Here is a 144,179-nt window from a genome sequence, read left to right on the forward strand (position 1 = left end):
ACGACCAAGGAGGAGAGAGGGAGACGAGAGAACACAGAAACACAGAGAGAGAGAGAATAGAGACGACCAAGGAGGAGAGAGGGAGACGAGAGAACACAGAAACACAGAGAGAGAGAGAATAGAGACGACCAAGGAGGAGAGAGGAAGACGAGAGGACACAGAAACACAGAGAGAGAGAGAATAGAGACGACCAAGGAGGAGAGAGGGAGACGAGAGAACACAGAAACACAGAGAGAGAGAGAATAGAGATGACCAAGGAGGAGAGAGGGAGACGAGAGGACACAGAGACACACACACGCCATACAATCAAACCTCAGTGCATCAGAGACACAACAGCAAATTCACTTTCCATTTAAAAGCTTTGTGGCAGAAGGAATAAAATATTATATATAATATATAAGTTAATGAAGTCATCAGCAGAAATGTTTAATTAACACCTGCTCTCATAAACACCCGCATGATAAATCGCCATAAATATACAAAAACAAAACACTTCACAAACCTGGTGCAATGTGCAGGGCCAAGTAGTTTCATTGTGGTTGTGATAATGCTCTGAACGGGGGCCAAGTGGGATGGAACGGCATAAACAAAAATGGTAGCATGATGATCTAAATATTGATGTCACAATTTCCAATCAGGAAGTAAAATTTGAAACCAAAAAAAATGGCCAAACTGAGAAAACAACTTTGGGGAAACATTAAATCTTAACTGTGTTTCAGTGAAATGAAATGAGTGGTCTGTCATAGGGTCTTTAAGAAACCAACATGTCTAGATGACCGCTCTGGGCGTTCTGCTCGATGTGGTGGAAAGCCAGAACAAGTGAGGGCTCGTCCAGGAAGTGCACAACAATGAGTGGGAGATTTCAAATACAGTGAATGGTTCTCCAGAAACAGGGAGCGTCCAAAGCTCCTGACAGATGTGTCAAACTGGTCAGTTTTCCTATGATAACAACTGAGTATACTTTGACCTTACCTTAAGACAAACCTATTATACAAAAATAGACTTTTCAGAACTTTGAACCATGTCATAGTTGTTTCCCTTCACCATTTCCTCACCTGAAGTTGTATTTGTTTGAGCAGTCTTGAATTGCTTATTTACATGATGCTATATTGCTAAGCAACTCCTGTTTTCACACACCTACTGCTCTCTACTTAGTTCTCCAATTTAATTTTCTTAATCAGTAATACTCGTAGGATTCAGCAGCATTTCATAGTTGGTACAAATGAGAAATAATCAGATGTTCACATGTGTGATGTGCAGCTCTCCATAGGAAGGGCCCACAGCATGACGACATTTACAGCGACGTCTGCTCCCATTGGGCACCACAATTTTCATACTCGTTCAGCAGATTTGCTTCTTTTACAAAGCTGGTTTAAAATCTGCAAATGATAACAATGATCCACAGGTGCCATAGATAATCACTACAGAGCAGACACAAGCATAGTTTGTCTTCTTTAAAGCTGCTCTTTCCTGGTGGAGGGTTCACTACCTGCTTGTCTCGTGGAGTTGTACTCTCATTTATAAAGCTCACGTACACACTGAAGGAGGCCATTGTCTCCAAATGATTAAGAAAATAGTGCAATTTTTAATGTATAAATAGTCACAATTATTTTAAACTTCAAGTATGCATGAAGTATAGAATGAGAATGTCAATACGCATTCCCACAGCATACAGCATGTAACTATTAACATCAAAATAATGACAATGAGTAGAGACAGAGTTGTTTATAAGTTGTTTCAGACTTCTAAGGGCCATTCTTTTGGAGCTTTGTGCAGAATTGGGTCTGGGTCTTGGCATGCTCAAAACTGCAAAACTACACCATCTCAGTCCAGACCCAAGTCCTGACCACTCTGGGTTTCCTCTTCACTGGCTCTTCCCAGCGTGAGATGGCAGGTGTGTCATAATGGAGAGGCCACTTGGCCGCAAAATACATATACAGTCACATGTAATCTATATATTTGCCCCCATAGGTTGGATACACGACAGCCTTCTCTGTGTCCTGTAATGCCCACCTTCTTAGATGGCATCATGAACCCATGATATTAAAGTTTCCTTATAGAACAGGCCAACTTGAAGATGTAATTTGCAAAGTTGATATTACTACAGTGAACAAATATATTTTGTCAACCACATGCACAGCATAAATGTTCAAGTTGTGTGTGATGTTACATGTACTTGACAAACATGGGTGCACGCTGGCCTGCCATGACACGTCATTCCCAACACTGCTGTGTCTGTGTAAACCTACAGACAGGCACAGGTCGTGGTGGCTGGTTAGTGGGTTATGCCCCATCTTCTATAGGAGACAGTGGGTACCCTGTCAGACAAGACCTTTCCCCCCGTTCATGAACCCTCACTCAGCACAGGAGGTGCACTATAATCATAGGTGCTTGTGGAGCATGCCATGGGTTTATTAATATGATGATACTGGCCTGTGGACTACTGTTCCTCTGACCTACTCACACCTGCTCCTCACCACCACAACCTGAGAACCACCCCCTGCTCAGCAGGAACAGCACCTGCTGGTGTTAGGGTTCAGAGGTGATGCATCATAAAAAAAAATCCAAAAACAAGACAATCACAATTCACTTTTGCAACAGTTTTCTAAAGAAATTTTCTAAAGAAGCATTGGTTATCTTTGCTATTTGACGTGATACATTGTAAAATATGCCCCCTACCATAGGCCTATTACAAGATCTTAATGAAAAAGAAATTTAAACTACCACTTAAAATCTGACCACTTTTTTAGGTCAGGTAAAGATCATTGGGTGCAGCTGTTTGTACTATTTGACCGAGCTATTTGACCACTGCAGCAACCACATTCGTGCACCTCCATCTTCATTTCGATTTTCACTTCAGAGAACTTTCACTTTTTCTTCCTTTTCTCTTGCACTGTTCATCGTGTCTGTGGCCCAGCGCCTCAGCCTCATAAATATGCTGAACATTCATTCAGTGATTTACATGTCCATATTTGGTATGTTAGCGGGGCTCAAAGTGAACACCTCAGTGGAATCAGTGGATTCATGAACGGGAAATTGTGTGTGCTGTCAAGGTTTTTTAAATCACTTTTTTTTTTGTGACTTATGTTTTGTCTGTACAAACTCTTTCAAAGAAATTTTGACGCACTCTTTTATTTGAGTCCCTGAACTGTAACTTGGCCTGGTGTTTCCTGGCCTGGTGAGTCCTCCCTTTGTGACACAGTCATCGTGTATCTCTCTAATGAAACTACTGCACATCACACCAGGTTTGTGTAGTTGTAGTCTAGTGTTTTTATGCTTTTTCATGCCAGAGAGATCACTAAAACACTCAAACATACATGGACGAGGGAAAAAACTTTATAGCACAGAAAGCTACAAGTTGATTTTGCATAATACCCCCAGAGTGTGGAGGATTCATGGGATAGCAATATAATCTCCATGGAGACAAGGAGGTGGAGGACCCTCTATCAGAAAAGTTACAGTGTATCTTTAAACCTTGCCTATCTGGTTTTGCTTTTGTTATTTAGCTGGCTAACTTTAATGTGAGCTCTAGTGTTTGTTTTCATTATAAAACACTTAAGTCAGTTCTCTCATGGCTTTTGTTCCACACATGATGAGGAGGAGACAGGAAATTCTATTAACCCCTCCTAAACTCTCACAAAAGACCTCACAAAAAGGTAAACAACCTCTTTAGATCTGATTTAACATAAAAGGTTCTTTACAAAAAAACAGACTTCTTAGGGAAGTTTTACATTTGAAATTGTGTAAAGTAAATTCCTGGAGGCACTCATGTGTCGGGGGATTCTGTTCGTCCCACAACAAAAGCAAAACAGGAAGTCCGAGCTTCAACACGCAATCCTCCTCTGATGGGTATTTCCTCCTCTGTACACGGCACTGGTCAAAAAGGAGAAGTGAAGTGTGAACACACAAGCACCCTGACAGAAGCACTGAAACACTGCAGCACCCTGACAAAGAGCACCCTTTATTTGAGCAGACTTGATTCCTACTTGTACCAAGTTCTGTCATTGTGTCTTTAGGGAAGATACTTCACCCACATTGCCTAGTGTGATCATGGTGCGTGTGCATGTGTGTGCATGCGTGGGCGTGCATGTGTGTGTGTGTGTGACGATGGTGGCCTCACTTCCATCAGTCTGTTCCAGGGCAGCTGTGGCTACAGCAGTAGCTGTAGTGAGTGAGTAATGACAGAGTGCAGAGGTTTGAGAGCTTTATGAGTATGACCCTGTCAGAAAAGAAACACCAGAGCTCAGAATGGAGAAGTGCAAGTGCAGTGTGTGTGTTATGGAGAAAGAGGCGATTTTGAAGAAATCTGGGAAGATTAAAATTTCAGCTTTCAGTTCCAGCTTGTCAGTCCCATGTTTCCTGTGACATAGTTTCACTTTCAATAACAATAAATTTACAATTTACACTTACAATGAGAAATTTGTAGATGCATGATGCAATTTTTGCATGTCTCCTTGGAGATGTTATTGCTTTGCCTGGAATGTTCAATGGTACAGCATTAAACATATCCATGACTGTGGAGAGAAGCAGGAGACATCTTCAACCAAGTTACACGTCAGATCTGTGGAGCATGATTTTCCAGATAATAAAATCACCTATAATTGTGTAAATGCAAGAAGAAGAATAGAATGTGGTCCACCAGTCTGGGCAGAGGAATAACATCCATGGAGACCATCTTATACCACTAAAGTTCACTCTCTCCATCTGCAGGAGCAGTGGAACCATCAGCCTCTTCATCCCCTCCTCCTCTTCACAGTACAGTTGTGTCTGTGCTGAAACAGATGTGTGCACAGTGGAGCAGGCTCCCAGCTTCACTAATGAGGCCCGACTCCCGTGAGCCAAACACAACAGAGCTGCTTCCATGTCTCTCTTCCTCTCCCTCTCTCTCCATCACTCTATCCAGGCCTGTCTCTCCCTCTTTCCCTCTATCCCTCTCTCCTCTCCGTCCTCCCTCCTCCTCCCTCTCTCTCCCTCACATCTCTCTCTGTTCTCACACTCTTCATCAGATTACAGTGAGAACAGACGTTTGTTTTGAAGACTTTCTGATCCCAAGAACAACCCAACTCACCAGTGATTCATGGTCTAACCAGACTAACCCAGACTAACCCAGACTAAACCAGAACTAAACTAGGACTAATCCAGACTAAACTAGGATTAAACCAGACTAACCCAGACAAATCCAGACTAAACCAGGACTAAACTAGGACTAATCCAGACTAAACTAGGATTAAACCAGACTAACCCAGACAAATCCAGACTAAACCAGGACTAAACCAGGACTAAACTAGGACTAATCCAGACTAAACTAGGATTAAACCAGACTAACCCAGACAAATCCAGACTAATCCAGACTAAACCAGGACTAAACTAGGACTAATCCAGACTAAACTAGGATTAAACCAGACTAAGCCAGACAAATCCAGACTAAACTAGGACTAAACCAGGACTAAACTAGGATTAAACCATAGTTAAACATAGACCAAACCAGGGCTAAACCAAAATTAAACCAGGACTACACTAGGACTAAAGCAGAACAAAACTTGGACTAAACTAGAGATAAACCAGAAATAAACCAGAACTAAACTAGGATTAACCAGGAATAAACCAGGATTATCAGTGATTTATGGAAAGGTAAATTTAAATTGGTGCATCAAAACAAAACAGTCTCAGTCACGTCCTGTTATTACATTTTGAACCAAAGTGCATTAGTTTGTGATTTTTTTAAAGTGTGTTAAAGTAATCTTATTTATTTGACAGCAGCAGTTTGGATGTGCAAAAAAAAAAAAAACTGACATATTTTTAATCTTCTGTTATGACTAAAAATAAATCAGTCAAGGGTGTGGGAAAAAAGTGACTAGTTATGTTGGAAATCAGTCAAACAACTCCTGAGAGTGAATCAGAGGATGAACACTCCATTCCACTTAAAGGAGGAGGAGGTCTGATGTGTGACGGCTGCTGCTGACCTGCTGCACGCTCATGTGGAGATGGTAAAGACCTTTAAAGACAGACTCTGGATGTGATCTTTTATATTTGACACAGATGTAGAGTTATTGCCTGTCAAATCCAGACTGAGCTCTGTTTTTTATAGAAGGATCAGTCTGGTCTCCACTCACTCGGTCACGTCTTGAGCCAGGGCCAAACTTCATAGACTATGTCTATAAATGGACATGGGCTTAATGCCGGTGTTCTGTGGAAATGGGCTGCCTCGTCAAAATGAGCTCCCTGCAGTCTACATTGACAGTGACATCTATCGATTCACGCTGCCCGGTCGAAATAAGCGACCTTATGTTTTTCCATTTTCAGTTGTATAGATCCAGTAAATCCAAACCCTGACCTCTTCAGTTTGACAGCAAATAGAGACACGGGTTTGATGCTGTTTGCATCACACTTTATACTTTAGTTATGTAGAATTTCAACTCATTTATCTGAATCTGTGTAGTTCATTTGGACAGTCGTATTCTGCTCAAATAGGCTCTAACTAAAGGGAGTACATATCCACAAGACAATTTATCCAGCCAATAATGTCCCACTGTACAAACATAATTATTCACTTATTTAGATGAACTTGGGCAGAACTCATTTCCACAGGCTGATATCTTCTATCAAATAAGACTCCCACAGTAGAAGAGCATGAAATGACTGGAAACACTGACATCTTTATATTAAATTGCATAAAATATTTAATATTTAACTCTAATATTATGGGCTACAGATTGAATTTCCTATTATAAAATAGTGATATTTTATTTATACAGCGTCTTTCTAAACAAAGTTACAATGTTTTTTTTACACATGGAAACAAAATAAAATATGATGAAATGAAAATGAAAATGATAAAATCAAAATTAAATCCAAACTATTCAATCATCTAACACAGGGATGTCAAACTCATTTTGGTCCGGGGGCCGTATCCAACCTACTTTGATCCCAAAGGGGCCGAATAAAAAAAACTCATGTCATATAAACCCCAAAAATAACAATAAGTTCAAATATTTGTGTAGAGAAAATCTATTACAGAAATCTTTTTTAATTGATGAACTCTTTCTTATTATAATATTATAATATTATGAACAACCTGAAACTTTAAGAAAAATACAATTTCAACACAGTGTTTCAACATTATCTTGTATGCAAATAGGAATAAGTCAATTTTTGTTGGAAAATCCTGCACTCGGCTCCACTTTTCTCATGTTGGACATTTTTCTGATGAGGGTGTCACGGTCAACAGTCAAAACAATCGTCCTTTAAGGACGGTTTGGAAAGAGACAAGTCTTCATTTGTGCTGCTCTGGTGGGAGGGGCCACGTACAGAGACGCTGGAGACGCTGCTGTGATAAACACCACAGAAAATTAACAAGATTTTAATAGAAAATATCATTAAAATATTTTAGTAGAAAATCACCCAAGGGCCACATTAAAGGTCTTGGAGGGCCGGATCTGGCCCCCGGGCCTTATGTTTGACACCTGTGAACTAACAGGTTTTCTGCCACAAACCCAACACGCACATGCCGATGTTTAACTGGTCCAAACAAATAATAAAACTGAAACACTTGTAAAATGTTTCTTGTTACTTCACTTCTGCCTCGGGAGCTCAAATCGACAGTATTTAAACTGTAACAGAGCTTGGGGTCATGTTGCAAATGGACGAGTCGCTCAGATCGACAGGACAGCGGGTCTACACTCTGTGATATATTCAATCATTTCACTCACTCCCAGCTCAAACTGTACAACCAGATCATAGAGTGTAAAAGTTCACAGCTATTTATCTTCTCACACTGTATGATCTGATGCTCAGTGTGAAACCCTCACGAGAGGCGACTGGATTTCAAACAAGTTTAATATTCTTGTGACCCACGATTGCTGATCGGGAGCTGGTCATGAGGTATTAATCACTTCTTGTTAGCCCATGTTTACTACACAAAGCACGATGCACGATTAAGACTAAAGTCAGCATGATCCCAAAAACAGTGACACAAGTGAGGTCCCTCCTTACTGTGCCTTCACATTTTGGTCTTAAACTTATATTAACCCACTTAACACGGTGTTGGTGTTTTTATTTCACTATTCTGTCTCTAAATCAAGATAAGAACATTAATAACAGACAAATCAGGAATCTTCTTTCCACAAGTTTGCCGTGGCTAATGTTAGGAACAGTTTTGTGTTGCAAAGTGCTCTCTCCCTGCTAAACCAACTGCACGAGATTCACCTTCAACATCCTCACTCCAGACTGGCTCTTTGGTTGTTAGGACACTCGTAATCAGAATTCCTAATCCAAAAACGTTCATTTTATCTTCTTATGTACATTAAATTCTTGGGTTCTTTTTTTTAAAGACAGTACAGTAGAAGGTGCATTTACCTTGCTGACATGTTGCTGCTGCTGCTGCTGCCATCTTCAGTAGTGTCAGCGGTGTTGGTGATGACCTGGTATAGTTCTGAAGATGGTGTTGGTGGTGACCTGGGACAGTTCTGAAGATGGTGTTGGTGGTGACCTGGGACCGTTCTGAAGATGGTGTTGGTGGTGACCTGGGACCGTTCTGAAGATGGTGTTGGTGGTGACCTGGGACCGTTCTGAAGATGGTGTTGGTGGTGACCTGGGACAGTTCTGAAGATGGTGTTGGTGGTGACCTGGGGCAGTTCTGAAGATGGTGTTGGTGGTGACCTGGGACAGTTCTGAAGATGGTGTTGGTGGTGATCTGGGACAGTTCTGAAGATGGTGTTGGTGGTGACCTGGTATAGTTCTGAAGATGGTGTTGGTGGTGACCTGGGACAGTTCTGAAGATGGTGTTGGTGGTCACCTGGGACAGTTCTGAAGATGGTGTTGGTGGTGACCTGGGACAGTTCTGAAGATGGTGTTGGTGGTGACCTGGGACCGTTCTGAAGATGGTGTTGGTGGTGACCTGGGACCGTTCTGAAGATGGTGTTGGTGGTGACCTGGGACCGTTCTGAAGATGGTGTTGGTGGTGACCTGGGACAGTTCTGAAGATGGTGTTGGTGGTGACCTGGGACAGTTCTGAAGATGGTGTTGGTGGTGACCTGGTATAGTTCTGAAGATGGTGTTGGTGGTGACCTGGGACCATTCTGAAGATGGTGTTGGTGGTGACCTGGGACAGTTCTGAAGATGGTGTTGGTGGTGACCTGGGACAGTTCTGAAGATGGTGTTGGTGGTGACCTGGGGCTGTTCTGAAGATGGTGTTGGTGGTGACCTGGGACCGTTCTGAAGATGGTGTTGGAGGTGACCTGGGACAGTTCTGAAGATGGTGTTGGTGGTGACCTGGGGCAGTTCTGAAGATGGTGTTGGTGGTGACCTGGGACAGTTCTGAAGATGGTGTTGGTGGTGACCTGGGACAGTTCTGAAGATGGTGTTGGTGGTGACCTGGGACAGTTCTGAAGATGGTGTTGGTGGTGACCTGGGACAGTTCTGAAGATGGTGTTGGTGGTGACCTGGGACCGTTCTGAAGATGGTGTTGGTGGTGACCTGGGACAGTTCTGAAGATGATGTTGGTGGTGACCTGGGACAGTTCTGAAGATGGTGTTGGTGGTGACCTGGGACAGTTCTGAAGATGGTGTTGGTGGTGACCTGGGACCGTTCTGAAGATGGTGTTGGTGGTGACCTGGGACCGTTCTGAAGATGGTGTTGGTGGTGACCTGGGACAGTTCTGAAGATGGTGTTGGTGGTGACCTGGGACCGTTCTGAAGATGGTGTTGGTGGTGACCTGGGACAGTTCTGAAGATGGTGTTGGTGGTGACCTGGGACAGTTCTGAAGATGGTGTTGGTGGTGATCTGGGACAGTTCTGAAGATGGTGTTGGTGGTGATCTGGGACAGTTCTGAAGATGGTGAACCATTTCCAATGTGACAGAAGCACAGAACAGACTCACCATTAGCGGGTCCCTCTGTGACAGAAAGAACACACTTATATTCCTCCGTCTCCTTTTTAGGTCCGATAGAAGTTGGCCACATCAGGGCACAAGGAGCCAGCTGTTTTTTCACCACTAATAGTCTGTGCAAATTAGTTTTAAGTTTAATTTCTGTAAAACTTTTTTTTTGTTTGTTTGTTTCATTTTTTCTCACAAGGCAGCAACACATTTGCAAAGCATTCTGGGATTTGGAGTATTAGTGGTGCTTGATAAACTATGTTTATTTTTTTATTCCAAATTAGTTTAAACGGGCCGGGCAGAGCCAAAGGGTCATGTGTGGCCCCGGAGCTGGACAAAGCCCACGTCTGCTGTAGAGAGATTCACCTCCAGGGAATGTTGCAAAGTATCAATACTTTGTGGCTGATGTCATCAACATTCCCTTGGGGTGCAAAGCTAACTGTAGGCATGTTTTGTCTGAGGCTTAGACTTTAATCTGAGCTTTATTCAACACAAACTAACCAGAAAGAACAGACTTATCTGAACTACAACAGCTGAGCTGATTTGTGCTGTTAAACAAGTCTCTCTCAAATCACTTTCAAAGAATTAAGACGATGAACATGACAATGTCGTATTGATCACAGCCTCCTGAACATGTGCTGTTTAAAAACATTTCATATTTTTCTTGACTTTCACCATCTTAAAACTTTTTTGTCACTGTTTGCTAATGTGCATCTCCACGATAACTGCTGAACATTCTGCCATACACATACACATAGAACACCCCCAGAGTGATGTCACTGCTGTTGTGGATACCTGGATTTTCTGTTGTGAGTCTGGACCACATACGACAGTTCCTGATTCATAACATTTACCACACCGACTCAGCAAAGCCTCTCGCTGAGCCCACAGAGGACCCCGCCAAAGGCCCCACCGAGGACCGCGCTGGGCTGGACTTTACTTCAGCTCATTTCATTCATAAAGTGTTGAGTCAAACCACACATGACTCACTCACCACAGCGGAGTACTACAGTAAAATACACGCTCATGGAAACAGAAGCAACACGAGTGAAAGTAAGAATCACAGCAGTAGCCGACACTGATAGGAGCAGTAGTCATAGTTTAGGTTAGTTTATTTATTTAATGAGACAGGGACAGTAACTCTAGATTTTGTAGTAGTAGTACTAGCAGCAGTAGTATTAGTATTAGTAGGAGACATACCAGTAGTAGTAGTAATATGGTCGTGTCAGTGAGAGGACTAAACCAGATAAAAGACTAATACTCTTACTCATACACTGTAGCCACAGCAATCCTGAGCTAGTAGTACTGGTGGTAGTAGTAATAGTAGTAGTAGTAGTAGTAGTAATAGCAGCTGTACTCAGTGATTCATGATTTAACCCAGGGTCACACCAAGGACTACACCAAGACTAAACCAGAACTAAACCAGGACTAAACCAGAAAACTAAACCAAACTAAACCAGGACTAAACCAGAACTAAACCAAGACTAACCAGACTAAACCAAGACTAAACCAGGACTAAACCAGAACTAAACCAGAACTAAACCAAGACTAAACCAGGACTAAACCAGAACTAAACCAAGACTAAACCAAGACTAAACCAGAACTAAACCAAACGACTAAACTAAAACTAAACCAAGACTAAAAAGACTAAACTAAACCAGACTAAACCAAAACCAGAACTAAACCAAGACTAAACCAGGACTAAACCAGAACTAAACCAAGACTAAACCAAACTAACCAGACTAAACCAAGACTAAACTAAACCAGAGACTAAACCAAGACTAAACCAGGAACTAAACCAAGACTAAACTAAACCAAGACTAAACCAGGACTAAACTAAACCAGAACTAAACCAAGGACTAAACCAACCAGACTAAACCAGACTAAACCAGACTAAACCAGGACTAAACCAAGACTAAAAACCAGAGACTAAACCAAGACTAAACCAAGACTAAACCAGGACTAACTAAACCAGACTAACTAAACCAAGAACTAAACCAAAACTAAACTAAACCAGGACTAAACCAGAACTAAACCACTAACCAGAAACTAAACCAGAAAACCAGAACTAAACCAAAGACTAAACTAAACCAGGACTAAACCAAGACTAAACCAGGACTAAACCAAGATTAAACCAGACTAAACCAGACTAAACTAAACCAAGACTAAACCAGGACTAAACCAAACTAAACTAAACCAAAGGACTAAACCAGGACTAAACCAGAACTAAACCAAGACTAAAACCAGACTAAACCAAGACTAAACCAGACTAAACTGAAAACCAGAACTAAACCAGACTAAACCAGGACTAAACCAGACTAAACCAGACTAAACTAAACCAGGACTAAACCAAACTAAACCAGGACTAAACCAGAACTAAACCAGGACTAAACCAAGACTAAACCAGGACTGAAGCAAGACTAAAATAGAACTAAACCAGGACTAAAAGACTAATACTATTACTCGTCCATTGTATCCAGAGCAGTACTGGAGTAGTGATAGTGGTAGTAGTAATAGTAGCAGTAATAGTAGCAGTAATAGTAGCAGTAAAAGGCGTCGCAGTGGTCAGTTTATGTGAGAGTTTATGTTTATATCACGTTGTGTTTATATGAGCTGAGCGGAGCAGACTGAGACTCCAGACACCACTTCCAGGAAAGTGCCTGGGAAAGACATCAGCCTACCGCTCAGACATCCACATCTGGGGTACAGACCAGGGCACAGGCGGGGGTACAGGCTGGGGCACGAGCGGAGGTGCGGGGTGACCTCATGGGGCCCCTAATCAAGCGTTTTTGGCTGGGGGACAATAGGAGCATGGGGGAGACAAAAGCCCCTGTGTTTGAAGTGAATTAAGCCCCGTCAGCTTTGGAGGACTGACTGGAACTAGGCCACAGACACTCACTCACTCCACTCTGCTAGGAAACAACGATAAATGGACTGTTAAAGGAGCATTATGTAACTTTCCGACAAGAACATCCGCCATCTTCTTGTCTCCATGGAGATGTTCTTGCTTGGCCTGGATTGTAGTGTGACATTAAAGAGGAGGGATTTAGATCAACATGTTACATTTTATTGTTTTGAAAATGCTATATTCATCAAAAACAACATGTCCTTTCTGTCATTCACTGTCATTTCTGATGCTGATGCTCCCCTCCCTTTGCTCCCTGTGCTAAGTCCCTCCCCCTTCAGAGCTCTATCACAACACAATCAGCATACAGGTTTGTATCATGTTTTTGTATATTTATGGAGAATTGTCGTGTGGGAGCATGGCTGACTAGAGATGCATGGATGGGCTATTTTTTCATCTGTAACGGCATCACAAAACTCACCATCCGTCCACTATCCATTTGCACCCATGGTTTTTGACCAATTTTGAAAACTGCACCCATCCACCATTTGCACATTGATTGCCAAGTTCAGAGTTTTTTTATTTGAATAGTTAAGGGTGAAGTATAGTTCTGTGTCAACTCAACGCACACTGCTGCCGTCGCCTTGTTCCCGTCGTTTTTGATTTATGGATCTGAGTAGAGGTCTATGCGCCACAACACTAGGAGGCAAGAATATATGTCCATTCATATATACGGTCTGTGATAATGACCTGCAGACGTATAATCATTCTCTGAAAAGTTTAACATGAACCATCTCCAATGTGACAGAAGCACAGAACAGACTCACCATTAGCGGGTCCCTCTGTGACAGAAAGAACACACTTATATTCCTCCGTCTCCTTTTTAGGTCCGATAGAAGTTGGCCACATCAGGGCACAAGGAGCCAGCTGTTTTTTCACCACTAATAGTCTGTGCAAATTAGTTTTAAGGTTAATTTCTGTAAAACTTAAACAAATGTGCAAAGCTGCATTAAACTCATTATTACGCAATGTATCATGAAAGAAATGAAAGCAGAGTAAACCGCCACCCGCCCAAATGTAATAAAAATATTATTTTTCATCACATCATCCGCTCGACCCACGGTTTAGCTGCAGCTGTAACTGCCATCAGCGCATCTCTGTGGGTGAATAGTATTGGTGATGTAGGCTTGTGGGCGGAGCCTTGCACAGAATCTTATTTCTAATCACAGGGAGAATTTGAATAGGGCCTGGGAGAGATCACTAAATTACTCCAATGTGCATGGATGATGTTTCAAACCTCTTCAGGCAGGTTTTTGATGAGGGAACAATGTTTAAACATGAAAAGCTTAAAAAAGTTGATTTTGCATAATACCCCATCTTTAAACTTATCGTCCCCATGGAGACGAGCAGACGACACAATCATTCCTTGTTATAGTAAATACACAGATTCTATTTCAGCTATAAAAATAATACAAATACAGACTGGTTTAACGCCGAACTATGGAACAGTATGAGCTATTAACAGTCGTACACTCCACTCTACTAGGAAACAAGTACTGCAGTAAAAGTAGTACTTTGGTATAAAAGTATAATTAAAGGATAATTATTAGGGATGTAACAATAACTGAAATACCATGATATCTCACAATAATATCATGCTCCATTACAATGTATCAAATTGCAAGTTTTTTACTTAAAAGTATTAAAAAAGAGGAAACTGCATAGGTAATTTTTTTCACTTTAAATCTTATTTCTTTGGAATATGGCAGTAATGATTCACACAAAAAACTGGTCACGGTGTTTAAAAAGTAAAAAATTGTGTTTGTACAATTCTGTTAATCCCTCCAAAATATCACAGTAATTATCATACTGTGAGAGGCATATCGTTTGGATATCGTACAGTGAGATTTGGATATCGTTACATCCCTAATAATGATGTAACTTTTCTGTAGTTCTGTCTTCCTGGATTAAACATTAGACATGATGAGCAGACAGAGCAGTCAAACTCCACTGAGTTCTAGTAAAAATGCATGTTAATCAAAGCTACTATTTCAGCCATAACTGATATTTAAAATACAGTGCAGATTTAAAACCAAACTCTGGCAAGGATCAGATGTTGAAGACTGGACCTGTGCCACTGCTAACAGTCCTGCCCTCCACTCTGCCCGAAAACAACGACTGCAGTAAGAGTCATACTTTGGCAGTGATGTAAAAGTGGAGTTAAAGGAGCACTAAGAACATTTTCCACCGGAGGATCTGCCAGCTTCTTGTTTCCATGGAGATGTTACGGCTGAATCCCTGTGAGATAAATATGATTAATTCCATACTGTGGAACTTTCAAAGACAATTACAGTAAGAATGCATGTTTTTCAAAGGTACTATTTCAACAATAAAAAAAAAACACATTTCAGGCAACGCAATCTTTGAAATAAAAGTAATGCAGTAATGCAGTTTGATCTAAACAAGTCCTCTGACTTCCACATCACACACGAGCAGCTAGTTTTGTGTCTTTTATGAAGATGGAGCAGCTTTTTTTTCATATACTAAAATGATTACGCAACACAGCTGACTCACCAATCAATATGTCTATTAAGAAAGTAAAATTGGAAAGCGCAGTACGTGTAACACAGTGTGTACTGTGGATCTGTACCTTTGGCAGTGAAAATGGGTTGATCAGCACAATGGCGACTTAAAAATAAGTGATTAAAGATGAGTAGTACATGCACGAATCACTCCAAATACAAGTTGAGGTGAGTAAATGATGAGAGGAAACAACTATAACATATATGATTAAAAGCTCTGAAAAGTCAGTTTTTCAGATTAGGTCTGCTTTAAAGTCTACAGTTTAAAACTGATCTGATCTGAAGGTGGAGTTTCTGTGGAACTGTCAGATGCAGATGTTTGACCTGGTTTATGGTCTATATCTCTGTAAATACTGGGCCTATTCACACGAAACAAAAACTGGCACAGAGTTTAGCCTCTTCTCTGCCAGGAGAAATAAACTAAAGTCACATGACTTAAGCTTCCATTACTTCCCACAGATTCATGTTCAAGGATTTCAGCTCTATTTTAGATGAAACATTTTGAGGACAATAAAATAATTAAATATATAAATTGATCATCTCTATGGCAACAATCTTAATAATGTTTAAACCCACAGACAGAGCCCCTGCCCTTCAATTATTACATTGTCAAATTGTAAAATGTGAATGGAAAATAAACACTAGTACCTTCTTCGGTACTTCAACCTTTACTATACACTAAAGGGTACATAAAGTGACTTTGGTTTACATTGTTTGGCTGTTTCCCATGTTTGTGATGATTATGAAGTCTCCGGATACGGCCCTGTCTCAAACACAGCATTCCACACTAAGAATAGTCCCCGAGAGGAGTGGACTCTGTGCGGGGGGGGGGTGAGGGCCAGTACGCATCACTGTGTGGGGACTACAATCTGTACACACTCACGTCATGAGGACAAATATCTGCTCCTTTATTATTAGGTCAACAGCATGCTTTCGAGTTCACACATGGTTTTAAATAGGGTAAGGGTAGACAGAAGACAAATGTATAAGACCAGTACAAATCAAGTAACTAAAATAATCACACTATATGCATGATTTTAGATTTTAAATATCATAATGTTTCAGTTAAATATAGCTTCTACTGAGAACTAGTCTGGGGCTGAATAGATTTATTTCATTAAAAGCACTGGACCTGCTGGACACTCTGCACTGGTTCTGATGATTCACTTGTTTTAAACCTAAAAAGTCTCTCTCTGATCTGAATGGTCACTAGAAACTCCAGCCCCAGCAGCCAGTCATGAGTCAGTGCTAGTGCAGCCTCTGCAGCTCAGGGGAGAATTCTGGAGGTTCTGAGCTTCACATGAGGTCCGTCCATAAACTGACAATGAGACAAACTTGGATGTGTCTCTGTCTGTGGGTTAAGGCTCTGGAGACACAGGTTCAGTTGTGATTCTAGTAACTTTTTGAAAACATAAGAGCGCAGGACACAAACAGTTCCTTTAAAGCAGATCTGTTCTTTTCCAGAGCTTTTCACCATGTTATTCCTCTTCTCACGTACCCGCCGGAACACACTGACTGCTCCATACACACTTCACTCTCCACTTCATTTTCTTAATCAGTGCTCTCTAATGCACTTTTATAACACGGAAGTCAGCAGAATTTGTTTTATTACACTGTTTTAGATCAATATTGCAATTTTAAATGTGCAAATTATAACAGAGATGACAGAGCTTACAGCTATAAAACACACACAAGCACTATATGTCCAGATAGCAGCTCATGACTGTGTTTGTGCTCTGTGCATGAGAACATAGGCACTGGAATGTTTCTAAAAAGCATGGAAACCCTGCATGTGTGTGTGGTGGGGGGTGGGAGGGTCACAACAAAGGGGGAGGGGGATTTTGAGTCACTCCCAAACCATGGCCTCCTCCAACCGCAGCCTCCTTAGGTCCCCTTAGGTTCTGCGGAGGAGCACATTTCTCCACTCATCATCACAGGATTCCAGTCACTCGCACACATACCAGGCCTGTGTGTGCGTGTGTGTGTGTGTGTGTGTGTGTGAGAGTGTGAGAGTGTGAGAGTGTGTGAGTGGGTGAATGTGCAGAGGTGATGTCACACTCATTATGACATAAGGGCTCTCCTCTGTGATGATGTCATGCACTACAACAGGCATCCCGACTGTTCCGATCGGGATCCCAACAAGCGGGCAGCAGGACAGGAGGTGCTCTGCGGAGGCTTAGGGAGTGGAATGATCTTACCTGTCACCAGAATAAGATCAAAATGAGAAAAAAATAACTTTTTTTCTGCATTCAAATCCCAGATTTGTAAATATTCTCTGGGGATATTTTTTTCTTAAACAGTAAAAAAAAACAAAAAACTCCCAGGCATGAATTAGATGAATGTTTGAACTGATAATAATAATAAAACAAAATAATAATAATAATAATAATAATAATAATAATATTATTGTGTATTTAATAGTTATATTGTTATATGATATTATATTTATGATTAAATATACTTGAATTTAAACAGATCTTGAGAAACCTTCTTAGTGGGAGTGTAATTCTGATGAAAAGTGTGTGAACAATAAAAACTCCACAAATTTCCCCACACCTCCACACTTCTCTTTTGTCTCGGGCCAAATCTTAGATTTCTGTGAAGCTATAAAGTCTGTTTTTAAACTCACATTATTTCTCATGAATGCACATTTCTGCATTCTTTACAGACATTTTTAGTCCACACGTCATTGCTCCAATCAACCTCATTTCAGCTCCACCAGTACATGGCCCCTGTGACGTATTCACATACTGCTCCTGTTTTCTTAATCACTGATACACGTAGGATTCAGCAGTGTCATGTACTCATTTTGGATTTTACAGATGGAAAAAAAAATCTATTCACTCTAGTGTGATGTGCAGTTATTCATGTGAGAGGCCCACAGCATGTAATGACATTTAAGGCAATATTTCCTAAAGAGAAATGGTAAATGGACATTTTTATACATATTTTTTTCACCTTCAAGGCTCCAAGTGCTTTACTTTACTTCAAGGAACCGTGCAATGTACACAGACCCTGGGGGCGAGTTAAAGTGTCTTAACCATCATCACCAACATATTGAACAAATGAATATAACATGAATCTGAGCGTTCTACCAATGATGTTTATGTCGAGACTGGGATTCAAACTGAATGATCTTAACTGTGATTCATTATTTATCATCTAGAGATAAATAATTTTTTCCACAACAAAACCGACAACCTTCAGAGCAGTGGACAAACGCTCTACCAGAGTTTCTGTCTTTCCTGTAGGTCAGCTCCTCACCCCCCTCTGGGTTCAGCTCCTCACCCCCCTCTGGGTTCAGCTCCTCACACCAGGAGTTTTCAGTGGTAAGATTTCTCTTGTGCAGTAAACACACAGACGAGCGCTGTCATGATAATAACATTTCAAAATCGATTTGTTATTAAGGATTTGAATCCATACTCAATACCAATTCTGACAGCATGATTATAATAAAAACAAACTCTATTTAGACAATAGAATGTGATTTTCACCTGTCCATGGTTGTACTTTACCATGTGACCTAATATCTGTGTAATCTCTGTGTGCACTTATACTTGTTCTGATACAGATGAAAGGTCATTTCTGTTCTGTCAGTGGGACTTTGTGGCATCGATACCTGCTCCAGTGACCATCTAGTTTCAATACTAGTTTTAGTATTGGTCTGATTTTCGATACTTCTGCCTGCCATAAGGCAAAGCAATAACATCTCCATTCACACAAGGTGGTGGGCCCTCAAACTCAGTGATTGAGCTTTGACTAACAAATACCACAGTTACTATAAAAAAGGCACTAATAGACTGTATTTTTAGTAAACACACACACACAAACACACAATAATCAGATGTAATTTGGGGTTATTGGATGACTGTTGTGTGGCCATGTAAATATACCCACTGACTTAACAGAAAAACATCCAGTGTGAGCTGTCCCTATGATCTACTCACTCCAAACTCTGTCCATGAACAATGCTGCTGTCAGCTCTTCTGGCTCTGCTCCTGTTTGCTCCTGTCTGCTCCTCTGGTTCTGCTCCTCTGGTTCTGCTCCTCTGGCTCTGTTCCTCTGACTCTGTTCCTGGCTGCTTCAGTGGGAGCAGAGAGTATTGGATCAAATACAGTGAAGAGATGAACTGCAGATAACCGAGGTATTTCATAAACATGTAAAGCCTGTGGGCTGGTACTTCTCTGTCAACAGCAGCTCCTCTTCAGATCTTTTGCATCTTCTGGCATAGGACCATCAGACGCCTCTATCACCAGTTTGAAAGCTATATCAGAATTTGGAACGGAAGTAATAAAAATAATATATACATTATTTTATTTTGAAAGTTAAAGGTGACTCTTCTATCTTCTTGCCTCCATGGAGATATATGCCATGAAGGCACAAACACACACACACACACGCACGCACACACACACACACACACACACGCTGGCTCTCTTCCTGTATGCTCCTCTGGCTCTGCTCCTGTCTGCTCCTCTGGCTCTGCTCCTGCCGGCTCCTCTGCCAAACTGTCAATAACCGAGGTATTTTCTGGTGCCCTGGTGGACTGGTTCTTCTCTGTCAGCAGCAGCTCCTCCTCAGACTCTGGATCTTGGCAGAGGACCATAGAACGTCTCTATCACCAGTGTGGAGGAAATAAGGGCCACATGATTTTATTTCAACACTACTACTTTGTGTGGAAAATTAAAGGTGCACTGTGTAACTTTTCTGGTGACTTAGACATAGACAAACTTTCTTGATCCACAAGGAAAATTATTTGGACACAGTAGCTCACACATCACAATGAAAAAGGTGGCGGACCCTCCATCAGAAAAGTTCCATAGTGCATCTTAAAGTGAAAAGATGAGAGGATGTTTGTTATTAGGGATCAAAATCAGAATCAAGTATGAAGCCTGCTCCTGGAATGCCTCATGGTGTTGGCTGAAGTGAGCAGTGAACATTTGTCAGTTTTGGAGTTTAAAAACACAGTGGAGCATTACAGCATGACATCACAAAGTGGAACAGACTGTTTTATGTTTTAGAGAAGAACTCATCCCAAATATGCAGGATTTGTGTGTTAAACATGTGAATGAAACAAAACACAACTCCAGAAACGACGAAAACCGAAAACAGCACAACATGGGCCTTTTAAAATGTTTTTAAAGAGAAGAATATTTACAGAGAACCATAATTTGTTTCTGAGAGTGTGTAGATTAATTACAGAGATTTAAACTGTCCCCATTTTAGTTAATACACTCTCATTTTTCCAGTTATTTATTGCAAAGTCGTGCAAGTCCAATGAAAAGCTTGAAATTGTACAAAGGTAAGAACTGAACAGACAGAGGTAAAAAAAAAAAAAAAAAAAAAGATAAAAGAACAAAACACAAGTCCAAGCTCTGCCAAAACTACCTCAGGAAAAAAGAACAAGATGGTGAACTTGAAAACCTGGAGTGTCCAGCAGCACAGTCTCCAGACTTAAAGGTTGTATGGAGGATTTTTTTTTGTTTGTTTTTGTTTCAAGTTGTCAATGATAGCATTATAGAGGTGCAGTAGCCTTGTAATTATGATGACCAAAAAAAAGAGAATAAAAATTCATCAACTCTGGACGTGGTGGGGCCAGCTAAACATTTGCCAATAGATAACGACACTGCCTCGTTATCTGTTAGCTGACAGGCTGTCAATCAATCTCCCTAAGTTTCTAGCGTAACTGACTTGCCTGCGCGCCGCCGGTACGTGGTTTACGTACGCCTGTCACGCAGACGCAAGCCGCACAGACGCTGTTTACTCCACCAACGCAACAGTTCTTAGCGGCTTTTTTTGACCTATATCTTCCTCGCAGTTAGCACAAAGTTTGTTGCAATGGCGACAAGAATCCAGGAGCAGTTAGCCGCAAAAGAAAAGTCCGTTTTTGAGGTCGCTGAAAGAAGAAGACAAGGGGAAAAGCAGCGAAGCCAAACTAAGGTGATTCTTGTAGATTCATTCCAGCGATGGCGCAACTGAAGCAGACGCATTGGTCGCCAAATTACTCCTGGACAGGTCACTTCTGCTTATTATGAAAACGTACTTTATTTCCAAGAGCTAGACAAACGTTTTTCAGGACACGAAAGCGATATCCTATGTCTGAAAACGTAATTTTCAAGGCAAAGAAAGAGTCCGCTTGCTGCTGCGTGTTGTAGCTAGTTCATTCGCACGGAATCTCCGCGCAACCTTCTCTGCACCCCTTTCCTGTCCCCGCTGCCCGATCCGCTCTTTCCCCTGCTCCTCAGTTCTCCGGGCACGGAATCTCCGCGCACCGCTCCCCTCTCCTCTCTCCTCTCTCCTCTCCCTGCTCCGCTCTTCTCCCTGCTCCTCACTTCTCGTCCGTGAACGAAATGTCCGCGCACCCGCTCCCCCCGCTCCTCACTTCTCCGTCTTGCCTAACCAACACTGTAGTTAGTTGTTTACAAGTCATGTGCAGCACCGGCTGTAAACAAACCTGTTTCTGGCGTAGTGAGGAGGCGGGAGAAGGCGTTTCTACGTAGGGAGCTGTAGGGGAGGGGGGGGTGGTTTCACGCATGCGCAACATTTGAAAAAGGACAAACAGTCGCTGGATTTCTCGTTCCTTGGAAAATCCTCTATACAACCTTTAAACCCCATCAAGCTGGTTTGGGATGAACTGGACAGAAGAGTGAAGCAACCTACAAGTGCCACAAATTTATGGAAATACTGCAACAGACTTGGGAAGAACTGTCTGAAGAATATTTGATTTCTATTGTAAAAAGAACGAGCCACGAGTGTGTTCAGCTGTTATATCTGCCAAAGGTGGACACTTTCATCAATCAAACAGAAGACGTTTTGGTCAACAATAAACAGTAAAACAAACTGGATAAAGTGTGGTGTTCTAAGATTTTTGACCGGTAGTGTATCTCTCCAACAGAGTTCTGAATTCTATATTGTGCTGAAGAAGTCACAGCGTGAATCATAAATGCCTATAGCTTTTGTACATGTGTCACTGTGATGGCTGATTTGGGCTCTCACAGTGACTCATGGTTTATATGGTTCTAACTGTTCTCATCTAAAGCCGTGGCTCTTACTTACTCCAGTTTTTTGGATTGTTAACATTTGTAGAAGTTGGATAATGCTTCACAGTATGGCATTAAACAGATCTGCAAATGTGTTCCCAGAATCATGCATGTGACAGAGAAAATCAAAGTACAGCTCGTATTTCGTGTCTCACATCTGGCTCTTTTCTCTCTGCCGCTGAGAAGTTTTGCAGAGCCGAGTTTGGCGCATGATATGCGGTCTGTCTGAATGCGCCATGAGCCTACCTGCTGCTTACAGTAAGCGTGGAAGAGCGCGCTCCTCTTCTTCTGCAGAAAGCAGTCTGCAGAGTGACCTCAGCGGGACAAGCATGTGCGCCGCGGCTCCTGACGTCACCGGCGGAGCTCCATATTTGGTCCGAGCGCACGCACTTAAAGCGCTCCATCAGGACGCGTAGACAGACACACCGCCACAGCTCCTCACGGGAGGGACCACAGCGGAGTAGCACCCGAGAAAAGCGCTCAAAATGCGGATTCATACGAGACAAGCGCCCGTGTTGGTGGCGGTACTTTTGCACATCTGTCTGAGCACGTCGCTCGACCCCGGTGAGTCTCTTTTTTATACTTTAATATTCAGCTTAGACCTCTGCAGACGAGTTCAGACATGCTTTCGTGATATTAGGGCCAGTGATCATGCCTGCCTCGGAATTTTCCTTTCTAAAAGTTTCTCATGGAGGGGTTAGGTCCAGACTGCATCGATTTGGATTTTAGTTTATATTTTGATGAGTAACCGACCTGAAAGCGCGTTCACCAATCACCTGAGCCTCACTGGCCACGGACACGCCATTTCCAACCGTTAGACCTGCCAAGATTTATGTCAAAAATCAAACATTCTGTGTTCTACTCTAAGAACACGTAATTTAAGAGGTAAGAAATTGTTTTAAAAATGTCGTATTTGCAAACTGGCTATGTGTAACTTTTTTAGCCAGAAAACAGACAATATATTTATGTATTTTTTTTTATTATTATTTGGTTGCGTTTATTGCATTGAAAAAATTGGCATGTGTCTTTACTGTTGGCAGGCTTGCATCTCCACAAACCTGACTCCTTTTTGGCTTGTCGTCGTTTAAATGCACCGATTAATCTTTTTTTTTCTTTTTTTTTTTCTCGTTCCGATACCGATATCCATACAATGACTATCTGCCGATAATCGATACTAATGCAAGGATGGAAAACGGCAATTATTTCCTTAAAATACGGTTAACTCATTCCAAGAGATCCAACTGTGTTATGTAAATGTCCTGTATCCTGTTAAGTGTCAAATCTAATTCCATCCAGTTAAAGGCCCAACCACAGGCATCATGAAAACAATTCCCGATCTAGTTCATTTTTCAGCATCAGTATCTGCACATCCCCAGTTTCTTTGGCTACAATATTCCACAGTATGGCATAAAACATGTCGATCTCCATGGAAAATGTCATAGAGCATTGCTTTAACTTTCTGCTTTTCCATGGATTCATGCAGGTGAGGCCCTCTTCAGAAACGTTACATGGTGTAGTTTGAAGTGCAGACTTGTACATGTACATGTAATACATGTACGTTTACTTGAGTCCAAACCCTCTGTCCTCTTTCCAGTGCTGCTTGTATCCTAAAGCCTGTTGCATTTTCGCACTCTGGGTTTAGGGAAGTTCTTGAATGTGAGCTGTAATCTGTCTGTTTCTGTATTCAAATGAGTTTCTCGTGTTATGCAAGAAAGTCCTGAGATTTCACCAGATACACCAGTCTGTATCAACGCCCATGGGCTCAAACTGCTCTATGTCTCAAACAAAATAAATAAATCAACATAACATTAGATTAAAGCTGGAGTATGTAACCTTTCTGCTTGTCTCGATGGAGATGTCACCTGAAATGTTTCATAGCGCGACCTTAAACGTATCGTCTATATCCTACATTTATTCTATTACATTTGTTATATTGCTTATAAAATACATCGAAAAACAGCACTCGTACTGTGAGCGGGCTTGCATTTCCGAACATGTTTGCACAGATCTAAACTACAGGGTAAGCAGCTTTTAGCACAATGAGATGCAGCTTTTGCGATTTTCTTTCTGTGTCCTTTCTGTCCAGTAGTGTGTCCGTTCATGATTTCGTTCGTGATGAATCTGTCTGAGACTGCGTTCGCTTCTCTGTGAACTGAAACATTGCATCTGCCCGTGGATTCTGTGGTCTCTGTTAACATTTCAGTGTGACATTGTGAGGTCATGAGAAGTACAGCGAGCTCTGGTGTGGTCATTGAGTGGTCAGAAAGTCCACTGTCATACACTTTAATAGGCTAAGTATCCATGATGAAAGCCTGACGCAGACGGGGAAGTGGAGTGAATGTGTTAAAATAGCTTGTGTAATATATTAAAATAACTTCTCTATTTAAATAGATTACAAAATATCGTATTACTAGAGTTACTAAGCTGTGTCAAAAATATTGAAAATCAGATATAAATTTTAGTGTTGAAACTAGATAATCCTAATACCAAAAAGTCCCATTTACATGAAAGAAATGAACCTTTTCTGAATGTCTTTAGAATGATCTGGAACAAGTAGAAGAGTACATAGACTAGTACACACCCATGGACCACTGTGCACCTACTGCACCACTGACGCTTACACACATATAAGACCAAATGGGAATAGAAAAGAAAGTACTTACGATTTAATGTAGAAAGTCACATTGTATTTTCTAAATCAAGTGTCTTGAGTATCGAGTCTTGTCCTTAAAATGTGGCTTAACAACACAGATCTCACAGGAATTCTATTAATAATTTGCACATACTGTTTTATTTATGTAGGTTGTATAAGAAAGACCTTCACATTATTTATGAAATACTAACGCAGCGTTCAAAGTATACTAGTGTTTGCACAGACATACAGTAGTAATGTGTAGGACTTTGGTCATTGGAGCTGTTATTGACTTGACTGGATTGTACAGTAACCTCACTCATAAAGGTTTACGAGGAGGAGGATTGTGTTGAGAATTTAAAAATGTATCTTAAAACCCTGTACGCAGTCTTTCTTTCCCATAGATTTGAGCAGAATGTGTCTTGCTCCAGTACAGACGTATTGTATCAGCAGCTCTTCACGTCAGAATAAATCCACTGTGTATACTGTGTTTTATTATCTGATAATCAGTAAGCGCACATTAGCATGCTAGTTGTTGTGAGCTTTACCATCACAGCTCTCCCTCCTGTACTCAGCCCCTGTCTGTCCTTTGCAGCCTTGTTCCCACGGGCACAGAACATCACATGGAGGTCCAGTAACTTCAAAACAGTGTTGACCTGGGGCCCAGAGCCTACTGCCGAGTACTCCTACACCGTCGAGTTCTCACAGTGAGTACACACACACACCTCTGAGCGTGCCACTGGGCATGCTTACGTTACGTGTTTATTTTCATGGATGTAGATCAGCTTAATGCCATACTGTGGAACATTCCAGGCCAAGCAATAGCATCTTCATGGAGACAACTAAGTGATGGATTTTCTAGACGGTGCATTTTAAGTTCAGAAATGTAAATAATAAAATGTTTTTATGTGAGATTTCATACACTTATCAGTAAAGCTTGTATCATTAAGAAGTTTCAGATAAAATACACAGCTCGATACACAGGCCACGGTATGATACATGTCTCAATATAGTGAGCGTTCGATTCGATACGATTCAATAAAAAATAACAGTCAAATCATGGCTGTGATACTAAAAGTTTTTATCAAACCACTTCTTGTGCAAAGTTTATATGAAACACACCCAGTTTAATCATCAGAACAGTGAAAATGTCAAATATGTCGCATAAATGAGTTTCCTTCCTTTAATCCAGACATGTCAGACTCAGGCCCGGGGGCCACAGTCGGCCCTCGATATAATTATATTTGGCCCACGAGGTCACATCAGATATGTATGAGAGCTGCCCGCCGCACAAAGAGACTATAGAGACATTATTTATTTAAAATTTTATATTCTGCTTGTTCTGGATTCAATGTTTAAGCAAAACTATTATTAAACATTTATTTGAATAAGAAAAGGTTTAACATTACATGTCCCAGTTTTTAATTTTGGCCTCTGTGAATTTGAGTTTAACAGGCCTGTTCTAAACAAACTAAACTGTAGCTGTAACAAAATAATTTAAAATATACTCCAAAAATACTATTGGTGATATATCGATACAGCAGCCCATGATATCGATACTGTATCATCACATTAACTGATACAATATATACAATCTATATTTTCATATTTTTGCACTCCCCTGTAATTAGTAGTTTTTTGAATGGTAATTGTTTAAACATACAGCTGCCCCTTTAGCCTCATGTCTCTTCTGTTTCCATAGCAACTAGGACAATTTTACTGATACGATATAAGACAGAATCAAACAATATCATCCTGTACTGATATAAGTGCTGATATTTTCTCATTGATTTGCTGTTTGTCCCGTCTAAGCGTGCCCAGCAGCGCCCTCTCCTCTGTCTGTGGCCGCGTCTCATTTCTCTTTCCTCGCCTCCTTCTCCTTGATTCCTCTCCTCGGCTCTGCAGGAAATGGATGAGAAAGTCCCACCCGAAGAGGAGACACGGGGAGCAGAAAGGACCTAAGCTCCTCGCTGAGACCACTACAGTTTGATTATTTTCTCTCATGTCAAGGAGAAGGAAGCGAGGAAAGAGAAATGAAACGCGGCCCGTGTTTGTCCCGTCTGAGCGTGCCCAGTAGTGCCCTCTCTTAGGTGACCTTGAGGGGGGGCAGATAAACAGAAGGAGCGGCTAAAAGCATGTGCCTGGTGGAATGTCCCGGAACAGAGCAATAAAAAGATCAAGATCAAAGGAGAGGTGTTAGAGAAAGAGAAAGAGAGAGAGCACAGGAGAGAAAGTGAGAGAGTGAGAGAAGAGAAAGAAGAAAGAGAGGAGAGGGAGAGTCATTAAGACACTGTGGCATTGGAGCTCACAATAGCAGGAGGGGAGGGGTTTTGCTCTGGGGAAGTATTGAATAACTGATAACTGAATTCAACACATGCAAAGAGAACTGGAGCTGGATGTTTTTACACCAGATGCCCTTCCTGTCACGGCTAACCACATCTCTTGCCCACAGCAGCAGCAGCACATGCGTTGATCTGCTTTGCACATTTTCACTGTTTTTAGTCAAAGACGCAATATGAGACTCTGCTTTCTGCTTGTCTCCTTCAAGATGTTCTCACATAATCAAAAATGTACCGCAGTATGGCATTAAAAGTTTGTAGAGAAGCAGGCCCATGTTAAAGATCAGATCCAAGCGTGTAGTAAGAATCAGGGTTTTCAACGTGTTTTTGTGTGTCACAAACACTTGTAGATGGAACAAAAGTGGATGCCTTGGACCATGAAGCCATTACACCGTCCTGAACTATAATCCGCACACACACACACACACACATACACACAAACAGAGCCCCTTCCTGTGTTGTGATTTTTCTGGGAACAATTAGTGATTCTCATTCTTTCACACAGAGGTCATGTGCCGCCCTGTGGGGGGATGGTTTTCTGGTGCTGGTTTGGTTCTGTTTAGTCCTGGTCCTGTATTAATCCTGGTTTAGCCTTGGTTTAATCCTGATTTAGCCCTGGTTTAATGCTAGTTTTGTTCTACTTTATTTCTGTTTTAGCCTTGTTTCAGTCTTGGTTCAATCCTGGTTTAGTCTTGGTCTAGTCCTGGTCTAGTCCTGGTTTTGTAGAGTAAACTTCTCAGACAATCTCAACATTTACCAGGTCATCTTACAGTCACATTATGGAACTTTTTAACCAAGAAACAGACTACAGTAAAAGCTTGTGTTTGTTGCTCTGAGAACATGCGTCCTTACTGTGGGTGGGCTTGCGTCTCCACAGACCTGACACATTTGGCCTGGACCATGGGTTAGGCTTTAGATATAATGTTTCACAGTATTGTATTAAACTGATCTATGGAGAATGTTCTAGTGTTGGCTTTCACTTTGGACTTCCACAGAATCAGAATTTTGTCAAAGTCAAGTGATCACAAACACAACTGTCACTGCTCAGATATTTGGTCTTGGGCCTGATTTTTAGTGAATATAAACTTGGACGTGGTTAATATGCTTGTAAATACAGAATGTGTCTACATAAAATCCTTCTCTGTCAACACTAATGAGCTCAAGTGAAATAATTGAGAAAAAAGATCATTCTGGCACAGCTGTGGTTGTGCACTCGAGTCACACCATGAGATGAATGGACCGACTCTGGGGAGATCTAATGACGCTCCATCAGTTTGTGCCTCTCCCACAGGGTGATACTGACCCCTGCTCTCCATCTGAGGCCCCACTCGTGACATCATCAAATACAACCACGACAACGCAATTCTCATCAAACCCAGATGTTAATTTTCTCATTTTGGTAAACTCAATCAAAACATGAAAGTTGAAAAGTGCCCCACGAAACTTCAGACGTCTTATGAACGTGCAGATCGTGTCTATGTTGTGTTCATCGGTACAAGACCAATTCTGGACTAAATGACGTGCAAATTACGGCCAAGTGCAAATTGCGACAAGTGACTCACAACAAGAAGGTTCTGGGTTCGATCCTGGGTTTCCTGGACCTTTCTGTGTGGACTTTACATGTTCTCCTCGTGTCTGGGTGGATTTCCTCCAGGCACTCTGGTTTCCCCCATCAACCCAACCCAACAAAACATTTAACATAAGTCTCCAGGAAAAATAGCTCATAGCTAATGGAGGTAAGTTAAATACAACATCAACCATAAAAATGGTCTAAAAGGGCAGCACTAGTGGGCAGCAGTGTAGCTCAGCTGCCAGAGCGTTTGTTCACTGATCCCAAGGTTGGTGCTCTCTCCACATAAACATCATTGGTTGAGCCTCTGATCCACTGACCCACAGACGTGAACTTTCACGCAGATGGGAACATTCACGCAGATGGGAACATTCACACAGACGAGAACATTCACACAGATGGGAACATTCACACAGATGGGAACATTCACACAGACATGAACATTCACATAGATAGTGGTTCCCCTTTTCTGCATCACTATAGGAAAAACAAATGTCATTACTCGATGTCTGGAAATCATTGAAGAAAAGACAACCCTAAAAAGACGTTTCTTTGCACAGTGAGACAATGCACTAATTTTCTGCTTGTTTCCATGGATATCTTACTGCTCTGTCTGCGTAGCGAGCATCTATCTAATAATATATGTTTTGTTTGTTTTTGTTTTTTTTGCTCAAAAATACTTTGACAAACATGTGACTGGACATGCTCACTGAAACATGCTCACTGTGAGGGGGGTCGCCTCTCCACAGATATGACCTGTAATTTGTCCTGGTTGGGCTACCTGCTTGTCTCCATGGAGAGATAATGTTTATTGATAGGCTGTTGTAAGGGGAGCGTGTGGTCACTGTCCCCGCTCGTGTGTGTGCAGGGTGGGCAGAGACCGTCAGAGGAACCTCCACTGTATCCAGACGTCCCAGACCAAGTGTGACCTGACCAATGACCTGAGAGATCTGCTCGTCTGCTACACCGCCGACATCATCTCAGAGCCACCCACGGGAACCACCAACGACCTCCAGGAGTACCCCCATGCCAGCTCCCCGCGCTTCTGCCCTTATAATGACTGTGAGTACCCCCATGGATTCAAGACAGATATATACACTTATTTAAATGAACTGTGCAAAGCCTGCTCTCTTACTCATTAAAAAAAACAACTACTGAACCTGTGCAGATGCAGATAGAAACACATTCAAGTGTGTCTCATTCTCAGTTTAGGGACTGGCCTCATGTGAAGCTCAGAACCTCCAGAATTCCCTCCTTGAGCTGCAGAGGCTGCACTAGTACTGACTCATGACTGGTGCAGGTGCTGGATTTTGTCCCAATGATTTTGTAATTAAGAATAAATCAACATTACAACTGTTTGGACATGTTTACCTCGTATCTGAGGACACTTTTAGCTGGTTTATGAATTTTAATCAAATCAAAATCTTACATATAGTTCCTTAAGCAAGTTGGGTCAAAATTCAAATGAAACTTCATTCATAAATCTACAAATACAACTCCAGGTCTGTTTGTGATGAGGAAACAACATTATAACAGATCAGAAAACATAGGTACAGTGTGCAGTTTTTCAGGTGGTAACCCCCTTGTCTCCATGGAAATGTTCTTACTCCAGAGCTCTCCAACCTGTTCCCTCTGGTGTGTTACCTTTACAAAACAAAAATGCTGGAGAGCAACTCATTTGTGCAGTCACAAGAAAAGTCAATATAAGAGGCGAGCCTTAGATGGTGTACAGTTAGATATATAAAAACATAAAAGCATTATCCGTTTATTAGTGCACAAAGTTAAAATAACACATTTACAATGATAATCAAATTTGAGTTATTCAGCACAATATGTATAATTCAGAAATTGCTTGGTGGGCTCCTTGTAAAGGGGAGGAGAGCTGGTAACACCTGAGTTACAGGTTCTTCTGTTCTACTCTGTCTGTCTAACTAGCAACTAATTTTACACATAGAACGATTTGTGAACATTTGAATCAAGTGCATGCAGTCTTTTTTTAAATTCTAAATCTTGAATGCAACTGTGTTTCATGTGTGGAAATAGTAACTCGTAAGACTTTCTTTAGATTTCTGTTGAGGTTAGAATAGCCAGTTGAACATTTGAACAAAATGAGAATGATACACCAAAAAAACAATGCATAACATGTTTTAATATGAAAAATGTGTGTGTTTGTGTCCAGCCAAGCTCCTGAGCCCGTCCTTTAAACTGGAGGTCAGTCCGGATGAGAGGAAGACCACTGTCCACGTCACGGACCCCCTGACCGCCGCCTTTCAAGACGGCCGCCAGCTCAGCATCAGGGATGTGTTCAGAGACGAGCTGGAGTACAAGGTCACCTACTGGAAGAACAAGAGCACGGGCAAGGTACCAGACCATAACTAAGACCCAAGTAGGACTGCACCAGGACTAAATAAGGACTGAACCCAATCTAACCTCTGCTCTGTTTGTCCCTACAGAAAGTGGCCACCTCCAGCTCTAACTTGGTGGAGGTGCCTGGTTTGGACCGGGGGCAGAGCTACTGTTTCCAGGTGCAGGCTAAGGTCCGATCCAGACCCACATCCTCACAGCTGGGTGAGTTCAGCCAGACCCAGTGCACCAACCAGCGGGACCCTTCACTCCTGGACCGTAAGTCTAGCACACAAATGCACTAACATGAACAAGAACAACAGCAGCAGCAGTGCAGCTTTCAACACGGAGGAGAAGGAATGTGTGTGTTCCACTTCCACTCAGGACACACAGTACTGTACTAAACAAGAACTTTGACAAAAGAAATGGTACATGCTAGTACTGCACAGTGTATCACAAAATATTTATACTGTCATTTAGCAAAGGGAAAGGCAAAAAAATTTTTTTTTCAAGACTTTTAAAAATTGATCACATATCACTTTTCTGCAGGAACTGAAGGAGCTGTTCTTGAATGTGTAGTAAAATGTATTCACTTTTCCAAAAATCCAGTTTACAAAAATCAACCTCCTTTTGTTTTTTCACACAATAGGATTTGTTTTACATTATTGAACATAGTTATTGATGTTTCATGTCATGCAGCTCTAGAAGAACCAAAACACCGCATGGTTGGCATTGACAACTTGGCTAAAATATTGTAGTTGTTTTTTTAGCTAAAAATAAACTATTTTGTTATTTTTATTGCGCTAAAAAAAGAGAAAAACAGGCATAATCACTTGACCTGGGAAGGCCCCCGCTGCTTGTTTCCATGCACCAGCACTCACTCGTGACTGGTGAGGCAGTGCTGATTTTTGCTGTAATCTTCAACATTATGGCATAAAACATCTTTCTCCATGAATCTGGTTTTAACTTTCTGTTCCATGGAATCATGCAGGTCCAGAAAGTTACACAATGTTTCTTTACAACTGTTTTGACAATGTTTCAATGACAAATGTATCAGTAAAAGTTATATTTGATACCTCATATGGGGTGACACACACATAGGTATTTATGTAAAATTTGAATTCAGAATTCTCTATACTCCACCTTTAAGTACAAAGCTTTGTAAACAATCAAATAATGAAATATGAACTCATTAATACTGATAAGGTCCAGAACAGGCCTCACACCATGGTTCTGACCCGGGCCCTGACCTGTCCTTCTTGTTCACAGAGTACTCAGTGGGTGTGATCGCTGCAGCCGTGCTGCTGCCCCTCCTGCTGGTGGGAGGGCTCATTGCACTGATTGTGATTTGCTGCAGACGCAGGAGTGAGAAGAGAAGCAGTGTGAAAGAGAAGGAGGCCGAAGCGCTAAACGTGTGACTGTGAGTGTGGGGCTGTGAACGCACCGTGATGCATTCGCTGACTTTAGTTTCCGTGAAACTGCACCACACACGTCAGTAGTGGTTATGTACTGTATAAATGTAATATATGTTTGTATGGAGTATAAGGGAACACTAAGCTGGGGCTGTGCTCTGGTCTAATGCCTGCTGTTTAATATGAATGTATTTTACTGTATCATGTGGCCAGTGTAGGAAATAAAAACACGCTATAGGTTGGGTTTATGTGAACCAATATACCAATGTAGAATTGTCAACATTCTAGAATTCCTCTTCTTCTAATCTGAGGCAGGAGTTTGATGTGAAACTGTCAGATTGCAGATTTGTGGACCTGTTTATGGTTCATATCTCTATTTTTTTTTCCTCAGAAGAAAAAAGTGCCATTATTAAACTCCAAAGACGTAATGTTGTCCGGTGAAAAACCAGGCCTTTGCTCCACCTGAGACTATGACATCAAAATTCAAGAATGTTGACATCCTGAGTTATACCTTTAGTTTTGGGGGTTTTTAATGTTTAATTTAATGTTATCTACTGATAGCAGTTCTCACACTTTGATCCATCCCGACACTGATCCTGGGGTAGTGGGTCTGTGGTCCAGCTGCACTTTCACTTGGGACCTTGTCAGCCACATGAATCTACAAACTCTTGATGTGCTCAACTCTTTATAGAGGGTTACACCTGTCAGTCTGGAGAGAGCCATCTTATTTATGTAAATCCAGTTTTCACTGTACAAAGGAGAGCGCTGCTGTAACACTGCCCCCTGTCTGTGGAGGGCAGGCCTTACACTCTAACTTCATAGTTTGTGTATATTTGGGGTAGCTAGAGTTATTGTATCTTTATACACCATTAGCATTATAAAGTCCTGTCTCTGCATTCTGTGTAGCTCTGAGATATAATGGTTTAATCCATTTCTGACCAGTCATGATCTTTTTTCCATAAACCTAAATAAAATGACCATACACTTCAGTTTTATAAAAGTTCATGAACAACCTTATCATTCGAATGGGATGCTGTGTGTGTGTGTGTGTGTGTGTGTGTGTGTGTATACGTGTGTATACGTGTGTATGTGTGTGTGTGTATGTGTGTGTGTGTACGTGTGTGTGCCTGGGTGTTGTCTAGTTGGATGTAACATAATCTTATATAAGTGTATGAGGAAATGTACTGTATACTGTAAAGTGGTGGCTCTTAAACACTAGCTCTTTATTTATTATGATGGGACCGCTGTGGGAAATCATATATTCTATTTTTGTATTAATTTATTCTTTTTAGCGTAGAATACTTTTATATGTCTGATCTTGGCTGAATGTAATGAAACAAATAATAAAACTAAAACTGAAATATGTTGTGTTTACTTAATTTGTGCATTATTTTAAATAAATCATAATTTGCATATTTCCATAATTTTCCTGAATATCTTTAGAATAACTAGTATACATACGCCCATAGACCACTGTGGAACCTGCCTGGACCGCTGAGGGATTACACACATATCCAGACACATGGGAATAGAAAAAGTACTACCATTTAATGTTGAAAATCACATTCTAAAGCATTTGGCCCATGATATAATTATATTTGGTCCGTGAGGTCATATCAAATCTGTATTAGAGCTGCCCACTGGCCACAGATAAACTATAGAGACATTATTTATTTAAAATGTTATTATTTTATATTCTGCTTGTTCTGGATTCAATGTTTAAGCAAAACTATTATTAAACTTTTATTTGAATAAGAAAAGGTTTATCATTTCATATCTCGAAAGAAGAGAAAACACCCATGACTTAGTCCCAGTTTTTAGTTTTGGCCTCTGTGAATTTGAGTTTGACTCCCCTGCTCTAAGGAGTCTAAAGTGTTTTTGTTTGTTTGTTTGTTTGTATATTTTGGTATTAGATTTGGTATTGAATATCGAATTTGAAATGTTAGTATTGTGAAAACACTACTTAGATCAGGTATTATTAAATCAACAATGTCTTAATATACTTTAAATACTTTAAAGCCATAATTCATATCTAGTGGAAGGCCTCCCCCTGGTGGCCATTCAGAAAACCTTTAACTATTTGTACAAGCATTACATAAAACTATGAGATGATTGATACACAACAATGTATTTTTATCTTCAAGTTAATTAAAAATATATTTATGACAGCACAATGATGTATTAGTATTATTATTAAAAGGAAATGAATATCAAGAAACAACATAATTGTAACATGCACATTTTTAAAACCATTTGAGCTTTTGAAAATGAACCTCAGTCAGTTTGCTGCGGTGTGAATGAACAGTGCTGTGGGAGTTACAAACAGGACAGTATCTGCAAAATGACATAAATTATAATATTTCATATTCAAAGAATACAGATACTTGACAGAGTAGACATTTTGCAAAAGTGCAAAAGTATTTATGCCCATATTTAAAGGCGCACTCTGGAATCTTTCTGGTGAATTCAAGGGCATACTGGCAATCTGTGCAATCTGGAAAAGTCCAGAACAGCTGCCTGGTGTAGCAACCGTCAGCCATACAGCAGCGGGCTGTAATACCACAGTAATAAAAGCCCCTCCATAGAGCTGTTTTTTGGTCCCAGCACATCCCTGTTATTGTGTGAGAATCAGGAACTGCACATTAACACATGCTAGGTGCTGTTAGCTTTACTGTGACAGGCATCTGGTCTCTGAGTGAAAAGTGCTTCTAAACTCATTGTGATAAAAAATATTTAAAATTAACTTGTTCTGTTTGTGACATTTTAAGGCTGTAAAAAATCAGATACAGTGTGTTAATGCTCTACTGCGGAACATTACAGGTAAAGAAAATATATGTATTTGCAGAGAGGTTACATTGTGAACCTATATTGACTCTTGTGAGCTTTTAGCCATGTTATAATGTTACCGCCTCAGAAACAGACCTGGACTTTCACCTTGTGACCTCATGCAGTTACAGTTTACAGATGAACAGCTCCTTTTACCTTTAGTTCAGAAGAGATTGACAACTCCAGGGCTGTAATTATCCAAATAATTTCAGTGAAGGTGTATGGAGTTTAAAAACACAGTAGAGCACTTCTTGTATTACCACATGACATCACAAGGTGGAACAGACTGTTTTCTGTTTGAGAGAAGTATTCAGCCTAAATGTGCAGGTTTATGAATGAAACAAGACACTGTTTGTGATGAGGAAACAGCATTATAACAGAGATGAGAAAACAGAGTAATACATAATAAAGACAGGAACAGATTATAGCAGAATCTACACGTCACATTTCCCTGAGCGTGCTTCTTTGCTTGGGTTGCTGGTTCTATTCCCAGCGGTGCGAGGGCAGCTGGGTCTGATACACGCACTTCCCGTCCGTCTGCGTGAAGCTGACCGTCATGTGACCTGGGTGGAGCTGGAAGTAGGCCACACCCCCTTTGGTTTGATTGACAGGGCTGGAGAAGAGCTGCCAGGCCTGGGGCACGCTGCTCCTGTGGGCAGTGTTTTGGTCAGATAACACACCGGTGCCGCTGACCACGTATGCCGCCCCGTCATCTTCAAGGATGAACTGAAAATACACAGAGAGGACAGCAGTACATTAGGCTCATTTAACCCACTTTTAAACAGCACCGGTATTTCATAATATATTATTTTATGGGTTTATACTTTGTTAGTTTCTGATCTGTGTTATAATGTAGTTCCCTCATCACAAACAGACCTGGACTTGGGTTTTGTTTCATTCACACATGTTTAACACACAAACCTGCACATTTAGGATGACTTCTCCTCTCTGTTCCACCTTGTGATGTCATGTAGTAATTAGAGCCCGACCGATATATCGGTTGGCCGATATTATCTTTAGGCATATCGGCTATCGGCCGATATGCTTGCTGATAGGGGCCGATATTTCACGTGGGCATGTTATATTTCGTTATAAAGCTTAGACTCTCTACATTCTGTTCATTTAATCCAATTTACAGACAGATAAATGTCCTAATATGTGGCTCCACATCAGTATTTATCTACGGAGTCATTTGTGTGTGTGTCCTGAACACACCACAGAGTCGTGTCACTCACGTGTGTTTGTTTACACCTGCAGACACAGATCCAAACACTGAGATGATATTCTTTTTACGGACAATCGGTTTGAGTCTGGATTAAAAGGACATTTATTAGTTTGTGATGTGAGGAGGAGCCTGTATGAACGGTGAGTGTTGGAAATATGTCGACTCTGAAGCTAGTTTTTGTCATTTGTTATGGGTTAGCTGCTGTAGCTCACGCACATAAACAGACTGTTTTCTATTGGTCTGTTCTAAAGTGATTATATTGGCCGTATATTTGCTACTGGACCTGCACTGATATGTAAATGAGCTGTGAATAGAGGTGTGAATTATGACATTTGCGCATATAATTAATTACCGCGGCGCGCACGTATTTACGTCTAAAGGCTAATAGCGCAACTTTCTTTACTAGTTATGGGTCCGTCGCGAACGAAATGACTCTTAGAACCGGCTCGTTGAAGGGAACGACGGGAGCCTGATCCTTATTGGGAGTCGTGTTTTCTCTTTCTCTCATTTTTTTTCTCTTCACGCCACGTGATTCGTGGTTTGACAGCAGCAGCGGCTAAAAACGAAACTTTGAGAAATTTGCGTGTACGTAGGATTAAAAAAAAAAAAAAAAAGCATATTTGACTGTAGTTTAGCATAAAATAAATAAGTCCCGGTTTAGTCCTTTTTCAGTCCTGGTTTAGACCTGGTTCAGTCCTGATTCAGTCCTGCTTTAGACGTGCTTTAGTCCTGCTTGCAACAAAACAATCTGAAGAGTCGCTTGGGAGCCAAAAGAACCAGCAGCTTTTAGTGAGCCGAGCCAAAAGAGCCGGTTCTCTAAAAAGAACTGGAATACCCATCACTAGTGTCTAGAATGTGATGCAAAAATGCCATTAAGCCAACCTACTGTCTGTAAATATGATGTAAAGAGGCAGAATAACAATAAATGTTGCCTAAATAAACCCAGTTTAAAATCCACCAGAGCCAAACCTAAGTTTTTTAAACAATTCAACATTTACAGTGAATTTTTACATCACTAAATATATCGGTGATTATATCGGCTATCGGCAGCTCCAACTCCCATTATATCGGTTTCATATCGGCCACAGCAAAATCCATATCGGTCGGGCTCTAGTAGTAATATAGTGTTTTAAACTCCATACACCTTTACTAGAATCATTTAGATCTAAATCTCTGCAGACCTAAAGGTAAAGGTAGCTTTTAACTTGAAAACTACTACTTGATGACATCACAAGGTGCAACAGAACATTTTGAGCATTGGAGATAGACTAATAATAAAGGGTTACTCAAACAACTGTTTTTGAGGAGTCAATTTTGCATATATAGGACTTTAAAATGAACTGTATGTAGTCTGCACTTATTAGGTTAGAAAAAAGTAAGACTCCCAGAGCCTTAACCTGCAGATAGAGACATCCGAGTTTGTCTCATTCTCTTTGTGTGGGATACAGGCCACGCCTCATGTGAAAGCTCATAAAACCTAAATTCAAAGTTTGATCCTTAAAATAAAGTATATGGAAGTTTTGTATCTGTAGTTTATGTTGCTCTGAGGAGGGAGGCCGTTAAGATGAGGTGAAAACAGGAGCTGCTCACTTCAGAACATGTGTAGGGAGGTCTGTTTAGGTGTGTGTACAATCCCTCAGTCGTCCAGCTAGAATCCATGGCAAAGGAGAAATTCAATTTGTTGAGTGGACAAACGTTTATTTTGGTCGGAAACATTTCGCAGCTCATCCAAGCTGCTTCTTCAGTTCTGGTCAGATGCTGGAGGACACTGCCTTAAATCTGCCTGCAGGGAGGAGCTAACTACACTGAAACTACTCTGAAACTAACACCCTACTTGTTTACAGTTTCGAGAGAACATTATGGGGAGTCAGGTCAGGGCCAGAGGTCATTATGGGCCTGAATGTTTATGCTAATATGAAACCACACTCACACGAACAGGCCTAGCTACCTAACAGAAACTATAAACAAGTAGGGTGTTAGTTTTAGAGTAATTTCAGTGTAGTTAGCTCCTCCCTGCAGACAGAGTGTCCTCCAGCATTCTGACCAGAACTGAAGAAGCAACTTGGATGAGCTGAAAAGTGTATTCAACCTAAATAAACGTTTGTCCAGTTGACTGAGTGAATTTCTCCTTTGCCGTCTGTTTAGGAGAGAAAACACAGTCAAAGGATCCAGACACTGGGCTGTAAATGACACTTTAGTGCTATTATTATTATTATTATTATTATTATTATTAATTATACATCATCCACTGTTTGTGTTTAACAGAAGATGTGTGTGTAGCATATCTAAAAGGTGTATGCAAGGGACAAAGGGGTGGAGTTGGTGTAGGTATAGGGCTAGAAACAGAAGGCTAGGCTGCGGCTCTCTGGGAGGTAGGGAAGCAGTAAAAAAACCACAAGAAACTGCAGAGCTATGGTTGGTGCTATATATTGAAAGTGAAGAGAAATATATACAATATTTACAATATTCCCAATAATCTGCAGATTTTCCAAGTCTGGTTAATACATTTGAAACAATACGAAAACAACAGTAGCGAATAAGTCACTTTGTTAGTGTCCTTATCATTGTCCATAAACAAAATGTGAAATTTAATGTCCACAATTCGTGTTCATGTGTCCATATAGTCTTTTAGGGGGTGCATGTGTGTAATTATCCATACGCGCGTTGAATAGGTGAAATGCGGGAGCGGACAGGCTGCAACAGCCCCTACCCGACCGTAGAAGCTGTTTGAAGTATCGTGAGTTGTAGGCAAAGTTCCTGGGTTCAGCTCGCCATCGGAATGTTTTTTTCAACCGGAATCACCTGGCCAATTCCCTTGTGTTATCATTTTATACGCTCTTTTCGGCATCGGATAGTAGCGGTAAGGGCTCCTGCGCAGCCGTCCAGTCTCGCCTCACTCCCGGGTGTGTATGGAGGGAGGGGAGCAGGTGACTTATTGAAAGCGTGAGCGCGATGCGTTTAGTGACCGGTCGCGGTTGGAATATTCGCTATTGACGGTAGATTTGTATATTTTAACCTGGGTTGCATGTGCATTGCCCAAGGACACAACAGTAATTTGAGTGAACATAATTAGCAAATCACAAAGGCTGCAGTGTTTGATCATTTTCACCACAAACCACACGATCTCCTGTCCTGTCTCACTCTGCGTAAAAGCTGCTCACCCTCTAGTTTAGATATGTACAAACATGCTCTGAAATGTGGTTCTTGTATTAGTTTGTCATTTAAGTTTCAGTCTTTCTATCAATTTGTGAATGTGAACTTTGAATAGAATCTTATTATTAAACTATAATATGACAAAAATCAAAAATCACAATTATTTTTCACAAATCGTTCAGCACTAATCTTCATGGAGACAAGCAGAATACGAATCCTCCATCTGAAAAGTGACATACTGCACTTTTAAATAAGAATAATACACAATAGTACATTTCAGTCAGCTCAAGCGCCTTTAATAGCAGAGTTTTGAAAGAAGATAGTACATTAGTCATATAATCTAACTGATAGTAGAGCGTCTGTAGTTTAAGGCAGGGTGTGGTAGTACCTGCAGGTTGTGGTCGTGTCCGCTCAGGTAGGCACTGACCCTGTACTTCTTGAGCAGAGGTCTGAGTCTGTCCCTGAGGCAGGCGGTGGGGCCATGGTGCCCGATGGACCACACCGGGTAGTGCCCAGCCACCAACACAAACTCTGACCTGAACGAAAACAGACAACAGTTCTCAGAGTCCAAAGCACTGCATGTTATAGTACAGACAACAGAAGCATACTGTAGAGCTGAATTAAAGTCTTATTGAAAAATACCTAGCTGCAGGGTTAACGGAGGGTTGTGAATGTTATAGGTTAATAAAGGAAGAAAGAGTACAAAGAAATCCCCAGACAGGGAGAACATGCAAACTGCAAAATGGAGAAGAAACAGTATGATATCTGTGGGTATCTCTTTAGTTATCTTTCTAAACATTACATAAATGGCGTTAGTGTATTTTATAGATTAGTATGAAATATAAACAACTAAGTATGATCGAAAACAAATATGGCATCCTCAGTGTCACTTTTAGGCTTGGGACGTTTATCTGTCCTAAAAGTGTCTTCAAAATGGTCTTTGAATCCTCTCAGGTCCACAAGCACATCAACATCAAGGCTGGTGGAAAAACAAGGACAAGACACAAAACTTATTACTGTTAATGAGAAAATGGACATAATAATGTTGAGAGGCTTGGCCAGAAGAGCACATCAAAACACGCAGAGCTTTGTTCCAGCAAAGACAGCAATGCAGTGAGGAATCAACAACACCAAGAAGTGGAAAATGGACTTTGTCATGAGAGAGCGCAGGACTCTAACATGGTGCTACATTTCTCTTTCAAGGAAGACGCCATTGCATTTGCTGAGAAAAATGGTTGCCGCTATGAAGTAACAGAGAAGAGGAGCGCCAAGCCCTGAGTGAAATCCTATGAGGCAAACTTCTCGTGGGACAAGAGAACACGGAGCTCTGCCCAATAGAGTGAAGTATTCCAAAGTTATAGAATACCTCATTTTATATGTGTAGATCTGATGTGTTACGTGGTCAGCATCCACTTTTTGTTCGGTTATCAGGAAGTGTAGATAAGCATGCTAGTTGTTAGTTTTACTGCAAACCTCAATTTATAAACTCATCATGGTGAATTAATCAGGATGCTCAGGATAAGGTAACTGAGGAAGAACTTCAGACCACTGCAAACTAGTTCTGTTTTTAAGACAGGAAAAACAAGCTCAGTGTCTTTAAAAAACAGATCCTAATGATAACTCTGCACTCTAGTACTGACTGTGTAGTACTGACTGTGTAGTAGTGACTGTGTAGTACTGGCTGTGTAGTACTGGCTGTGTAGTACTAGCTGTGTAGTAGTGATTGTGTCGTAGTGATTATGTAGTAGTGACTGTGTAGTACTGACTGTGTAGTATTAGCTGTGTAGTAGTGATTGTGTAGTAGTGACTGTGTAGTACTGGCTGTGTAGTACTAGCTGTGTAGCAGTGACTGTGAAGTAGTGACTGTGTAGTACTGACTATGTAGTACTGACTGTGTAGTAGTGACTGTGTAGTACTGACTGTGTAGTACTGACTGTGTAGTACTGACTGTGTAGTAGTGACGGTGTAGTACTGACTGTGTAGTAGTGACTGTGTAGTACTGACTGTGTAGTACTGACTGTGTAGTAGTGACTGTGTAGTAGTGACTGTGTAGTACTGACTGTGTAGTAGTGACTGTGTAGTACTGACTGTGTAGTACTGTGACTGTGTAGTAGTGAGTACTGTGTGTAGTACTGACTGTGTAGTAGTGTAGTACTGACTGTGTAGTACTGACTGTGTAGTAGTGACTGTGTAGTACTGACTGTGTAGTAGTGACTGTGTAGTACTGACTGTGTAGTAGTGTGACTGTGTACTGTGTACTGACTGTGTAGTACTGACTGTGTAGTACTGTGACTGTGTAGTAGTGAGTGTACTGTGTAGTACTGACTGTGTAGTAGTGACTGGTGTAGTAGTACTGACTGTGTAGTAACTGTGTAGTAGTGACTGTGTAGTACTGACTGTGTACTGACTGTAGTACTGACTGTGTAGTAGTGTGTAGTAACTGACTGTGTAGTAGTACTGACTGTGTAGTACTGACTGTGTAGTAGTGACTGTGTAGTACTGTGTAGTACTGACTGTGTAGTACTGACTGTGTAGTAGTGACTGTGTAGTAACTGACTGTGAAGTACTGACTGTGTAGTACTGACTGTGTACTGTGTAGTACTGTGTAGTACTGACTGTAGTAGTACTGTGTAGTACTGACTGTGTAGTAGTGACTGTGTAGTACTGACTGTGTAGTAGTGACTGTGTAGTAGTGACTGTGTAGTACTGACTGTGTAGTACTGTGTAGTAGTGACTGTAGTACTGTACTGTGTAGTACTGACTGTGTAGTACTGACTGTGTAGTACTGACTGTGTAGTACTGACTGTGTAGTACTGACTGTGTAGTACTGTGACTGTGTAGTACTGTGTAGTACTGACTGTGTAGTAGTGACTGTGTAGTACTGACTGTGTAGTAGTGACTGTGTAGTACTGTGTAGTACTGTGTGTAGTAGTGACGGTGTAGTACTGACTGTGTAGTACTGACTGTGTAGTACTGACTGTGTAGTACTGACTGTGTAGTAGTGATGGTGTAGTAGTGACTGTGTAGTACTGACTGTGTAGTAGTGACTGTAGTGACTGTGTAGTACTGACTGTGTAGTAGTGACTGTGTAGTACTGACTGTGTAGTAGTGACGGTGTAGTACTGACTGTGTAGTAGTGACTGTGTAGTACTGACTGTGTAGTACTGACTGTGTAGTAGTGACTGTGCAGTAGTGACTGTGTAGTACTGACTGTGTAGTAGTGACTGTGTAGTAGTGACTGTGTAGTACTGACTGTGTAGTACTGACTGTGTAGTAGTGAGTGACTGTGTAGTACTGACTGTGTAGTACTGTGTAGTAGTGACTGTGTAGTAGTGACTGTGTAGTAGTGACTGTGTAGTACTGACTGTGTAGTAGTGACTGTGTAGTAGTGACTGTGTAGTACTGACTGTGTAGTACCAACTGTGTAGTAGTGACTGTGTAGTACTGACTGTGTAGTAGTGACTGTGTAGTAGTGACTGGGTAGTACTGACTGTGTAGTACTGACTGTGTAGTAGTGACTGTGTAGTAGTGACTGTGTAGTACTGACTGTGTAGTACTGACTGTGTAGTAGTGACTGTGTAGTAGTGACTGTGTAGTAGTGACTGTGTAGTAGTGACTGTGTAGTAGTGACTGTGTAGTACTGACTGTGTAGTAGTGACTGTGTAGTAGTGACTGTGTAGTACTGACTGTGTAGTACTGACTGTGTAGTAGTAACTGTGTAGTACTGACTGTGTAGTACTGACTGTGTAGTACTGACTGTGTAGTAGTGACTGTGTAGTACTGACTGTGTAGTAGTGACTGTGTAGTAGTGACTGTGTATTAGTGACTGTGTAGTACTGACTGTGTAGTAGTGACTGTGTACTGTGTAGTCTGACTGTGTAGTACTGTGTAGTACTGACTGTGTAGTACTGACTGTGTAGTAGTACTGACTGTGTGTAGTACTGACTGTGTAGTAGTACTGTGTAGTACTGTGTAGTAGTGACTGTGTAGTGTACTGACTGTGTAGTAGTGACTGTGTAGTAGTGACTGTGTAGTGACTGTGTAGTAGTGACTGTGTAGTGTGACTGTGTAGTAGTGACTGTGTAGTCGTGACTGTGTAGTAGTGTGACTGTGTAGTACTGACTGTGTAGTAGTGACTGTGTAGTACTGACTGTGTAGTACTGACTGTGTAGTAACTGTGTACTGTGTAGTAGACTGTGTAGTACTGACTGTAGTAGTGTGTACTGACTGTAGTAGACTGTGTAGTAGTGACTGTGTAGTAGTGACTGTGTAGTGACTGTGTAGTGACTGTAGTATGACTGTGTAGTGACTGTGTAGTCGTGACTGTGTAGTACTGACTGTGTAGTAGTGACTGTGTAGTAGTGACTGTGTAGTACTGACTGTGTAGTAGTGACTGTGTAGTAGTGACTGTGTAGTACTGACTGTGTAGTACTGACTGTGTAGTAGTGACGGTGTAGTACTGACTGTGTAGTAGTGACTGTGTAGTACTGACTGTGTAGTAGTGACGGTGTAGTACTGACTGTGTAGTACTGACTGTGTAGTAGTGACTGTGTAGTAGTGACTGTGTAGTAGTGACTGTGTAGTACTGACTGTGTAGTACTGACTGTGTAGTAGTGACTGTGTAGTACTGACTGTGTAGTAGTGACTGTGTAGTAGTGACTGTGTAGTAGTGACTGTAGTACTGACTGTGTAGTACTGACTGTGTAGTAGTGACGGTGTAGTACTGACTGTGTAGTACTGACTGTGTAGTAGTGACTGTGTAGTAGTGACTGTGTAGTAGTGACCTGAATGTCATTGAATGTCCAGAGTTGTGTCTGGAGGAGCATCTCACTTTTTATTGACCAAATCTTCATTTCTTTATTGAGGTTTAGGTTTAGGTTTATTAACCCAGAGCTCTAAAACTGTTACCTCCTGTTGTTTCTGACGCGGGGGACGCGGTGGACCTAGAACAGCACTAGGACTCTTTTTCTAATACCTATCCCAGAAGGCACAAGACAGCGCCCCCTGCAGGCTTATTTTAAATGTGTGTGTACAGTGAAACTTATGAAGCACGTAGCACCCTCTTCTCCTAGAGTCACCCAAACACCAGTCCTGAGGGTGCCACCATAAGAACTCTATAAAACAAATGCATACATCCAATAACCAGTCTATGTCTGTCACTCTCCTCTCTCCCTCACCCTCTCATCCTCTCTCCCTCTCTCTGTCTCTCAGGACGTACATCCATCCCACTTAATCAAATCATTTCATTTAGACTGTTCAGAGTGAGAAAGCTTGTGTGCAGACTGTGTAGAGGGTCTGTCATCCACTTGGCCCTGCGTACCTGCCCAAACCTGTGTAATAGTAACTGTGTAGTAGTGACTGTGTAGTACAGACCGTGTACTCTGCAGGCTGCTCTGGATCCAGTCCCACTGCTTCTCTGCCGCTTGGGGGTCTTCGGGGCCCTGGGGCTGCTCCTGGTCCCACGTGTTTCCACAGAGCGTCACTGTGTCGATCATCAGGACAGTGAGAGACGTGTTAGAGCCGGGGACGGAGAAGTCCAGAGAGTAGTACAGGCTGGGGTAATTCCTGTAACACAAGTTACACATATGAGGTGTATCGATGGAGTATTAGTCGACCAAAAGTTATATTAATTGACTAACAGTCTCCCCATGGTAACAGCGTGGTTGGCTGCTTTTGGGGCTACCTGGCTCAAACTGACTCATAATATTTATACACTTGCTTCGAACCAGAACCAAACATGATTGTCCACCGCATTTGTTTATTGTTGTTGTTTATTTGTGTATTTATGTAAAATGAAACTCATTGGACACAAGGCATAGTGTTCTCCTTTGGTGTTCTGGTTGGCAAAACGATGCTCTGAGAACCAAGCATGTCTGAAGAACGTCTTCTTTTTAGGCATTTGCTTTTGTTCAACACAGTTTCAAACACTGCTATCACAGCATCACATGTGCAGTACAGGCGGGGATTTGTGGTGATCCACGCAACGGTGGCGGCCGAGGGTCTGAAATGAGGATAAAATGTCAAAATTGAGGACGCATAACAGAGGTCCGGACAGAAGGCTCTAAAACAGGACTGTCCGACCGAATTACGGACGAATGATCACCCTAATGTAACTGTAATGACCATGTAATGTGTATTATTGTATTAATATTATTATTTATTATCCAATGAATTCTTTTGAATGTGAATTAAAGCTGTCATGTAAACGGGACATACTGTTGTGTCCGTCGGTAACAGGAGTTTTAGATCATATTTAAAGTCTGTGTGGATATTAGATCCATACACTGTCTGCGTCACTCTGACAGACTGTCTGCGTCACTCTTACTGACTGTATAGAACGTGCCAAGACGCCAGCGTGCTTATGTCAGTGCGCACGTGCGCGCGATGTTATTTTTATTGCTACGTGCATCTTTCAAACATTGCAATCTTTGCAAACTTTGCTCGAGACCAGAAAGTGCGCTCTTGAACTTGCTCTGAACATTTCTACGGACACCAGCCTCATCTGTGGGATATTTCTACACAGACAGCTTCAAACCGTCCCCTGACTCGGACTCCAGGACTCGCGGGAGGAAAAAGCACAGGTTTGTGATATATTTGACTCGGTACAAACGTCAGTAACGCGCCTTACAAAGCTTTGTAAACTGGGATTGAAATGGCGGCTTTTTCGTTTTTCTTCATACAAATTCACCAAAATCACCGCGATATCAGCTGCAATGAAACGCCGGAGGGGCACCCGAGTAGGTTTAGTCCCGGTTTAGTCCTCGTTTAGACCTGGTTTAGTCCTGTTTTAGACCTGTTTTAGACCTGGTTCAGTGCTGGTTTAGTCCTGGTTTAGTTCTGGTTCAGTCCTGGTTTAGTTCTGGTTCAGCTCTTCTTTGGTCCCGGTTTAGTCCTGGTTTAGTCCTGGTTCAGTGCTGGTTCAGTGCTGGTTCAATCCTGGTTGAGTCCTGGTTGAGTCCTGGTTTAGTCCTGGTTTAGTCCTGGTTCAGTGCTGGTTCAGTGCTGGTTCAATCCTGGTTGAGTCCTGGTTGAGTCCTGGTTGAGTCCTGGTTGAGTCCTGGTTTAGTCCTGGTTTAGTCCTGGTTTAGTTCTGGTTCAGTCCTGGTTTACACCTGGTTCACTTCTGGTTTAGTCCTGGTTCAGTCCTGGTTCAGTCCATATATGGTACAAAAGTTGGGCATCTTGGCACAGTTATTACAGGTGAGAGGAAGTGAAAAGTACTGCAGTAGTCATGTCATGTTTTACATTTTAAATGCAGTAATATTGTAATGTAACGAATTACAACAAGTCATACATCCACATTACAGTTTTGAAGTCACTTGTCCAACAGTTTTTTTTTTACCCCACTGAAAATTCCTTAAAGTAGCGTCATTTATAATACAGTGAGATTCCTGAACATAGACAAAATCAGATTTAAACTGTTTGGCAAAAATAAAAAAAACGTTGCGTTTGGTGTTATTTCACAAACCCCCATCACGGAGAAAGAAGATAGAAAGATTCAAGATTAAAGTAGTAACTTTAATGAACAGAGGTAAACAAAAGAGAATGCTCTAAGTAAACCCTTAGACTCGCTCAAAGTACCTGCTCTCTGCTTTTTTCATTCATAGATATGCATTTTTCTATTAGAGGCAAATTGAAAAAAATTTAATAAGGCTCTAAATCAGTCACTAACAACAGTCATATCTTCATAAGAGAATACAGTTGAACGTGAGAACATGAAGCACCAAACCAGAGGTCCTCTTCTGTGGAACCCACGTTAATAGTCACTTTTTTGATTCAAGGAGACAGTGCAGAACCACTGATGAATCCTCTTTCTATCTTTAAGTGGTGCATCTTGTTAGTTCTGGTGTCTGACACAAATATTTCTTCACACAGGTCTGCGTGAGCCAAGACCCAATAGTGCTCCTGGCCCCCGGGCCTTCAGGCCCCCAGACCTCCAAACCTCCACATCTACAGACCTGCACATCTACAGCACAGGACATCACATCTCACTCTAAATCACAAACAGACACTAACACACACACCCACAAACTCACACAAACACACACTAACACCAGCACACTCACACAAACACACAAAGATTCACACACAAACACACTCACAAAAGCACAGAAACAAACACACACCTTATACACACAAACACAGACAAAATATAGACAATGGCTCAACATGTTTCCCCCTGCAGCTTTTATGTTTCCACCCGCAGCTCCAACGTTCCCGCCCACAGCTCCGGTGTCCCCGCCTGCAGCTCCGGTGTTCCCACCCGCAGCAGATCTGGTGTTCCCACCCGCAGCAGATCTGGTGTTCCCACCCGCAGCAGATCTGGTGTTCCCACACGCAGCAGCGTCGGCGTTGTACCCCAACGATGTGGTCATGTCCTGGGTGGATGACGACATCTCCCTGCCTTCAGCTTCAGCGTGGTACCCTAATTATATCGTCATGTCCTCCCCTGACGATGTCGTGTCTGCTCCTGCTACGCCCCTGTCTGCTCCTTCTGGCCTGTCCCTGCGCGCTCCCGTCTCTTCTCCTGCTCCTCAATGTGTCCCTCCTCCTCGTCTAAACTCTCTCTTCTCTCCTCCTCCTCCTCTTAAGCCTTTCCTGGATCCTCTCGCCGGGAGCCCCAAGCCCTCTACACCTCCTCCTACTGTTTCCCTCCTTGCTGCTCCTCCTTTGCTCAGCCCTACCTCTTCTGGTCTGTCTCTCCCTGCTCCTGCTTAACGCCGCTCTGCTCCTCCTATTAGGTACTCCCGTGCTGTTACTCGTGTGCGTCTGAGGTACAGCCCTGCTGCTCCTGCCACACCTCCGCCTGCTGCTCCTGCCACGCCCCTGCCTTCTGCTCTTCTTGTTTCTGTTGCTTCAGCTTGCAGATCTTTCTTGTCTTGGGTTTTGTCTTTTCTGAAGCACTAGTCCTTCCTTCTCCCTCTACTTTCTCTCTATCTCTCACTTCTCCTTTTCTCTCTCTCCTGCTTCTGTTTCTCCCTCCCTCTTCTCTCTCCCCCCTCACTCTCTCTTTGGCTCCCTTTCCCTTATCTCTCTCTCTCTTTCTTTCTCTCTCCCTCCCTCTCTCTCTCTATCTCCCACCCTCTCTCTCACTCTTTCTCTCTGTCTCCCTCTGTCTCTCCCTCTCTTCTTCTCTCTAACCCTCTCACTCTCCCTCTCTCTCTCTTCCTCTCTGTCTCTCTCTCCCTCTCTTCTTCTCCTCTCTAACCCTCTCTCTCTTTCTCTCTCTCCCCCTCTCGCTCTCTGTCTTTCCCTCTTGCTCTCCCTTTCTCTCCCTCCCTCTCTCTCTTCCTCTCTCTTATTCTCTCTAACCCTCTCTCTCTTTCTCTCTCTCCCCCTCTCTCTCTCTCTCTCCCTCCCTCTCTCTCTTCTTTCTAACCCTCTCTCTCTTTCCCTGACTCTCTTTCTCCCTCCGTCCCTTCCTCTCTCTCCCTCTCTCTCTGTCTCTCCCTCTCTTTTTCTCTCTAACCCTCTCTCTCCCTCCCTCCCTCTCTGTCTCTCCCTTTCCCTCCCTCTCTGTCTCTCTCTCTTCTTTTCTCTCTTTCTCTTTCCTCCCGTCCTGTCCGGTCCTGTCATCTCCTTTTTCCTCCCCTCCTTGAGTCGTCACCTTACCGTGGTGGAGGGGTTTTGGAGCCTGAATGATCCCAGGAGCCGTGCTGCTGGGGGACGGCTCACACCAAGAACGGCTCTCTCTCTCTCATCTTTCTGCTTCTCTCTCTCTTCCTCTCTCTACTTCTTTCTTTCTTGCTCTTTTCTCTCTCCTTCTGTTTCTTCCTCCTTCTCTCCCCTTCTCCTCCTCCTCCTCTCCACTCTTCACACGTCCAGAACAAGAAACGACAAAATCCGGCTTGGTGTTTGCAGTTTGACGGAGAGCGAGAGACCCTCTGCCATAAATAAAATCTGAAACTGGACTTGGTGATTTTCATTTTTCATTCACGTGAAAATGAAATTTGAAGCATGTGGGCGAGAAAAGAACAGTAACATGAATCTGATATCAATTAAAAAAAGTGTAGAAGGTCCAGGTTTAGTCCTGGTTTAGACCTGGTTCAGTCCTGGTTTAGATCTGGTTTAGACCTGGTTTAGTCCTGGTTTAGTCCTGGTTTAGACCTGGTTTAGACCTGGTTTAGTCCTGGTTAGGGTGACTACTGGTATGACTCTGAAAATTAGGACACTTTGGCCCAAAAGTGAGGACACTACCGGAACTCGCTGGGAGGGACGGGAGGCAACCACAGAGCACAACAAAATGTCTAAAAACAGCTCTATACAAGCACTTGTCACTATTATCATTATTATCATCATTATTCTGATTCTATTATTGTTTATTATTATATTACATTAGTATTATGATGATCATTTTCACACTTCTTATTCTTCATCAGTTTCAAGACAAACAACATGATTGTGTGTGGCACACACAGGCCACATGATGAACACAACAGCATTTTCGAGTCATGGATTTATTTGAGGAACATACTTGCATCGCTACAGGTTTTTCTGTCATACAGACCACAAAATGTAAATGTTCTTTTGGTTGCTGATGGGGCAAAAAAAAAAAAAAGAGGTTGAAGATGAGTACGCAGCACTGCTAGTATTCTCCATGTGGAGTTGTGTGTGCATGTCTCTAACAGCCAGACTCTCTTGGGGCTTCGCTCACTGATTCTGCAGATATTCGCCATGTTTTTCAGGCTCCTGTGATATGTTTTCCTTTTTTTCCAACCAAAGAACCAAACGCTTCTGCCCGGATGATTTGCACGACCTCGGAACCAGCCGCGGTCCACGGCACAGAAGACAGAAGCAGCCCGCCCGGACCTGCAGTCCACAGCGCATTCTCGCTTTCCTCACACAGAACCAGAGCACAGAGGACTGCAAGAAACTGTTTGGACCCAGTCCTTTAGCACAGAGGAGTGATGTGTGAACGAGAGCAAGGAGTGATTGTGATAGTGATTGTATCCACTCTGTAGTTATAATCTCTGAACCCCATGGATCATCATGTTATAATTTGCACCTTTTAATAATATTGAAGTCTGCTGATTTCCGTGTTAGAAACCTGTGTTGTTCAATGGGAGCTGTGTCGTTGTAAACGTCACGACAACAAAACACCGCAGGCTGTGGAACCTCCTATGGAGAGGTGCACATCACATTAGAGCAGAGCATTTTTTAATATTTAGACCAAAAGTATTGTGTAGCCACACAATGCTGCCGAATCCTATGTGTATCACAGATTAAGAAAATTAAATTGGCGAAAGAAGTGTGTATGTCACAGTGGACGTGCGCTGGTGGAGCTGAAAACGAGGGTTGATCTGCAAAATGTCATCTTGAAAATAAAGATGACTCAAACATGTACGAATCACTCTAAATACAACTTCAGAGGGTCACGGAGTTCATAAATAAAGCAGTTATCCTGCTTCAATTGAACTGTGAGACATTTTTCGCAGTATTTCTGTAGCAATATAGTGTCCTTCAGGTCTATACTTTGTGAGTAGTGTTGTGAGGTTGTAGTATTTGTAGTATTTGTAGTGGTACAGTATCATCTGTGACATCTGTGAGAGGTTGTAGTATTTGCACTATTTGTGTTTTTCTGGTTGTACAGTACCTCTGTGCAAGATGTTGGGAGTGTTGGGAGTATTTGGAGTATTTGGAGTAGTACAGTACCATCTGTGTGAGAGGTTGGAGTATCTGTAGTATGTAATATTTGCAGTATTTGTAGTAGTACAGTACCATCTGTGTGAGAGGTTGGAGTATTTGTAGTATTTGTAGTATGTAGTATTTGTAGTAGTACAGTACCATCTGTGTGAGAGGTTGGAGTATTTGTGAGTATGTAGTATTTGTAGTACCATCTGTGTGAGAGGTTGGAGTATTTGTAGTATTTGTAGTAGTACAGTACCATCTGTATGAGAGGTTGGAGTATTTGTGAGTATGTAGTATTTGTAGTATTTGTAGTAGCACAGTACCACCTGTGTGAGAGGTTGGAGTATTTGTGAGTATGTAGTATTTGTAGTATTTGTAGTAGCACAGTACCATCTGTATGAGAGGTTGGAGTATTTGTGAGTATGTAGTATTTGTAGTATTTGTAGTATTTGTAGTAGTACCATGTGTGTGAGAGGTTGGAGTATTTGTGAGTATGTAGTATTTGTAGTATGTAGTATTTGTAGTATTTGTAGTATTTGTAGTATTTGTAGTAGTACCATCTGTGTGAGAGGTCGAAGTATTTGTAGTATTTGTAGTATTTGTAGTAGTACAGTACCATCTGTATGAGAGGTTGGAGTATTTGTGAGTATGTAGTATTTGTAGTATTTGTAGTAGCACAGTACCATCTGTGTAAGAGGTTGGAGTATTTGTGAGTATGTAGTATTTGTAGTATTTGTAGTAGCACAGTACCATCTGTATGAGAGGTTGGAGTATTTGTGAGTATGTAGTATTTGTAGTATTTGTAGTATTTGTAGTATTTGTAGTAATACCATCTGTGTGAGAGGTTGGAGTATTTGTGACTATGTAGTATTTGTAGTATGTAGTATTTGTAGTATTTGTAGTAGTACCATCTGTGTGAGAGGTTGAAGTATTTGTAGTATTTGTAGTAGTACAGTACCATCTGTATGAGAGGTTGGAGTATTTGTGAGTATGTAGTATTTGTAGTAGCACAGTACCATCTGTGTGAGAGGTTGGAGTATTTGTGAGTATGTAGTATTTGTAGTATTTGTAGTAGCACAGTACCATTTGTGTGAGAGGTTGGAGTATTTGTGAGTATGTAGTATTTGTAGTATTTGTAGTAGCACAGTACCATCTGTATGAGAGGTTGGAGTATTTGTGAGTATGTAGTATTTGTAGTATTTGTAGTATTTGTAGTAGTACCATCTGTGTGAGAGGTTGGAGTATTTGTAGTATTTGTAGTAGTACAGTACCATGTGTGTGAGAGGTTGGAGTATTTGTGAGTATGTAGTATTTGTAGTATGTAGTATTTGTAGTATTTGTAGTAGTACCATCTGTGTGAGAGGTTGAAGTATCTGTAGTATTTGTAGTATTTGTAGTAGTACAGTACCATCTGTATGAGAGGTTGGAGTATTTGTGAGTATGTAGTATTTGTAGTATTTGTAGTAGCACAGTACCATCTGTGTGAGAGGTTGGAGTATTTGTGAGTATGTAGTATTTGTAGTATTTGTAGTAGCACAGTACCATCTGTATGAGAGGTTGGAGTATTTGTGAGTATGTAGTATTTGTAGTATTTGTAGTAGTACCATCTGTGTGAGAGGTTGGAGTATTTGTAGTATTTGTAGTAGTACAGTACCATGTGTGTGAGAGGTTGGAGTATTTGTGAGTATGTAGTATTTGTAGTAGTACCATCTGTGTGAGAGGTTGAAGTATTTGTAGTATTTGTAGTATTTGTAGTAGTACAGTACCATCTGTATGAGAGGTTGGAGTATTTGTGAGTATGTAGTATTTGTAGTATTTGTAGTAGCACAGTACCATCTGTGTGAGAGGTTGGAGTATTTGTGAGTATATAGTATTTGTAGTATTTGTAGTATTTGTAGTAGTACCATCTGTGTGAGAGGTTGGAGTATTTGTGAGTATGTAGTATTTGTGGTATTTGTAGTATTTGTAATATTTGTAGTAGTACCATCTGTGTGAGAGGTTGGAGTATTTGTAGTATTTGTAGTAGTACAGTACCATGTGTGTGAGAGGTTGGAGTATTTGTGAGTATGTAGTATTTGGAGTATGTAGTATTTGTAGTATTTGTAGTAGTACCATCTGTGTGAGAGGTTGAAGTATTTGTAGTATTTGTAGTATCTGTAGTAGTACAGTACCATCTGTATGAGAGGTTGGAGTATTTGTGAGTATGTAGTATTTGTAGTATTTGTAGTAGTACCATCTGTGTGAGAGGTTGGAGTATTTGTAGTATTTGTAGTAGCACAGTACCATCTGTATGAGAGGTTGGAGTATTTGTGAGTATGTAGTATTTGTAGTATTTGTAGTAGTACCATCTGTGTGAGAGGTTGGAGTATTTGTGAGTATGTAGTATTTGTAGTATTTGTAGTAGTACCATCTGTGTGAGAGGTTGGAGTATTTGTGAGTATGTAGTATTTGTAGTATTTGTAGTAGTACCATCTGTGTGAGAGGTTGGAGTATTTGTGAGTATGTAGTATTTGTAGTATTTGTAGTAGTACCGTCTGTGTGAGAGGTTGGAGTATTTGTGAGTATGTAGTATTTGTAGTATTTGTAGTAGTACCGTCTGTGTGAGAGGTTGGAGTATTTGTGAGTATGTAGTATTTGTAGTATTTGTAGTAGTACCGTCTATGTGAGAGGTTGGAGTATTTGTGAGTATGGAGTATTTGTAGTATTTGTAGTATTTGTAGTAGTACCGTCTGTGTGAGAGGTTGGAGTATTTGTGAGTATGTAGTATTTGTAGTATTTGTAGTATTTGTAGTAGTACCGTCTGTGTGAGAGGTTGGAGTATTTGTGAGTATGTAGTATTTGTAGTAGTACCATCTGTGTGAGAGGTTGGGGTATTTGTGAGTATGTAGTATTTGTAGTAGAACCATCTGTGTGAGAGGTTGGAGTATTTATGAGTATGTAGTAGTTGTAGTATTTGTAGTAGTACCATCTGTGTGAGAGGTTGGAGTATTTGTGAGTATGTAGTATTTGTAGTATTTGTAGTATTTGTAGTAGTACCATCTGTGTGAGAGGTTGGAGTATTTGTGAGTATGTAGTATTTGTAGTATTTGTAGTAGTACCGTCTGTGTGAGAGGTTGGAGTATTTGTGAGTATGTAGTATTTGTAGTATTTGTAGTAGTACCATCTGTGTGAGAGGTTGGAGTATTTGTGAGTATGTAGTATTTGTAGTATTTGTAGTAGAACCATCTGTGTGAGAGGTTGGAGTATTTGTGAGTATGTAGTATTTGTAGTATTTGTAGTAGTACCGTCTGTGTGAGAGGTTGGAGTATTTGTGAGTATGTAGTATTTGTAGTATTTGTAGTAGAACCATCTGTGTGAGAGGTTGGAGTATTTATGAGTATGTAGTATTTGTAGTATTTGTAGTAGTACCATCTGTGTGAGAGGTTGGAGTACTGGATCTGTGCAGACACGTTGCCTCTGTGGTCGTGGTTCCCGGACACCAGGTACCAGGGCACGTCCAGCAGGGGGCGCTGGTGGTACACACTCTCAAAGGTTTGCTGTGGAGCACACGATACACAAAATACTCTGAGCTTTAAGACATGATGCTGTTTACCTCCTCAAAAACACACCTGCACTTGTGTTTGTTTCATTTACACACGTTGGAGTAACTCTTTATTATTAGTCTGTCTACACCTCCAAAACTCTAAAAGCTCTGCTCCACCTTATGATGTCATGTAGTGGTAGTTTTCAAGTGAACAACTCTTTTTACTTAAGGTGTGTGGAGTTTAAAAAACGATCTGATAAAAAAAACAAAAAAAACACACACATTGAGGGACAGGAGGACACTGGACAAACTGCTCTCCATCATGGACACTCCTGCTCATGCACTGCACCATACTATAGAGAGACAGATAATAATCCCTACAACTGTACAACAACTCACCCACTGCACCATACTATAGAGAGACAGATAATAATCCCTACAACTGTACAACAACTCACCCACTGCACCAGACTATAGAGCAGGGAGTCAAACTCATTTTGGTCCAGGGGCCGTATCCAGCCTACTTTAATCTTAAAGGGGCCACATCAGAAAACTCATGTCATATAAACCCCAAAACAGCAATAAGTTAAAATATTTGTGCAGAGAAACACAAATCTATTACAGAAATCTTTTTTAATTGACAAACTCTTTCTTTTACAAAATATTATAATATTATGAAAAAAATGCTATTTCAACACAATGTTTTAACATTATCTTGTTTGCAAATAGGAACAAGTCCATTTTTGTTGTAAAATTTGTTGTAATACTCCCTACAACTGTACAACTCACCCTTATGTAACAGATAATACTCCCTACAACTGTATAACATATACCTTTGTATATGTGCGTGTGCTTGTGTGTGTGTGTATGTATAAATGTATGTGTGTGTGTGTATATGTGTGTGCATGTGTATGTGTGTGTGTGTGTGTATGTGTAAATGTGTCTGTATGTGTGTATATGTGTATGTGTGCTTGTGTGTGTGTGTATGTATAAATGTATGTGTGTGTGTGCATGTGTATGTGTAAATGTACGTGTGTGTGTGTGTGTGTGTGTATGTGTAAATGTGTCTGTATGTGTGTATATGTGTATGTGTGCTTTTGTGTGTGTGTAGGTGTAAATGTACATGTGTATGCGTGTATGTGTTTATGTGTGCGTGTGTGTGCGTGTGCAGTCTGACCTTAAAGTGGGGGTCCTGTACGTTCTTGACCCCTTCGTATATGTGTGTGCATTGTGTGTGTGTGTATGTGTAAATGTATATGTGTGTGTGTATGTATGTGTGCTTGCGTGTGTGTGTAGGTGTAAATGTACATGTGTATGTGTGTATGTGTGCGTGTGTATGCGTGTATGTGTGTGTATGTGTGCATGTGTGCAGTCTGACCTTAAAGCGGGGGTCCTGTACGTTCTTGACCCCTTCGAAGTAGAAGTGGTCCCCCAGACTCAGGATGAAGTCCAGGCCTGGCTCTTGGCTCAGTCTGTTCAGCTCTGCAGCCACAGTGGCCTGGAACAGGCTGTGGTACGGGGGCAAGGGGAAACCGCCCCAGTCCGCAAACACCGCGAAGCTGAGGGAGCCTGCTCGAGGAGGAGACGGGGTCAGGGGAGGGTACAGGGTCAAAGGTCAACGTTCTGGTCAGAGAGAGGACGACACTCAAGCCGTACACAGGCTATGTGGGAATCAAACCTAAGACTTTTCTGTGAGGCTAACTGGCCTGTGGTAAATAAACACGAGTGAAGAGTGGAGACAAAATCAGAGCTCCAAATGAAACTGGATGAGTCTGGATGAAATGAATAATTCTTAAAGTTTCTGTACCTGATTTTTACTGCGTTCCAAACCTGAAAAACAGAATTAGTTTCTTCGAAACTGTTTTCAGTGCTGAGTTATTCTTAATTTACCTTATGCATCCGAAGTATTCAACGTGAAGACTACAAGTGCTTTTCACAACTTTCAGCGGCTAGAACGAACAACAACTAACATGCAAACACATACTTCCTTATTATGGGACAGTAAGACTTATTTTGACTTCAAGAGCTGCTAAGATTTACTCAAATGCATGGAAAAAAAATTATTTAAAAAGACCCATGTCTACCAAAAATCTATGTCCTATCTTTATGTTAACATACTTTACTAAACTTTTCTTTGGGAGCTTTCTTGCTGTCATCCTCTTCACTTCGCAAACAGGAAGTAAACAGCTCTGGTCATGTGACAATTTACAGTAAACATGCAACACTGCACATATTTCATTGAGACCCTTTACTATTCCAGTATCTGCTGGAAATGCATTGATAGATCATTTAGTAATATTTTTATAGCCTTAGAAATGAAACTGGCCACTATTGTGACCAGTGGGATTAAATGGGTCAAAAAAAAGTTGCACATGGATTCTCATTGTGGCGGCTAACCTCTAGATCTGACCTGTCACCTGCCTGTCTCCATGGAGAAGTTTTAATTCCAGACAGTGGAACGTTCCACGAAAAGCAGCCTACTCAGACTGGTGATGTCATACTCCCAAATGGGGTCAGAGCCAGATTTCCCTGTTGATCACATTGTACTTTATTATGAACTCTCCAAAAGGTAAAAGCAGAAATGTTGAACCTGATCATGTCTATTAGTGACAAGAGCCATGAACTCACTGTATGACAACACAAATCTGCATTTGAACAAGATTCATTTCACTGTCCAATCTGTATTAAATATAATGTGCCTGTACAATGTTGTGATGTCACCTGAAGTCTAGCAATAACATCTCATGGAGACAAGCAGGTGGTGGAACTTCCACCAGAAAATGTCCATAGCTCACTTTATACAATTCCTAATGTGTCCTCACAAACCTTTTCCCCAGTGCCTCACTCTGTGTGGGTGTGTATGTGTACACTCTAGTACACAAGTGCACAGCTCTGAACCTGCTGTACTGCATTACTGATCACAACGGTTTACTGCTTTTATCAGAGTAACAGGAGCGCGTGACTAGCCTCTACGAGCCTCTACCAGCCACTGTTTCCTATTTCAGACTTAAAGGTACAGTATGGAACTTTCTGAAGGTGGTACATCATTTGAATGATTTCATGAAAATAGAAAGTTAAAACCATACTCCTAAACATTCTCCATAGAGATAGATATGTTTTATACCATACTGTGGAACAATCCCCATGGAAACCAGAAGAAAGTCTCCCTCCTCCAGAGCAAAGAAGAGTTAGGTTTGTGGAAATGCAAGCTCACTCACAGTAAGGAAGCAAGTTTATTAAAAAAAATTATAATTCAGTGCAATAAACCAAAAGTTCCATTCTGTGTCTTTAACATGGTATGTAAAACCCAGAGGAAGTTAAATTCAAAACAGAATCCTGTAGTTGAGTGGTTCTCAAACGTAGCAGCAGATCTAAACCCAAACTGAATCAGATAAGACTCTTCTAGATAATGATTAACGCAAAGTTGGACAAAAACATCACTAGATTTCTCTCTAAATTAAACAAATGTTCAACATACACCTGAGGCACCCCATAGTAGTAGTAGTAGTAGTAGGCTTAGTAGTAGTAGTAGTACCTGGTTGTGCAGTATGTCCCAGGATCCAGCAGCAGGTCTGGAGCAGGAGCAGACCTCTCCACATGGTTTCAGTACTACACTTCAGAGTAATTGCAGGAGTTGTAGTAGTAGGAGGAGCAGTAGTAGTAGCAGTAGTACTAGCAGTAGTGATAGTACAAAGTGAAAGCAGGCAGTTGAGCTCAGGGGTTGTTGCAGTCTGAGTACTTCCTCCTTGTGGGCAACGTCACCAGTACTGGGAAATACTGCAGTCTGACCTGTCAATCAAACACAATGAGAGTCTAACTTTGGTAATGAAAAAGCACCGTAATGACTCTTTATTTAAAACTGACTTTTGTGAGCTTTAAGCTGTTTCATTATGTTGTTTCCATCTTCAAAAACAAGCCTGGACATGTGTTTTGTTTCATTCATAAATTTTTGAGTAACCCTTTATTATTAGTCTGTCTTCATCTCCAAAGCTCAAAGTGCTCTTTTCTACCTTGTGATGTCATGAAGTGGTAGTTTTCAAGTGAACAGCTCCTTTTACCTTTTGTTCAGTAGAGATTGGCAATTCCAGGCTGAAATTATCCAAATGATTTTAGTGAAGTTGATTTGAAGTTTAACTATACTGTGAAGCACATCCTGTATTATCACATGACATCACAAGGTGGAACAGTGTTTTCCGTCTGATACTAAAACTCAGTCTATATAGGATTTGTGCGAATAAAACAAAACAACTCTAGATCTGTTTGTGATGAGGAAACAACATTCAGATGATCAGAAAATAGTGTAATATGAAGCCTAACATAACTGTTTTATTTATTCCAAATTGTGAATACCTCGTCAGACCACATGCAACTGTAGATTGTGTCCATCAAAAAGCCCAAGCTGCTCCTCCCATCTGCAGCTGGACAGCCCCAGTGTGATGGTGGAGGGACCTACACCAGGCCCATGGGTCCAGATGAGTTTCCTCTGCAGAAGGGCTGAGTTATGTGGAGCTGCTGCTTCTCTACATCCAGAAGCTGATGTGTCTAAATCAGAGGTGTGCAAATTGGTCTCCTGGGAGGCCAATATTAGTGGATGGAGGGCCCGATTCTTTCAGCAGTTTGCAGAATTTTCTTCTGCAGAGAAATGTATGCGTAAATAGACTGGATTGTCTTCCTTCCCAGCTCCAGTTTTTGTATAAAATTTTATCAAAATCGATTCTTCTCTGGAGTAAAAGATCCATGCTGGACAAAAGCAGAGGAAATATAAAAAGGTGCAAAGTCTTATTCTGAGGAACAGTTGTCCCAGTTTATATAGAGCACTATCAACAGCTGGTTTTACAGGGCTACACAGAGGCCTTTACATCACGTCATTTTACACAGAACTAGCTTTAACAAGAAAAGGTGCACTGTGTAACTTGTGTGTGTAATTGTCTCCATGGTTTAACTGTGTAATTCTTTCTAAATTAATCTAATAATCTTCGTATTGCAAAAAGATTCAAATATGAGAGGTGTCATTCATTCATGGATAAAGACAAGTAACATACTTAAATAAGAGTGTAGAGACAAACAGTGACAGGTTTGCCATCAGAAAAGTGACACAGTGCACCTTTAATATTTTAATAATCAAATGTACAGTGTGTGGTTTATAAAGAGGAAAAAGTGTAGTCAAATGTAGTATTTTATTTCAGTCTGATCAGAAGAGCAGGATTATGAACACATGATTTTGGCCAAGGTCTGCTGTGGAAGATTTCACACAAGCCCATAGTCCCACTCGTGTTAACAGTTACATAAACATACATGACAAACAGAACATGAAACTTCTAATCTAGAATCTTCCATTCAAATAACCCCTAATAACCAACAGTTTTGACATTATTTAATGAGTGTATGAGAGACATTGTGGGTTAAAACGTACTGCGTTAAAAAGTACAACCGTTATAATCTAAAACTCACAAATCACAATTTTGTAAGAAACATGATCGGGCAAATAATTCTCACAAAATTGCAAGTTGGGTGAATCCAAACACTGATTTCTTTTGGCATTTGTCAAACAGAGCTTGGTCAGATTGAACACTTTATGTTCAACAATTCGTAATCCTACAAAATTACAATAACATTCTATAAATTAATTTCAACCCAGTTTCCTCCATTTTGTCCATCATGAGACTGGTAGGTTTCCACAGCAGTAGGGGGCGCTAGCAGCAGTGAGGCACTGCTTAGACCTATAACCACTCCTGAGGTTGGCGGTTTGACTCTAGTTTGGATCACTGCATACTGCCACTGTGCTCTTGTGCAAGATACTTCACTCACCTCAAATATCATGAAATATAAAAATACAGTGTAAAATGAATACAGTACTACTATTTGGCACCAGTTTTGTGCACAAGTGCCTTCTGTGTCTGAACTTTCACCATTTTGTTCCACTATGTTTATTTATTGTGTTGGGTTTTGTCAGTGAGTGAATCCCCAACCTCCAAGAAACACTTAGAACCTAAACACCTAAAACCTAAAAGCTGGTACGTGGCCATACCAGCTTGTAAAAGTCTGATCTCGTCACATTTCAGAAGCTCAACAGGGCCAAGCCTGGTCAGTATTTGGATGGGAGACCACTGGGAAAATCAGGTCTCACAGGGGGGCAAAAAACTGTTGTTGTGTCCTTAGGCAAAGCACTTCACCCACATGGTGTGTGCGCGAGTGATGGTGGTGGTCAGAGTGTAGAGTGAAATGAAGAATGATCTGTAAAGTATCTTTTGAGTGTTCAGAAGCAATATATATTCATTGATAATTGATATTAAATGATATCATCAACATTCCCTGGAGGATAGGAGGGAGTTAAAGCTAACTAGAGGCACTTCTTTCTCTGACGTTTTGTTTAATCTGAGCTTTGTTTTAATGCAATCTGATGAAAAAGTGCTTCACCAATAACTTACAGTCAACAGTTACAAACAATAATTTTTTTCAAAAAAACAAACTAATAAACAGCACAGGCTACTGAATGTGTTGTTTAGAAAAACTTAATGCCTGCATGGTGTCGCTACGGTGCCAGCTGACCACTCCTCCAGCGTCATGTCACTGCCAAGTATCACTTGATGTAAAATGGCCACACATGATGATTTCATACACATCTTGCCTCATTTTGATCCTTGCCAGTTACTGTAGTTTGACACAAATTTCCTTATAAACATTATTTAACTGAACTAATAGTCAAAATGATCTGGTAGAATTATTGTTGTAGCTCATTGTTTTGCTAATGCCATTTGAGCCCAGTGGGAGGCAGCACTGAGACACATGCCTGATGCCCTCCCATACTGCCATGGAAACCTGCAGTAGTGTGGATGCTGACTGTGGACAGCAGAGACACAGGCCGCTGCCTAACAGAATCAGACACAGGTAATGTTGGACTAGCCCTCAGCGCGGTGAGAGACTGAAGGAGAGCTGATTAAAAGGACGTGTTTATTGTCCACATGTGAGTGCAAAGCAGCGGACTGGACCAGAGCAGGGGACAGGGTTAAGAGCCAAACTCCACCGTCTCCTCCGTGATGGGCTTGAACTCGTAGTTCCCTCTGCCGTCCATGTGGAGGTAGTACTGAGCACAGGACACAACACAATGACTACATGCACTTCACAACAGGGTTACTACAGTACTGTAGTACAACAGTAGCTGTGTTTGAAATGCAGTATTATCTGATGAGACTCCACAGCACTGTCATGGAAGGGGGTGACTGTTAGCAAGATTATACAAGTCTACAGATGTCAAACACTTTACATTCACAATGCCACAATACCATGACCAAACTATTGAATCTTTTACTTCATCTAATGACCATATAATCTGTGACACCTTTATCAGATCAAACCTTCTGAATGAAAAAGTGAATGTGACATAAAATAATCAGGATTATCAATTAATCTGTGAATCCTGGCTGGAGTTGAGTGTGATAAATATGTGGATGCACTGATCCAATACTGGTATTGCATATTAGCAACGATCCTGAAATAATTCCTGGATCAGATATCAGCTTCCAAATATTGGGTCAGCGATATCCTGGTTGGACATACAAATTGATGTAATATGACTATTTACTAGGGTATTTTTAAAAATGAGACATTTCCCTTCGTTTGTACACATTGTTTACACGTAAACAGCGAATTCGCCTCTGAAAACTAATCTTTCTAAAAACTCCGACTAGACTGGAGATTTTGGAAAACTCTGGTTTCACGTTTGCGTGTAAACTGAGATAAACGGAGCTGATGCGCTGAAAGTGCGACCGACGTTTACCTGTTGCTATGATGACAATGATGGAAGCATTCAGAACAGCAGTCGCATTTCTTCTGATCGTGCATAGGAGCACTCATAAAACAGCAGCATGTAGAACTTTGTACGCAACTCCGCGCACATCAGCCCAGAGCAGAAGCTCTAAGCTCGGGCAGCAGCGCCAAACACACGGGAGCAATCAGCGCGCAGCTCCTCAAGACGGGGCTGGAGGTCCAGTGTTGGTCAGATTGTCCGGAGGCTTCGTCCTCCATGTCCTGGTTCCAGATGGGGGCGAGCAAGACCAGCGCACAAAGGACTGGGTCCGATTGCTTCAGTGCAGTCATCTGTGCGCTGGTTCCGTGCGGGAAGCGAGAATGCGCTGTGGACCACAGGTCCGGACGGGCTGCTCCGGTCCTCCACGCTCGACCCCGGCCTGGTTCCGAGGTGGTACAAAGCATCCGAACAGAAGCGTGAATCCCGTTTGGTTCATTATATGTTGTTCTGAGCGGTTCGTCTGCGCATGCGTTTTTTGTTTTGTTTTTGTTTTTTTCGGGGAAAGCGCTCAGGTGGGGACACCACCCCCCGCTTCAGCTCATCTGTTTGTTCTGCTGAAACACTTTTCATGTGTTTGCATTTGCACACACAGCTGATGGATCAGATCCATGACTAGAGATGAACAAGGGCTCGGAGTTCAGTGATTTTACCACTTCTTTAACAGATCTCCGGAGAAGTGAGCCCGCTCACTAACACATGTTTTTCAAGGTATTTTTGAGTAATACTTACAACTGTAATGAAATAAATGCTACAGGTTTGAGTCTAATCTAGGTGTCGCCCAGAGGCTCGGTGTAGTTCTTTATCCCGGTTGATGTAAAAGGAAACTTTTTTGAAAACAATGCTGTGTGCACGATGTTATTTTGAAAAACGGAGGGAGGGAAATATTCGTTTCTCAAAATACCCAGCTCTGTGTAAACGTAGCCATAGTCAGCCCAGAAAATCTCAGAATGTTTTTGCATCTGGACTAAAAACACTGGATCGGTGCATCCCTAATATGGCTCAGGCAGTACACCCCAGAGGTTGTCTGGGTTTCAGATGAAATCACAACTTTCTATAGGCCAATAACATTTAAAACTAAAGCTAATGGGTCTAATGGGTCAATTTTGTAATAGAAACCATTAGGTTAAACACTTGTAAATTTACCTTTTACATATTCCATGGCAAAATACAATGTAATCTATAAAATGTGTTGTTCTAGAAAGAAAAGACACAGTATTGGGTCTTACCTCGTGGTGCTTCCACAGAGACTTTCTGTGGGACACTGTGAACAGGGTGATGCCCACCTGTGTACACATAAAGCAGGTTAGTGCTCTGCTGTGGTTTCGTCTGTATGTTTATGTCCTGTAGTGTGAAGTGTACCGTGCGACAGTGGCTGTAGATGAAGTCCTCCACGTCCACACTCACAGCACTGGTGCACTCATCCAGAATAGCAAACTGAGGCTTGTGATAGAAAAGCCGGGCCATCTGCACAAGCACACAGAGCAAACACGCAATACTTTTACATAGGCTCATATCAAGTGGTAGGATTTAAGTAAGAACAGTGTTATGGCTCCAAGACGAATTGTAGTGTAAAGAGTCCCTATAAGGCTATTTTCCCAAACCTATTTTAATGTAGTTTCCTCATCACAAACACAGCTGGAGTGGTGTTTTGTTTCATTCACATGTTTAACACACAAACCCTGCACATTTAGAGTTCTTCTCTCAAACAGAAAACACTCTGTTCCACTGTGTGATGTCATGAGGTTATACAGGAGCTGTGTTTTTACACTCCATACACCTCCACTAGAAGCATTTGGATGATTTCAGATCTGGAATTGCCAATCTGCTAAATTGAAAAAGTTATTCAAACGTGTTGATGAACCAAAATACAACTCCAAACTCCATCTAATACAGGACTCAATGAACCAAAATCACAAGTTGAATGGAAGCCATTACCACATCGCAGAGTGTAGCATAATTTCCTCCACAAACAACAAAATCTCCTTATTCTGTCTTATTCTGTTTAAAAGCTTCTAACCCGTAGTTTAGATCTGTACAAACATTAGTTTGTCAGTACAGATTCTTTTTGTCATTTCTTCTGGACGTGTTGTAATGTGAACTTTGAACAGAATCCTAGTATTAAAACATATATTGCAAATCTGATTGCAATTCTTGTCACAAAAACCTGAATTACAGGTAGATATTTTTCCCAAATTGCTTAGTTCATCTTTCAGTCTTTTCTCAAATGCTCCAATTGTTTTCAGTGTGCACTCCCAACAGAATCCTACTTTTTAAACATATATCTACAAATCTAATCACAGCACTTGTCAGAAAATTTCTATTATATTCTTTTTGGTGTGTGAGAAACAAAGAGATGGAGAATACATGAGCAGGTGTGTGACATGTGCCCAGCTGGTGTGAGTGTGAGTTTGCCCATGTAGTGGAGGAGCTTACAGCCATCCTCTGCTTCTCTCCTCCACTCAGCACGTCCATCCAGTCCTGCACAGAGTCCCAGCTGCCCTCTCTGTCCAGGATGTGCCCCAGCTGCACGTTGTCCAGGTACTGCTTCAGAACCTGCACACACACACATACACAGGTTAGGTTTTGGCATTACACTGACTTATATTCATTTCCTGGAGACTTAACCCAATTTAAACCAAGCTAATCAAACTAACCCATAACTTGATGTAGGGCTGTAGTCGACTAAAGGACTTCTTGGTGGACTAAAAACATGTGCAGTGGACTAAAACAAGGGCGTCTCAAAACTATTACATATCTGTGTATCTGACCCAAACTGCACTCACAAGACTGCACTTGGAGGGGGAGTTCATGCAAAAACTACTATTTATGCAGAAAAAGTACTAGGAAACACCAAAAAAATACGGAATCTTCAGCCAACTCACTCACTCATTTCTGCTGCTGTCCCATAGAAATTCTCATAAACTAAAAACAATGATTAGTCGATTAATACACATTTTGGTTGACTAAGACTCCATTGACCAGTTCATCGACTAAACCACTAAAGGTTTACTTCCTAACTAATGCTTGTCTTAATGATTGTCTTAGATAGGTCAGATCTTAAATAGGAGGATTGTTCTCATGGGACCTGACATTTGTTACATTCACAAAACAAAGTGATTTAACCATTAAACGCAGACGGTCACACATTGACACATGTCCCTTGGACCGGACTGACCTCAGCATTGGGTTAACCTGTCTGGACCTGAGCCAGTTAGGCATTAGTGAATGACTTACCATAGTGTTATATTTAGGAGGCATGAAGACTGATCATTTTAACAAAGTTTTTATGCTAACATCACGCACATACGTAATGACGTAATCCTACGGATGCCGTACTAATGATACATCACATCCTCCTTTTTAACAAGTTATATGTTCAAGTATAATTATTACACTTTTTTTTTCTTCAAGGTACCCTTATAACCAACAGTACAATACACACAGGTAGTTTTACTGCTCTGCCAGATCTTGTTATGTATGAAACTGCATCAGCATTAACATTTAGCTGCGAATCATGTGCATCAACATGTTGATCAGGTGAATCAATTTGGAAAGTCTCCTTCTTGGTATTTGAGAGTCCATTTCCAGATTAGTGTCTTGTCCAGTTGTTGTGAATGTCTTCTCCTCAGTTTTACGTAGATGTTTCCGGTTTCTTCTGTACACCCTACCATCAGGTGTACGAACAACAAATAAACATGGCTGCTTGTATTTGTGCAGGACCACTGCCAGCTGCCATGATTCTCCTCGTTGCATGCAAACATTTTCTCCATTTTGCAAGTCAGACAGTGTCCTTGTTTGTCTGCCAAAATATAGTTTCTGTTTTACCTGCTTTTCTTTCAGCTGCTGATGAACCTTGTCAGATCCATCTGGAGTGAGCAGAGATGTTGAAGTTGACAGTTTTCCTTTCAGCCTACGTCCCATTAGCAACTGTGCTGGGGATAGTCTTACATTTTCCAGCTGAGTATTCCTGTACTCCAAAAGTGAAATGTAGGGGTCGCCTCTGCTGCACTCTGTTTTCTTCAGCAGGTTCTTTATAGTCTGTACAGTCCTTTCGGCTTGTCCATTGGATTGAGTGTGCGTGGGACTGGAAGTGATGTGTCTGAACTCCCAGTTTTCTGTGAACTCTTTAAACTCAGAGCTGGCATACTGAGGACCATTATCTGATATAAGCACATTAGGTATGCCATGCCTGGCAAACACTGACTTTATAGCCACTATAATACTAGAACTAGTAGTGTCCTTCAGCTTCATGAGTTCTGGGAACTTTGAAAAGTAGTCCCCAAACAAAAGAAATTCAGACCCATTGTAGTGGAAGAGATCAGTGCCTACTTTCGCCCATGGCCTGCTGGGTATTGGATGTGAAAGTAGTGGTTCTCTTGGATTACTATTTCTGTGTTGGTTACACACTGCACATGCAAATATAATTTGCTCAAAGTGTGATGACATGTTTGGCCAATACAAAATGTCTCTAGCTCTTTCTTTACATTTCACTACTCCTAGGTGTGACTCATGTATTTTCTCAAGCATTTCTTGTCTGAGCTAAGAAGGGACAATGATCTTTGCAGCTTTGAACATCAGTCCTGATGTGTATGTGATCTCATCCCTAAATGTCCAATATGGTACTGCATGCCTTTCATTTGGCCAACCTTTCAGTGTCATGTCCTTGAGCAACTGCATTTCTGTGTCTTCTGCTGTAGCTTTTTGAAATTTGTGTAGTTTTTCCTCAGACATTGGTAGCTGCTGTGTAATCATGTTCACCTCTAGCTCTTTTCCCAGTTGCTCCTCTTTTTGTTCAATGAGAAAAGCTCGACTCAATGTGTCTGTAATGTAAAGTTCCTTGCCAGGTTTGTACTTTACTTTTAAGCTGTACCTCTGGAGCCTTAGAAGCATTCTAAGTATTCTCATGGGAGCTTGGTGCAGTGACTTTTTGAAGATGCTCTCCAATGGCTTGGGGTCACTTTCCACTTGAATGTCTCTTCCATAAACGTACTGATGAAACTTTTCACAGCTGTACACAACGGCAAGGAACTCTTTTTCAATCTGAGCGTACTTTTGCTAACAATCCATGAGTGCTTTTGACCTGTATGCTACAGGCTGTCCATCCTGCAGCAGGACTGCTCCTGTTCCTTCAGAACTTGCATCCACTGACAGAGTGACTGGTTTATTGACATCATAATATTTGAGTGTTGTGGTGACAAGCTGTTTTAATAGTTAAAAACTTTTTTGCTGTTGTTCTTCCCATTTCCTTCAAGCAGCTTTCTCAGAGGTGCACTGATATATATTGAAATATTTGGCATTCAGCATGCGAGAGACAATTTCTTCAACTGTGAGTAATGGGTAGTGTTCATGTTTGATAGCTTGATTCAAATCTTTGGGGTCCATACATATGTGTATCTTCTTTGGTGTGACCACAGTGACCATACTGTTGACCCACTCAGCTGGCTCTGTCTGCCTTGCTATCACTCTCATCTTCTCCATGCGCTGTAGTTCCTGTACTACTCTCTCTCTCAGTGCAACTGGTATTTTCCTGGGGGTGTGTACCACAGGTGTGACTGTGTGGTCTATCTGTACGTGGTGCTGACCAGGTAAACAACCCAGCCCATCAAACAGATCAATATAGTCTTTTAAAATGTTGTGATCTTTTGTAACTTCATACAGCGTTTTCACAAAGCCTAGCTTTAAGCAGGTAGCCCCTCCTAGTAGTCAATAGTTGAAACATCCTCTTGTGTGATTTCAAACTCAATTTCTTGCTTTTGACATTTATGCTCACATGTTAGTGTTTTCTTGTCCAAGGCTGCCACCTTGTGACCAAAGAATGGAACGAGTTTTGTCTTGATCATCTGAATTTTGTCACTGGCTCCAATTGCATCCAGTGTCTTAACTGACATCGTGTTGCAATCTGCGCCTGTGTATAATTTGAATGTCACAACTTTGTTCTTTATTTTAAATCTTTCTGTCCATATGTCTTCTGCTTGGTTTGTCTCTATAGACTCCATTTCAGAAACATTTTTGTTGTGCTCCACTTGGAGTATCCCCAAGAAAATCTCCGTTTCATTTTCAGTTTGCTTCTTTCCATTTTGTTTACGTTGTCCCTGCATTCAGCACATCTTGGCAAAGTGATGTTTCTTATCGCATACAATGCACGTCTGACCATACGCAGGACAGTGTTTTCCATGTTTAAATCCTCTTTTTGCTCAGTTTTTTGTGTACTCTTGAATTCTTTTGTTCTGACTGTTCTCAACTTGTTAATTTCCACTTCTTCAGTTAGCACGTTAACTTGACTGCTTGTGAGCTCACTGGCCTGGCATATATCCAGAGCTTTGTCCAGTGTCAGATCTGCTTCACGTAACAGTCTGCCTCTTACTTGATCATTTATTATGCCGCACACTATTCTGTCACGCACCAGCGAATCATGCAGGCCTCCGAATTCACAGTCTTTGGCTTTGTTTTTTTAAATCCGTGACATAAGCATCAGTGGTCTCACCTTGTTCCTGGGCTCTGGTGAAGAACATGTGCCGTATGAAAGGTAAGTTTTTTCGTGGCTCACAGTAGTCTTGAAACTTCTTCTTGAGTGCCGCTATTTTGCCTTCTTCATCATCTGAGAAGTGAAACATGTTGCTTACTTTTATCACCTCCTCTCCTGTGACATGTAGAAATGTGATGCATTGCACTTTTTCTGACTTCTCTGCAATTCCACTAGCAGTGCAAAAAAGTTCAAAGCGTTGAATCCAGTTTCTCCAATTTTCCATTAGGTTGCCATGCAAACTCAGGGTCCGTGGTGGTTGAAACTGTGCCATTTTCTATTTTTGCGTTATCTTCTGACACCATGTTATATTTAGGAGGCATGAAGACCGATCATTTTAACAAAGTTTTTATGTCACACATCAGGAACAGCTACACAACTCCCGCTAACATCACGCACATACGTAATGATGTAATCCTACGGATGCCATACTAATAATACATCACACGTAGTAGCGGTACAAGTGTGAGGAAATACAAAATCTGAATGTTTTCAGTGATCAAAAATATCTGACTTTCAAAGACAAGTTTGGCTCGACTACAGAGAGAAGGAGTCGTGCAGTACAACTAAAATGTACATGTATGGCTAAGAAATATCCAAAGCTTTTATGAAGTGGATGTCCAGCTTTAGGGCATCTGGTTGAAAAAACAGTATTAGATTATAAATGACTGGCCACATGACTTCTTAGGGGAGGTTGGGGTTGATGTGTTTGATTTGACTGTTGCTTTAAAGAAAAAAAATCCACATGAAGGGTTTATATAATAATGTGTGAATGATTCAATTTTGTGATCCACAGCACAGCGTCTCCGGTTTTAGTGTGTTAATGTATGTTTGTATGTGTTTATGTGTATGCGTGTGTGTATGTGCATGTGTGCATGTGTGAGTGTGTGAGTGTGTGCTGTACCTGGTCTGAGATGCCCTTCCTCCTCTGCTGCTCCTGTGTGTCAGGATATATGACCTGGTCCCTCAGTGATCCCAGCGTCATGTACGGTCTCTGTCACACACAACAGTCTGTTCAGTGCTCTGGTTTCGTCATGTCAGCAGACTCGATACTCAATCCAGTTCAAGTCAGATACCACGAACAATCATGATTAAAAAAAAAATCTTTCTTGAGACAATAGAATGTGATTTTCAACACTGAATGGTAGTACTTTTCTATTGCTTTGTGTCCTTATATATGTGTAATCCCTCAAGGCGTCCATGTAGGTTCCATAGTGGTCCATTGGGCGTATACCGTATTTTCCGGGCGAGTAGGCACGGTCTTAAGCCTCCAAAAACGACTGCGCGCCTTATAATCCGGAGCGCCTTTTATATGAATTTACGCGAGTGTTTCAGTACAACTTCAGTAAACGACAAAGCCGCACCACTTGCAGCATTACGGCTACCGTAGTCAGGAGCATCATGGAGTAATACGTACTGTGATTCCTCATTTTTCCTGTGGATGAGGAAAAGATGAGCGACTGGCAGCGAGAAGTTTACCTTAAGAGACCAGATGGCTTTTTCCACACATCTCCGTCCCTATTGATCTGCGACTCCAGCGCAGTAACAGATTGTTGTTCAGACGCAGCCGCGATTCATTTTCAAATTATTTTACCAACAATGGCCAATACAGAGAATGTTAATACACAAAGATCAAAGCAAGTACCAGTGTGCGAACATGTGGCTCCAGAGTGAGTCAAAATTGGGGGTGTGTACGTCTGTTCAGGACCTGCACGCACAGAGAGGTCCCGGTGTTCCTCGTGATCATGTACCAACCAGCATTTGTTATTTTGTTTGTTATTTTAGGCTTTAATTAACCAAATAATTTTATGGCAATAGCCTATTCAATTGATACAACTTCAAAATGTCCTGCTTTTAGCCTAGTGTGAGAAATACAGTCAGACTAGATCTAAACCAGAGTCCCGAACCAGCGGGGGCAGCTCTGGTTCAGGCCGGGCTCAGAGGAGCTGGAGCGGGGAGCTTCGACCTGAGGAAGCGCTTTCCCCGGGAAGAACCAAATGCGCGGAGCATGGACGCTCAGAACAACATAAACCAACCAAACTGGACTCACGCTTCTGTCCGGATGCTTTGCACCACCTCGGAACCAGCCACAGTTCTTGAGTGCGGAGGACCGGAGCAGCCCATCCGGACCTGTAGTCCACAGAACATTCTCGCTTTCCCCGCACGGAAACAGCGCGCAGACGACGGAACGTACCCACTCGGACTCAGTCCATCAAGCACTGGTCTTGCTCGCCACCGTTTGGAACCAGCACATGGAGGACAGAGCCTCCGGACCATCTGTCCAACGCGCTTGTAGGACGACAGAAGACCAAGGACCAGACCCAGCCCCGTCCTGAGGAGCTGCGCGCTACGGTGAGCGCTGCTGGCTGTTGCTGTTACCCAAACTCTGGGCTGATGCGTTGAGTTTGTACAAAGTTCTACATGTTGCTGTTTTATGAGTTCATGATGATAATTTGAGATGAGGACGGCCCGTGGTATTAACAGGAACATCGGCGTTGATAACTGGAGGTGTCGCTGTTTTCCCGAGACACGCCAATCGAACCAGTTTTGGTTCGTTTGCCGGTGTGAAAGCAGACCACTCTGGAGTGTATTTGCTACATAATAACAATTTTATTGCCTGGTGCGGACCAAATAATCGAACTAGCGGTGTGAAAACGCCCTAATGTGTTATTTTTACTTATAACCGAACAATTATGAGTTATTGTGAATACGCTGACAATTTATCAGTCTCAGACAGTTTTTTGATTTTACATGTTACAAATGAACAAAGTTGAGAGTTAACGTAACGAGTAAACGCGTTAAATAAAGTTTGACTGTTGTGTTTCGTTTAACACGCCTTATAGTCCGGTGCGGTTTATATGTGAAAAAAGTTCAGGAAAATGACATTTGCGTCTTATAACCCGGAAAATACGCCTAATCACCCGTAAAATACGGTACTAGTCTTATTAGTATACTTGTTCTGATAAAACTCAAGAACTTTCAGGAAAGGTAAATTTTTCTCCTATGAATATGACTTTTTATATTGATACTTGGTCAAATAAGTATCTAGTTCTGATATTAGATTTAATATTGATTAGCATATGATGATTTTTGACCACCCTATTAGTCTGTATTACCTGTGGGACATAGAAGAGCTTTCCTCTCTCTGGTTTGGTCAGCTCTCCTCCAAACAAAGGCCACAACTGAAACACAAAAAGTTCCAGGTTGGTGCATGGTGTAGAGCATTAGATTACACATTAAAGGAGCTGTGTGTCTCACCTCTCCGAGCACTCTGAACAGGGAGCTCTTCCCACAGCCGTTTGGTCCACACACCAGCACGTTGGCCCCAGACCGCACCTGCACAAGGGGACGTTTGTCTATATAAACTGCAGAGCCTAACCTGTCAGAATTTTGGACCCCATAGTGCAGTGGTCCCCTAACCCCCTATGCTCTGTCTCACACTCTGGGCCCACTAATGAGTTTTAAAACACAACCTTTGTCTTCCTTCTAAAATGCAGAGATAATTTTACAGGATAGGAAAGCATTGTTTGACAGTTTAAACCTTAATTTAAGAAAATAAAGGCTTTGTTATTAGTTATGTAAAATAAACAGGTGTTTCTCAATGCCCAGGATCCCTCCTCCAAACACCACTCTGTAGCCCTCCTCTGGAGTTGGCTTTAATGTGTAGTTCATTTGGGTTGGTCAAGGAACCCCTGGTGCATCCTGAGTAAATGAACGGGGGAATTTTGTCTTTGGGGGAACTGGAAAAATCACCAGACAGAGCTCTGGTGCACTTTAGCTAATTGAAATAAAAAACATTTTACATGCTACTTTTTTTTGCTTTGAATGCTTCGGTGAAATGAGAAGTCTTCCCTGGCATATGCACTTTAAGGATGTAAAATTTACTCCAAAAAATGGTTTCTGATTCAAACACAGACAGATGAGAGCACAACACTAGAAAGTGCAGGCCTACCTCAAAGGACAGGTCTCTGATGAGGATGTCTCCGTTGGGCGTGGCTAACGGCGTGTGCTCAAACCTGGAGGAAGCACAAAAATCAGTTGAATGCCATAGAAGTTTTGTAGAACATTCTAGACAAAGCGACAACATCTCCATGGAGTGGTGGTGAACCTCCATGAAAACATCCAATTATTGATCAATGACAGTTTCACTCTCTGATATTCTAACTTTCTGTTGGTTTTGGGAGGTGCCTGCTGTTTTAATTTTGGGCTCTACAAAATAAATGGAACGCCGTGTGTGCTGAGGCTCTTGTGCCCGGGTGGAAGCTGAAGGAGGAAGTGCAGGGCTAAACCCACTTGATGATGTTGTCCTGGTTGATGACTCGGCCGTTGCCTGGCACCAACGCTATCTTCTGGGAGGTGTCAGACTCTACAACACAGTACAGAGACTAGATTCAACAACAAGCTCACTTTAGCTGTAGTCACTGGATGAAAAAAAAACATTTGGGCCCCAATCTGGACCCTTGCGGCAAACCACATACAATATCTAAAAGTGACAAGCTCTAATCATTTAATTGAACAAACTGAGATGGATCTGCAAAATAATTCTTTACCGGTTTACAGCCGCCAACCCCCTTATGCCACGTAATATTATATCTTTTTTTTTTATTAATCTGCTGTGATTTATTGTGCGGAAAGCTTTTTTTTTTTTTTTTTAAACTATGAACAGCCCAACTGCTATTTTCTTCCCATCTCTTTTTCTCTCACTTTGTTCGTCCATCTATCTCACAGTCTATGTCTATTTTCTCTCTCTGTCTGGTCTGTGTGTGTCTTACCTCTGTCCTGTTAGACCATAGTATTTGCCTGTGCTAAGCTCCTTCAGCACCTTCATGGTGTCTCTGTTTCTGTCTCTGTACCTCTGTCCTGTTGGACCATGGTGCGCTCGTATTTGCCAGCATTCAGCTCCTTCAGCACCTTCATGAGCTCTGTGATGCGCGCGGTGAACCTGACCAGGGGCAGACACAGCACATGTTTATAGGAGCAGTTTTACTGTCAAGGTGAGTCCCTGTTCTCAACGTGTAGGTGAGCAGCTCACCCAGAGAGACGGGTCATCTCTCTGCCTGCCAGGACAATTCTGCCCAGGGCCTGGGACATCCGAAGCAGCATGCGCCCACTCTGGTAGTAGTCCTGCAACACACAAACTGTCACTATACCTAGGCATCACCATAACACACTGAAGTGAGATATACCGCTGAAGAAATAGACTGTAAATGACAGTACTGAAATTAATTTATGCCACTAACACAATAACCCTAAAGCAGGATTACTTAAAAAATCTATATGTACCATATGATTAAAGAGGGGGTAACACAGAACATTTTAGATCACCATGTTACCAGCTATTGTTTTGAAAAGGCTATATTCATCGAAAACAACGTATTAAAACTGAAACTTATAAAACATGTTATTTTTGACACTCTGAGTCTCCCTCCCTTTGCTCCCCACCTTAAGTCACTCCCCTTCAGAGCACTATCACAACATAATCATAATTCACTAGCAGATGAAACTACTGCATACCGTATCAAGTTGTTGGGCACAGATTTGTATCATGTTTTTGTATATTTATTGTGTTGAATTGCTGTGTGGGAGCATGGCTGACATTGCAGCTTTTGGGTGGAGCCTTGCACAGAATCTTGCAGCAGCAACAATAACAGTTGAAAGGAGGGTTCAAACAGGGGCCGGGACCCGGCATATTTTTGATGAGGGAACATCGTTATAACATGGTAGAACGTTTGCATAATACCCCCTCTTTAAACAACATGAGCTGTAATAAATAAAGGTCTATGGTCCTTTACAGAGCCTTCTGGTTTCTAACAGAGTGTAAAAGGCACGGGCTGTTCAGACAAATATTAAATGATGGCTATTATTAGAAAGCAAACAGATACAATGCCATCAGTGGAAATGATTTGATCCACCTCTCTGTGGCACTATAGCTGAGAAGTGTCAGTGGCCCCTGGGAGCTGCAATGTGGTACATTTACCTCCAGCAGCTCAGAGTGCGTGCTGTGCAGGTGCCGAGGGTCCGATAAGTTCAGGAAGGGTCGACTCACCACCAGGTACCCCACCACTGTGGCTATGTCTGCACACGGACACAGGACAGAGGACAAGAGGGACATAGAGGCCAGATCATGAAAACTGTAACGATGGAGAATCAAAGTAGAGCTGGGTAGGGTTGTTAAAAGTATCAAAAATCCAATACTAATCATTATTAAAACTAGTATTGAAAGCGTAGTTTATAGTATCTCCTGGTAATGGTAATATAAAAGAAATATGATTATTGTTGGATGCTGAAAGTCACATTCTACTATATTGTCAAAAAGAAATATGGTTTCAAAATCAGTAATGAGTCTTTTAATCTGACTTTTAATCAATGCTATTTAACACCAAAAATAGTCAAATCTCTTCCTCCAAAATCACATAGCAATAAGACATGACTGAATGTTAATTAAAATCTGATGAAATGCCCTTCCCCAATTCAAAGTACAATGTTCTTGTTTAGCCACTGAGCCAAACACTCTTCATCATGAAGCTAGGCTGTGGCAAATTTTTTCTATTGTAGTAATCAGGGTGGCTTCTTGTCTAAACTTCTCGGATATGCTTACAAGTTCTGAAGAGCAAACTCTGAACTAAACTACAGTGCAAACTAAAATGGTAAAAATAGCACCAAGTCAAGTGCAGTAGTAGCAATTGAAGACTTACATTTGGCAATGATGCTGTCCACAAAGCCCATGGAGAAGCGGAAGAAGATGAAGGCGTGTAAGTGGTCCACCTGCACACAGAGGGGAGGGGCACATAGGGTGGAGCGGGAGGGGGGAGCGGCAGAGAGAGGGGGGGCAGAAAATGAGACAGGAGATCCATATATGGTCCAGGTGAGAAGATTCCAGGACCTACCAGCTTCTTGAAGGTGCTGTGGATGGTCTGCTTCTCCCTTATGTTCCCATTGTAGAAAGCGATCTCCTCACTGCACACATAAACAACAGTGTGTCTCAGATGCTTCCATTCACACCAGCAATAGTAAGGAACAAACTAGTCATTACTCCTTATGTTTAGTTCATTTATTTACTTTTTTTTTTAAATATACACACTGGAGTATGTGCTCTGTCTAACAATGTATGCAGTGATATACTACACAATCTGTTACAACTTACAGTAATGCATTAGGCTACTGTTGCACTTTTGATGCTCAAAGTCATTTTACAATTGTGTGCATTATGTGGTCATTCCACACTCATTGGTGATAAGCTACCCTTGTAGGCACAGCTGACCTGGAGCACACTGACACACATACCATATTCATACTAGACAATGTAGATGATGTGTCTTGCCTAAGGACACAACAATGATTTTGCCAATAGTGCCCCATTGGGGCACCTGATATTCCCAGCAGTATCTCATTCAAGTACTGACCAGACCCACGTTTGCTTAGCTCCTGAGATCTGACGAGATCAGGGTTTCTTCTGAGACGAGGTTTGGTGTTCATGGGGAGGGATTTGCACGTTTGAATTTGTATGTGAGAAGATGTTTCTGTCATTGTGAGGACTAAAATCTGTACACACTCACATCACGGGGACCCGTTTCCCTTATGAGGACAAAATCATTATTATTAGATCGACCACATGGGTTCAAGTCAAGATATGAGTGTAGTATGGGATAGGTTCAGGCAAGTTAGAGACTATGGACTACCAGTCTCCAGCAAAAGAATGCAAGTCAATACAATGTGTATATGTTTGTGTGTGCAGAGTGCAGTTACCTGTTGGTGATAAGGCGGGAGTTGACATAGCGGTACTCTCCCTCATACCTCTGCTCTGTCACGGTCATCTTTCCTATGGGTCTCCTGAGCCTGGTGAGGAACAGGCCTGACACCAGTAGGTAGGCCATCATGATCGCAGGGCCCTAGGAGGAGGAGGACACACTTCACACAAGTTCATATCACAACTGCTTTAAAAGGAGGGAAAATAGAACAGAATTCACTGTATTGTTGCAAAAAGAGAAAAATAAGTATTTCATGGTTTTAGCAGCACCTAAATCTTGATTTTATTATGACTGTGCCACTTTCCAGAGGTTTCACTTTACTGTGATTGATAAATTAACTTGTCACTTTATCATAACATGTCAAATTGACTATAGATTAGCATCAGCTAAGTGGTGGTAGAACTTTCTGAGAACTAGTGAATCATAACTGTATATCACCAAGAAAACATATTGTTACTGGGATTACATCATTAAATGGACATAGGGGACGCCACTAGCCGATGCGTTCCAAAGAGGAAGTAAGCATGGGTGCCCTTCTGGTTCCATCAGCTCTGACTCCAATTAACTTAGTATTGAAAAAAAAACCAACTTCTATCTGTGACTGCTGCAGTCATCATTTTGGTCTTAAAATCCTGGGCTTTTTCTTTCGCTATTTTGTCTGTAAATGAATTCCTATTCCTAGTATGGAGCTCCAAATTTGCTTCAATTACTGCTAACCTCTCAAGCTTCATTTAATTGGAGTCAAACCCTATGGGTGACACTCCCTTTGTCCACTTCTTTATATAGTCTATGGATCAGACCATAATGTTGCCCACAGACTCAGAGACTGATGAGGTGCACACTGGGAAGAAACAAGACCAATATTAAGATTGTGGATTGTTGTTTGACATGATTGTTCTGGTGTTAATCCAGAGAGCACTGAGCCTGAGACGTGAGCTGTGGTTGGGCTTTGGATCTGTGGCACGTTCAGAAAAGGCTTTTATCAAATCAATCTACTACAAATCTACTACACAGTCTGCTGCACTTATTTCACACTTTCACTGCATGTTTAGAAAAGTGTCAAAGTCTATAATTTGGGGCTTAAATGGGTTTATTATGTGTTTATTTTTTTGTGGTTACCACTGGCCTTCACTTTTGGGTTGTTAATATTTATCTAAATTTGTAAAGTGTAAGGAATAGTGGATAAAAGGTTTAACACAGATTTTCTAGATTTTTTTGAATATAGATACCTGAGCTCCAATGGCACTTGTGAGTTTGAAAATGTACAGGCCAATGTCCAACAGCGGCTGCAAAACACACAAAACATTTAAATTAAAAACAGTCTGTGATCTGATAAGCCTCATTTCCACTGGCATAGTTTGCATGGGGCTGCCTTGGCCCCATGTAAGGGCCAAGGCAAGGAGGGGGCTTTTACTACATGGTTACCTGCAGAGAGGTGGAGGACTATGGAGAACACGCTCTCGTGTGGTTTCATCTTTACACATACATGCTCCATGTTGGATATATACATATAAACCATTTGAGATTTACTTTTACCGGGACCGAGCATAGGCTGTATATAAAATGGGTTTGAGGAGGGGGATGTTGGTGGGGGTTTGGTTCATGTTATCAGTTTGTCTTCAACTTTACATGGACACAGCAGGCTTTGACAAGATGTGGATTTATTATTATGCACTTTGGCTTTGAGGCAGTGTAAAAGTCCTGCACTGGAGACTGGATGTGTTTTCATGTGGATATAAAGTAGCTATGTGCTGCACACTGTTTCTTCAGCTCTTGTTTTAAGTGCATTTGCGCAGTTGTTAAATAACAATCACATGGTAAGCACTATTTATGTGTTGCCACGCTTGTGTCGCTATTGGCATGCTGCTGGTCATCCAATGACTGCGTGGGAGCGTGACTAGCACCTCCCACCGCGAGCCAGTCCCAGATTTCAACTGTTACAGTCCATTTCAGTCCTCTTTGGACGTCTAAAAGGGGGTGGGACAGATCGCTTTACACAGTGGAAACACTCAGGGTCCGCACTGTTCCATCCCGTACCGGCCCTTTGGAAAGGAGGTCCTTCAGACTTCAGCGCTCCACAGTGGTGTATAATCAGTGAGTGGTGTATAATCAGTGAGTGGTGTATAATCAGTGAGAGGTGTATAATCAGTGAGAGGTGTATAATCAGTGAGAGGTGTATAATCAGTGAGTGGTACATAAGAGTGAGAGGTGCAGGTGTGTACTGACCTTGCTGAGGTTGGAGTAGAGGTCCACCACACTGTTGCAGAACTTCTCCACATCCTGTGTGAGCAGCTGGTCGGCATTTGCGATCCGGTTGTCCAGGTTTCCCATTTTGTAGTAAGTGTACCCTCTGGAAGTCACAATGTATCAACAGGAACAGATATCAAACTGTATATTCAAAAACAAACTACTATTCAAACTGAATGTAGACCTAAATCATAGAATCATATAAAGCTGGCAGGACTGGAAGTACTTGTACCAGATTATCACGTCCTGACATGATCATGTACCTCAAGGGTCAGAACTGCAGAAATGCTACTTTAAAAAAGGATATACTAGGCCAAGGGCCAAACATGATCATGTTTTTCATGTGCTATGCAAGGAAATAGGGACGGATACAAAACCGGCATATCCACTTCAAACAGTTTTGGGAACTGCTGCTTTAGAGCCATTGGTTATTCTGGACATCCTGGATCATGGGTCTTACCTCAAAAAAGCAGGATTTGTCTAAACTGAGTCATTCGTTGTGTCATTTGGTCACATGAATGAGGTGTGTGATAATTTGCATAAAAACAAATGTGTCATAGTTCAAAAGGTCTATATGCAGTGTGAGATCTGCTTTGAGTTCCATATACAGCAGAAGAATGTCCTCCGTCACAGCCACACAGCAGCAGGAGCAGTAGTACAGTACAGTAGTACAGTAGTACTAGTAGCTCTAGCAGCACTACTAGTAGCAGTACCAGTAGTAGATCTACTCACTGAAGGTACTGGTCGTACAGGTTCTTGGTGAGTCTCTCCCTGAATCGCAGCTTTAGCTCATTCAGGCCCAGTTTCAGAAAGTTGTTCACTAAGGCGATCTGCAAACAAAAACACGTAGTATTCAGTAACATTTCCATTTACACTCAAATTTACTTGAGTAGCTTTTTAAAGAAACTATATTTTGTAGTTTTTAGAGTACTTTTCCCACAGCACGTTCCCTCCTACTAGCGTATGGTAATATTTTTATGGAGTAAAGGTTTTGGTTGGTCTACACGTGGCTTTAGCTTTGTGTCCACAATAAGAAATGATGTGAATGTTTGTGTTTCTTGCACCGCTCCTTCAGATATGATTTAGTGTAGAGAGAGACACTCAGGGTTCCCACTCTTTTTCACTGACAAAATTTCAAAAATTTTCCTTGACTTTTTCATGACCTAAAGTGAATTTTCCATGACTTTACGGCACCTACATGTATAGAATTGAGCAGACTTTAGGGCTAAATGTGAATGTTAACCCTTTCCACTCCCCTTATGGTTTGGGATTATACCGGTAGTTTTTAACTTTCAAAATCCTGTCAGTGCATTTATTGTTGTCTCTTTTAGACAAAAAGTGCATATGTTCAGAAATAATCATGTTGGCCTAATGATAGGTAGGTAGGGCGGCAGTAGCTCGTAGTAGAGCATTCGCCCACTGATCTAAAGCTTGGTGGTTCGAATCCAGCTCTCAACATAAAACATCACAGGTTGAGTGGTCAGATCCACTAACCCACAGGTTGGCTGGTGTGATTCCAGCTCCCACAGATGAATGCTGTCGTTGTGTCCTTGGGCAAGACACTTAACCCACCTTGCCCACAGTGTCTGCGTACACTGGTGTGTGAATGTGTGTGTGTGAATGGGTGAGTGGTTCCTTGTTGTAAAGAGCTTTGAGTGCCTTGAAGGTGGAAAAGCGCTATAGAAAAATGTGACCATTTACTATTTACCATAAGAGTAAATGTGTAACAGGAAATCCACTTTAAGCCATAAACAGAACAACAGCCAAATGAACACCTCCAAACTCCAGGATCCAGATTTGCATAAAATTACACACGTCTGAAGAACTTCAAATTATAAAAAATCAGACGTCAGATCCCAACAGTTACTCTTTAAGTTACTCTTACTTGAGTAATATTTTTCCAAATATTTTTTAACTCTTACTTTAGTAATTTCTTGGACCTTTGCAATTCGATCTGAGTAATATTATTTTGAAGTAACATTACTCTTACTCTAGTTTATTTCGGTCTGATTACACTGGAGGGAATGGTTTTCTGTATGTGAGGATATGGGAGCTTACCACCGGCATGAACTTGATGAAGCTGAAGAGGAAGCTCTTGAAGTCTCTCGTGGAGCGGCCAATAATTGCACTGTAGAAGAAATACACACATACAGAAGGTCAGGGGGGAGTTGATGGACAAGTCAAGTGACTATTACTTTAGCATTTTGTGTGGTTTTTGCATAGTTCAAATATGGAGCGGATCAGGCTTACACCTATTGAGCAACACTGAATCCAATCTGCACAAACCAAGCGTGCTTCTACACCCGCTGTGGAGTGCACTACAAGTTACACCAGCTCAACAAGAGGAACATGACACAAGATGACAGGAAGAATAGTGGCTCCTCATTGTATGTACGCAGGAGAATCTATACCTCAGTACAACACACACTTGTTTTCAGTTACTGTCATTTTAAGCACTATTATGCAAGTACTGGTAAATAAAGGATGCTGAAAGACTCTTCCAAATGAATTCTTTGACCTCAGATCATACAAATCATGTACTTAATAGAGTGTAGTGATCTGTTCTTGGTCTTGTTGTGGCCAAATAGACTCAGGTCTACTAGGGATGTACTGATACGATACTGATATAGAATACTGACGCTGATTTTGAAACATTTGCTGAACGTCTCATATGTTTGAAATTCTACTCATACAAATCTGTTTAGCAGTGATTTAAAGGATAGATAATTAAGAAATAAGTACCATTTTCCGCCCCTACACTTGTCTCAGGTAATATTGTATATCAGCAAATACACCAAGTATCAATAGCAATATAAGAACTGGTCATTCCATGAAATCTTTAAAACCTTTAAAAAATTTTGAAAATGGTTTCGCTTTTTAAATGTGATTTTTCTTGAAATAATACACACATGTTAAAATATTTAAAAAATAGATGGTAGTAAAACCAAAATTCAATCAGATGTAGCAGTTGTTGTTATATTATAATAATTGAAACAGATCTAGATATTTTGTGCAACCCCAAATAGTGTTAAAAGTGATGGTGTATTGTGCACATATCTGGCTCAGAGATCATGACCCCATAAAGAAAATGAAGTTGAATAGGCCTGAAACAGTGTTTTTTTTTGTCATTTTGCATCCCGTAGAGCAGCACATCCTACTGTGTAAAACCAGCAGTATCACCTTTCTATCATGGTCCCGTTCTGGATCATCCACACGTCACAGTATGTGCGGGCCACCAGCATGGCAGCGATGAGGATCAGATACCCAGTCTGTGGAGGCACACACAGTTAGACAGAGAAATGCAATCATAAAAGTCTATCAGGATGTCCTTGGTGCTATCTGCTCAAAAGGGCCAGTCACGTGTGCACTGTGGACTCCTGGACCATGTGTGTGGGACAGAGGTAATACAGTGACAGGGCTGGACAGTGCTAGCACTGTTTTTAATCCTATACCTTGAGCTATGGTGCTAGCATTAGGACATAGGTCACTGGTTGTAAACAAACAGGAGAAAACACACTTTGAGCCTTCTTAGTGATGCAGACTTGCTGTGGTCCTCTTCCAGACCTGGTTTAGTCCTGAAGTAGTCCAGGTTATATTAAGATTTAGTCCTAGTTTCCTAGTCCTAATCCTAGTTCACAGCAAGAAAATTGTCAATGGGTGTGGGTTTCCCAGGTTTATACAATATAAGTCAAAAGTTTGGGCAAACTTATTCATCAGTGATCACATTGTAAACTCACTGAAGGCTTAAGAACTATGAATGGGGATGGGATGAGATCTTGTGGCATGAGAACAAATTGGCACGAGACTGTGCACAGGGGCAAGAAGAACTCTGCTTGTGAGCAGCCATTGTAGTACCTCCATGCAGAAGAGCCTGGGTACCATGATCCGCAGAATCCGCAGTATCCTGAGGAAGAACACTCTGTCCACGACGGCCTTGTCCTTACGCACATCTTTCTGTAAATGCACACACACACCCATGGTTCAGTTGCAAACTTTAACTGAACAGTTCACTCTAACCACTGGCACAGACCTGACTGACAATTAATTCACTATACCAAGACTCACCACACCTATCTGAACCGAAAGTAACAGAAGAAGAATGGCCATTACAGACACAGAGTTCTTAATCTCAACTAACTGCTGATAATTAATGTTAAACTAGGTCTATACTTTCCTCAAAGCAGAACAAACCATGGTGATACTATTGCTTTAGATGTGTATAACGTCTTTAAAGTGTGTTACTTGCATGCACTCACACACCACATGGATATGATTATCAAGGTGCTTAAAGTGTCTTGCCTAAGGACACAATGAGAGATGTAATGGTTCGAGTGGGATATGAACTGCTGAATGGTTTATAACTAGAGCCAGCCCCAATTAGTAACATATTAGCAAGTGATGGACCATGCAGAAAGAAACAGCCATGAGAATTCAAACCAGAGGTCTTCAGGGTTTATTATTACATAGGCTTACTTTTAATTTTGTCATTTAATACCAAAAAATAGATAGGTCCATCTAGATGCTGTATTGATTCAAGCTCAAATTCAAGTTTAAATGTGCTTCTATGTAGATATAGAGTGGCAAACCTAATAACCTCAAGAAGGTGCACTGGGACAGGTGTCAGGTGAAAGGTCAGCCCCACCCACCACCCCTACTACACTATTCTGTAATACATACACTACTTATAATATACACATACACAACAGCCTTACCTCTGCGCTCAGGAGGAGCTCTGTGGACCCTTGTCTGAGGAGAAGGGACAGAACGCAGTTTAGTGACACAAGGTTCATGTTGAAACAGGGCTCATCATTCAAATTATTATTATTATCATTATTATTATTATTATTATTATTAGTAGTAGTAGTAGTAGTAGTAGTAAGAGCTGTTCCAGACACTCAAAGTTTCATCACAATTTTGTGCATTCACTTCACAGTAAGCGGTGGTACACACCTGTAGCCACAGCGGCCCTGGGTCAGACTGACAGAATTAAGGCTGCCAATCTGCACCATTGGCCCCTCCCACCACCAACACACACACTTCCAAATATTGATGTATAATTTATTTTTGGATTGCCCCTTGAGATGCATCAGCTCTTTTTCCAGGTGGTCCTTACCATCCACTACTAAGCCTACTGCTACTGCTACTGCTACTGCTACTACTACTACTACTACTGCTACTGCTACTACTGCTGCTACTACTACTACTACTACTACCATTATTTACCTTTTATTAGTTACTGCTCCCTCAAATAGGGTGAGGTCATGCTTTGTTAAGACTGGGTCATTCATTGCCTCAGCACTTGCAGTGAACTGGCTGGCCTAGTAATATTATGATGTAGACTGGTATGTAGGCTGGTTACTTGAGGCTTTATATTTGTGAGGATCACGTCCCAAATGGAGAATACTTGGTTACAATAAGATCCCCTGGTTTAGACACGATTCCTCCATAATAGTTTGTTACTTGCTTAGTTCTTTGCACGTGTGATTCATGAGTGTCATAATCCATAACTCAACCATATCGTTAGATCATAGTTCACGTACAGATCACGTAAAAGTAACGACAAGGGCATAGCCTGAAGACTTGGAAGAGCAAGTAACACAGTATTCTTTTATTATGTTTGACCCAATCCAATCATTTAAGAAGATGTTAGATTGTTTACTAGAACCTGTCATACTAGCTCTAAGTAGCCTACAAGTAGTGCAGTTTAGTCCGTGTACGTGTGGCTTTACCTGTGCCGTCTGGTCGCCCGTCTCCTCTGTCTGAGCAAGTACAAAACAAACAGAACCCCGGCTCCTATGGAAGAGTTTTTAGCTGTCAGATATTTACTGATAGCCGCCATGTTCGCGACACGACCGATCCGCCGGTGAGTGCTCTGCGCTGTGCCGGAGCGGACACGGAGCGGAGCGACGCGACGCGGAGCGCGGCCGGTCAGTGCTCTATACCGAGGGCAGAGCGGAGCGAAGCGGACAGGGAGCAGAGCGAAGCAAAGCGGTCTATTTCCGCATGCAGACCGTCCCCCGCGCCGATTGGACGAAGAACATCAAGAGCCGCTGCACTTCCGGGGTAAAGACCAATCAGTTCATGGCGTAAGGGCGCTATCTGGTGGTTTTTTTGTGTTTTACAAGAGCTAATGTTTTACTCTCAGATTTGATTGTGGGAAAATGTGTTTTATTTATTTATTTATTTAACACATTAATTCATTTATCGTTATTATTATTATTATTATTATTATTATTATTATTATTATTAGTAGTAGTAGTAGTAGTAGTAGTAGTAGTAGTAGTAGTAGTAGTAGTAGTAGTAGTAGTAGTAGTAGTAGTAGTAGTAGTAGTAGTAGTAGTAGTAGTAGTAGTAGTAGTAGTAGTAGTAGTAGTCAGTGTTGGGAAGGTTGCTTTTAAAATGTATTCCCCTACAGATTACATACACCAAAATGTAGTTTGTAACGTAATCCATTAAATTACTTAAAGTGAGTAATGTAATCTGAATACTTTGGATTACTTGATTTGCTGTAGAGAAGCAAAGACTCAGACATCTTCACATAAGATGTTTTGTCTGCTAAAAAACAATAAAAAAGCCCAGACTTTACTTAACCATATTAAAAATATTATTGATAGAAGACGAGGAGACACGTCCATGCAGCATCGTTTAGTCCTGTTAAATCCTGTTTGAGACATAGTTTAGACCTGGTTTTAGTCCTGTTTTAGTCCTGGTTTAGTCCTGGTTTAGTCCTGGTTTTAGACCTGGTTTTAGACCTGATTTTGGCCTGGTTTTAGACCATGTTTAGAACAGGTTTGGACCTGGTTTAGTCCTGGTTTAGTCCTGATTTAGACCTGGTTTAGACCTGGTTTTAGACCAGGTTTAGACCAGGTTTTAGACTTGGTTTAGACCTGGTTTAGACCTGATTTTAGACCTGGTTTAGACCTGGTTTTAGTCCTGGTTTAGTCCTGGTTTTAATCCTAGTTTAGATTTAGTTTAGACCTAGTTTTAGACCTGGTTTAGACCTGGGTTTAGACCTGGTTTAAGACCTGGTTTAGTGTCCGGCAATGAGTGGAATTTAAAAAAAAAAAAAAAAAAAGTGAAAATAGGAAAATACCTCTGTGTAATCCATTTATTTCAACCAAGTAACTGTAATTTAATTGCCACTCACTGAAACAGTAACTGAATACAGTTACTCATAATTTGTACTCTGATTATGTAACTCTGGTACATGTAATCTGTTACTCCCCAACAGTGGTGGTAGTAGTAGTAGTAGTAGAGTAGTAGTAGCATTTGTATTATTAGTTTATTTATGAGACAGGGACAATGCACAATATACATAAACCTTAAAAGGAGAGCTGCATTGAGCTAGGTTGCAGCACTAGAGCTAATTTATTTATTTATTTGTTTGTTTGTTTGTTTGTTTGTTTGTTTAAAGAGAGCTTTATTTTTTTGTTTTTCTCTTTTCTTTTTTTTTCAATAGATTTAAAGGGCAAATGGCAGGTGAGTACTTAGACTTAGACAAACTTTATTGATCCACAAGGGAATGATTTAGACACAGTAGCTCACACATCACAATGTAATATAATGTAATAAAAACAAAGAGTAAAAAATATAAATGGTAAAAATAAATGCTAAATAAGTAGCCAAAAACGAGCAAGAGACTCTCCACCATCTCAAAAAAGAACCGCAGACAACTTGAACGACTCCATAACAACACCGGTCTCACTGTCCACACCAAATCCTGCAAAGACTCCACCCGAACACCGCCCGATCTAACTATTACTCCCACATCATCCATTCCAACTCTTCTAACTCCCACACCCTGATTTCCACATTTGCTCAGCTCACCAAACCCAAAGACAATATCACCTCCTCATTCACCACAGAGAAATGCAATAACTACTCATCTTTTTTCACTCCAAAATCCAGACCATTCATTCCACACTCAACAGCTCTTGCCCCACTCATTCCTCTCCAGAATCTAGCCTCAACCCAACCACAAACCACAGGCTGTCTTTCTTCTCCCCTTTATCCTTCTCAGACACATCCAAACTCCTCTCCAACATGAAGCTCACAACCTCCCATCTCCTTTCCTTAAAGCCTGCATCCCCACTCTCATCTCACTCATTAACAACATCACAAATACTTCCCTCAGCTCTGGCACCGTCCGTCCTGTACTTAAACTAGCCACAATTACACCCCATCCATCCATCCATCCATCCATCCATTTTCGTCCGCTTATCTGGGGCCGGGTCGCGGGGGCAGCAGCCTAAGCAGGGACTCCCAGACTTCCTACACCCCAGACACGTCCTCCAGCTCCTTCGGGGGGACCCCGAGGCGTTCCCAGGCCAGCCGAGAGACATAGTCCCTCCAGCGTGTCCTGGGTCTTCCCCGGGGCCTCCTCCCGGTGGGACATGCCCGGAACACCTCCCGAGGGAGGCGCCCAGGAGGCATGCGGAACAGATGCCCGAGCCACCTCAACTGGCTCCTCTCGACGTGGAGGAGCAGCGGCTCTACTCCGAGCTCCTCCCGTGTGACTGAGCTCCTCACCCTATCTCTAAGGGAGTGCCCAGCCACCCTGCGGAGGAAACTCATTTCGAGCGCTTGTATCCGCGATCTTGTCCTTTCGGTCACTACCCAGAGCTCATGACCATAGGTGAGAGTAGGAACGAAGACTGACCGGTAAATTGAGAGCTTTGCCTTTCGGATCAGCTCCCGCTTCACCACAACGGTCTGATACAGCGACCACATCACTGCCGAAGCTGCACCGATCCGCCTGTCAATCTCACGTTCCGTCCTCCCCTCACTCGTGAACAAGACCCTGAGATACTTGAACTCCTCTACTTGAGGCAAAGACTTCCCACCCACCCGGAGTGGGCAAGCCACCTTATTCCGGTCGAGAACCATGGCCTCAGACTTAGAAGAGCTGATCTTCATCCCAGCCGCTTCACACTCGGCTGCAAACTGCCCCAGTGCACATTGCAGGTCCTGGTTCGATGAAGCCAACAGGACAACATCATCCGCAAACAGCAGAGATGAGATCCTGTGGTCCCCAAACCGGACCCCCTCCGGCCCCTGACTGCGCCTAGAAATTCTGTCCATAAATACAATGAACAGAACCGGTGACAAAGGGCAGCCCTGGCGGAGTCCAACATGCACCGGGAACAGGTCTGACTTACTGCCGGCAATGCGAACACAGCTCCTGCTCCGGTCATACAGGGACCGGACAGCCCTTAGCAAAGGGCCCCGGACCCCATACTCCCAGAGCACCCCCCCACAGGACACCACGAGGGAGGACACGGTCGAATGCCTTCTTCAAGTCCACAAAGCACATGTGGACTGGTTGGGCAAACTCCCATGAACCCTCGAGGACCCTATGGAGAGTGTAGAGCTGGTCCAGTGTTCCACGGCCAGGACGAAAACCACACTGCTCCTCCTGGATCTGAGGTTCGACTATCGGCCGGATTCTCCTCTCCAGTACCCTGGCATAGACCTTACCGGAGAGGCTGAGGAGTGTGATCCCCCTATAGTTGGAACACACCCTCCGGTCCCCCTTCTTATACAGAGGGACCACCACCCCGGTTTGCCAGTCCAGAGGTACTGTCCCCGACCGCCACGCGATGTTGAAGAGGTGTGTCAGCCAAGACAGCCCCACAACATCCAGAGACTTAAGGTACTCAGGACGGATCTCATCCAACCCCGGAGCCTTGCCACCACCTCAGTGACTTCAGCCAGGGTGATGGATGAGTCCGCCTCCGAGTCCCCAGCCTCGGCCTCCTCGGAAGACGTGACGGTGGGATTGAGGAGATCCTCAAAGTATTCCTTCCACCGCCGGACAACGTCCTCAGTCAAGGTCAGCAGCTCTCCCCCCGCACTGTAAACAGTGTTGGTGAAGAACTGCTTCCCCCTCCTGAGGCGCCGGACAGTTTGCCAGAATCTCTTTGAGGCCGTCCGATAGTCCTCCTCCATGGCCTCCCCGAACTCCTCCCAGCTCCGAGGAGTCCCCCGAGCCAGCAAGGCCCGATAGGACTCCTTCTTCAGCTTGATGGCATCCCTTACTTCCGGTGTCCACCACCGGGTTCGGGGATTGCCGCCGCGACAGGCACCACAGACCTTACGCCCACAGCTCCAAGCAGCCGCATTGACAATAGAGGCCAAGAATGAAGCCCACACGGACTCCATATCTCCAGCCTCCCCCGGAATCCGGGAGAAGTCCTCCCGGAGGTGCGAGTTGAAAGTCCCTCTTGTGCTCGAACATGGTGTTCGTTATGGACAAACCGTGACTAGCACCGAAGTCCAATAACAAAACACCGCTCGGGTTCAGATCGGGGAGGCCGTTCCTCCCAATCACCCCTCTCCAAGTGTCACTATCGTTGCCCATGTGGGTGTTGAAGTCCCCCAGGAGAACAATGGAGTCCCCGGTCAGTGCACTGTCTAGTACCCCTCCCAAGGACTCCAAGAAGGCCAGGTACTCAGCAAGTGTCTTGCCCAAGGACACAACGGCAGCATTCATTTGTGGGAGCTAGAATCACACCAGCCAACCTGTGGTTCAGTGAATCTGATGGCTCAACCTGTGATGTTTATGTTGAGAGTTGGATTCGAACCTCCAACCTTCAGATCAGTGGGCGAATGCTCTACCAACTGAGCTACTGTCACCCCTATCTATCCCCCCAGTCATTCTCTCCACCATTACAAACTGCTTATCTGACATTAAAACCTGGATGGGCCATAACTTCCTCAAACTTAACAGCAATAAAACAGAACTACTCATCACTGGACCCAAAGCTCTCCTCCCCTCTGCTCAGAACATCTCCCTCTTCATTGGTTACAACCTCGGCATCATCATGGACCCTACCCTCTCATTCAGAGCCCACATCAGTCACATCACCAAAACATCTTTTTTCCACCTTCGCAACATCACCCGTCTCCACCCCTCCCTCTCTCAACCCACCGCAGAAATACTCATTCATGCCTTTATCTCCTCCAGACTCGACTACTGCAACAGCCCTCTGTACGCTCTCCCCTCCACCCAACTCCAAAAACTGCAATACATCCAGGGGCCTCATTTATAAAAAACTGCGCAGGAGTTGTCGTAAGTTAGTGCGTACGCCTAGTAGCTACGGCAGGCGTGCGCCATGCAAACTCCATGTTTAGAAAACCCACCGCACGCACCAAACCACGCAATCTTTGCTTTATAGATCCCACCTGCAACTACAATTTGCGCACGTAAACCCACGTCACGTCACGCCCTCTTCACACCTCCACCTCACCATAAAAGGAGCATGTAAAGTGACTCGTGAATGAGATTTCCCTAAACATGAGTCGATAATCAGAGGGTTTGACCGAGACAAGCTGGACAGAGGGAGGAGGACGCTCCACGCAGCACCACGCAGTTACGTCAAAGACTTTATTAAAGACTTTATTAAACAAGGTTTAATAAATAAATACAAAACTAAAAGTGACAACAATGACTCATCTGTTCATTTAATCATTTTTTATAATATTTAGGCAGCACATTTTTGCAGTAAAGCCCATGTGTTTTTTCGCTGTTTCAAGAGTTTTATCGCTATATTTTTAAGTCTGTCTATGATGTGTGTGTGGACTGGCCCTGTGTATATATATATACATATACACGTAGATACATCTTGAGTGTCCAGGAAAGCGCTATATAAGTCAGATGTATTATTATTATTATTATTATGATTATTATTATTATTATCAGTTTACTCTATAAGTGTAAATTTGACACTATAAAATGCACTGTGTACCTGACTGCAGAATGTGTGCGATTGTGCATGAGGCCACCAGAGAACACTAGAGCCTAAACAAGATTACTGAGTTACTCCTATGTCTTATAAACACCTTATTCATAAAATAAGTGAGATTAAACTAGCCGTACGGACAATAAACCATGTGTTTTGATGGTGAGAGACGTACACTATCAGCCAAAGCTTACATACACAATGAAGACATCATTTAGACCCATATGAAGCTAAATGTAGTCTGTCAAATTATTGCCGTGTTTGAAAATTAAGATAAATAACAGATTGTTCAAAATAGCCACCCTTTAGGCTACAGCGCTACAATCCCGGTAAACTGTAGCTACAGGGCTCATTTTGATACTTTCAGTGGATAATACTACAGTGTTAATATTCATGAAGGGCCACGGTCGCTCACAGTGTTTGTCCACTGATCTGAAGGTTGGTGTTGTGCATCTACTGGTATAGTGTTTTAAACATATGACCGAGACAAGCGGGACAGAGGGAGGAGGACGCTCCACGCAGCACCACGCAGTTACGTCAAAGACTTTATTAAAGACTTTATTAAACAAGGTTTAATAAATAAATACAAAACTAAAAGTGACAACAATGACTCATCTGTTCATTTAATCATTTTTTATAATATTTAGGCAGCACATTTTTGCAGTAAAGCCCATGTGTTTTTCGCTGTTTCAAGAGTTTTATCGCTATATTTTTAAGTCTGTCTATGATGTGTGTGTGGACTGGCCCTGTGTATATATATACATATACACGTAGATACGTGCACGCGCTGATCTGAATGGTCAAATTATGAGCGCGTGCGAGAGATTCAGATGCCCTCCCCTGGAGAACGAAAGGAGCGAGAGATACGAGGACACGAGGACACAGATTTAGCACGAAACACATCAGATACAGATGTTATTCTGCCAATTAAAGTCCACACGAAACATCCAAACTGCTGAACCTGTGAGTGTGGGTCTGGGTCTGACCTCTGTGAGTGTGGGTCTGGGTCGGGACGGGCACGGGCACGGGCATTATTCTGTTCTTCATACAGTCAGAGAGCAGCTCTCATGTGCAAGAGTTCCCCATTACACAAAAATGTAGGGAAGATTTTGGTTGGGGTCAGGTTCGGGCAGTAGGCTTTGTGTTGTCAGCAGACTCGGGTCACTCTGGCGCTCGGTGCGTAAAGACTAAAGTAAAAGTGTTAAAGTTGCGTTCATTAAATCAAAGTCTGGCTCCTGCTGTGTCCAAGGGAAGAGTTTTCTCTCAGGTCGGGTCATTATTTCGTCCTCTGTGTTGGTCACAGACTGTGAAGTCTATGGTCGCGGTGTGGACTGTGGGACTGTGCGTTACTCCGTGAACGTGACCGCGCTCGTGCACGAGTTTCAAATGTATAATATTGTGGAGAATAATGAGTGGAATAAACAGCCCTTCTCCGTATTTGGGCGAACCAAACATTTAAATGCGCAAATCTGAAGGTAATTCTTCTGTATACGTGGATTTTCTGATCAAACACTTCCTCAAACTCTGTTCACTTCTGCTTCTCTCCACGAGTCTGGCTTATTCCCTGTGTCTCCACACTTTGCGTAGAACTTACAGGAGGTCCCGAGTTGGCGTAGAGTTAAGCAAAGAGCCACGCCTTAATCGAGTTTAATAAATACTGCGGTTGGCGTAGGAAGCGCGCACGCACGGATTTTTGCGTAAGCAAGCTTTATAAATGAGGCCCCAGAACTCCGCCGCCCGCCTCGTCACCCACACCCGCTCCAGAGACCCCACCCTCTCCAGAGACCACATCACTCCTGTCCTTAAGCAACTCCACTGGCTCCCTGTACAATACCACATTCAATACAAGGTCCTCCTCATCACGTACAAGTCCCTTTCACTGACCTCCTCCATCTACATTGTCCCACTCGCCACCTCAGATCAGCCGACACCAGCCTCCTCACTCCCCTCATCACTACAAAGCACTGGACCTTGGGGGACTGAGCCTTCGCCACCGCAGCCCCCTCCCTCTGGAACTCACTCCTACAACCCAACAGGAACTCAGACACACTGCAGCACTTCAAAGCACATCTAAAATACCTGTTCAGTCTGGCATTCCCCCCATGATTCCCCCGTTTTCTACAGTGTTACTTTTTATTTGTTTGTAAAGCATCTTGAGTGTCCAGGAAAGCGCTATATAAGCCAGATGTATTATTATTATTATTATTATTATTATTATTATTATTATTATTATTATTATTATTATTATTATCATCAGTTTACTCTATAAGTGTAAATTTGACACTATAAAATGTACTGTGTACCTGACTGCAGAATGTGTGCGATTGTGCATGAGGCCACCAGAGAACACTAGAGCCTAAACAAGATTACTGAGTTACTCCTATGTCTTATAAACACCTTATTCATAAAATAAGTGAGATTAAACTAGCCGTATGGACAATAAACCATGTGTTTTGATGGTGAGAGACGTACACTATCAGCCAAAGCTTACATACACAATGAAGACATCATTTAGACCCATATGAAGCTAAATGTAGTCTGTCAAATTATTGCCGTGTTTGAAAATTAAGATAAATAACAGATTGTTCAAAATAGCCACCCTTTAGGCTACAGCGCTACAATCCCGGTAAACTGTAGCTACAGGGCTCATTTTGATACTTTCAGTGGATAATACTACAGTGTTAATATTCATGAAGGCCACGGTCGCTCACAGTGTTTGTCCACTGATCTGAAGGTTGGTGTTGTGCATCTACTGGTATAGTGTTTTAAACATATTGGGATTAGATTACGTAGCAGATCATTTGGAATTCTCTCTAAATCTCAGTAAATCGTAGTATGTGAGACAAAGCAGGCGGACTGCTCTGGGGCCTCATTTATAAAAACTGCGCAGGAGTTGTCGTAAGTTAGTGCGTACGTCTGTAGCTACGACAAGGCGTGCGCCACGCAAACTCCATATTTAGAAAACCCACCGCACGCACCAAACCACGCAATCTTTGCTTTATAAATCCCACCTGCAACTACAATTTGCGCACGTAAACCTACGCCACGTCACGCCCTCTCCACACCTCCACCTCACCATAAAAGGAGCAGGTAAAGTGACTCGTGAATGAGATTTCCCTAAACATGAGCCGATAATCAGTGGGTTTGACCGAGACACGCGGGACAGAGGGAGGAGGACGCTCCACGTAGCACCACGTGATCACGACAAACACTTTATTAAAGACTTTATTAAACCTTGTTTAATAAATAAATACAAAACAAAAAGTGACAACAATGACTCATCTTTTCATTTAATCATTTTTTAAATAATATTTAGGCAGCACATCTTTGCAGTAAAGCCCATGTGTTTTTTCGCTGTTTCAAGAGTTTTATCGCTATATTTTTAAGTCTGTCTATGAAGTGTGTGAGGACTGGCCCTGTATTTATGCATTTACACACAGATATGTGCACGCGCTGATCTGAATGGTCAAATTATGAGCGCGTGCGAGAGATTCAGATGCCCTCCCCTGGAGAGGGAAAGGAGCGAGGGAGGGACACGAGAACACAGATTTAGCACGAAACACATCAGATACAGATGTTATTCTGCCAACTAAAGTCCACACGAAACATCCAAACTGCTGAACCTGTGAGTGTGGGTCTGGGTCGGGACGGGCACGGGCATTATTCTGTTCTTCATACAGTCAGAGAGCAGCTCTCATGTGCAAGAGTTCCCATTACACAAAAATGTAGGGAAGATTTTGGTTGGGGTCAGGTTCGGGCAGTGGGCTTCGTGTTGTCAGCAGACTCGGGTCACTCTGGCGCTCGGTGCGTAAAGACTAAAGTAAAAGTGTTAAAGTTGCGTTCATTAAATCAAAGTCTGGCTCCTGCTGCGTCCAAGGGAAGAGTTTTCTCTCATGTCGGGTCATTATTTCGTCCTCTGTGTTGGTCACAGACTGTGAAGTCTATGGTCGCGGTGTGGACTGTGGGACTCTGCGCTACACCGAGTCCGGGAACGTGACCGCGCTCGTGCACGAGTGCCAAATGTATAATACTGTGGAGAATAATGAGTGGAATAAACAGCCCTTCCCCGTATTTTGGCGAACCAAACATTTAAAGCGCAAATCTGAAGGTAATTCTTCTATATACGTGGATTTTCTGATCAAACACTTCCTCAAACTCTGTTCACTTCTGCTTCTCTCCACGAGTGTCGCTTTTTCCCCGTGTCTCCAGACTTTGCGTAGAACTTACAGGAGGTCCCGAGTTGGCGTAGAGTTAAGCAAAGAGCCACGCTTTAGTCGAGTTTAATAAATACCGCGGTTGGCGTAGGAAGCGCGCACGCACGGATTTTTGCGTAAGCAAGTTTTATAAATGAGGATCCTGGTCACTGGCCCCGGGGCGCAGGATCAGGAAGTAACAGTTGTACACACAGACTACAGACTAACTACCGTCATGAGACAGACGCACACGCTATTGTTCTACACAACAGTACAAGTCTGTACGCGGCTCAGTGGCCGTTTGTACTGTAGAGAACTGCTCTTAACTGTGACATTCCATCTAGATTCAAAAGTACTGCTGGAAATACTCAAGTTACACTCAGAGAGATTAATGGGTAAAAGTGCCTGTAAAACTTTAGGGGGCAGGAGTGCTACTTGGACGTACAGAGACTGTACAGAATTGTCCTTCTGGTGCTCTTCAGTGCACAGACCAGTCTCAAATACAAGACTGAAAAAACTGAGGCGCTCAAAAAGTACAAAATACTGAAAAGGCTTTAATAGCACATGGAAGATAAAGTAAAAATCACGCCATCGTGTTTCTGCCTTTCGACCTTCATCATGGCAAAAAGTGTATGTATTTTTTGTCTTGTCTCCATGGAGATATAATTACTTAATCTGGAATATTGCACAGAACTGCATTACTTTATGTGCATAATTATTAGGCAAGTTGTATACATAAGGATTCATTTAATATCTGAACAACTACAGTGCTCTGGGTCAATCCAAAATGTTAATAAACCTCAAACCTGAATATTTAAGGAAGTAAAAGTAAAGTTTTGGCTTTCTTAGGAGAAAATTTATGTATGCACAATTATTGGGCAACTTAAGGTGCAGAATTATTATGAAACTAAATGGAAAATTAATATTTTCCATTCTCAGTTCTTTATTTTTATGTGTCAGAATAGTAAACAACTCAAAATTTACAAATAAACTTTCTGACATAAAAAAAAAAAAAAAAGTGATAAATATAGCCACCGTTCTTCTCAATAATGGTCATAAGCCTTCCATTCGATTAACTTTTTGCACAGCAGCGTCCACAGCCTCCTAGAAACTGTTCAGAGGTGGACAGTTTTCCGCCACTGTAACTCTCCTGTTTAAGAAGGGCCCACAAGTTCTCGATAGAGTTTAGGTTAGGTGAGGAAGAGGCACATGTCATTATTTTTTTAATCTTTAAGGTCTTTGCTGGCAGCCATGCAGTGGAGGACTTTGCGTAAAAATCATGACAATCACTTGAAAGATGCAGACTTTTCCTTAAAGTGTCTTATAAAACTGACAGTAGATTTAGGGTTTTTTTATGATACCATCTTCAACCTGAAAAGGTCCAACAAGCTCATCTTTAATAATACCAGCCCATACCAGTACCCACCTCCACATTACTGGTGTTGAAGTGGAGCTCTGTGCCCATCCATCTGCTCCATCAAGCCTCAATCTCATCTCATCTGTCCATAAAACTTTTGAAAAATCTGTCTTTGGATATTTCTTGGCTCAAGTCTTTGACATTTCAGCTCATGTTTCTTGCTGAGTGGTGGTTGGGTTTCAGCCTTCCTCTTGGCCATGTCTCTGAGCACTGAACACCTTGTACTTCTGGGCACTCCAGGTAAGTTGCAGTCCTGGATTATGGCAGCTCTGGAGGATAATGGGTTCCTGGTAACTTCATGTTTGATTCTTCTCAAATCTCTTGCAGTTTATTAGCATCTTTTTCTCAACACATTTCTTGAGACACTGTTGACTATTTGCAACAAAACTTTTGATGGTTCTGTGATCACACCCCAATATATATGCAAAAAAGAGTGCTGCATCCCTCTGAAAGACTTTTTAATTAAATTTTTTGACTTTTCAGAGTTAGTTAAATGTGTTTTTGTCCTATTTTCCCTGAGTAAAAGAAGCTGCCTAATAATTCTGCACACTTTAATATAGTGTGTTGATCCACAGACCACACTAGGGCTGTGTATCATTAAGAATACCTCGATATCTAGGCCACGATACATATTTTGATACAGTGCACTTTTGATTCGATACAATATATTTCAAGTTAATTTGATACAGTTCAATAAAAAAAATAATGGTTAAATCATGGCTGTGACACTAAAAGTCTTAACCACTAACCAGGCTTAACCAGTTAAACCACTTATTGTTCCAAGTTCATATGAAACACAAACATTTTAATCATTGTCATCATCACAATGAAAATGTCAAATGTGCTGCATGAATGAGTTTCCTTCCTCTGAACAAGCAAAAAAACTTTAGTGCTGTAGAAAAAAAAAATGTAGTAAAATATACCAAAAAATATAGTGATATATCAATACAGCAGCCCACGATATCAATACTGTATCATCACATTAAACAATATGATATATCAAAATTTCAATATTTTTACACACTCAAAGCCACAGCCACCCTCAGACAAACACATTTCCTGATGCACGTAAATCCAATAAGATTCAAGTTGAGTTGGAGAAAATGAAAAAATCCTGATATGGTCCAAATTGCCACTTGCTAAATAATTGTGCACACAGTGTAAAATGAACCTTGTATTTATTCATTACAGGTGTTTTTGTTGTTCAAAAATACATTGGAAAACTTCATTCTGCTGTGTTCTACCTGACCTAATCACATGACTGCCTGTCCCTATGGTGACAGACACCCCATACTCGAGTAATATATTGTACAGTGTAAGTGGTTGGGGTTGTCAAAAATATCAAAAATATACTAATCAAACTAAAACTAAAACTAAAATTCAAACTTGATACTCATTTGAGCAGGTATCAGTAGTAAAAAAAAAAAAAAGTCCCATTCACAGGACAGAAATGAACCTTTCCTGAATGTCTTTAGAATGATGTTGAGTTGTATCAGAACAAGTGTCAGAGCACATAGACTAGTACACACACATGGACCAACATGAACCTACTGCACCACTGACCATTACACACATATAACACACATGGGAATAGAAAAGAAAGTTCTACCATTTAATGTTGAAAATCATGTTCTATGATTTATTCCTTAGCATAGAAAGCAGGTTCAAATGTTTTGTAGGCCTATTGTGAAAACACGAACTGTCTCCAGGAGCTACCTGTTGCTCTTGTTGCTTGGATTGGTTATTTTTTGTTTAATGTTTAAGAACTGTGGCCTTGACCTCAAAAGCCCAGGTGGGTACATTTACTGAACAACTGTTACTTGAGTACCTTTTTTACACAATTGTTGCTCTTGCAGTATTTTTCATACACCACATGTGTATCCTACCAGAGTAATCTATATCGCACAATGTAAACGTAACAGTACTCTTACTTGAGTATTATATAGTACAGTGTAACAGTACTCTTATTTGAGTAACAGATAGTAATGTGTAACAGTACTCTTACTTGAGTAATATACTGTACAGTGAACCAGTACTCTTACTTGAGTATTATGTAGTACAGCGAAACTGCTGTGGAATAACTGATGATAAACTGATGTTGAATAATAATCCATTTGTGAGGCCCGGTGAGTTTTTGGAGTACACACTTTGTTTTAGTGGATATGGACGGGGCCACAGCCTTTCAGTATCTCTCTTGAGTCACCTTTCCAAGTCACTCCTTCTGAGTTCTGAATATTTATACAGAAATACAAGGTACATACATTTCAAAGCTGAGTGGCTTTTGTCGTATGGACTTGTGTCAATCAGCTGAACTTACATTTGAGGACAGTACAACAAAGGGCTTCCTGAGGGTGGAGACACTTGTGTGACCATGACCAAGGCCTTTACACATGGTACTGATCTGGGCCTCAGCTACAAACCACATTCATTTACACATAGACAGACTGAGAGAAAACTTTCCATTATGTACATTTCTTTTACAGTAACAGTATTCTTACTTGAGTAAAAATTGTGCTTCCTCTTCGCACTGTGAATAAGTCTAAAGTGACAAAATCTTTTTGTGACAATATGGAATGACTGGAACTTTCAGATATGATTTAGTTTGTCTAATTTTTCTGTCTGTGCTTTGAAAAGATCAGATTTGTGCATTACTGAATGTTTTGTCCTTCAAATGACATTAACTTTAATTATAAATCACATGTTACAGTTACTCTTACAGTTACTTAGTACTGTAGATTCAATCAAAGTGAAAAGTGTTTTTGTTTATTTATTTATTTATTTTACTTTCACTACTTTTAATTTTGCTTGATATTTTGGAGTATCTCTACTCTTACTTGAGTACACTTTTTGGAACTTTCATGTCACCCAGTTTTGTGTGAAGAAGATAAGCACATTCTGCCGAGTCATGGCACTGCAGCAAAAACATGACACCAAATCACCAACACATCCTCCCCTTCCGCTCCCTCCTCCCCCACCCTGCCCTCACCTGACACCTGTGCACCCATGGGAGCCTGACGCCTCCTCCCACTGTGCGTCAAAGCTTTTCAACACAAAAACAAAGACAAATGTGATAGGTTCTGGCTCGTTTCACTTAAACACAGTAAATAACTTCATTAAAAATCTGTCATTTTGATTTGACATGGTTAATGTCGGGTCTGGAGGGATGATCTGCTGCATCTGGTCGTTCAAAAGAAGCAAAGGTTAAGAACTTTGATTTAATGTTAGGAAAGGGGTTATGGTTTAGGTAAACATTTGGGTTTAGGTTAAAGTTAAGCATTTAAGTTAAAGATGCAAGTGATGGTCCATCACTTGCTTGTTTCTATGGATACATTATTGCTCTGCCTGGAATATTCCACAGTATGACATTAAACAGATCTGCCTTATATTTGTTCAATTACAGGTGGGTTTATAGCTCAAAGAGGCCTAAAAAAAATCAAAAACAAAACAGGTATTCTGACTGTGAGCGGGGTCGCCTCTCCACAGATCTAACCTGTGACTTAGTCTGGTTTGGTCTCCATGTAGATAGAAAGGTTTAAAGTCATACTGTGAAACATTCCAGACAAAGATAATGGTAACATCTCCATTGAAAGGACCTTAAGGAATTCCCCGGAGGAGCACGTAGAAGCGTGTGTGGAGTCCCTGCTCCGGCTGAAGTCAGCCAAATGATTCTAATATTGTGTCAAACCCTGACAACCTGTTCTTCCACTTTTGCTGTGCTCCCAACCATGAGCGACGATGTGCTCCATGAGGCGTGGAATAAAACTGGGCCGTAGCAATGTTCTGTTTATTATGTGTTAAGGTTTTATGAAACTCCCATTGTGCGTCACAGCAGAAGAACAATAGAGTTTGTGTGTTGATGTTGTAATAGTGTAATTTCAGGAAATCTTGATCTATAAACAAGTCGTGTGGTGGAGTTACGTTAACACCACCACACGATTACAGCTTTGTTACCTGGAAATGTTCACCATCTTCTAACACTGGGATGGGTGATTCTTTTTCCATGGGGCCACATGAGAAAGAGAAAATATTGTGAATGGACAGGCCATAATGCTTTACTCATTTCTGCATAATATGAATTTTATTTCTTTATAAAAAAAAAAAAGCAGTAAATATCATTGCTGAGCTGCTCAGACTGGTAACAGTTTATGTTATGACTAAACAATGAAAAAGTGAGACTGTCCATGCATGAGGTCAAATGATAAAATGTGTTTATTTTGTAATTCCAAATGAGCTTATAGAGGCTGGTCAGAGTCGACCAATAGGGCCGTATGTGGCCCCGGAGCTGGACAAGCCCAGGGCTGTTCTAACACTATGATCTAATATTGAGAATTACATTCTATTATTGAATAAAGAGTGTATTTTATTATCATCTTGGTATTGGAATGGGTACTGAGAATCAAGTCTATTCTTGGTATCATAATCATGTTTGAATGTTAGTATGATGACAGCACTAGTGCAGAGGAGGAGACACTCAAGAGCACCTAGCCAATAAAAATATCAGCTTGAAGGAGCGATAGATTTAATGCCTCACTGCGAAACATTTCAGGCATATTAGTAGCATCACCATGGAGACAAATACCTGTACCAGGAAAGTGTCACACTACACCATTAAGTAGAGTTTCTTGTAAAGCTTAGCTGCCTGTGAGTGTTTAATCTCTGCTCCCACAACAGTCAGGTGTCCCAGAGGGGCGGGGCTCAGGTGTGTGGGAGGACCCGGCTCTGTCCCGGGCTGGATGCGGTCACACGAGGGGTATTTGAGAGAGAATGTGGGGCAGGAGCGGTCAGTGTGGAGCCATGAAGGGCAGAGGACTGCTGGTGCTGTGGGTGCTGCTGTTGTTAGGCTGTGGGTTGGGGGTCGAGGGTTACTCACATGGGCAGGTGACTGAGAGCTGTGTGAGTATGGAACCTCAGCACGGAAGCATCCCTCAGACCTCAGTGTCCCCTTTCAGAGTGAGCACAGAGAAGACCAACTACACCGCCGGACAGGACGTCACTGGTAAGATTCTTGTAACAATATTTCATTATGTTTTCTGGAGTTGTGTTTTGTTTCATCCACACATGTTTAACACACAAACCCTGCACATTTGTTCTTCTCAAACAGAAAACACTGTTCCACCTTGTGATGTCATGTGATAATACAGAAAGTGCTCCACAATGAAGTTGTTTTAAACTTCATGTACTTCACTAGAATCACTTCCATATAATTACAATTAAATGAACTGAAGGGAAAAGGACCTGGTAATATGAAAACTACCACTACATGACATCACAAGGTGGAACAGAGCATTTTGAGCTTTTTTTTTTTTTTTTTTTTTTTTTAATTATTATTTGCAACATACAACATGCACACAGACATTAGACAGGACAATACAATAAGTACAATATGGAACAATACAATACAAATTCATAGATCACCACAGCAGACAAGGTGTACATCAGTAAAGGAAAATGACTGTGTGTATTTATGTGTGTTGTGTGGAGGGATGTGTGGAAATAATAAGTGTACATGTGTCAGTCTGTCCACTTACAAGTGGGAAGAGGAGGGGAACCTTGTTATGTTTGATAATGAGTTTTTCAGATTGGTGCTTAAACCTCCCATTAATTCATGTGCCCCAAAAAAACCCTTACCTTAAATGACAGTGTAAAAAAAACAAAAGCATTTTGAGCTTTGAGATGTAGACAGACTAATAATAAAGAGTTACTCAAACATGTGAATGAAACAAACACATCTCCACGTCTGTTTTTGAGGAGGGAACAACATCAGAACATGGCTTAAGGCTTCCAGTGTTTTTTTTCCTGAAGAGTGTCCTCCATTTAAAATTGTAGAGAGGTGGGTAGAGTAACTAAAAAGTATACTCTAGTAAGAATTACATTACTCCAAATTAATATTACTTAAACAGTGCAGTAGTCCAAGAAATGTAGGCTATGTAAAAGTAAAAAAGTATTTGGGAAAACGACTACTCAAGTGAAAGTAATTTAAAGAGTAACATCTTTAAAACATCAGATTTATATAATCATGAAAGTTAATGTAATTTGACAGACAAAATAATGCACAAAAACTAAATCTAAAGTGAAGAAGCTGCAAGAAACAAACGTTCAAATCATTTCATGTGGTCAAAGTAAAACCTTTGTCACTTGTAGAATTACTCACAGTGGGAAGAGTCGGCTTTTGTTTCACTCTAGTAAGATACCTGTTACTTCAATAAAAATGCTACTCAAGTAGGAGTAAAAGTATGTTGCTAGAAAAGTACTCTGATACGTACAATTTCTTTAAAAAAATAACTTTTGGATCTGACACTTTCTCATCTCAATGAAATGTTACACTTTAACATCAGATCTATCTAATGATAATCTTTATCTAATGATATTGAAAATTGTTTGGACTGCACTGTGCCACCATGGTAACTGTTGAACTTTCTACCATAGAGATACATGTAGAACCTTCCCAGCGTAAACATGTGGATTCAAACAGAGCAGAGAGGGCAGAAGTACTCCATGTGTGTTCTGGGCTCGTGTTAATTATCTGTTTACAGTTTTATGAGGTTTTATAAACTTGCGGTCGGCTTCATTTCCTTTCCACAGACGCAATTTACCAACCTAACATTGACAAAGAGGGAGGGGCCTCGTACTTAACTCTGATATGAAGAAATGATAATAGAAAGATTACTACAGCCCACAGGACTGACAGACAGAGGGAAACTCAAGTTCAACATTTTCACTTTGTGTGTCAGTAAAAGGTGTGAGTGTAACAGGAGCACTGGTCAGGGTCAGAGGGTGAGCAGAGACAAAAATGTCCCTCCTCTGTGTCCTGCAGCATCACAGCAGAGTCCAGGGGGAACCAGGTGAATATATCAGGAAAGACCTCGTTCTAACTCTGATATTTTGGTTGATGATGAAACGGTGTTTCCTCTGAACATCTTCTGTCACATATGGTGTAAAAAACCTGTCCGTAGCCAGCTTTTATCTAGTCTCTTGCATGTTCTCCAAGGATACAAGAAAAACAAACAGCTCATTTCACACAATCCAACAGCCCCTTACTTGTGACCTTTGAACTGCACATGCTGCACGTCTCATTGATTAAAATCCCATGATATGATATTATAAACAGAGCTCAAAAAACAAAACAAAACATTCCAAAAACTGCTCATTGTGTGAGCCAGGAAGCCTCAACAGCAGCCAAGCTCTCTGTTACCATGGACTGGACACAAATACATAGGCTGACTGAGCATCCTGAGCTCTTACACCATCACATAATGTGTCCCATTCATTTGTTTCATCTGGATATTGCTGGAACATGACGTGGCGCACATTTTGGCATAATCACTTTAAATGACTTTATAAATAATATTTTTCTTCCTCCAAAATTCGACTTATCTGTGCAGAAATACTTATTCTATAAATGACAAGTGGTTTTAAAATGAAGTTGTGTTTAATTTGTTTGTATTTTAGCACTAAACACTCAAATGTCCTGCCGTGTGACTGGAGCACTTTTCTTTATATTATTCTACTGTGAGTGTCTAGTGTCAGAGACGGTTGGTTCATATTCATCTGCTGCAGTGAGACATAGATCTGAGTGTTGTCTGCAGAGTGCAGAGAGACATGTTATTGCTGAGTATGAACGGCAGCATGTAGAGATTTGAACAAAAGGGGTCATCAAAAGAGATGTTCATGTGGTTAGTAAGTTAGTAAGATCTTGGTATAAACAGCTTTTTCAAGGATTTAACCTAAAATGGGCAGATTTGAAATGGGTCAGTAATTGTTCAGTGCTGGGGGTTGGGGAAGGGGACGTCAGAGCTGCTCTTCTTTCAAAGCTCTTGGGAATGTTCCAGTTTGAAGTCACATGGTAACTATGAACAGTCTATGAACAGACTTTAAAAATCTAGTGAGTAACACATGGAGGAAGCGTGTACATCAAGCCTGTCCAAACGTTTCACATCAAGGGCAAGATGTCTACACACAGACAAAGCTGAAGGACGGTCGACACAGTGAATAACTCAAACACTTAAAACAAGTTAGAAAACCTTTACTCCATCTTAGATTAGATTAGATTAGATTAGATTAGATTAGAAAATACTTGATATCAGCTTCATTACCTCTGCCAAGGAGGTTATGTTTTTGCCGGCATTTGTCTGTTTGTTTGTTTGTTTGTTTGTTTGTCTGTTAGCAACATAACTCAAAAAGTTATGGACCGATTTTGATGAAATTTTCAGGATTTGTTGGAAATGTGAAAAGGAAAAACTGATTTCATTTTGGGGGTGATCCGGAAGAAATCCTGGATTCTAGATCACTTTGAAATTTTTGTTAACATTGTGGTAAATGGGGCCAAAAATTTTGTTTCTCAATATCTCGGTTAATTATTGACCAAACCCCATAAAATTTGACTCAGGGATGGACAGTGGCATCCTGTTTCATATTCCAAAGGCTGATCCGGATCTGATCCAGAAGACTGATTTTATCGCAATTTATATAAAAAATGGGGGTAGTCCTTGGCGGAGGTCTGCGCTCTCTGAGTGCTTTTCTAGTTAAGGTTGATTTCAAGCACTTGGCCCCTGGGTCATAGATTGGACATTTGTGGTGTGACTGGTCTCTAGCACAGTTCTGTGAGGGACTTAGCTCTATGTGTCTCTGTGACTGCAAGGTTGATGTCTGTGTTGTGGAACTGAACGATTTAGCGCCGCAAACTCTGACTTAGATGTGAAAATTAACCCTAATAATGTAAAAAAAAAAAAAAAAAAAAAAAATCTCATAATGAGCCTGGACCTTTGAATTTACTCCATTTCTGCTCTGTCCCATGGCACTCTATATTTTCTGTGCCCTGACAGCCTCCCTCCACTGAGTTTTCTTCTTATAGACAGAAAGACAGAAAGACAGAAAGATAGACAGATAGATAGATAGATAGATAGATAGATAGATAGATCTAGTTCTACAAACCATCAGTATCAGAACAAGGCCATTTCAAAGTGTAACATTGCATGAACCGTGCACCTACATTTATGTGTCTCCTCTGAACAACTGCAGGACCCTAACCCCTAACCCCTAACTCCTAACTCCTAACCCCTAACCCAGTCACAGAAATGATCAGACAGAGCAACATCGACCACTCTGACATTTGAAATATTTACTCCCAGGTCCCGAGCAGGACCTGAGTGTGCCCTGTGCTGGTGGGTCGCTGACATGCTGAGTCAGACTAAAAGTTTCAAGGACAGCACTGAGCTCTTTAGCTTTTGTGTCACACACATTATCCACATGTACATTCAAATCACCTGTAAAGACCAAAGTCTGTGCACATGAGAGCATCTCAGTACAATCATCAGTAAAACTGTGACAGTGCTGGGGAGGTTTGTGTATGAGTATATGTGAGTATATGTGAGTATATATGAGTATATGTGAGTACAGTATGTGAGTACAGTATATATGATTATATACTGTACACCTCCACCCTTTTTGTTTGGATTGTTTGCTCATGTTTCAGAATGAAATATGAAGTTGGGTTGTGTTCAACTACAAGATAAACTGAAATTAAATATTAGATGACTGCCGCTGTGACCCAGCCCCAGATAAGAGAAAGAAAATGGGTGGATGAAGTTGATTTATTCTGATTACAAAATCATGAGATATGATGGTGTTTTGGTTCTCAAGATGATTATCCAATCAGAGAGCAGAATGAACTTCACACAAGTCTCTCATTTGTGTTGCCAGTTTCAAAGTTGAAATCCAGTTGGTTCTACAGCATGAGAAAAAAGATGTGCAGGTATTGAATTTACTTCTATAACTGCAAGTGGTCTAAACGAAATATTAAACCATCTTTCATTGCAGAGTGGACAGTTTTGTTGCTTGTAGAGACCAAACTGACCCCAAAACAAAAAAAAACAAAACAAAACATGGCAGTAAAATGACAGTAAAATGGTCAGCCTGAAGCCTCAGGAAGTCTGAAAATAAAGATTAAAGTTTAACTTTAAGGTTAACCTCCTGAACTCAATCACATGGAACTGTGATGGTTTACTGTTGATACCTGTGTAGAAGATTTTAAGTGGCTAAACAAAGCTTCATTCATTCAGGAACTGCCTCACCTTACTTGTTTACTGTAGGTATTTTCTCCTTCCTTTATCTTCCTCCTGTGCACTGAAATCACTGAAGTCATTGTCTTCACTGTCAGAACTGAACAGCCTCAGAATGACACACTTTCTCAGTCTCTGTTTTGTTGTCACTCTCAATGTCACTTTCATCTCGAGGCAAATTCATCCTTGAGCTTGTGCTGTCCTCTTCATCACACAGCAGTCTTGTTTTTCAAAACCCTTTGGTGATTGTAGAATTTTTCACACAGCCCCACGCTGTGTGAGACAGACTTGAGTAAAAGTTGCTCTTCACATGCGGCTACTCCCACTCAACTCGGAGAGTCACTTGAAATGCATAATTCACACTGATGTTAAGTGGCTGCAAATAATTTGTTGTGTCCCCAGGAATCACAGCTGGAATTGAGTTTGTCCTCTTGATGATGATCTTGAGGTACTTCATCCATATTTATGATTTCATCTGGTCCGATGGAATTCTCAGCTTTCTTTGTTTGAGTGAATTTGCAGATGGGTGGGAGTTGTCACAGAGTCGTCCGTGCCCTGATGGACATATTAGAGGTGGACCATCGTGGCTCATAAATCTGAGACACCACAATGGTCCACCTCTAAAATCTGCATCTTCATTTCAGTGGTGATTGTTTTAGCTTTCAGACGGATCTGCACGATGGAAACACCTCAGTCATCTGCTCTCTGAGTCTTCAAGAACGTTTTCAAGTTCAAGCCATCTGCTTTTATTGCCTCTGAAAGCTTTTGTCGTCTTTTTGCATTGAGTCAGTTTGTCACGCTCCCATTGCCAATGTCTCATCATCAACTCATCGATGCCAAGCTCACGTGCAGCAGCTCAATTTCCTCCTTCAATGGCCTTTAACTTCAAAGCTACAGTTCTTTTGTGCACATAATAACTGTTCAAGCACAAGCAAACGAGTATCTCTTCCATGTGTCTGTCTCGCTCTTGCACCCCCTGTTATGATTTCCCCTGTTATGAAGGTGTGCATGTTCTCTCTTGTCCTGTTTCCATGTCAGCACTCTGACACTGCCCTCCTCACTCTCATTTCCTCAGATGCCCTCTCTGTGTGTTTACTCGGATGCCCTCTCTGTGTGTTTACTCAGATGCCCTTCCTGTGTGTTATAGTGGCCCTCTCTGTTCTGTTACAGTGTCCCTCACTGCCACTTCCTCTGACGTGTTTGAAGGCTTCCTGCTGCAGGCTCGGGAGACGGCCAGTGGTGCGGCTGTGGGCTCCTTCCACTCTGCCCCCTCTGGGACTCACACCCTCACCTGTGGGGGAAAAGCAGTAAGTCCTCACACCTCACCTTACACTTCAAGAGCCCATATTAGCCTATTCTCTGATCTTATAATGTCATTTCCTCTTCACAAACAGACCTGGAGCTGTGTTTTGTTTCATTCACACATGTTTAAATATTTCATGTGGTGGTAGTTTCCAAGTGAACAGCTCCTTCTCTTCAAGAGAGACTGACAATTCTAAAGCTGAAATGATCTAAATGATTCTAGTGAAGGTTCTTCTCTCAAACATTTTTACCTTATGATGTCATGTGGTGATACAGGAAGTGCTCCGCTGTGTTTTAACTCCATACACCTTCACTAGAATCATTTTGGATTAGTCAAAGCATCACAAAAGGCAAAAAATCTAACTTGAGTTAAATCCGTCTGAGAGAAAAGCACAGACATCTTACTTTCCACAAAAGTTCTTCCCTCTAAACATAAAAACAAACACAAAATAGACTATATTTTCACCCAATTAAGCCAAAGTATGTTCATTTGCTTAGCTTCAACCCAGCCTAAGCCATAGTCCTGCCCTGTGATTGGTCAGTCTCACACCACTGGTTTGGGACCTGTCACATGCAAATATTTCAAGTAACAACTGACAAAATGATTTTTTTTTTAAATATCTTGCTGTACATTGTTAGCTGTACAGTGCTTTATATGAATGTTTTGAGGTGATTGGCTGAGAAGTAAAAACAGCAGACTGTGATTGGCCGAGAGTGAGAGACAGGAGGGAGGAACAGGGTGGAAATGCATCTTCCTGGATTTTATCTCTCTGTCTACTTTGGCTAATAATTTCATTGGAAAATGATGATTCATATTTTGTATTGGGCCTTCCAGGAACTGTTGTTTTAGTATCCCTGGCCAGGACACTCCCATACCCACACCCATATTGCGTACCATCCAGTCACAGTGTGGCTTGTTAACAGGAAGGACATCAGGAGGTAAAGGTTGTAAAATGAAACAGTCACCTCCCAGCCTGCTTTCAGAGCAGGTCTTATCGAGTTACTAAAGTGTTTTTAAGTGTTTTGCTTTGGTGGCTCTCAGGTGACATGCAGATAAGCACAGGTTTAGAGTCAACAGAGAGTGAAACATGAGTGCACTGATGTCACCTGTGTCCCAGAATGATCCAGCCTATGAGATTGTTATACACTGTATTTAAAGCCACAATCGGCAAGTATATTTGAGGTTTTTTTACCCTCCCCTCCCTTCCCCTGGGGATGTTGGCGCTCCTCAGGTTTCTCTGGTAGTAGAGGCATTGTTGGTTGGGCCTCCCCCACGGCTGAGGCAGTGCAAATGCCCCAGGACTGTGTCCTCAGCCATGGTCAGCCCAGGAATTTAAAGTTGGGCACCCTTTCTGCCACCTCTACCATCTCAGTGACTATAGGGTCAGTGGTTGTTTTGTCCATTCGTTCACAATGATCTCCTTGGTTGTCTTGATCTTCGGGAACAGGTTAGTGTTGTGACACCATGACGCTAGATGTTGTACCTGGTTCCTGTAGTCCGTTTCATTGTTGTTGGGATGAGTCCAGGCTCTGTGGTGTCATCGGTGAATATGACAATGTGATTGGAGGAGGAAGAGGCAGAGCCGCCATGTGTGAACAGAGTGAAGAGCAGGGGGCTCAGCACACTCACTTGGGGGATCCCAGTATAGAATTTTGGGGATTCTAAAAACTAAATGAGCAAAGACGAGTTTCACAAAGTTGTTTCCAGAAAGCCTGCAGCAGTGCAGTGCCCTGCAACTCTGACTTCCACTCTCCACTCACGGAATCAAGTTAATTATGGAATAAGATAACAACATAATCATCTTGTTTGTTATCAAGAGAAAAGTAGAATTGTTTTCCAGCACCACAAGGTCATTTACAGGTCTGGAGCAGGCCATTGTTTTCTGTATACTTTCACAGTTCCATAACTGAGCATAAGACAGTCCAGTGAGTGTAAATCAAACTGCTGAGTCACTGTCCCATACCTGTAAAACCTGATACCTCATACTCATACCGTACACATACTTAGGCCTGCAGCCTACAGGGGTCACTGTTACATGTCTTATTTCAACCAGAAAATAAAAGTACTGCATATAGTTTTTTGAAAAAATAATCACAACTGATTTGTGTCACCAAAGCCTTAAACTGCGGACAGACACATCCAAGGTTTTCTCATGCTCAGTATATGACAAGTCTTGCTTCATCCTTTAGGTTTAAACCAAATGGATTTCAGAACTGAAACCCAAATGAGAGAGTCATGTGAGGCTTTTCTGTTTCAGAGCTCGGCTCTGGCTCACTCTTCAAGTTCGGGTAAGAAATCCATCCAGGTGAAGTGGAGACCTGTGAGCGACCGGGCTGTGAAGTTCTAGTAAGTCCTCTCTTTCTCTCTGCTGTCTATAACCAGAAACTGAAGGCAATAATGAAAACTGTCTCTCTAGCGCCACCTTTGTGAAGACTAAAAATACATACTGGGTGGCTGTGGCCAGTCCTCAGGTCCAGTTCAGCGGAAGTTACAGCGGCTCCTCCACAGCCCAGCCCACCACTACTGGTCTGGTGAGTCTCATGTAGCTCTGAAGTTCAGATGTTTTAAATGAATATTAAAGTATTACATCCACAGATAATAATAATAATAATAATAATAATAATAATAATAATAGTGCATCAGTTTTGCAAATCATTATTCATTCACTCCATACTCGGTGGTGGAAAATCACTATTGTAGCCACAGCTGCCCTGGGGCAGACTGACAGAAGCAACGCCAATCTGCACCACCAACACTCACACAAACTAAATTTTCAAACTAGGCAGTGAGGGTGAAGCGTCTTGCCTAAGGACACAACAGTTTTTGTGACTGGCACCCCATTTGTAGCACCTGATTTTCCCAGCAGTCTCCCGTCCAAGTGCTCAGGCCCTGCTGAGCTTCTGAGATCTGACGAGATCAGGCTTTGACAAACTGACAACACAGATGCCCTGATGTCACATAAAGCAGAGGGGTTTCCTCTCTACAACACATTAGTCTGTTACAGCTCTGATACAGGGGTGTACAATTGTTTTTGGGACCACATGAGAAACAGAAAATATTGTGGAGGCCAAAATGCCTTACACAGTTCTGCATAAGATTAATTGTATTTCTTTATAAAAAGCAGGAAATAGCATTGTTTTTTGATGCGATGTTCAGACTGGTAAGAATTTATTAAGAATATATTTATTTTGTAATTACACATGATCTTAAACGGGCTAGTCAGAGTCGACCAAAGGGCTGTATGTGGGCCCGGAGCTGGACAATGCCCATCTGCACTGATATATGACTCCAGGTTTGCATTGTCCTCAGCAGGACATGGGCATGTGCAGGACACTTTATTCACCCACAGAAACTCACCCACACCATGCCCAGCCCTTCATTCAAAGCTCCTGTATTATTACATTATGAACAGCTCAGCTCATTCAAATATAACATTAGGTTTTGTACAATAACATGGTTCCCACCAGAGGAGCAAGTACTGAAGTCATACAAAAACCTACAAAGAGCCGCTAATCTCAGGCTGAAACGCATACACATCACGGCAGAGCACTTCTTGGATTTCCACTTATGACATCACAAGGTGGAATCAAGCATTTTTACATCTGACAACTGCGACATCAGCATGCATCGATGACACAAACACTCCAGGTATGTTTTTTTTTTTTTTTTTTTTTTTTTTCTGAATTAGATTTTTTTTGATTTATCATAATATAGGATCTTTTAAATGGGACAAAAAAATATGACATTTGGAATATATTACATTATCATAGACCTACACAACTTCTACAACAAATTAGGATTAAAACATGTGCATTAAGTAAAAATCAATGAATCAATGTTGTTAAGTGTTTGACAGTCAGTTTCTTGTGTTCTTGTGTGTAACTGTGTGTCTGTTTCAGAGCCTGCTCCTGCTCCTCTTGTACTGGGCCCTGTGACGTCTCCTCTCACCCCCTCTGTGTGCACCCACCCCCCACCCCCGTGTGAGCCGCACCTTCACTCCACCCGAGGTCTCGTCCTCTGAGCGACCAGGGCTTCTCCATGAAACTATAGTCAGGGCTTTACAGTGTCATCATTTTACACTGTAACCATAGACTGTATGTGTGACTGGACAGAGCGAACCTGCTAACTGTTGTTTCAAATAGAAAGTGAGCATGGGTGTGCTTCTGGCTCCATCGACTCCAATTCCAATTCATTTTGTATTGAAAAATCATCACCCCTCTCTTAGTAACAGCTGCTGTCAGTCTCCTCATTTTTTTCTTAAAATATTCATATTAATCTACTCGACATGATCCTGATGTTTATATTGCACTATTTTGTCCGTAATCATTTCCTCTTCCTAATATGAGACTTGGCTTCAAATTTGCTCCTATAACTTCAAGCTTCATGAGTTTCATTTGACTGGAGCTGAAGGCTGTGGGTGACCTCACGCTCCCTCAGTCCATTTCTTTATACAGTCTTTGCTTGTAACTCGCATGACACTGTACACGTATCAGGTGTTGCTCAGACCACACCCAGCTTGCATTTCAACTAGTCACTTACCTTGCTTTGTCTTTTAAAACCTGCAGTCTTCTTCAGTTATATTTTTGGAGGTGATAAAACACAACATATTATTAGATCATCAAACTGATCTAAAAATACTCCACAGATCTGACCTGTCACATGGCCTGGTAGTGTCACTTTGTTGTTCCCATGGAAAAAGAAAAAGTTTTATGGCAAAGGCCCTACTGTGTGAAGTTTCTGTCAAATAAAATCTCCATGAGGACAAGCAGGCCACCGGAAAAATTACACAGTGCACCTTTAAATAGTTAAGAACATAACTGTCATAATTCTGTGTCTATGACCTCAGCTCTTTTAGGAAAGAGTAAACCAGTGTTGTCTCGAAACTAACATTTCAAAGCTTGATACTCAATACTTATTTCAATACCACAATGATGAAAAAAACATAAACAACAAAATGTAATTTTTGTGTTTTCTTCAAATATTTTTTTCAGTATTCATACTTAGGCCTACTGGAGGAAAATGTGCTTTATAGACCTAGTTGCTACTTGTGTTTTGTCTAACCAAGAGGAGAGAGTGAAAATGTAAAACTGATCCCAGCAATGGAACACCCATCAATATAGCTGTCTGTTTAGACATGTGTGCTCCTGTGCCTTATTTATGATGAACTGTGAGGACTGATTTTCCCTGTAGTATTCTTTGTAGTACTCTGTGTGTATTAAACTATATTAATCCAGTGTGGCTTGTCTTTGTGTTGTTCTTTGGAGGGAAGTTGCGTTTAAAGGGGATGTTTGATGCTTTATATTTTCTTTGATTTTTGGACACCTATTATGACAAGGCAATAGAAAAGTCTGGTAACTGGATTTCAATCTATCAACTAGCGCCCGCTAGCAGCCTGGAAGAACAAAATATAAAACCATTTCAATCCCGTGAGATCCCGTGTCAGAGCAGTTTGATGAGAATAACAGGCCTCAGGCCAAAAGTGTCCCTCCTCTGAGTCCTGCAGCAACACAGCAGCGTCCTCCAGAGGAAGTCAGGTGAACTTTAGGCACACAACTGTTGCATTGTTGTAAAAAGTTGGTCTCAAGACTAGGTGGGTTAAAATGCGGGGGAAGTTGGTAATGTGATGCAGGGGGTCACCTGATCCGTGTCCCTTGGCCCTGCAGAGAAAACAGAGACCAGCAGCAACAAACCACGAACGACAGACCGCTACCTCATATTCTTATACATGTGAATGGGGCACCACTGTCCCGTGTGACTTACAGAGGAGATGGGAGCTCCTCACTCCGTTGTGTGGACTCAGTGTCGTGGTGATCCTTGCAATCTTCCCTCGTCCCCCTGCTCTGTTAGTTCTGCTCCAGGGGTGTTAATTGGTCAGTGTCTCTCATTGGCTGAAAAGTGTCATGTGCTTTGGGGTTATGGGTCAGCGCTTATGTGAGGCTTAAAAGCTCTGAATTTAATTATACTGTACAATGACAATAAAGGCTTTTACTTCTATTCTACTTCTATTCCATTCTAAAAAAAAAAAAAAAAAAAAAAAAACATGCAATAAAAACTCCACAGCAACAGGTAAAAAACTGCAAAAAGAAGCTAAACCTACACACAGAGCAGTAATAAAAACAAGCCTCCCAATTTCACTGAGACATGTCACATACACATGCTGCTCATGTTAAAGGTTGTATGGAGGATTTTTGTTTTGTTTTTTTGTTTCAAGTTGTCAATGATAGCATTATAGAGGTGCAGTAGCCTTGTAATTATGATGACCAAAAAAAAGAGAATAAAAATTCATCAACTCTGGACGTGGTGGGGCTAAACATTTGCCAATAGATAACGACACTGCCTCGTTATCTGTGAGCTGACAGGCTGTCAATCAAACTCCCTACGTTTCTAGCGTAACTGACTTGCCTGCGCGCCGCCGTTACGTGGTTTACGTACGCCTGTCACGCAGTCCACAGACGCAAGACGCACAGACGCTGTTTACTCCACCAACGCAACAGTTCTTAGCGGCTTTTTTTGACCTATATCTTCCTCGCAGTTAGCACAAAGTTTGTTGCAATGGCAGACAAGAATCCAGGAGCAGTTAGCCGCAAAAGAAAGTCCGTTTTTGAGGTCGCTGAAAGAAGAAGACAAGGAGAAAAGCAGCGAAGCCAAACCAAGGTGATTCTTGAAGATTCATTCCAGCGATGGCGCGACTGAAGCAGACGCAGGGTCTAAAGACTGACGCATTGGTCCCCAAATGACTCCTGGACAGGAAACTTCTGCTTATTATGAAAACGTACTTTATTTCCAAGAGCTAGTCAAACGTTTTTTAGGACACGAAAGCGATATCCTATGTCTGAAAACGTAATTTTCAATGCAAAGAAAGAGTCCGCTTGCTGCTGCGTGTTGTAGCTAGTTCATTCCCACTGAATCTCCGCGCAACCTTCTCTGCACCCTCTCCTCTCTCCTCTCCTCTCTCCCCGCTCCGCTCTTCTCCCTGCTCCTCACTTCTCGTCCGCGAACGAAATGTCCGCACACCCGCTCCCCCCGCTCCTCACTTCTCCGCCTTGCCTAACCAACACTGTAGTTAGTTGTTTACAAGTCATGTGCAGCGCACCGGCTGTAAACAAACCTGTTTCTGGGGTAAAGAGGAGGCGGGAGAAGGCGTTTCTACGTAGGGAGCTGTAGGGGAGGGGGGGTGGTTTCACGCATGCGCAACATTTGAAAAAGGACAAACAGTCGCTGGATTTCTCGTTCCTTGGAAAATCCTCTATACAACCTTTAAGTTAAAGTAAAAAGAAAAAAAAAAAAGCCGATGTGCCAGCCACAACCACAACAACCACAGACTCCCCCTGAATACATGCATTTTTCAGCCCTGTTTTTATACTGGTCACACTGGTCATTTGCAGTTGTACTGGGTTAGGGTTAATCATAATACCATCAAATACAAAAAACAAACAACCTAAAAACCTAAAAAAAAAAAAAACTCCAACAAAGAGTGACCTGTGTCCTGTTTTGTTTCCTTAGTTCCTTGCTGGTCTCACATGTAACACATGTTCTATCTACAGCAGATCATTTTGACTTCAAATAGGTGTCTGATGCCATGAGGGAGTGATCGATTACAAGAGAGTCGAAACTGAGCATTTGTCTGAAAGAGTGAGCCTGATCCAGAGGCAAATTCAAGTTGAATTTACCTCTGGATTTCCACTACATTTCCACTGTGCATCTCAGTGGCCTTTGTGTCTCAGTCAGAGGTCTTAGTTTGACTGGAGGTCAGGGAGGGTGAGCAGATTCTTTGGAAGAGCCAGAGTGTCCCTCTTTTGTGTCCTGCAGCGTCACAGCAGTGTCCAGGAGGAACCAGGTGAAAACAACAAGCCTCATTCTTACTCTGCTCTGTTGGTGATGAAATGGTGCATTCCCTGAAAGTGTTTCCTCTGGAAGGTCTTCTGCAACAAATGTTTGTTGCCACATATGGTGCAAAAAGCCTGTAGTACCTCAAATGTCCACAGCTAGCTCCTTAGCTAGCCTCTTGCGTGGTCTCCATTGATACAGAAAAAAACCAAACCGCTCAGTCCCTTACTTGTGTTTGAACTGCTCATGCTGCACGTCTTACATGTTCCCTTTCAGAACTTTCTAATGCTATTCTCAAGACTGAAGAATCATAGACTGTATATATATGGACATAGGAAGACTAACATGAAGTTGACTTTGCTTCCTATTGACTTATATTGGAATATTGTGTCCCCTCTCTCTACCTGCTGCTGTGAGCCTCGTCATTTTGGTTTTAAAATTTTCATATAAACCTGTTCTACATGATCTTGGTGTTTTGTTTTGTTTTTTGTTGTTGTTTTTGTTGTTGTTGTTTTTTGTTAGTTTTTTTTTTTCACAATTTTGTCTGTTTCCTGTTCATAATATAAAGCCTGTAACCATGAGTGGAGCTGAACGCTGTGGGTGATGTCACATTCGCTTAGTCCGCATTTTTATACAGTCTATGCCAAAAGCAAACCAAACCTTGACTTTCATGTAAACTAGAGGCCTTGTCCAGTGTGAATGGAGCATTAGGAGTAAATGAAGATGTCCATGTAGTAAAAATGTGGTGGTCCTCTGCTCTTCCTCACAGGACATCTCAGCGGTGGGCTGTGGAGAGTCTAAGGTGTGCTTCCAGAACCCTTCAGGCTGTGACCCAGTTCAGAGCCCTGCTAACTGCTACTTCCTGTCAGCCATGCCGGTGTCCTCTGGGTCCTCTGCCATCCGGTACCAGATGTCCGGTCCCTCTGGCGGCTACGTGGCCTTCGGCTTCTCAGACGACCAGGAGATGGTAACATACTGAACATTAGACTGGACAGTGTGATCTGTGTTTGCATAGTCTTTCTTTCTGCACATTTTATACATCATTCTTTCCATAAGTTCTACAAAGTCTAAAAAATGTTCTCTGTCCTGTGAAGTGTCACTGTCAGCTAATCACCACCTCTGCCTCTTAACCAATCACCTCTCAAGCCTAAATGTTCTTTTTATCTTACTGTCTCAGCAGTAGAACCATCAGCCTCCTCAGCCTCTCCATCTCCTCTGCTTCACCACCAACATTAGCAGATATTTTATTCAACAAATCTATCATTCTCCCCTTCATCTCTCCATACTTACTGGTCTAATTTATACATGTATTTTTCGTCCAGCTGAATTACAGTTAACCTGCTTGGAAACATGCTAAAAGGACAGATTTATAATTGATGAACATTTTTGTAATTTTTCCAGGGAAATGATGACATATACATTTGTGTTCTGGACAGCAGTGGGCAGGTGCAGATACAGCACGCCTTCTCCACCGGCACCACCACACCACAGACGATTTCTCTGGTAAAACTTTCATTTCAGAGTTGAGAATGTGCTGATGTTCTAAATCTGTGAGCATTGTACCTTTTGTGGATTGTGTTAAACTAATAACCACACTTAAATTAGCTTTAATAAAGCATAAATCAAGACTTAGATAGTTAATAAGCCTGAATCATTTTGAATAAATCTTCAGTATGATTTGTCTTTCTTTGAGCTTTATTAAAGATCCAATACATATACAATACTGACTCTGATGAGCGTTAAATCATATTATAATGTGGTGTCTTGAAAAACAGACCCGGAGTTTCATTCCCGCCTGTTTGAGTAATCCTGCATTATTAATTTGTACATCTCCAAAAGCTCAAATTGCCCTGTTCCACCTTGTGATGTCATGAAGAGGTAGTTTTCAAATTTACAGCTTTTTTTTTTACATGAAGAATCTCTCAGTCATCCAGGTAGAATCCATGAGGAGAAAACTAAGTTTGTCGACTGGACATAAGTTAGTTTGGTTGAAACTAACTTGTGTCCATCCAAACTCACTTTTGTCCAGTCAACAAACTGAATTTTCTCCTCAAGCTTTTATTTTATTTTATTTTTACCGTTGTTCAGAGGAGACTGGCAATTTTAAGGCTAAAATCATTGAGATGATTCTATTGACAGTGTATGGAGTTTAAAACACAGTGGAGTGCTTCCAGTATTACCACATTACATCATAAGGTGGAGTGTTTTTTTGTTTTGTTTGTTTGTTTGTTTGTTTTTGAGAGAAGAACTAACATAATCATGGCCTGTTAATAAACTTGTTTGTTATGAATTGTTCTTCATGGTTTACTAACGATACTGAAAGTGTACTAAGTAAAGTGGTACTAAGTACTGTTACTCAGACAGATAGAGGCTTTGAATAACACAAGAGATGATGTTGTTTTTTAGGGTGATGTTTCAGACATACAGACGTCGGTGCAGGACGGAGTGATCAGATGTTCCTTCACCTCCAGTAACAGCATCTCCACCCAGAGGAGCAGCAGCCCCACCTACTACCTCCTGTACGCACACGGACCAAGCAGCAACGGTGAGAACCAGCTGCAAACTAACACTTTATAGACGCAGAATGCTAGTTTCTCGTGGTAATAAACATCCCATAGTAAACTCTATATGCTATACTATATATGTATGTATGTGTGTGTGTGTGTGTGTGTGTGTGTGTGTGTGTGTGCTACTGTGCTGTCTGCATCTAATTAGAAATGAGAAATTTTTATCATCTGAAAATCAGGAAGTTTGCTGGTAGCATGCTAGTTGTTGTTCATTAATGATATAGGATGAGAGGATGTGTTGTGAGGAAAGTGAGGAATAACCTAACATCACGTTATGGGACAGAAAGAATCATATGGAGCTGAGTGCATTTAATTACAGTATATCAACAGCAATAATAACAAAAATAATCCTCTTGCACCTTTATGTCAGTTTTATTAAAAAAACATATGAATGAATTCATAAACATTTAAATTAGTGCTGTCATGCGATTAAAAAAAATTGAGAGATTAATTAATTATGATCTGTAATTAATTAATCTAATTAATCTCATTTTAATCTCACCTAAAAATTGCTGAGAAAAGCCTTCAATTTGAGGTATTTTCATTTAAATTCATTATTACATTATTGTGGCAGATCAAAAGACTGATATAGATTTAAAAAAGTGACTTTATAAAGTCATTTATTGTTTAACAAATCTCTCCAAATTGGCTGTTGAGCCCAAGTCTCCATGAATAAGAAACTGTTTGTTGTAAAGTAGCAAAGACGAGGAAATCTGAACATAATAACTTTTGTGTACTTAAAGACAATAAAAAGTCCAGTCTTTCCTTAACCATATTAAAAATATTACTGATAGAGAAATGCTTTATATATGAAATCACTGGTTTTAGTCCTGGTTTAGACCTGGTTTAGACCTACTTTAGTCCTAGTTTAGTCCTGGAATGGATTAATCCTGGTTTTAGTCCTGGTGTTAGTCTTGGTGTTAGTCCTGGTGTTAGTCCTCGTGTTAGTCCTGGTTTAGTCCTGGTTTAGTTCTGGTTTTAGTTCTGGTTTTAGTTCTGGTTTAGACCTGGTTTAGACCTGGTTTTAGTTCTGGTTTTAGTCCTGGTTTAGTCCTGGTTTAGACCTGGTTTTAGTCTTGGTGTTAGTTCTGGTTTAGAGGCGCACAGGAGGAAGCTCGGTTTACGCCGCGTACGCGAGAAAACACGATCCACACGCAGCTCACGGGAGCACGTCGGTGTCCGCGCAGTGTCTACGGAAGGAAACGTGGTCCGCGCGTTCTCAGGTTAATGACGATGATGAAGGTGTGTGTTTGTTTGTGTGTGTTTGTGTGTGTTTGTGTGCATGTCCCCTCATGTGGCAGGTCACTATAGGACAGTAGTGCAGACATCATGAGCCTATGCAGGTTGTTTTCAGGCGATATTATATTTGTTATTTTCTTTTATATTTCACGTCGGGAGAATAATTTCCAAGACACGAATGTGTTTTTACCTGTGCACTGCTGACTGTGTTCTACTGGCTCTTCGACCTCATCCATTGTGCGACTGACGCCGCCAACGTTAACATGACGTTTACTTACGCTGTTACTGCGCGCGTTTTGTGTGGGTTTGCGGCAATGAGTTTAATTACCGAAAAAAAAAAATGTATAAATGTGTTTTGTGTGTGTGTGTGTTGTTGTCCCAACAACACATAAAAACAGGTTTTATAATAAAGAAACTCACATACAGAAACAGTAAAGTTAGAGATTAAAAATGAGATTAACGCGATTAAAAAACATAACGCGCTAAATATGACTGTAATTAATTAATCGCAATTAACGCGATAATTTGACACCCCTAATTTAAATGATAAAAAGCCTGACAGACATCCCATAATAATCCTGTGTGTGCTTATGTGTTTGTACAGGACAGATCCAGATCCACTCAGGGACATTCGTCAGTAGGAGCAGAGTGGACGTGACCACACCAGGACAGGTCCAGAGCTCCCAGGCGCCTCTCATCATTAAAGCCCACGGTGAGGAGCAAATGTCATTATAAATGTCTCAGATCAAGAATACGTCTAGACCAGGGGTGTCCAAACTTTTTTCATCAAGGGCCACATATCTAAACACAGATGAAACAGAGGGCTGATTGAAGGCCGTAGACCATGGGTGTCAAACATACGACCCGGGGGCCAGATCCGACCCTCCAAGACCTTTAAACTGGCCCTCGACTTATTTTCTACTAAAATATTTTAATTATATTTTCTATTAAAATATTGGTAATTTTCTGCGGTGTTTATCATATCAGCGTCTCCAGCTTCTCTGTGCGTGGCCCCTCCCACCAGAGCAGCACAAATGAAGACTTGTCTCTTTCCAAACGCTCTTAAAGGACGATTGTTTTGACTGTTGACCGTGACACCCTCATCAACAAATGTCAAAAATGAGAAAAGTGGATGCTGAGTGCAGGATTTTACAAAAAAAAATGGACTTATTCCTATTTGCAAACAAGTTCATGTTAAAACATTGTGTTGAAATTGCATTTTTCTTAAAGTTTCAGGTTGTTCATAATATTATAATATTTTGTAAAAGAAAGAGTTCATGAATTAAAAAAGATTTCTGTAATAGATTTGCATTTCTCTGCACAAATATTTGAACTTATTGTTATTTTTCGGGTTTATATGACATGAGTTTTCTGATCCGGCCCCTTTGGGATCAAAGTAGGTTGGACATGGCCCCCGGACCAAAATGAGTTTGACACCCCTGCCATAGACTGATGCTCAGTACAGAGAATAATTGAAATATGTGCATGTTTAACATGTTAGAATGAGCCATCAGTCTTTAATCATGCTAAGATCCTTAAAACCACACGCTAAATATTAAATGTTAGCTTTATCAAGGTAGATTTTCAAAAAACTTGCAGTAAAACATAATTCTTAATTGATGCAAGGTAATTTGGGCCAATTCACCTGGAAGCCTGAGGGCCAAGAAAAATTTGTCTGAGGGCCGCATTTGGCCCCCGGGCCATAGTTTGGATATGCCTGGTCTAGACCCATAAACTTCTCACTCATCAGGTGCTTTGATGCTGGTGGCCTGGATGTTCGTGGGATCCCTGGGTATGATGGTGGCCAGGTTCAACAAGAAACTGGCTCAGGGTCACAGGCTCTGTGGGAAGGACATGTGGTTTGTGGTGAGTGTGCACACTACACTGTCTTTACATCTCTCAGGTCACTATAAGGTGAAAAAGCAGCTGAACACACAAGAAGCTAAAGCCGTGGTCAGGACCATGCCCCTATCTCACAATCGCTATTCTTAAATTAAAAGTGCTGTCCCGTCTTTTTACTTAAAAAGGAGTCTTAAAAAGGTCAGAAGCAGAACTAATTGTATTTAATGGGTTTGCAGTGCTCCAAAATTCTTCCTCACTTAGCTTATAAATTCTGAGCCCCCGAATTATTCACCAAGAAGAGTTTAGGAGTGTTTTTCACTTTTTGATTCTCTGACAATAAAACACTTTATAATTTGTGTGTTTGTGTGTGCGTGTGCGTGCATGTGTGTGTGCGTGTGTGTGTGCGTGTGTGTGTGCATGCGTGTGTGTGTGTACGTGTATGTGTGCGTGTGTGTGTGCATATGTGTGCGCGCGCGTGTGTGTATGTATGTGTGCGTGTGTGTGCTCACGTGTGTGTGTGCTTGTGTGTGCGCGTGCCTGTGTGTGTGCGCGCACGTGTGTGTGTGTGTAGGTGCACGTGTTGTTCATGTGCTTGGCTGTGGCAGCCACCATCACCGCCTTCGTCCTGGCCTTCGTGAGCGGACGCACCTGGTCTGGGGTCAGTGTCTCCACAGCTCAGCTCTTATATGAACTGTACAGTTAAAGCAGGAGTGTAATGGTGATGTGTGCCTGCAGGGGGCACACCCAGTGTTAGGCTGTCTGGTCATGATCCTGTCCTTCTTCCAGCCAATAGGAGCTCTGGCACGATGTAGCCCTCACCATCCAATGTGAGTGCAAAGTCTGATTTTCTGTATTTATAAGATCTTGATCATGTCTATGTTATCTATATTATTTGCTTTGTTTTTCTATATTTATAATATCTATATTTACAATATAATAGGATTACCAGTGTGTACATGTCAGTAACTGCTGCTCACCTCTAAGCAGTGCATCAGGACCAAAAGTCATGTTTCTCTCACTTTTCCACAGATTTTGCATTTTGTACCAATGACACTGTAGACCAGGGGTGTCATATCTAAACACAGATGAAGCAGAGGCTGATCGAAGGCTGTAGACTGGTGCTGAATACAGTGAATAATTGAAATCTGTGCATGTTTAACACATTAGAATGAGCCATCAGTCTTTATTTATGCTAAGATCCTCAAAACCACACACTAAATATTCAATATTATCTTTAGCTAAGTAGATTTTCAAAAAACTTGCAGTAAAAAGGTCATTTTTATTTGATGTAAGATAATTGGGCCAAGTCACCTGGATGCCTGAGGGCCAAGAAAAATTTGTCCAAGGGCCGCATTTTGCCCACGGGCCGTAGTTTGGACATGCCTGCTGTAGACTATGGCAACAAAGCAGTTAGCACAGTTTAATTCTGGGGTGGTGTGGGGTCTGTCTGTGTGGAGTTTGCATGTTCTCCCTGTACCTGTGTAGTTTTCTTCCAGGTGCTTCAGTTTCCCCTATCACTAAAAACATGTGCAGGACTCCCCTGAAAAAACAGATTCTCAATCCCAGCAGGACTATCCTGATTTAAAAATGAAAGAAACATATACATATTAAAACATCTTTTTTATGCTAAGAAATATGACACGTCTGGAGTATTAAATGACTGTAACTGGACTTTACTTGGGAAAGGACAAACTGTTTTTCTGCTTCAATGTTTAAGGTATTTAAATAACCAAACAAGGAAAGTTATATCTCTGTCTTGGCGTCTGTCTGATGTGGTGGCCTCACCTGTTGGTGTTGCTCAAGTCACATCTGAGCAGCCGTTATGTTGCGTCCATGATTTCTGTGACCTCAACCTTCCTCGTGCACTTCCTGTCACAGTTATAACCATATATGGATGCTCACAACCTCGTTAGCTTTGAAGTGCATTGCAGAGAGGAAAGTGTGAACATGTCCATGGTTTTTAATCAGCTGATGCACTCGGACATGACATCACACTTAACAGTTCTACCCAAGCTGGAGACAGGACAGAACTGTCAGGTGGAGTTTGACGTGTAACTGTCACGTTGTAGATTTGTTGACCTGGTTTATGGTTCGTAGCTCTGTAAATACTGGGCCTATTCACGTGAAAACACAAAACTCAACGCCTTCTCTGTCCATATAAATAAACTAAACTAAAGTGAATTGTTATTGTGTTTTAAGTTGAAAGGATTTTAAACCATGAGATTCATATTGAAGGTTTGTAAACCTAATCCAGACCAAATAATAATGAGGTTCAAACATTTGTGGATTACGTTATTAGAGTTAAATATGTCCCTGCCCTCCTTTTGAAATTATGTCATCATCACATTGTAGAACGTGAACTCAACCTGTTCATGAATCCTATTTTCTAGGCGCTTCTTCTTTAACTGGGCTCATGCTCTGAACGCTCTGGCAATAAAAGGTTTAGCAGGTAAGACTTTGTCAGTAAATGTCTAATCTTGCTTCCTACATTTATTTGAATAACTCACACATTCTGTGCAGTGGGAGCTATTTTTACCGGACTCCAGCTGATTGACGGGACTCAGAGCCAGTGGCTGCCGAAGGTGATGGGAGGTTTTGTGGCGTGGGAAGCTATCTACTTCCTCCTGTCCGACCTGAACTTAAAGTGGAGCCAAAAGAGTGAAGGTACAATACAGTTTGGTTTCGGGTGCACATGTTTAATATTCATTCATTTCACTCTATGTTCTATATACTGTGTATTACACAAAATGGACTCTTGTGAGCTTTAAGCCGTGTTATAATGTTTTTATCTCCTCAAAAACAGTCCAGGAGTTGGGTTTTGTTTCATTCACACATGTTTGAGTAACTCTTTACTCTGTCTACATCTCCAAAGCTCAAAATGCTCTGTTCCACCTTGTGATGTCATGTAGTGTTTTAAGAGCAGCAATTTTAGCCTTAATCAAGCTGCTTTACTGTACAATGCTGCCCTACGAAGGCAAAAGAGTTTAACTGTCCAGAGTGTGAAACTGAGAAAAATGAATTCAAAAGTTTCTGTTTTGTCCAGACAAAAGTAGAATAGGTCGGGCTCCCAAAATCTGACAACTTGTTGCTATAATGAAGAAATATTTGTATGTGAAAAATACTGAGCTCAAAATTGACCTTTGACCCTTATTTGTCACTTCCTGTACTCTGTCTTTGTGTCATGAGCCTAAAATAAGTTTTTGTGCAAAGGTCAAAGGCAGAAAGTGACATGATCGTTATTGGCTTGATTTTCTCCAGACTTTCATCCATTATAAGAAAAAGACGTCACCAAGCTCCAGTCATCATGTGTTTGTCTGAAATGATCTAGAAGAGCTTTGGATTTTCTGTTTAGTGTTGCTCAGGATCATGCGGCGATACTTACACAGTAAATAGTTTAACACAAGTGATTTTGTAGTAGAGTGTGTACAGTATGTAAATATGCCAAATACTTTCACTTTAAACATCACTGAAGTATCATTGAATACAAAGGTTTATTTACTGAAGGTGTTCAGACCCTGAGCCAAGGCTGCACCAAAAAGAAAGAGGCGAAAGGTTGGATTTTAAAATAAAATATATTTATGAACTAAATGACAAACCAAGCATACACTGTTTCTGCCTTTAGCCTTTGCACGACTCCTTATTTTTGGCTCATGATACAAAAGCAGAGAACAGGAACTGACAAATAAGGGTCATAAGTCAATTTTGAGCTCAATATTTTTCACAGTATTTGCTGACATGATAAAGGAGGACTGAAATACAAACAAAATGACATGAACACATTTTTGACCAAACCTGATGTTATGGCATTCTGCCTTTGTAGGGCAGAATACACTAGAATAACCTTAAATTGTTGCCATTTAAAATATGTTAAATATCTTTTCTTCAGATGAGATTTGCTGATGAGAAATGAGAACTATTTTTTTTTTTATTATTATTGATTCTTGCACTATGACAAGTAGTATAATTTATATATATAAATATACTATTGTATAATGACAATCAAAGCTTTCTATTCTATTCTATTCTATTTCACAGAGAGTCTACAATATATTGTGGTGCTAAAACATTAGCTGTAGGTTCAAAGCTAGGAAACTTCAGGACAGCAAATTATTCAAATAATTCTGAAGATGTATGGAGTGTTTCCTGTATTACCATCTGATGACATCACAAGGTGCAACAGGGAGTTTTCACTCTGAGTAATGCACTCAGCATAAATGTGCAGGCTTTGTGTTTTAAACATGTGTACATGAAACAAAACACAGCTCCAGGTCTGTTTGTGACGAGGAAACTACATTAGAACAAAAATGAGCACTGGATCAGTTAGAATTGGGTTTGATTAAAGATAAAGGATTGAAATTAAATTTTTTATATCAAAGCAAAGTGTACTTGTTTGTATGCTATGGATTAAGTCTAGTATAATTGTGTTTAAGTACAAAAGTAATAGTATAGTTAATAATTGGGCTAATAATAACCCCAACGTCCACTTTCACTTCTTGTGTGTTAAACTGTCAATCACACTCCAGCCAATATTCTATATGAAATGATTTCTTGAGGTAATTTTATAAAAGTTATTCAAAAGGCCAGTCCACATGATATACCACACCACAAAGTATGCACATTAACATGCAGGACATATCATAGCACCACTCTCAGTTTAACACTGAAGAGAGTGAAACTCAGCAGTACACATTACACAACTATGAGAAGCTGCGTCTCACAGTTTGAACATAAAATGTATTTTAAATCTGATAAATGATTTGGGAGTTAATGCAACTGGACAAACTCAACATGATGCACAGGTTCCAATACATCCAAAGAATAGACCTAAAAATTGCATAATAACAATAATAATAATAATAATCATCATCATCATCATAATCATCATCATCATAATAATAATAATAATTTGATATTGTCCACATAAAGCCTTTGTCACTTTAGACTTACTCACAGTGGGAAGAGGAAGTACTTTTACTCAAAAAAACAACAAATAACAACCTACTACACTAATTTGGGATTACTGTTACTTCAATTAAAGAAATTAAAGTATGATGTCATCAAACGACTCAAAGTCATGTAACTAAGTACATTTCTGCTAATATAATATATACATATATATTTTCTTTATTTTACAGATACGAATCGACTAGAAGTGGTAAGGTCCAAAATCAGTCTAATTCTTGTTGTGGAATCTGGTGACATGTTGAGCCTACAGTAGACCTGTTGTGTTCAGATCATGGGCGGTCCCCTGGTTCCTGGGCTCTTCATCCTGGGGAACCTGACCTTCCTGGTGGCTCTGCTGGTGGGCATCGGCATGTCCTGACCAACACTACTGCACTTTTTCAGAATCCATTTGATCTAATCTTATTGTATGTGTCTTTTATATTTTTGGAATGATCAGTAAAGTGAATAACAGAATAAACTACATTATGCAAAACATTCAAGTGGGACTAAACCTAAACTCCTCCATAACTATATTTCAAATAGAGCTGCTAAACTGGGCAGTACGTGGAGGACTGAAGAGGAGAGTGAGGGGGGAGGAGAGGCGGGGTCTGGGGGTATAAGGAACAGTGGCCACGTTTACATGTTTTTAAATTCCAAATTAATTGTTCTGAATCTGAATATTTTAATTCCAAATTGAGGTTTACATGGAAAACACGTTAAATGGCCTTTATTTAATTCCACACAGCGTCTGGGAGCTTCTGACTGGACAGGAGGCGCGTTAACGTATTTACGTTGACAGGAAGAAAACACACTCTCCAGCTGCTACTGAAGTATATTCTTATTTTTAAGAAGAATAAAAGTTTACATGATCAAGGAATAAATTAATCCGGCTTTAACATCAGAATAAACAACCATCTTACTTTGGATTAAAATGTATTTCTAAATAAACATTTTCATTAGGAGTTAAGTGTTTACATGGTCTTTTAAAAATTATTATTATTTTTTTTTTATTAAGAATTAATGTATTTTTATTTGGAATTAAATCTCTCATGTAAACGTGGCAAGTGTTAACATGTATCCACACTTCAAACCCCGGGTCTGAGTGATGTCACATAGTACTTTAAATTGCAGTGACCAGTTGAGACAGAATGCAATCAGTTTTTGTAAAAAAGGAAAAAAGAAAATTTGCCCAGTTTGCACAAAAATGGCCAAGAATGACTAAAAGCAGTACACAATGTTATTAAAATATGCAAATGCACAGTTTAGTAGCAAAAAAAGAGAGTTGGTTTAGTGTTTAGTTCCACTTTAAAAGAGCCTGTACCTGTACCATGAGTGTGTTACAAACTTAGTCATTTCTGTGATATTGCACCATGACAGAGAATCAAGTGTCTGGGATTGTGTCAAGCAGTTAGTTTATCATCATTTTTAGGAACTATGGCCATTTCTCAATCCCTGCGCCTGTGCAGACTCGTGTGCTCATGGACCTGAGAAGCACCATTCTTTGTGCTCTAAGTCGTGTTCCAAGTCAGAGTCTACTCCTCAGCAAGTCCACTGGAAATCCCTGGATGGGAACCTGCTCCTCCTGGTTTACCGGGGATACATGTGAGGACACTAGTCTGTACTCGGCCCTGTGTATTTTTCACATAATGCACCTGCAGCTGCACGGAGCGAGCAGAGCTGCAGGGTCAGTAAGAATAATAGGTGTAAATGTGTCACTCAGAGGAGCTTATTGTATTCTGAATACTTAGAATACCCAGCATTCCTTTGATTCAAAAAACTCAGCACTGAATATGAAGCCTTTGACCAGAATAAACAGAACTGACCATGACCTTGGCTTAAAAAAGGAAGAACTAATGGCGCATAGGTGGAGATGAGCACCCACATGAGTTTTATTTCCAAAAAGCTGAGAGAGCAGAGTGTGTGTGTGAGTGTGAGTGCGAGTGTGTGTGTGCATGTGTGCGTGTGTGCGTGTGCGCGTGTGCATGTGTGTGTACTTGTGAATGCCTCAAAGCCTTCTCTGAGTGGGATCCACATGTGTGCAGACTGGGAACTGAGAAAGGACCTAGTCAGTAGCTTCTGAGAAAATGGTGTTTTTATAATATTTATATTTAATATATTAATGTTTGACAGTTTTTCTAAGGTATATTTTAAGTTTTTCTTATTTAACAGCTTTTACCAAATGCATGATGTAAAGAGCATTCATTTGAACAAGAACACATAGCTCAGGTACAGGCCCTTTCATCAGTTGCACTCTGTTGTCCTCTGCTGGTCACTTCCTGTATGATGCCAGAAATCAGGGAAATTTCATTTTAACATTACATTTTATATTTACAGTGCATAGCTCTTGATAATTAGCTCTTTTAAATTTGACATGTTATGCTAAATTACTTGATTTTTTAACCAATGAATATTTATATGTTTTTAAACTATTATTTTGTAAACTGTATATTTATCATTTTAATACATTAAAGAATCGTGTTTAAAGTCTCTTTCTCTGTCCACGCTCTGCTCAACCTGCTTTTGTCTTATGTGCTCAAGGAGCGGGCCAAGAATGTTTGCACTTTTATTTATCCAGTGCTGTTGCTTAGTTACTGGAAAATAAAGAACAGGCTATTTTATTTGAATAAACCGATAGGATCTATTAGATATACAAATATACATGAAGGCAGTGCCAAACATGTCTCTGATACTCAGACACCAAAACAAGACTCAAGGCTATGTTTATGAACACAGTGATTTAAACCAGAGCAGAAGCATCTCCACTGAAACAAGCTGGCCTCACCTCCCAACCAAGTTACCAGTCACGTCTGTGGAGAGGCTCTCACATTAATGATGACACTTTTTCACACTCTTTCAGCACATGAATGAAATGTGCTTGTATTTAATCAGTAAGAAACTGTACTTCACCATCTTGATCCACCGAAATTTCCAAAAGTACTGAGCAATGTGCCAGTATCCAAAATCATCACGGACATCAGAAGATTGGTTCAACACAGCAGTGGTTCTCAAAGTGGGGTCAGGACCCTCTGTGGTCATGAGGCTCTGACCTGGAGGTCGTGAGATGACTTGGAAGACATAACTTTATCACTTTTACACTTTTTAAATGCAATCGATTTCACTGAAAACAAAATTTTAAGTTTTGTTTTTTTGGTTTTTTTTTTTTTTTTTCAAAAATTAGGTAAAAAAGGTGAAAGCATCTCAGCAAACGTTCAAATGTCACAGTGGTGTTCTAAATGAACCTATAATAAAACAAGCAATTATAGTTTGTAAGTGCTAACTACATTCAAATGTGTTTAGGAATTAAAAAACAAAACACTCAAAAACATACCTGGAGGCCTCAGACTTAGAAGAGCTGATCCTCATCCCAGCCGCTTCACACTCGGCTGCAAACCGCCCCAGTGCACATTGCAGGTCCTGGTTTGATGAAGCCAACAGAACAACATCATCTGCAAATAGCAGAGATGATATTCTGTCGTCCCCAAACCAGACCCCCCTCCGGCCCCTGACTGCATCTAGAAATTCTGTCCATAAATGCAATGAACAGAATCGGTGACAAAGGGCAGCCCTGGCGGAGTCCAACATGCACCTGGAACAGGTCTGACTTACTGACGGCAACGAACACAGCACGAGTTATTCACACGTTTGAATAATCCTTTATTATTAGTAAGTGATTAAACTTCATCTTTCGTCTGCTCTTTTTCACCCGAATGCAACGTTGGCTGTAACAAGCTTTTGTTACAGCCAACGTTGAGTTACAGACACCATAACTCAACACCATTGTTAACTGTTTTGGGGGGAAACAGTGGCTGTGGCTGAAAATTAGTTGGTGGGTTTGTGAGCTGTGGATCATCGCCGTGCGAAGATGACTGACAGGAGATGGGGGCCTCGGATTGAGGGGCCGGGCCAGGTACTGACCCATCGGCAGTGCACTCCTGCTCCAGAGGCGCATTCTCGGACAAGATCCCCGGTTGGGCAGCAGCTTGTTGTAGCCGTGGCTCCACCGGTGACTTCGGCGCCATTGGCTGTGCCGCGGTTTGGGACCGTGATACCACCGAGGGCGGAGAGTGTGCGCGCAGCGAGGAGTGGAGCGGCAAAGCCGGGGCAACAGCTTGAGAACCACTGGATCGTCTCAAGACAGCCTCTTTTAAGATCTTTCATCTGGCTGATGATGTAGCACGCTGTACGGTTGATTTGTGGGAGTTATGGACCGAGAGGACGGGAGAGCAGTGGTTTCTCGTTTTCTGTACGTGTATAGAGCGGAGTCATCTCGGGGCAGCGGGGAATGCGGGGTTGAACAGGAGGGGTTGGTAGTAGCCTGTGGGTCCCACACCACTGTGTCCATGAGGGCGCTGTTGAGTGAGGCTATGCGTTTGTGTTGTCCTGTGGCAATATCTATAAGTTTAACAATTATATCATCCTTTTTCTTAAGTTCACTGGATAGTCACTGGATCTGTTCTTCTAAATGAGTGATTTTATTGCCGCCGTTGTTCGGGTTCAAAGGGGATTGTCCTTTTCCCAGTGTCATGGCTGGCAGTGCCAGGCCACTAGACCTGAGTGTTTCCAAAACGGGCCAGTGGAGAGGCCTAGGAATAATAAAATAGCCTGGTGTGCTGTAAAAACTGTTCAGCAATTGTAATAATCCGATAAAAATTTAATGTCCAGGCAGATTAGTTCAGATAATTGTTTGTGACAAACAGATGTTGGACCTGCTCAGATGGTTGCAGCCATCTTGGATCATGAGAGCACATCAGAGGGGGAACTCGTGGAACAGAGAAAATTGCTCTATGTTCTAATGTAGCATCCTCATCACAGACACACCTGGAGTTGTGTTTTGTTTCATTCACACGTTTAACACAAACCCTGAACATTTAGGCTGAGTTCTACTTCTTCTACTCTTTGTTCCATCTTGTGACGTCATCAGGGAATACTGGAAGTGCTCCACTGTACACCATAAACCTTCCCAAGAATCACATGAACATCCAGGTCTGTTTTTGAGGAGGGAACGTGATAAGAAGCTCAAAACAGCGCAGTCCTGTGAGCTTTCTTCTGACAAACCTCAGCCCCCTCAGTTCCACAGAAAAACCCTGTGGACCCGCCCTATTCCACATGAGCCCCACCTTCAGCACAGCACCACATTAGTTCATGCAAATCCAGCTCAGACTGCACAGGCTTTCAGGCCACATGATGAGTCACTTTCACTTTACTGCAAATATTAGATCAAAAAGGGGTTCTTGTGTTGAATGTGTTTGGTGATTCAGAATTCTGCTTTTAAACTTGATCTAAGGTAAGGTTAGGTAAGTTCATATTTTTTTCTGATGTGTTATGTAGTGTTTTTTATTCCTCACTAAAAACATAGACTGTATTAGAAGAACCTTGTTCACCAAGTCACTATTGTGTTCAGGGCTGCACCGATACTGATACTTACTATTACTTATTACTTGTATATCAGCACCAATACTTAAAATGTCACTAGATCAGGTATCCACAGTTCCATGATATCGATTATTCTGGTGGGGCCTTTAATTGGATGTAATAAGACTACTTACAGGCTGATTTTGTCTCATAATGTTTCAACTTTTATTCATACAAAGCTGTTAGTAGTAAAAGTAATACTATATAGTAGTAGTAATTGTAGTAATAGTAGTAATGCGAAGGATAAGTAACAGTTACATAACACATTTGGATCTTTTGTGTAGTGAGTTAATTGTGTTTTTTAAAAAGTGCCATTTTCAGCCCCTTCACTGGTATCAGTCAATATTGGGTAACAGCCGATATTGAAGTATCAAAAGTGGTATCAGTATCGGTATCAATTGAAAAAGTTGGATCGGTTCATTACTAGTTGTAGTAGATGTGATCAGAACTATGTGTATTATCAATCTGAAATAAGAGCAGTAAAAGTGCATTTTGTTTTCCACAAGCAGATGTCATCATTCATTCCTTCACTGGCTGGAACAGGAAAATCAAAGATCAGAAGGATTAAAGGTCCTATATTACACTAAATTGACTTGTGGAGTTTTTAGCCATGTCCTGTTGTTCCCTCCTCAAATACAGACTTGGAGTTGTGTTTTGTTTCATTCACTTGTGTTTGCGTAACTCTTTATTATTAGTCCGCAAAGCTCAAAATGTTCCACCTTGTGATGTCATGTAGTGGTTGATTTCTAATGAACACCTTATTGGAAATTCCAGGACTGAAATGATCCAACTGACTCTAGATTCTAAAAACACAGTAGTAGCACTCCATTACATTTACTCAAATAACTTTTTTAATACAACAGAGATATTTCCTAAAACAGTACTCTTACTTGAGTAAAAGTTATGCTTCCTCTTCACACTGTGAGTAAGGCGACATTCAGACTGCAGCCTGAAGTGACCCAAATCAGATTTTTTTGGCCCCTATGCTCCTGTAGCTGATTTTTTAATGACAGTCTGAATGACACAGATCAGATTTTTTCAAATGTGACCCAGGACACTTCGATATGTGCTCCCAAAACCGATACATATCTGATCTTCTGACATGTGACTTCAGTCTAAACGGTCAGGACACATTCATCCCACCTACACGTCATGGTGGGAAAGCTGTTACGACCCAGGAAGATGAGTCTCAACATATTTATAAAAGGACACGGAAACCAAATTAAAGATTAGAGTTGTTTTTATTTTTTCTTTCTGTGGAGATGCTTTTAAACCACAAAAGGAACCCTTAACCCGTGCCCAAAATGAACCAAGAAAAAGTAACAACAGAAAGGTGGACCTGATGAGCTGGCCAAACAGAACAAAAGGATGCGACACCGGGCCAACCTTATATAGGGCTGTAGGAGCCGGTGCCAGCACCCGTAACTAAAGACAAAAAAAAAAAAAAACCTAAACCAAACAGAAAAGTGAAAACAGCTGGTCCCACCAGGTCAAAACAAAAGGCTAATGGCTAACAAAAAATCTACCTGAAAAAAGGAGCAAGGGAGTGAGCAGGGCGGCTCCCGGCATGAGGCGTGCGCTCTCCGATACCGGTGGCGGCGGAAGAGGAGGAGCAGAGAGCGAGAAAGCGGCGGCAACGGCCTCGCGCATTTAAGGACTCCTGCCGGAAATGAGTAAAAAAAACTACAAAAACATAACCAACTTATAAAACCAAAACTAGGCAGAACTGCTACCAAAAATATAGACAATTAAAAGCCAAAAAGTGCCCAAACGTAACAAAAGCTAGCTTAGAGAGTTCATACATATTTGGGGGATCGCTGTATTCAGGCCAAATTGGAGGAGTCTTATCAGAATTGGGCGGTTTTTGAAATTATTGCCAAAGAAATGTCTGAGCTCAGGATTTTGTGCATAATAACACACACATAATGATTATTCACTTCATATAAATCAGATCACGCCCAGACACTTAGTCTTTTTTTTTTTTTTACTTGATTTGTAGTTTTCCCTATAACCATTTTACTTTTGTGTAATTTCTTGGACCAAACTTTCTTCTTGACTAACATCATTTTAAAGTTCTCCGTGATCTTAAGTGCTCTTCCTACCACCTCTGGTAAAGTATGACTAGAGCTATTATCATAAATCTGAGGTAATAACACTTGGTCAACACAGATCAATTAGAGCCAGTTTGTCGTGAGGAGTTTCTGTAACACAAGTCCAGGACACACCAGGGCAACGTTCACAAAAGAGCTGTAGGGTCAGACGTGTGGGTCAGCTGTAGAGGTCAGATATGTGGGTCTGCTGTAGAAGAGGCTCAGACGTGTGGGTCAACTGTAGGAGAGGGTTAGACGTGTGGGTCAGATGTAGGTGAGGCTCAGACGTGTGGGTCAACTGTAGAAGGACAGACATGTGGGTCAGCTGTAGAAGGTCAGATGTGTAGGTCAGGTCTAGGTGAGGGTCAGATGTGTGGGTCAGCTGTAGAAGGTCAGAGGTGTGGGTCAGGTGTAGGTGAGGGTCAGACGTGTGGGTCAGCTGTAGAAGGTCAGAGGTGTGGGTCAGGTGTAGGTGAGGCTTAGATGTGTGGGTCAACTGTAGAAGGACAGACATGTGGGTCAGCTGTAGAAGGTCAGATGTGTAGGTCAGGTCTAGGTGAGGGTCAGATGTGTGGGTCAGCTGTAGAAGGTCAGAGGTGTGGGTCAGGTGTAGGTGAGGGTCAGACGTGTGGGTCAGCTGTAGAAGGTCAGAGGTGTGGGTCAGGTGTAGGTGAGGGTCAGCCGTGTGGGTCAGCTGTAGAAGGTCAGAGGTGTGGGAGATGTGTAGGTGAGGCTCAGACGTGTGGGTCAACTGTAGACGGTCAGACGTGTGGGTCAGCTGTAGAAGGGCAGACGTGTGAGTCAGGTGTAGATGAGGGTCAGACCTTTTTTAGTGCTTTTTTTATATATGAGGCCCCAGAACAGACCAAGACAGAGAGAAGACAGAGAAGGGACTTAGAGAGGACAGAGCAGGACAGGGCCAGGCCTAAACATGAAAAGCAGCATGCAAATGGAGCTCGCACAACTCAGAAAACCGCGGCACACATGTGCTCCATTTCTCTCTCAGTGTAAGATGCAGCAGTTTAAGAAATAAAGTATATCCACTGGGCCAAACGTTTCGCACAATACCACCAAAGAAAATATTCAACCTTCTGCGCACCACCAGATCTGAACCAGGTCAGGTCTATTGAAACTTTCCAGTGGACTGGGGGTGTTCTACATGTATCTCTATGGAATGTCCAGCAGTTACCATTAGTGGCCAGAAGAGATTGGCTGGAATTTGGGACGTGAAACATAGACAATAATAAAAGATACATTTTTAAACCTGTCACAAACACGGAGGTCAGCTCAGCAGCAGCAAATTGATCATACATGGAATAATCCTGTTTCTTAAAGAAAGACGAGACCAACTTGCATTGGTCTTTACTGTTACAGTGTTGGTCTGTACGGTCATGGTGTTGATCTGTTCTGTCACGGCGTTGGTCTGTCGGTCTGCGGCATTGGTCTGTGCTGTTGCAGTGTTGGTCTGTACTTTTGCGGTGTTAATTTGTACCATTGTGGTGTTGGTCTGTGCTGTCACTGTGTTGGTCTGTGCTGTCATGGTGTTGGTCTGTACTATTGCAGTGTTGATCTGTACAGTTGCGGTGGTGATTTTTACTGTCGTGGTGTTGGTTTGTACCATTGTGGTGTTCATCTGTGCTGTTGCGGTTTTGGTCTGTATGGTCATGGTCTTGGTCTGTACTGTCATGGTGTTGGTCTGTACAGTTGTGGTGGTGGTTTTTACTGTCATGGTGTTGGTTTGTACCATTGTGGTGTTTGTCTGTGCTGTTGTGGTGTTGGTCTGTACTGTCATGATGTTGATCTGTACTTTCGCGATGTTGGTCTGTACTGTTGCGGTGTTGATCTGTACTGTGGTGGTGTTGGTCTGTACTGTCGCGGTGTTGGACTGTCGGTCTGTACTGTCGTGATGTTGGTCTGTACTGTTGCAGTGTTGGTCTGTACAGTTGCGGTGGTGGTTTTTACTGTCATGGTGTTGGTTTGTACCATTGTGGTGTTCGTCTGTGCTGTTGTGGTTTTGGACTGATTGGTCATGGTGCTGGTCTGTACTGTTGTGGTGTTGGTCTGTACTGTCGTGGTGTTGGTCTGTACTGTTGCGGTGTTGGTCTGTACTGTGGCGGTGTTGGTCTGTACTGTGGCGGTGTTGGTCTGTGCTGTTGCCTGTGTTGGTCTGTGCTGTGGTGGTGTTGGTCTCTACTGTGGCGGTGTTGGTCTGTGCTGTCACAGTGTTGGTCTGTACTGTTGCCTGTGTTGGTCTGTGCTGTGGCGGTGTTGGTCTGTACTGTCGAGGTGTTGGTGTCGTGGTGTTGGTCTGTGCTGTCGCAGTGTTGGTCTGTGCTGTCGCGGTGTTGGTCTGTGCTGTCGCGGTGTTGGTCTGTGCTGTCGGGGTGTTGGTCTGTACTGTCGGGGTGTTGGTCTGTTCTGTCGTGGTGTTGGTGTCGTGGTGTTGGTCTGTGATGTCGCGGTATTGGTCTGTACTGTCGCGGTGTTGGTCTGTGATGTCGCGGTGTTGGTCTGTTCTGTCGCGGTGTTGGTCTGTGCAGTCGCGGTGTTAGTCTGTACAGTTGCGGTGTTGGTCTGTGCTGTCACGGTGTTGGTCTGTTCTGTCGCGGTGTTGGTCTGTACTGTTGTGGTGCTGGTCTGTACTGTCGCGGTGCTGGTACAGTGTAATTAGCTGTTAGCATGTATCTAGCATCTGCCTCCACTCTGTGAGAAACACCAAACTCTTTTCTTCACACTTTACAGAATGATTTCATTTCATCTCTTTGGGCTTTGGCAATGCACAGGTCCTTCCCCACCCACTCCTCCTGGTACCTGCACTGACGCTTTTGCTTTTTAGCAGTGTGTATCGAATGAATAGCAGACATATCGAATGAATGAAAATGAGCTTATTCTCAGTGCATATTCGCACCTAACTGTTGAAGGTCAAAAAATAAACAAAATAGGTAGACTGTAGAAGTCGTCAGGGGCTGTGCGGCCTACCAGCAGCAGTCAGGGCTGCATGCACTTGACTCAACCTCTCTACCTACAGTTTTTAATGTTTATCAGAAAATACTACTCAGTTGCTGGAGACAGTTGACTGTTGGAGAGTCATTTTTGGGATATTTAGGGCCAGGTTCGGGACAACAGCTTAGATTTCGGGACGTCAGGTCACCCTAGTTACCATGGCGAAACAATGCACACTTTAGCAAACACTGACAAAAAAAAGAAATAATTAAGTCTGAAAATTTAAAAAATACAAAATGGATTTAAACAACACATTTTCAGGAGCCTGTGATCAGTACAAGTGTTTATGTTTCTGTTTAGGAGTTTGATTTTGAGACTGATTTATTAGCTTGTGACTGGAATGTTTTGACTTTGAGAGAGACTTGTTTAACAGCACAAATGATCTCACCAACTCAAGTGGAGTGGTCTCCAACCCAGAGGTCAGAGGACTGTTATTGTGTCGTAAGGCAAGACACTTCACCCACATCGCCTAGTATGAACATGGTATGTGAGTGTTGGTGGTGATCGAAGGAGCCGATGGTGTAGATTGGCAGCCTCACGTCAGTCTGTCCCAGGGCAGCTGTGGCTACAAATGTGAATAGGCTAAACAAACACTAAAGCTGAAGAGGAGTTCACATTAAACTAGAACACACTCACAGAGAAACACTCCACCTTATAGTTTATGATTTTGATTATATTTAACAGCAGGAAAAAGGAAATAGAGCCCATTACCTGGAATTGTGTTTTGTTTCACACATGTTTAACACACAAACTCTGCACATTTAGACTTCTCAAACTGAAAACACTTTGTTCCACCTTGTGATGTCTTTAAGTGCTCCACTGTGTTTTTAAAGTCCATACATCTTCAGTAGAATCATTTGGATGATTTCAGTCCAGGAACTGCCACTATCTACTAATTTGAACTATTCCTTCCTGACATCACAAGGTGGATCAGAGCATTTTGAGCTTTGGAGATGTAGACAGACTAATAATGCAGGATTACTCCAACATGTGTGAATGAAACAAAACACAACTCCAGGTCTGTTTGTGATGAGGTAACATTATAACATGGCTTAAAGCTCACAAGAATCTATTTTGTATAATGTAGGAGCTTTAAAGGAACTGTATTTAAGATTTTGACTGTAAACATGACCCATCTTCAAATCACATATAGCTTTTACAGATATACAGACATTTATAATACAGATTTATTCTTAATTACAAAATCACTGGACATGATGGAGAAGTTATAATTTGGCAGTTTGGTTCATGATGATTATCCAGTCATGAATGTCTCATTTGGGTTGCCAGTTTCAGTGCTGCAGTTTAAAGCTCTGTAACCAAGATATTTGCTCTTTTTGCAGTAGCTCTTGTATGTTTGTTTCACTGTCACACACTCAGTCCTCTCCCTCTGCTCTTCACCGCAGCATCTGTTTATTCAAATGAACGATTCGTGGCTTTAAGCTGATGGAGATCAGCTGACCTCACAGACACAAACTCACAGTGGACTGGTGTAACACTGTTATTAAACTATTATTATTCTGCAAAATGGTCTTGTGACCATGTGATAACTGTGTTCCCTCAGCATGATCTTAATCAAAGTTGCATTTTGATTCATTCCTGCATGTTTGAGTAATCCTGTATTGTCCTGCTTGTGAAGCTTGAGCGCTCAGAAAATGTCTGTTTTCACATATCCCCTGTCCCCACCCACTGCTCTTTATTTACGTAGGCCTACAAACAGGCTAGATGACAAATTTTTCTAAAACTCACTTAACATGATTAATTAATTCAATAATTAATGAAGACAGTTGATGGTTTAGAACTCACTGGCTCCTGTATTTTTATTGTTTGTTGTTTTCTGCTTCTCTTCACAAACTGTCACTCAACTGATGTACAGTTATGATGAATATTTACCTCAGGTACACCGTAGACGCTAAAATAGGCTGAAGTATGTCGGTGGGCACCACCATGTTTGTTTTGGTTCCCTTGGGTGCTTTGCTTTTGACTACTGCATGAATGTCAGTGCTGCAGCGTCATTGGTCATGCAGCTAGACCTTACAGCGTGCGCACACCAAGATGGATTCTCATGAGTTTGTGAACCCACAAATATCACCAGATTCCATCTTGTTGTGTGAGGTTACTATCATATTACAGTCAGCACTCATGAAACTACGGAACAGCACATCAGGGTTGTGAAGGTGCAGTGTATTGTTTGGTATCTTGCTTTTGGAGGATCATGCGAGGGGTCACGTGCAGGTTTGTATGGCTAACCATTAGGAGGGGCCCGGGAGAGATCACTAGATTACTCAAACTACGTGGATGACATTTAAAACCTCTTCAGGCACGTTTTTTTTTTTTTTTTTTTTTTTTTTTTTTGAAGAGGGAATGTTATAACATGGTAGAAAGCTGCAAAAACTCAATTTTGCACAATACCCCTTCTTTAATATTTGTCCACCAAACAACATAATCATTAGAAAATAATAAGAAAAAACATTGTCACTTAAAAACTCTCCCAGTTGACAAATGGTAGTTTTCCAGTGGAGCCAAAGCAGAGCATGTTCTTGACACTTGGCCAGGCTGAGAGCAGGCTGTGATGGGACAGCAGCAGCAGCAGCAGCAGCAGGAGGAGGAGGAGGGAGCTGCGTTTCCTAATATAGGCCTGTGTGTATGTGAGGGACGTGTGCAGCTCTGTGGACATGTACCACCAGGCTCAGGTCAGGTCTCATCTCTCACACTGTCTGCTCACATGCTCCTCTGCTCCTCAGGCTCTACACAAGCACATTCTCAGCACCACATTATGGATGTGACCTTCGTGGAATGAAGATGTCCAGGATCTTCTAAGGTATGGACTGCAATAACATTTCATCTCAGATCTCTTGGGTTGACAGTACCTCATTTGAACAAGTATCACTGAACAACTAGAATAAAATTGTAACTCTGGTCAACTTCCGAAGGTCCTGAACTAGGCCTTCTCATTTTTATTTAAAAGGTCTGTTATGGAAATCTTTACATAATCATCTTTAATTACTTGGGTGAGCATTTATGTGAATGTGTATATTATGCTATTTTCTGATCTATGCTATAATGTTGTTTCCTAACCAGAAACATAGCTGGAGTTGTATTTTGTTTCACTGACACATGCTTTTCTCAATCTAAAAACACTTTGTTCCACCTTGTGATGTCATCAAGTGGTAACATAGGAAGTGCTCCACTGTGTTTTTAAACTCCATACAACTGCACTAGAATCAGTTGGATAATTTCAGCCCTTGAATTGCCGACCTCTGCTGAACAAAAAGTATTGTTAAAGAACTGTTTACGTGAAAACTACCACTAAATAAAATAAATACATTCACGTCCCTGTCCAATCAGAACCCTTCTCCACTGCCAGACTTTGAGTGGAATTAAATAATAAAATAAAATAAATGTAAAATGTTTTCCCTGTAAATCTTAATTTGGAATTATTATTTCCATGTAAACTCAAAGGAGAATAATTTAATTTAGATTTAATTAATTTGGAATAATTAAATCAGAATTAAAAAAACATCATGTAAACATGGCCGTTATGGCATTAATTTAGTTTAGTTTTTATCTGACAGGACAATGTGCAGAGACAATGAGCTCATAAAAACAGAGATGTTCCGCATTTGATTATCTCCATCTCCATGGAGAATGTAAAGTGTCACTTTTCCATGAAATCATGCAGGTGACGGGCTATGTCCAGAAAGTGACATCATGTGGCATTAAGTTGAAAGAATCAGAATATGATACACTATATTTTTGATTGGCAGTGATTGAAATGATCTGGTTAGAGGCTGATTTTCTAGTCTGAATTTCTGTGTGGCCTTTTAGAAGTTGTATGGTTTAGGGCAATAATCATTAGGCTCAATTGTGTTGAGGGTTTGTCTTTCTGCGGAAATGATTTTTCTGCATTTGAGAAAGGAGCACAACAGGGACTCTTCTCCAGATCTGGGTCAGGATCAAAAGTATCCAGACCTGGCTGTGTATGTTCAGAGGCAATAGAATCTAGTTTCAGACAAAACCAGCACAGAGAAAACATTATTGTTCTGCATGTATCATGTGAAGTGTGTGTAAAATCAGCAGATGATCTACAGATTATCCTACACACACACCTCTAATTCCACACAATGTTCAGCTGTTCTGTCCTGCCCACTGTGTGTGGAACTAAAGGTCTTAAGCCCAAAGTTAAGTCTTTAGACTTGGAATTAGACAAATTTTTGATCCACAAGGGAAATATTTTGGACACAGTAGCTCACTGTTCGCACACAATAGCTCACAATATAATAAAAACAAAGAGCAAAATGTAATGCAATAATACATTCAAAATTAGCAGCAAACATAGCAGGAGACACGAGTGAAATATGGTATAATTATATAAATGTAAATGTACAAGTCAAAATAAAATATTGAAATATAGTAATAAAAATAGATCTTGGCTGCATATGAGATCATAAAGAGAAACAGTGCAAAGATGAAATATTGATTGACAGGACATAGGATTATCTGTTACATAAGGGTGAGTTGTTGTACAGTTGTAGGGAGTATTATCTGTTACATAAGGGTGAGTTGTTGTACAGTTGTAGGGAGTATTATCTGTTACATAAGGGTGAGTTCTGGTCCAGTTGTAGGGAGCATTATCTGTTGTCTGTCTGTATCTGAAATGGAGACAGGACTGTACCCTGGGGAGCTCCTACATTACTGTCCACAGTATCAGACACGGTGCTCCCTGTCCCCTAGTCTTGCAGGGTTGACTACTCTTCTGCTACTACTACTACAACTACTACTACTACTACTACTACTACTAATGAAATACAATGCAACTACAGAAACATACTGTAGCTGTAATTTCAACTACACATGCCACATGGAATAATGTATTTACCAGTTTAATTTTTTATTATCACACTTATTTAGATCATTACCTTTTAAAATGTCATATTCCAGAAAAACAATGTATTTACAAATTTTATAAATTAGTTTTATAGTTTTATAAATTTCACTTTCATTTTTGATGCTGAGAGTTTTAACTCCATTTGCTCTGCACACCAAGTCACTCCCCCTTCAGAGCAATCACAATGCATCAGCATGCATGGTTTGTTAGATTGTTGTGTACAGTTTTGTAACATGTTTGTGCAATTATGTTAGTGGAGAGATCACTGGATTACCCAAACATGCATGGATGACATTTAAAACCTCTTCAGGCATGTTTTTGATGAGGAAACAACTTAGTAATATGGTAGAAAGCTCCAGGTCCAGCTGATTTTGGATAACAGCCTCTCTTTAAACTACAAACTTCACCATGTTTTAGAAAATAATCCGAGGTGTCTGTGTGATCCTAATGATGCACTTGTAACCTGCTGTAATAACACTGTGTATTCCTGTGTAAACATGAGCTGTCACGGACCTTCAGTGTCCACGCTCAGATTCACAAACAGAACATGAAGACAGCCAGAGTCCACGGCCGCTCAATTATCACTGGAACATTACATAACTGTGTCAGTATTTGTGACATCCTTATATTAGTCATTCTAACACTGTGTAACTTTACACTTATCTATCTATTCAGCTATATCTATATATCTATATATCTATATTTATAGCCATTAGACCTGATGACCTGAAGCATAAAGGTTTTGTCAGTATCATAAAGCATTTATTAAGCATGTAGTGATAGAAATACTTTTACTTTTTATTTTCAGTAAAATGTAAGTGTACTGTGTAACTTTTCTGGTGGAGGGTCCACTGCCTGCTTGTTTCCATGGAAATGCTTTTGCCTTGTCTAGAATGTTCCACAGTTCAGATCTGTGGAGAGGCGTGCCTACTCTTAAAAGGAGTAACTGTATTTGTGAGCAATAGAAACACACAGAATGAATAAAAGGTAGCTGGATATGTTTAGTGTCATACCATTGAACATCCCGGGAAAAGCAATAGTATCTCCATGACAACAAGCAGGTAGTGGACCCTCCCCCAGATCATTTACCCAGTGCACCCTCAAATACTAAAGGAAAAGTGAAACAAAAGCATGTAGTGGAGCACACATAGCTTTAAACACAGCGCCCTCCTGTGGCACAACAGGCAGCTGCACACACACACACACACACACACACACAGTCCTGCTCTGGACAAACAACCGACCTGCACCCCCGTCTGGGTGGATATGGACTGACAGTGTATAAACAGTGTGAGCAGGCTGAAGTCTGATTGAATGTGCATATTTGCAAAGAGCCAGAGGTATAGAACAGTGGATCTCACATGGACTACCTTGGTACTGGTTCAGTCCTGGTTTAGTCCTGGTTTAGTCCTGGTTCAGTCCTAGTTTAGTCCTGGGTTCAGTCAGTCTGGGTTCAGTATCATACACCTACAAAATCAAATCTTACCTATGAAATGTCTGTGTTATGCTTTTGTTTGGCATCTTCTCTTGCAGATACTATGAAAAACTTTACCTTAGATCATGGAAACTCTGTAGCAAGATGGCGGCGGGATTAACACATGCCAAGAGGCTGAACCTATTTTTATGGTTAAGATCTATTGAACACCAGAGTGATAGTCAGTATGCTAATATGTGAGATCAGCCATTATGCAAAACCTGACTGAGGGGAGCTCAGAACAGACACTCCTGACTGTAAAGGAGGGTGTGTTAGTTCCAGTGTAATGAGTTCATCCTGTCAGACACATAAGGCAGTGTCTTACTAGAATTCTGTCAGAATTGTAGAAGCCTCTTGAATGAACAGACAGATGGATTACAGTAGCTCTTAAAAAACTTTTGTCCTGTTAATAGAATTAAAGAGATCACTGATACCAGAATGCATAAACTCAAAAGAACATTTAACTGTCTTCACTTGCACACATACAATGTATCTTAACTGGGACACCATCTGAAACTAGACCAGGACTGAACCAGAACCATACCAAGTCTACACCAGGACTACACAGCAAAAACTAAAGGGTAAAAATTTCAGGGTAAAATATTTGTTTTATGAGTTATTTTTAACACAAAAAGTGTTTTAACAATTTGAAAGTTGAATGGGGGTTCGACATTGGCGGTTCTGGGATTTTTCTTAAACAGGGGCCATTAAGCAGAAGTAAACAGCAAGGCCAAAAATTCAAGTTAATGCATCTGATATAAAAATGTATTGAACAGATACATATGTACTCTAGTTTATGAAACTGTTGACCTTTTTTCTGTACCATTTTTGGTTCTAAAGTTCCATATGTTTTAAACAGACCATG

The 144,179-nt window shown here is 41.4% G+C and overlaps 4 protein-coding genes and 1 pseudogene across 4 annotated transcripts; 3 read left to right on the plus strand and 2 right to left on the minus strand.

The window, feature by feature from the left end:
• Window positions 1-22,746: 22,746 nt before the first annotated feature.
• Window positions 22,747-33,997, plus strand: f3a (coagulation factor IIIa). The gene is made up of 6 exons (XM_020940732.2): window positions 22,747-22,904; window positions 25,568-25,679; window positions 29,750-29,943; window positions 31,061-31,242; window positions 31,335-31,503; window positions 32,494-33,997. The coding sequence occupies exons 1-6, from the start codon at window positions 22,826-22,828 to the stop codon at window positions 32,640-32,642; spliced, it is 885 nt and encodes a 294-aa protein (XP_020796391.1). The 5' UTR covers window positions 22,747-22,825; the 3' UTR covers window positions 32,643-33,997.
• A 755-nt stretch (window positions 33,998-34,752) lies between these two features.
• Window positions 34,753-58,731, minus strand: acp5b (acid phosphatase 5b, tartrate resistant). The gene is made up of 6 exons (XM_020940730.2): window positions 58,527-58,731; window positions 56,370-56,560; window positions 54,877-55,004; window positions 45,214-45,405; window positions 40,229-40,376; window positions 34,753-36,188 (listed from the first exon to the last, which is right to left on the minus strand). The coding sequence occupies exons 1-6, from the start codon at window positions 58,588-58,590 to the stop codon at window positions 35,946-35,948; spliced, it is 966 nt and encodes a 321-aa protein (XP_020796389.1). The 5' UTR covers window positions 58,591-58,731; the 3' UTR covers window positions 34,753-35,945.
• LOC110174629 (NADH dehydrogenase [ubiquinone] iron-sulfur protein 4, mitochondrial-like) lies at window positions 40,712-41,178 on the plus strand (annotated as a pseudogene).
• A 1,418-nt stretch (window positions 58,732-60,149) lies between the features above and the next one.
• On the minus strand, window positions 60,150-85,288 carry abcd3a (ATP-binding cassette, sub-family D (ALD), member 3a). Its single transcript, XM_020940733.2, has 23 exons — window positions 85,046-85,288; window positions 84,029-84,062; window positions 83,172-83,270; window positions 82,497-82,585; window positions 81,375-81,444; window positions 80,049-80,146; window positions 79,296-79,419; window positions 78,299-78,355; window positions 77,068-77,210; window positions 76,209-76,278; window positions 76,017-76,086; window positions 75,299-75,396; window positions 74,354-74,445; window positions 74,175-74,263; window positions 73,615-73,687; window positions 73,274-73,337; window positions 72,580-72,657; window positions 72,438-72,503; window positions 70,226-70,315; window positions 65,232-65,351; window positions 64,158-64,262; window positions 64,025-64,081; window positions 60,150-62,075 (listed from the first exon to the last, which is right to left on the minus strand). The coding sequence occupies exons 1-23, from the start codon at window positions 85,153-85,155 to the stop codon at window positions 61,998-62,000; spliced, it is 1,974 nt and encodes a 657-aa protein (XP_020796392.1). The 5' UTR covers window positions 85,156-85,288; the 3' UTR covers window positions 60,150-61,997.
• A 16,118-nt stretch (window positions 85,289-101,406) lies between these two features.
• zgc:163022 (putative ferric-chelate reductase 1) lies at window positions 101,407-127,290 on the plus strand. Its single transcript, XM_020940766.2, has 15 exons — window positions 101,407-101,663; window positions 107,896-108,032; window positions 110,286-110,374; window positions 110,445-110,559; window positions 116,625-116,822; window positions 117,257-117,358; window positions 118,262-118,400; window positions 120,266-120,373; window positions 121,412-121,527; window positions 122,075-122,161; window positions 122,239-122,330; window positions 123,894-123,952; window positions 124,024-124,167; window positions 126,639-126,658; window positions 126,737-127,290. The coding sequence occupies exons 1-15, from the start codon at window positions 101,432-101,434 to the stop codon at window positions 126,824-126,826; spliced, it is 1,728 nt and encodes a 575-aa protein (XP_020796425.2). The 5' UTR covers window positions 101,407-101,431; the 3' UTR covers window positions 126,827-127,290.
• Window positions 127,291-144,179: the final 16,889 nt, after the last annotated feature.

This window comes from Boleophthalmus pectinirostris, unplaced genomic scaffold, assembly GCF_026225935.1.
Source record: "Boleophthalmus pectinirostris isolate CB_2022bp ecotype Guang Dong unplaced genomic scaffold, ASM2622593v1 HiC_scaffold_15, whole genome shotgun sequence".
Lineage (NCBI taxonomy): Eukaryota > Metazoa > Chordata > Actinopteri > Gobiiformes > Gobiidae > Boleophthalmus > Boleophthalmus pectinirostris.

What these genes read in the sequence shown, in the direction of transcription:
- zgc:163022 (XM_020940766.2), top strand. Translation starts at nt 101,432, where the DNA reads ATGTGGGGCAGGAGCGGTCAGTGTGGAGCCATGAAGGGCAGAGGACTG. An exon ending in ACACGGACCAAGCAGCAACG is followed by an intron (nt 118,401 to 120,265) that starts GTGAGAACCAGC and finishes GTGTTTGTACAG; the next exon opens with GACAGATCCAGATCCACTCA. An exon ending in GCGGACGCACCTGGTCTGGG is followed by an intron (nt 122,162 to 122,238) that starts GTCAGTGTCTCC and finishes GTGTGCCTGCAG; the next exon opens with GGGGCACACCCAGTGTTAGG.
- abcd3a (XM_020940733.2), bottom strand. Translation starts at nt 85,155, where the DNA reads ATGGCGGCTATCAGTAAATATCTGACAGCTAAAAACTCTTCCATAGGA. An exon ending in CGGGCGACCAGACGGCACAG is followed by an intron (nt 84,063 to 85,045) that starts GTAAAGCCACAC and finishes CCTTCTCCTCAG; the next exon opens with ACAAGGGTCCACAGAGCTCC. An exon ending in TCTACTCCAACCTCAGCAAG is followed by an intron (nt 78,356 to 79,295) that starts GTCAGTACACAC and finishes TGTGTTTTGCAG; the next exon opens with CCGCTGTTGGACATTGGCCT.
- acp5b (XM_020940730.2), bottom strand. Translation starts at nt 58,590, where the DNA reads ATGTGGAGAGGTCTGCTCCTGCTCCAGACCTGCTGCTGGATCCTGGGA. An exon ending in GGGACATACTGCACAACCAG is followed by an intron (nt 56,561 to 58,526) that starts GTACTACTACTA and finishes CTCCTCGAGCAG; the next exon opens with GCTCCCTCAGCTTCGCGGTG. An exon ending in AGCAGCCTGCAGAGTACACG is followed by an intron (nt 40,377 to 45,213) that starts GTCTGTACTACA and finishes GTTTTCGTTCAG; the next exon opens with GTCAGAGTTTGTGTTGGTGG.
- f3a (XM_020940732.2), top strand. Translation starts at nt 22,826, where the DNA reads ATGCGGATTCATACGAGACAAGCGCCCGTGTTGGTGGCGGTACTTTTG. An exon ending in CTTCTGCCCTTATAATGACT is followed by an intron (nt 29,944 to 31,060) that starts GTGAGTACCCCC and finishes GTTTGTGTCCAG; the next exon opens with CCAAGCTCCTGAGCCCGTCC. An exon ending in AGAACAAGAGCACGGGCAAG is followed by an intron (nt 31,243 to 31,334) that starts GTACCAGACCAT and finishes TTGTCCCTACAG; the next exon opens with AAAGTGGCCACCTCCAGCTC.